Source organism: Cynocephalus volans, chromosome 18 (assembly GCF_027409185.1).
Source record: "Cynocephalus volans isolate mCynVol1 chromosome 18, mCynVol1.pri, whole genome shotgun sequence".
Lineage (NCBI taxonomy): Eukaryota > Metazoa > Chordata > Mammalia > Dermoptera > Cynocephalidae > Cynocephalus > Cynocephalus volans.
In genome coordinates this window covers 13214169-13358347 of record NC_084477.1, presented here as the reverse complement: position 1 = coordinate 13358347, position 144179 = coordinate 13214169, and the positions used below count along the sequence as shown (strand labels likewise).

At 42.6% G+C, this 144179-nt stretch overlaps 3 protein-coding genes across 14 annotated transcripts; 2 read left to right on the top strand and 1 right to left on the bottom strand.

Moving 5' to 3' along the window:
- Positions 1 to 4966: 4966 nt before the first annotated feature.
- Positions 4967 to 46291, top strand: EDARADD (EDAR associated via death domain). Its single transcript, XM_063082912.1, has 3 exons — positions 4967 to 4993; positions 30727 to 30772; positions 45927 to 46291. The coding sequence occupies exons 1-3, from the start codon at positions 4967 to 4969 to the stop codon at positions 46289 to 46291; spliced, it is 438 nt and encodes a 145-aa protein (XP_062938982.1).
- A 25251-nt stretch (positions 46292 to 71542) lies between these two features.
- LGALS8 (galectin 8) lies at positions 71543 to 106530 on the top strand. Of its 9 annotated transcripts, none has more exons than XM_063082904.1 (12): positions 71543 to 71879; positions 73287 to 73386; positions 80931 to 81019; positions 81741 to 81951; positions 83388 to 83507; positions 84149 to 84205; positions 85051 to 85077; positions 85204 to 85326; positions 85843 to 85931; positions 86687 to 86852; positions 90336 to 90470; positions 106487 to 106530. In XM_063082904.1, the coding sequence occupies exons 2-12, from the start codon at positions 73345 to 73347 to the stop codon at positions 106493 to 106495; spliced, it is 1068 nt and encodes a 355-aa protein (XP_062938974.1). In that variant the 5' UTR covers positions 71543 to 71879; positions 73287 to 73344; the 3' UTR covers positions 106496 to 106530. The 9 variants fall into 9 exon arrangements, with proteins under 9 accessions (XP_062938974.1, XP_062938971.1, XP_062938975.1 ...); XM_063082901.1 differs by lacking the exon at positions 106487 to 106530 and adding an exon at positions 103823 to 103882; XM_063082902.1 differs by lacking the exons at positions 71543 to 71879; positions 106487 to 106530 and adding exons at positions 72534 to 72560; positions 103823 to 103882.
- HEATR1 (HEAT repeat containing 1) lies at positions 93534 to 141885 on the bottom strand. 4 transcript variants are annotated; one of them, XM_063082897.1, is made up of 45 exons: positions 141745 to 141885; positions 141465 to 141638; positions 140673 to 140889; positions 138216 to 138357; positions 136622 to 136723; positions 136039 to 136179; positions 135015 to 135226; positions 134725 to 134888; positions 133498 to 133600; positions 132428 to 132538; positions 131886 to 132003; positions 130828 to 130932; positions 127564 to 127659; positions 127025 to 127113; positions 125856 to 126067; positions 125422 to 125543; positions 124619 to 124810; positions 122874 to 123057; positions 122600 to 122736; positions 121517 to 121709; positions 117284 to 117453; positions 116737 to 116895; positions 115238 to 115480; positions 114821 to 114952; positions 112504 to 112607; positions 112192 to 112335; positions 111266 to 111384; positions 111053 to 111174; positions 109329 to 109457; positions 107696 to 107926; positions 106797 to 106923; positions 105455 to 105615; positions 102867 to 102913; positions 101464 to 101587; positions 100746 to 100886; positions 99881 to 100170; positions 99009 to 99159; positions 97875 to 98033; positions 97579 to 97713; positions 97340 to 97444; positions 97084 to 97252; positions 96370 to 96524; positions 95690 to 95848; positions 94616 to 94724; positions 93534 to 93899 (listed from the first exon to the last, which is right to left on the bottom strand). In XM_063082897.1, the coding sequence occupies exons 2-45, from the start codon at positions 141604 to 141606 to the stop codon at positions 93811 to 93813; spliced, it is 6456 nt and encodes a 2151-aa protein (XP_062938967.1). In that variant the 5' UTR covers positions 141607 to 141638; positions 141745 to 141885; the 3' UTR covers positions 93534 to 93810. The 4 variants fall into 4 exon arrangements, with proteins under 4 accessions (XP_062938967.1, XP_062938968.1, XP_062938969.1 ...); XM_063082898.1 differs by having other exon boundaries at positions 134725 to 134858; positions 141465 to 141885; XM_063082899.1 differs by lacking the exon at positions 132428 to 132538 and having other exon boundaries at positions 141465 to 141885.
- Positions 141886 to 144179: the final 2294 nt, after the last annotated feature.

The window sequence follows — 144179 nt, the reverse complement described above, 5'->3', positions numbered from 1 at the left end:
GATTATTTTAATATCTCGAACAAAGCACTAGTCAAAGTAATTTTACATTCTTTGAAATTGTAAAACAGAAACCCACTGATGATTTAGCTCATGAATTGTTGCATGATTATCTCAGAAATGAATTTCCTTATGAAAATCTGTAAATTATAATGAATTATACATTAAATTACGGTGGTGTTTTTAACAAGCATACAATGAAGGTAGCCAGGACTCTGGGTTGCAAGTGACAGAACCTAACTGAAAGTCACTTAAGAGGGGCAGGGGGACTTCTGGCTCGGGGGTTTCTGAGTGCTGCCGGGTCCAAGCATTTCAGTGATGTTCAGGTTTAGTCTGTCCACCTCGCGGCTCTGTCTTCTGTGTTGGCTCCGTTCTTGGGAAGGATTTCCCTGCGTGGAGGGAAAATGGTTACCAGCACCCCTGGCTTCACGTGGTGCTGCTGAAGATGTTGGAGAAGAAGCCTTTTCCCCCAGGGCCCATAGCACAGTTTTAGGGACGATTAGGATTGAGACAGTTTGGGTCCTGTGCCCATCCCTGAATCCATTATTGTCATCTCAAGGATGGAGGACATTGGCCAGGGCTGAGCCTTGAGATTGGGTGGGGTGGGCGTGGAGTGGGCTGTCCCCAAACCACAGGAAAGTGTGTTCTCTGGCTAGACAAGGGAGACTTGTCAGGCACAAAAGCAAACCAGAAGACTCGAGTTATAGGTGTGGCACAGACCACACAGGTGGCCAGAACCTCCTCTCATACCCCCTGCAGGGATGGGTTCCACATGGAGGCCACGCTGCTGGCTGGTTGTCACCCTGGAGCATCTGCCTTATGCTCTGCTGACAACCTAGAGATGCAGGGTGGGGTGGGGTGGGGACAGTCAGATCCGACCCGCTGCAGAGGTGGCGGGGCACCCTGCTGTGCATGGTCCCTGTGGAGGGGCAGGACGGCCCAGCACACACGAACAAGAGTTTTCCTGGCCGGTCTCCTGGTTGTGGGTAATCGCAGGGAGCTCCCTGCCAGGGCCAGCCTGTGGTTAAGTCTGGAGTTCAGCAGAGGCTCTCTGCAGACTCTTTTGCTCCCTGAAATGACACCTATAGAATGTCATTCCTTTTCTCTCCTGTGCATGTTCTTGGAGTGACAGTGGTGTAGGGAATAGAGGCTGAAGCCAAGTCTGGGCCCAAATCCTGGCTGTGCTGGGGGGCTCCTGGCAAGCCCCCTCCCCTCGGCCTTCTCTGTGAATGACTTCCTAGTCTCCCCAACCCCCCCCCGATCTGGACTCGGACAGGGCAGGTGCACATCAGGCCACAGGGACAGAGCAGAGGCAGTCTCAGCAGTGGTTCTTAGACTTCAGTGTGCAGTGAAGAATCATGAGGGAGCTTGTTTAAAATGCAGATTCTGGGCCCTGTTGCCTCCAAATCATGATTTGGTGGATCTGGGATTGGGCCCAGGAATCTGCATTTTAACTCACACCTGTGTGGTTGGGGTGTGGACCCCACTTTGGGAGCCTGCCTAAGGAGCTTCAAGGGGTACAGAAGAGAGAACCAAATGGCAGCCCAGCCACCCGGCTCTGAGTGGCCTCAGCAAGTGACTTCAGGTCTCAGGGTCTCGGTTTCCTCGTCAGCGCAGTGGGGAGGTCAAGGTTGGCATCCACCTTTTGAGAATTCAGTGAAATGAGTCTAGAACGGTGCCTGGCTCACATGAGCACCAGACAGGGCTGCAGGAAAATCTGGCCAAGAAGTGTGAGAACTTTTCAACCATATGGAAATTGTCAAAGCTAATTGCAAATCACTCATAAAGAAGTGTGAAAAATGCAGTGACCCTGGCTGTCTGCCTCCAGATCTTTTTTAAAAATCACTCTTGAATGTAATTTCCTGTTTTGAAAGAAAGAGATAGTTGCTTAGCAACCTGATACTACAGGAACCACACCATTGGGGTTCTCCTAGAATTTGAGCTCTATAAAACCTTAATTAAAACCGTCATGAGTTTACAAGTTTACAAGTGATTGTGAAAACTATGACCTTTCCTTTGTCCATATTCATGGTGAACGGTACCATTAAATGCATAATTTCTTATCTCCAAATAAATACATTAGTTTACACGTGCAGAAGCTGAAAAACTTACTCCAACATTTGCATTCAATAATATATCAATTTGATGGGGTCAGTATTTTTCTTTAACATCACTAGTGGAGCCAATAGTATCATTGGACATTTACGTAATTTTCTCATCCACGTTGTTTTTAGGGAGAGAAAATCCATACGAATTAGTGAAGAAACTAATTCATAGATTTAAAAGTAAAGGTAATCTAATTATATTAAGTATAAATTAGGACTGACTTTTAAGTGTGTTTTGGGGGGCCTACTTTATTGAATAGGGGAGTGATTTGTAATTAGATTTGACAATTTCCATATGGTTGAAAAGTTCTCAAAATTTGTTTTCTTAAGCAGATTAAGTATGTTTCACAAAATCTTTATTATACTGTGAGTATATTCAAAGCTATTCTTTAATATGAGCCAAACTAGAGTGGTTTTGACTATTGTGGTTTTACCATCAATCAACTGTGGAAATTGAGTGTAATTTCAGTGATCAGCATCTGGTTTTGGGGTGAAATGTGTTAATATTATACCTGTTTTCCCATCAGAGACAAATGCATAGCTTTCATTTCTGATTTTAGAGATTTGGGGAGTTGTCTGTTAGGTTCTCTTCTGATAGCTGTTCTGTGAGCCTGCAAGTACTAGACTCAGAGCTAATGTGTATTTCACATCACACAATTCCCTGTATCTCACAGAAGCCTCTGGCTTGAGTATTCCGGAGGGAACGCGACCCTTCACATTTTGAGAGAAAAATGTGTTTGGAAAAAGAACTTTGATTTTTGAGCCACTATTCATAGGGGCAGAAAATTGCACATCCATAAATACTCACACAAATAATCAAGATTTTATCATCTTATTTTCTTCAGTGTTCCTGCTGTTTTCTTTCATTGCTCAAAAAATATTACAGTGGGCCGGCCCCGTGGCGCACTCGGGAGAGTGCGGTGCTGGGAGCGCAGCAGTGCTCCCGCCGTGGGTTTGGATCCTATATAAGGATGGCCAGTGCACTCGCTGGCTGAGTGCAATGCGGCCAGTCACAAAACGACAAAAAAAAAAAAAAAAAAAAAAAAAAAAAAAAAAAAAAAAATTACAGTGATTTTCAACGTTAAAGAGAGGTAAAGTAGATGTATTCTACTGTTAGTAATTTTGAGAAATATGTACTTAAGCACAGACGTTATTTTGCGAGTCTTTTAGGACAATTTGTTAATTAAATGTAGAAGTAGTCGTTCAGTTTGAACAAATTAGGAGAAAATAAATAAGCACTAAGGATATCACTAAATGGTTCGAAAGGAAAACTGTCTGTCCTTCCACTAACAAGACACTATTTTGTATATGATTTCCCTCCTCGAAGACTGATATGGCAGTTTGCTAATAGGTGTCTGTGTTAGTCCATTTCTGTTGCTTATAACACAATACCTGAAACTGGGTAATTTGTAAAGAAAACAAAATTTATTGCTTACAGTTTTGGAGTCTGGGAAGTCCAAAGTCAGGGTATGCATCTAAGAGGTTCTTGGTGGGGGGTCTCTACAGAATCCCATGGTGAGCCAGGGTGTCACATGGCAAGGGGGAGGAAGGTTTTATGTGCTCACTAGTTCTCCTTATGAAGCCCCCAGTTTACTCCCTGATAACCCATTAAACCACTCACCCATGAATCCATGAATGGATTAATTTGTTCATGAGAGCACAGTCCTCACGATCCAATCACCTCTCAGGGCCTCACCTTTTCAAAGACCATATTGGCGGTTAAGCTTGCAGGGGACATTCAAACCACAGCAGTGACCACTCTCCAAAAAACATTTTTCTTTTGTGCATAGGAGGGCAGAGGGGAGAGAGGACTACGACCACAGGAGTGTTTGCGGTACCACATAAGAAAAGATGCTATTTAATTAAGTCCTTGTATTGGAAGAAAAAATGCTTTTAAAATATGCTGGGTTAACAGATGACATTGTGAGAATTAGTGTGACTGTAATCACTTGTCTATTACGTTTCACTGTGAAGAGTCACACTTTGGTGTGCATGAGTTACGTGGGGTGCTTGTGAACAATGCAGACTTCTGGGCCCCCTGAGATTCCAATTAAGGGGCTCTGGGGTGGAGCCCCACAATCTGTTGTTAGCAAGCAGCCCAGATGATTCAAATGCAGGAGGGCTGGGGACTGTATTTGATTATCAGAAACACAAATCTAGGCCAGCTGTCTGTTGCTCTAGCTTGGAAAAGGTACCATATGGAATTTTAATAAAAGACCACTGTGCTTTTAGTTTAAATTTCTCAGATAATACTATTAAGGAAAAGAAAAAAATCCTTTACTCCAGCCAGAATCGCATGAGACAATAAATATAACCCCTTATTTGAACAAATCTAGCAGCACAGTGCATAGCAGGTGAATGAATGTTAATGAAGGTAAAAAATAAATGGATGAATTAATCAATCTCTCACTTCATCCTGACTTTTAAACCCTGAGTTAAGTGTTTCTCTATTTAAGCCTTTATAACCGTAAAAATTTACACGATGCTAATATTTCCCTTTATAACATTCTCTATTTCTGTCGACTTTGAAGTTGAGAGTGTGGCCTTGGATTCTGTAGCAGAAGATTAAAATCTAATGGAACAAAATCAGTTGTTCACACATTCTGCACACTTTCACTTACGTAAAGCTACGTAAGCATGGACGTTTCTTCCAAACAGTGTATCTTGAAAGATGTTAAACATTTAACATGCATTTCAAGTGCCTTTGACTCTGGCAACCACACTCTGGCAACAGCAGAACTGAAACGGTTTTGGTTTCACCTTCAAAAAGGTGAGATAATCCCACACCCTGCTGCCTGGAAGGCTTAGTAAAATGTCAGACAGATGTCCCCAGTGGAATTTGATGTATGGTGGTTAATCAGAGGATGTTTGACCGCCTCTTCACCCTGTCGGTGAGCAAGGGACTCCACCTTAGGGTTTTGGGGACAGCTGAACACACAGCAGGACAGAAAAAGCCAATAACAGTGTCCTCACAGCCCGGGGAGGAGGACATCGCATGCCACGTGGGGCCACACGGCGGTCGCTCTCAGGAACAGAGTGAACACCCAGGGGCTGTGTAAGGCGCACGTTGTCATATCAGGAGGGTGGGGACCCGCAGGTTCCCACGGGAGAATTGTCTTAATTCTGTAGGTGGTTTGTTTGATTGGCCTGTTGGAATAATTCTGTCGGGTGACAGGGACTCAGAGATAAGCAGGACTGTGCCTGGGCCCCTTAATAAGGGCCACTGTTTATCTAGGGGACCTTATCCAAGGGACAGGTGTGGGTAGGGGAATTTGCATTCGGCCACTTGAGACCCTCTCGCTTGTGCCAGTTGCGGTTGTCAGGGCAGCACAAAGCAACGGGTCTTCATTTTAGGTTTTATACCACAATTGACTCCTCGATGTCACAACATCAATTTAAACCTCGATGAGACTGTGACTTCTAGGGGACAGAAGTGCCTCTCTTAGAAGCAAGGTGAGGGCTTGATTGGGAGAGGGCCACATGGAGAGAGGGTCACCAAAAATGTGGACATTAGAAGCATCCCCCGTTATGGCAAGTAAGGGCAATTGGGGGACCGATGTGGTGTTGGTGTGGGGAGTACTGTCCCCAGAGGGCATGGACTTAGATTCATGAATGCCTGTGACAATAATGACACCCAGTAACTTCCGTAGGAGTTTGTTGAGGAGCCCATTACAGCTCTCAGTTAAACCTGCTGCCTGGGGCCTGGAGTGAGGTGGAGATTCCATTGAATGATGTAAGAGCCCAACATGGTGCATTCTAAGAAGAGAAATGAGCGTCTTGGTCACTCTCAGTGGTGTCTGGGACTCCAGAGGTGATAGGAAGTGTCTTTGTATTGGGGCCTTTCTATATGTAGAGACATCTGTTATTTTGATTGATGTTTTGGGTAACTGTGAGGCAAGAGATTCCCAGAGTTCTTTATCCCAAAGGGTGCAACTCTTAGGCAGTGGTCCAAGAGTTCATGAAAACTGCCATGGCAGCCAGCATTAAGTGACTGCTTGTAGTGTGGCCAACTGTGCTGACCCTTGGTCCTGTCCTTTGTCAGGGACATCCTAGTTAAGGGACGGAAAGCAGCAGCTCTCCAGTGCACTCTGTCACCTATGATGGTGGCGATGTCATCTGAAAAGTCTGTAAACCCCCATTGCTGTTCACTCAGTTGCTTTGAAGGAGCTCCCCAGGTAACCTAGGAGTCTGGGAGAGGGGACCTCTTCCAGCACCATGGCCTCAGGCCACCCCCTCCTGCAAGTGGACTATGCCAGAGGGCCCAGGTTTGGCTCCATTCTTTATTAGGGAGGCCTCGGTGGCCAGGCAGAGGTTGCTGGATGCTGCTCCCACGACCCAAGGCATAATGGGCAGTGGGCTATGGAGGGTCACAGGCTCAGGCTGGGTGGGCACCTGTTTCAGGAGAGCCCGGTATGCAGCCAGCGATTGCTGCTCGAATGCTGTAGACAGCAGGATCTAGGAGGGCAGTTTCTGGCTCCAGAAGCCTATGGACAGCTGGTGGCCATCATGGGTGGTCCAGAGACATGGGGATGAGAGGAAGTCACGAAAGCCCTACAGTGCAATGTCTGGGGTACTAACGCAAGGGCCTGTTGAAGAGTTCCATTGGACAGGACCAAATTTACAGTGGGCTGATTTGCAAGTAATAGCATCAGTGAGATTAAGTAAAATCTGTAAACGAGGACTCTATTGGACTTGTACTAACACTGTGGGTGCAGAAAGGATCAATCGCTGTTTATCGATAGTGTCGGGGAGGAAGCAGCCCTTAGTTTACCAAATAATTTTTAGAAATTTAGCTAAGGACCTTGTGCCATGTTGGGGGCAATGGCCCATCTTCTTCCTGTGAGCATTTTTGAGTATTTGCGTGGCCTGGATGGGTGTGTCAAATGAATGTCCCCAGAGGCAGATGCCATCCAGATAGTGTCCCACCCACGATCTGGAGAAAACTGGATGCAACTACGATCTTGCTTGCAAGCTTGTGCAAACTCTGACTGACAGGCTGTTGAAATAGGCACTGAGAAGAATGTATGAGCTAATTCTTTTAGAGCAAAATATTTACTAGTTGCTGATAGGATGGAATCGGTGATTTCAATTGTGTGGGCACAGGAGCCTTACGGGACAGGACCACAGCAGTGAGGTTGCAGTAATCCACCATGAAGCATCATTCATTTTTTTCCCCAGGTCTAAGAACAGGCCAAGTTAGGCTGCTACATGGACAGGCAGAGGAGATAACCACCCTGCACTCATGTGGTCTTATATAATGCATTTCGATCTTTAAAGGCCCTGTTTTAATTTACACGAGGCCATATTGATTTTTTTTTTTCTTTTTGTTTTGGTGGCTGGCTGGTACGGGGATTCGAACCCTTGACCTTGGTGTTACTTACCAATACCATGCTCTAAGCGAGTGAGCTAACTGGCCAGCCTCCCATATGAGTTATTTTAACTCAGGGTGCCATAGGGCCCCACTTTGTTATGCCAACTTGTAACTGCCAAAGATTTAATTTAATATTAATTTGTTAGGACAGCGTATTCATGCCCGCTGTGGGATATTTTAGGGCAACGGGGGCTATGACCACGGGAAATACAGGCAAACCCACAGTTCTGCTGGTTAGGTGAGGCATCTCTGTTTTCCTCTATTTTATTCAGTAACTCCCCTCAGATTAAAGGAGGTACCATGTTTAAATATAGTGGCCTCTCGAGATATTACTGTAATTCAAGCCCCAGGACTGATTAAGTCCACAAAGGTTTAGCCAATCAGTGCATTTTAGCAGATGTTAAAATTAATTCAAAACCTACCTTGTAGGATGCAAAGCCAATCAGCACTCTTATCTTTTTGCTGTATAAATTATTTTAGTAAATTCTATATTTCCGATCGGGTCAAACTGTAGACCTCTGTTTCACGTTTTCTCCCCCCTTTGGCTTCCTTTCCTGTACCCAGCTTCTTTCTAACTTTCTTTCACTCCCTTTTCTTGGTCACTGGATGTACTTTTTTGGGGGTGGGCTGGGGGTGTCCTCTATTCTCATATTTGTACATTTTTTCCTCAGAGTCCCGTGAGGGTTGGGAGCCTTCCTATGGCAGTGGTTTCTTTCACGTGGTTTAAGGACCCCGGGCTTAGGTCAGGTTGAATTAACCCTTCACTGTGCCACACGCAGGGTGACATGGGTTTTCCCTGCAACTCTGGATCACGATCTTTGTGGTGATGTGGCCCAGGCACCAGAGTGACACAGTGAAAGGGTACTGGGTCCGGAACCGAGAGGACCGCATCCTAAAACCTCACGCTGCCATGGTCCTGTCTTCTGCCATGCAGAGTGCTGTTGATTAATTGATGGATTGATGTTTTCCTCTCCTGTGCACATTTGCTAGGAATATTTTGTGTTTCTGGCCGCGTAAAATTGCAGCTTTCAGTTTTTGTCTCCATCTGATCACCCGTGATGTGGACCTTCTGGGTGGTTACAGGAAAGGGTTGGGAGCCACCTCACAGACAGCTACCTCTTTCCCCAGGGAGTTCCAGTCGATCTTTCTGGAGATGGGGTCCAGATCCAATCAGGTTGTTTGCCTCTGGCCCAGGTGGGGCCATCAAGACCCAGGATCTCAGGATCAGGTCTTTGGGGCACTGCTGAGCTGCTGTGCTGGGCAGAGCCTGAGCCACAGGCTGCCACGCTGTGCCCCACGGTGACTTGGGGGGGGTCAGTAGAGCACACGTGCAACAGCGAGGAAGCAGCTTAGGGGACAGGCAGGGTCTCTGCCCTTGCCAGGACATCAGCAATCAGGGTGCCAGGCAGAATTCTCCCTGGGGTGGGGTCTCCTTCCTTTCTGTCAGCCTCACAAAGGGCCATCCCTGTGCCAGTCCCTGGGGTGCCCACTCATAAACAATGCCTGTGTGGCTGCCCAAGGGGGCCAGTGATGGTCACCAGGCTAGACACAGTGCCTGGAGAGTCCTCACCTGACCTTGATGAGGGGGACTTGGCAACACCACTTAGGGTGTGTACAGGTGGGAGCCTCGGAGGCCACCTACCAAACACGGGCCACACCTGATGGCACATCACACTGGGGTCTGGTCATTCACACCAACTGTCGTCTTGGGACAAGAGAATTTTAGGTGGGAAGAGATGGCAAACAGCCAACAGAGACAGCGCGACACCACATAGACCCAAATGTGAGTCTGTCAGCCGCTGGGGGCTCCTGCCATGCAGCTGGCCAAGCGCAGTCAGCTGTGACTGAGTGTCCTTGATGGTAGCTGGGCCATTCTGTTCATTAGGCCAGCTGTTTTGACATCCACCTCCTCACCCCATTGGGGAGGGAGGGATCGTGGTCTAGGGTTATAGGGACGGCCATGCACAGGGCACACAGCCTGGGAACAGGACATGGCACCCCATGCAGGGCCCCACATAGGAACACGGTGAACACCAGGGACTGTGTGAGGCAGGCATTGTTGTATCAGGAGGGTGGGCACCCCCTGGTTCCCGTGGGAGGACACATTGGCCTATTTGAATAATTCCGCAGGCTGGCAGGGAACTGTAACCTGCTTCTGAAAGGTAAGCAGGAATTGTGCCTGATTCTTTGATAGGGAGCATTGTTTAGCTTAGGGTACCTAATCCTCGGGAGCAGAGTTGGAAGGGACCTTACAGTGAGGCCCTCTGGATTTTACCAGATGTCCAGGCAGCACCTGAGACTGAGCCTTGGTTCTGGGTCTCACACTGCAGAGCACGTTCTCTCTTTATCCAGCTTTGTCTTTTTTCTTTTTCTTTCTTTCTAGCTGAGTGTGAGACAGTTACCATGAACTGCCCACCAAATTCTCATATGCAACATCAGGTAAGAATAATTTCATCTATATTTTTACCACTAGGTGTTATGATAATCAACCTAGAATTTTTTAAGAAATTTATCTTATAGAACTTTGAAAATAAAGACTGAAGAGCAGGATTTTTAGATAATAAATTTGAAAATGATCTTTTAAGCATCCCAGTACGGTAGCTAATCTAGAGAACCTCTGTTACTTCTAATAACGGTGGTAGCTTTAATCCATTCTTTGAAATAAATATTTATCTTCATGCCAAGAACAGAAGAATCGATGCTAGTGAATTAGAAAGAAGAGTTGTTGCTGCAGATGGGAATATTTTTTTAGGACACAACGAAACTGGATACTCTAATATAACATCTTCGTAATGGTTTATAAAGCTTTTACTTTTTTCAGATATCAGACGTCAAGCTTTAACATACCATTTCTATTGTATTTTTCCAAAAAGCAAATGTGTATTGTGTTCTGATTAGAAAACAATGTTTATTACTTTAAAGTTCAGATTGTGCAAAAATGTACAAAAAGAAAAAAAAAAAAAAACATTGAGAATTACCTGTCATTTCACTGTTCACCTTTTGATGTATGTCCTTCTAGAAGCTTCCTTGGGTCGCTGTGTCCTTCAGTGACTTCCTGTACTGTCCAGTCCACCTCTGTTCATTCCCTCGAAGCTCTTCAGTAAAATTGCATAATACCCCATACCTGCTAAACTATATTTAGAGCCTCGAAAATCATGTTTTGCTTCAAGATAGGCTGGCTTAGTCCTGATCCTTCCATAATACCAAGCTGATTTCTAACAAGTTTTGTTTAGTCTTGCTTTGAAAACATCAGTCCATAATAAATCTTTAATAGTAACGTTCTTCGGTAGTCAAATCTCCTCTATAATAAAGCAGAGTTACACGATCGTTGATAAAATGGGCTATTTTAATTATCATGCACAGCTCTCTTGAAAGTTATCAGTGGTACTAATTTTAATTGTATTTGGGGGGACCTTCAATCATTGTCTGTGAATATCAGATTCCTACTCTTTAACCCTGATGCTCAGGATTTTTCTTGGAATTACAACCGAGCCATTGGCTCCTGCACTGACTGACTTAAAACTATTTTAGTAAATCAAAAGTATACATTTTTCCTTTCTTGTAATTCTAATTTCTTTAACCAAGTTTTGATCCTCGCATTTTTTGTGATATTATATAGACTCCCTTGAAAATAAAAGAATGTTGGGTCTAGCTGGTTAGTTCAGTTGGTTAGAGCACAGCCTTGTAACACCAAGGTCAAGGTTTGGGTCCCTGTACTGGCCAGCTGCCAAAAAAAACCCCCAACACACCCCCCCAAAACGCTACATTGTTCTTTTAGTTTACTGTTAGGGATTTTCCAAAACCGCTTAAGATTAGGTGCAGAATATACGTTAGGTCACTGTTCAGCATTTTTTTCTAATTTTAGTACTATAGTTCTGGCTATAGCAAGTAAAGACTGTCCTAAAAGATGAAAATTTCTTTCTACTAAAAAAAGGGGGAAAGACCTATTTGAGATTTTTTTTTAAAACAATGTCTTCTATTCCTGTAAAAAGTAGGACTGCAAACTAGCAACCTAGGTTGGTTTCTTTGTATAATCTATAGGATTTGTTCTAACTGCTAGATAACCAGAAAGAGTCTTTGAAACCACGTTGGCAGTTAGAACAAAGAAAACTCACTAGGGAAGAAGTGTTTAAAAGAAAAAGAAAAAACAAAACAAAACCCACACTCCATTTTCTATAGTTCAGAAATTAAAAGCAAGCTGGAAATATGTTCCTTAGAATAATCTGCCTTTTAAGTGGTTTTTATTATTTAAAAAGTAAAATCCACTTCTAGTAAGGTTCGATTTCAGCTTGATTTCTTTGAACGAAACAGAGAAAGAACTTTGTGGTGTCCTAGCATCAAAAATTAAAGCCTGACATCTCAGACAGAATTTCATAAAGAACCCTTTACTTTTGGGCATTGAAAATCAATACCCCATCTACTAGAATTATCCTATCCTACAATTTATCACAACTGGTGTTTATTGAACATATGCTCTGAGACCAGACCTGGACTGGGTATTCTTGGATATTGTATTAGTCCATTTCTTAGCTTATAACAAAATACTTGGAACGGGTACTTTACAAGAAAACAAAATTTATTGCACACAGTTTATGAGGCTGGGAAATCCAAAGTCCAGGGAACACATCTGGTGAAGGCCTTGGTGATAACAGTGACACAGGGGTCTCACATGGCAGATGGCGGAGCAGAGAGAGAGAGAGAGATCTCCGTGCCCATGACCACCAATCACTGGCAAAACATCAACTTAATCACGTCTTCAAGGCCCCACCTTTCAATGACCATAATAGGATTTCCCATCCTCAACACTCACAGTAGGGATTAAGCATTAGGGGGACATTCAATCCAAGGGAAACATACAAAAGGCAGGAGAGGGGATGGGGGTTAAGACCTTAGGCAGAGCTTACAGACTTGTTGGAGAGGAAATGCACACAAAATTAAGAGTCTAGGATGTGGGTATGGAGCATATGTTCCAATGGTTTCCATGAGACTCTTTGTAAAGAAAACATTGCCTAGGTCCTTTATCAAACAAGAACAATAACTGGGAAGGAGATGGGAGTAGGTTTTAAGAACAGCAACTGGAAAGAAAATTCTTGAGACTGGGAGATGGTTGCTATTAATAATATAAATAGAGAATTCAGGAAGAAAGGAAGATTTGTGTGCTGTTAGGATTGAGTCTTGTTGGTTTGTTGGTTGGGAAAGAAGAGATACAGGTTTGTGGATTTAGGGTGTGTGAGGTTTATCATACCCATGAGACGTCTTGCAAAAATGCCCAGCGGGTGTTAGAAAAGGCAGCACTGGGTGCTGGTTTAGGATTCATGCATCTGGAGGTTAGAGTTGAAGCTCTAGGAGTGGATGAGATTGTCAAGGAAGAGAGACCTTGCAGAGAAGCAAAAAGGAAAGTCAAGAAGGAGCCTTGAGGAACATCTAATTTCAGAAGTTGCCAGAGGAATAGCCAGAGAAGGAAGTCACCCGGGGGCAAGACAACTGTCTTATTGCAGCACATACGCTGGTTCAGAGCAAAATGTTTGCTGATTATTTCAGTGTCTTGCCCACTGATTGGACTGTGTCCCCTAAGTGGTCTAAGGACTCCTGTGTCCTTTTGACTGTCTCCTCAATGCCTAGTACCTGGTAGGTCTCAATAAATATGTGTTGGATTCAGAGAGAGAAAGCCTGGAAAGGCATTGCCCCAGGTGCCGAGGAGGGGACAGAAGGTCACGTCATCGGGAGGCACAGTATGGTCAAGTGTGAGTCCTACCAAGACACTGTACGATTTGTCTCTTCAGATCTTATGGGGACCCTTCAGGAAGGGAATTACTCCCATGGACAAAAATTTACTTGCAAGGGTTAAGGGGTGAATGAGTATGAGAAAATTCATTTAGTTCTATCAAGAAGTTCATTAAGGTAGCAAAGAAAAACATTGAACCGCTATTCGAGGGTGCTGAAAAGTACAGAAAAAGCTTCTTTCTTTTTAAAGGATGGGATACATAAGGATTTTACAAAATAAGGAATCAGCAGGAGTGGAGAAATTGAAAAAAAAAAAAAAAAAACCCAGAGAAGTAGAATAATGAATGGGCTTTGTTTTCCTACAGAAGGTACCGGGAATTAATTTTCTTAGCAATCACTTACTGATATCATACTTCATGTTTTGCAGGGAACACACAGCACATAGATTTCTCCCAAGGAATTTGTAACCTGGCAGGAAAATAAGATCTAGGCACACACAATTTTGATCAATAGAGTCCTCAAAGGCACAGAGAGATGAATGCACATTTTGAAAGTAAGAGCCTCAAATTCTTTGCAGGAGCAGGACTTAGAGAAGGCTGGAAGGGGGAAAATGTAAACATTCTTTTTAGACATAAAAGCAAGATGTTAAGGTAGTTGATGTCAAATTTGAGTTGTGCCTCAAATGATGGCATTTGGATGGGGCAGGAAGGAAGGAAGTCAAGCAAAGTGATTAGGGGCTAAAGAGTTAGTTCTGTTCCTGCAGCGGAAAGGCCAACGGCCTGCATGAAACAGGTCGTGATGTGTAGAGTTTGATAAATCTGAGATACAGGATAGATGGGGAAGTGTCTATTCATCCCTCCATCTAGCAAGTATTTGGTACCAGCACTCTCTTAGGGGCTGAGGACACCGTAGTGAAAACGGTCAAGTTCAGCATGTAAAATCCTGGCCAGGAAAGCTACATGGGAGTGTTTGCGGGTGCTTCCTAGGCAAGGGAGCTAAGAAACTCTGCCTCTTAGAGGATCTCAGCCCATACACATGAAGGCAACAGACACAGAGAAGACACCGACGGAGTTATTGAACAGGGAAGCAAACTTAATTAACAGAGAAAGGCTTGTCTCTGTCCCCTCTGGGCATAACTGTGAAGCCCTCTGCATCCAGCATTTCCTCTAAACACTGCTTTGGAAAGCGCTGCCTGGGTGGAAATCTCCAATGCCAGGCATGGAATTGTGGACTTGGTCTCCCACACCCTGCAGAGTTCCCCAAAGAGTCTGACTCGGAGTGAGAGGGGATGAAGACCTGCTCTAGAAAGGTTATTCTCACAGTGGCTTGTCCAGGGGACGGGTAGGAAGAAAGACCGAGGCCAGATCTTTGGTGACTATTGCGGTCACCCAGGGAGGGAATTACCAAGGGCCTGGGTTTGGGCTGTGGTGGGGACAGGCAAGAGGGGAGAGACCTCAACTAGGGTGTCTTAAGCAACAGAAAGTTACTGTCCTGCGGTTCTGGAGGCTACAAGTCTGAAACCGAGGTGTGATCAGGGTTGGTCCCTTCTGAGGACAGTGAGGGACAATCTGTCCAGCCCCTCTCCTTGGCGTGTAGATGATGCCTTCTCCCCGTCTCCCTTCACATCGTGTTCCCTCTGTGTGCGTGTCTGTCTCTCTCCAAATTTCCCTGATTTCTTGGATTCAGGCCCACCCTGATGACTTCATTTTAACATGATGACCTCTGTCAAGAGCAAACAAACTGTTCTGTGTTCAAGGAACAAGATGTATTCCTGGGCAGTGTGAAAGCAGTAAGAGTGGTAGACCTGGAGGGTCCCCAGAAAGCAAGAGGCTTGTGCCCACTCAAGTTCAAGCAGCCTTCCCTCTTCTGCTGCCCAGGCGTGATGTGAACAGAGAGGTTTGCAGAGGACGCACAAGGCCAAGTTCTTTCCTCCAGAAACCCACGGTGGAGCTCAGCTGGCAAGACGCACAGCTCAAAGCACCAACTGCAGGAGTTCATCCAGGCACATGCACCCCAAGACTGGTGCTCAGAGGGGTTTTCCAGGACTCTCTGCTGCAGAGGGCTGGACCTGTTACTTGGGAGGGTTGAGGGTGGACAGGCATTAGCTAGACCGCAGGTGGAGGGCGGGAAGTAGGCCAGGTTGCAGGAGCTGTGAGCTTCCAGAGCAGGAAGAGCTGGTCCTCTCTCCCTTCCCCGTCTCTCCTGCCACCCCCCTATCCCCCACCCCAACTAACATTCTCAGGGAGGGCATCGATTTTTAAAGCCTCATGGGAGATCCTGATGCACTCCACTCCCTTCCCTCAAAATAAAATCATTGAACAGGAGGAATAAATGTCCAGCCAGGGGTTAAATTCACCTATTCCACAGCAGGCTTGATAATAGGAATAATTTCAGTTCACATGAACATAAATCTACAGTTGAATTGATTGCAAGATTAGTCACAGATGTACCTGTTACCTTTCATCTGCCACAGCCTCTCACCACCCTACCCTTCTTGGCTGTTTCTGGACGATCCAAGAGCTGGGCACATCACTTTGCACGTGGAAGGGGCTTTGAACATGGGCCTCGGTAAGGGGTGGGGGTCCCACAAGCCTCAAGAAGCCACCATATGACTCGCACTGTAGGCAGTAATGGGAATCCTTGAGGAAAGATTTGGAAAACCATGGAAAGCATCTATTAGAGGCTGAGAAAAAAGAGATTGACATTTTCTTACTAAAAGCTATTAGTCCCCATCTGTGACCCTCTTAGACTGACAGTTCTGGACCCTGACTGCACATGGCAATCACTTGGAGAACTTTTGTAAAATACCAGTGCCTGGGCCCGTGCCCCAGAGGTTCTGGCTTCCGTGGTCTGGGTGAGGCTTGTACCCGGGCTTTTACAGTGCAGCCTGAGCAGGAAGGCAGGTCTAAGGCAGGTTAGACCGGCATCTGCAGGGTAGAGGAATGCAGACACGTAAGTGCAGGCAGCTCCCACCTGCCACTGGGTGTGGCCTGCTGAGCCAAAGGAGACTCGGCAGCGTGGGCCTGATCAGGGCAGCCTGATCCTGCAGCCAGGCCTACCCCTGAGGTCAGAGCAGGTGCAAGAGGACAGCCCCAGCTGCAAGGGAAGAGTGTGACACCCCCGAAACCCTTTCTCCTTCTCTTAGGCCTAGTAATCTGAGGAACGTACATTGGGAGATGCTGGTGTTGTGTATTTCCCGAGTAAAACTCTGGGCTATTTTAGATTGGTTCTTTGTCCAACTGAGGTGCATCTCTGATCCAGAGATTGTGCAGACTTATAGCACATTAGAGGTGGAAGATGCTGAATCATTCAGTCCAACTTTCTCACTTTGCTGATATGAAAACAGAAGCCAGAGAGGGTTTTGTTTTCCTTTTCAGAAGCAATTAACATACCACACATGTCTTACTTAGTTCACTTGGGTGCTGTAACTAAGTACCTGGGACTGGGAGGCTCAAACAGAAATGCATTTTTTCACAGGTCTGGAGGCTGCAAGTCCAAGATCAAGGTGTGGGCAGGCTCAGTTCCTCCTGAGGGCTGGGAGGGAGGGCTGATCCAGGCCTCTCTCTGGCTTCTGGTGGTTTGCTGGCTGTCTTTGGTGTTCCTTGACTTGTAGAAAAGCATCATGCCATCCATCTCTGCCTCCGTCTTCATGTGGCGTTCTCCCTGTGTGTGTGTCTGTTGCCAAATTTCCCCTTTTAAAAGGACACTGGTCACATTGGACTTGAACCCACCCTCTTGATCTCATTTTAACTTGATTACCTCCGGAAAGACCCCATCTCCAAATAAGGTCACATGCTGAGGTCCTGGGGGTTAGGGCTCCGGCATATGGATTTTAGGGAGACACAATTCAATCCATAGCAGGATGCAATATTTGGAGTTGATCTCACTGCAGCATTGATCTTGGATTCTGGTAGGACATAGGCATTGAATCGGTGGAATGGATGGGTGACGTGTAACTCCCGGCATGCAGGTACCATGTTGGCAGTTCATCTGTACCAGAACACAGGCACCCTGCTTGGGTATGGTCTCCTCTTTGCAGAATGCTGGAGTCTGCCCTACTAACCTCAACCCTTATGCATCACTGTGCTTTTTTGTCACTGGTTCTGACTGTGTGGGTCATGCTTATATCTTTCCTTATGCATTCTCCCTGGTTCCACGCCCCAAGTGGGACGTGGTCATGGACGTTTACCCACCCTTTGCTAAGTCACATGCCTTAGACATGACAGATACTCATTTGTATAAAAACATGAAATGTAGCTGTGGGCTAGAAATACAAAATTCTTTCTGTTAAATGATTACTTTTCCTTCATGAAAGTAAATGTGCTTATTAAAAGGTGTGGAAGTATTATTTCCTCTTTTTTCCCTGTGCGTGGGTGTAATTATTTTTTGTTATAGTTGTAATCACACTGTATAGACAAAGGAATGTCTTGCTTTCTTCACTTCGTACAGTATTATAGCATCTTGTATAAGGAGTTAATTTGGTGTAATCAAAAGAATAATCATTATAATTAACATTTTTAAGGCCAAAAGCTGTTCTAAGCAGTCCTCCATTTTAACTTAATTTTCAAAATGACTTTCTGCAGGATGTACTATCATTATGCCCATTTTAAAGATGCACATCGAGGCACAGCGAGGTTAAATAATTTGTTGAGCAGTAGAATCTAGATCGGCACCGCAGGCAGCCTGACTCCAGAGTCCACACTGGCAGGTGCCATATAGACTTGCCACTGGCTTTGGAGCGAGACAGACCTCCTAGCTCTGCCCCTTAGCTGTGTCCCCTTGAGCCAGTTTCCTAACCTCTTTCAGTCAGCTTCCTCCTCTGTAAAATGGGTGTAATGATACCAGTCTCCTAGCACACAGTCGGCGCTCAATAAATATCTGGGAAGTAGTATATTGAAATGAAACGAACTCGGTGGAGTACTTAAATCTCTCCCCCAGTTCAAAACTTCTTTCCTCCAACTCAGGCCTGATCTGAAATGTGGGGGCCCAAAAGAGGGGCAGGTGGGCCTGGTTCCCCATCTCCTCCCCAGAAATGAGGATTCAGCCGCTGCCCAAGTACTCGATAGGGCAATGTGCTGCTCCCAGCTGAATTTTCCCATCTGCCACCAACAGCCAGTCCCAGCTCCTTCTCTCCCAGTGGCACGTCAGACTCACCTGCTCTCAAGAAGGCTCTGGTCCCCTTGGCCCATGGAGAACACGGCCCCTGTCCCACCACTGGGGCAGTTCCAGGCAGCTCTTCATTCCCACAGGTTAGGGGCTCCCAACCAGGTCAGCAGGCACCCAGCCAGCCAGTGAGAACTGATCTTCCCCTCTGGCAAGCACCCCCCACGTGGTGATCTTGAAGTCCCTCATGTTCTTGGGTGGGACAGAGAGCAGCCCCGTTTCTCCTTACGGGAAGGAAGCAGCCAGCTCTCACTTCTACACTAACCCCTTCGAACAAATCTCTTCCTCTTATATAAATGGGAGGTGAGGCTTGGGACAAGGTCATACCCCCACTTTTGGTCTCAGCTGGTCTTTTGGGGTTTACGTGACATCTCCCCGTAGGATGTGTGCACACCCTCGTCCTCGGCCTGGGGCCCAATCAAAACTCTTAAGATGCTGGGAAAACATCCCATCTCATGCCCTCTTATCTGATAGTCTGTTATAGTCTACACCATGGAATTAAGAGTCCCTATGCTGGGACTTTGAGATCATTTCAACTCTTTTGCTATTCCACGTCCTGCTTTGGTGAACGTCAGAGTGTCAGTCCCTACCGCCCACCCCTATGTAAGCCTGTATTTCCTTAGACTACATTGGATGTCTGCATTGACAGGCTAGACCTAAGGCCAGAATTCCAGTTCCTTCTGTTAGCAACGAAAAAGAGCTCAAAGTTCCTTCCTGGGGGTAGATGCCACCAAATAAAAAAACCAAAGGTGCTGTTTTATAAAAGCCTAGCAACAACTAATTGATTTCTTTGAAATTCAATGAGTCTTTGAAAAACAAAGTTCCACGTTGTTATCCAGAATACAAAGTGGGGCAGGGTCATGCACACGCGGTTTTTAAGCCACGGAACCCATGCTGGTCTGTTGACAATGCTACAGAAAGTACGATATGGTGGCCAGGACTAAAGTTTTGGGCCATCGGACACCAGAAAACTATTTTAGTTGATGATCGATGCTAACGTAGCTGTCCAAGAAGTTGTGACTCATTTCGTGCCTTGTTCATTCACCAAAGAACCAGAAGTCTCACATGTCCGAGGACGTACAGTTTGTGTCTTTAGTGGGACGTCCCCTGGGGCTTTGCTAACTCACATATCACTGGCTCCTTCCTTTCGGATTGCAGGATTCCCCCTTCCTCCAGCTGCCATGCCCACGCTGCCATTCAGAGGCCAGAGCCCTGTCTGTTGTGTCTTGTCTCCTAAGTTCGGTGCCACCAAGTTACTAAATCATTGGGGTGACTGGGCCTTGCTAATCCTGACAGTTTAGAAAGTATCCGTTTGACAACTTGTTGTCTTTCGAGCTGCGGGGGACCTTAGAGGTCATGTTGTTGAGCTCCCTTGCTTTACAGAGGAGGGAAACTCAGGCAGTTGATAAGCAGCGGAGTTGGCCTGGGCCTGGTCCAGCGTCACTCTCCGCCCACCCCCAGATGCTCAGCATTTCTAAGTTGGTAGCAGCTGGTGTTACCAGTTGCTGCTGGTCCTCTTACGTTGCCTAAATCTGGGGAGATTTTAGACTTTTCCACAACTCAGAATGATTTCCATCTGGCAGAATAGCACAGGTAAAAGCTACTGGAGCAAAGTTGGTAAGTGGAGGGGTTGCTGCTTTCTTCGATTGGGCTGAGACGCAGTGTGCAAAATCCGATCTAACAGCCTCACTCCCTTGGCAGAGCAAAAGGCCTCCCAGACTCTGCAACCCTGAAGCCATGAGGTGCGTTGTAGGAGCAGGGAGTGGCCCTGCACGTGCTGTGGGTGCATCTGATGTGAGTCAGCGACAGGCCCCTGCCTGCTCCCTTGACACGCAGCAGTCCTTTCAAGCTCCAACAAGCTCCCTTGCATAGACTGGGGAGTCCTGTCTTTTTTTTTTCTCCAAGGGAAAACCAGATAGTTCTAGTTTACTTGGTAGTTCCTTGCTTCAGTGCTGATGTGAAATTTATACAATGAGGAGCACACAGACAGCACTTTCTGGGGACAGGCTGTCTGGGCATTTAGAGAAAGGAGAAGGGACCTCAAGGGGTCGGTTTCACTAGAATGGAGATCGCCCCTTCTGCATCGTAATTCCTCCTGGCCTCGCCCTGCTCCTGTTCTCTCTGATCTTTCTCGTTTACCACCCTCCAGATCAGTCCACAGAGCTGGCTCTTGCACCTCGAGGAAGGTGATCGAGGGTGCTGCCTTAGAATAGGTATGGGAGTCACTGGAAAGTTTAAAATTAGTGAGTAATCCCAGGTGAACTTGGTGAGGGTCTTTAAAAGCCGTAAAACTTGTCTTTCTGTCCTTTGATAACCCTGAACGATTTTGCCCAAATCACAGGAGGGTCTGATTCTATCTCCCACTGGCACTTAACTTCCTCAGGCTCTGTTGTCTTATTTTCTTGAGACTAAATTTATTTATCTGGGACTGTGATCATGCCGTGACCCCTTTCTGCTTTGTTCCTACAGCTTGCACGAGAATGATCATGTCTTGTATCACATTGTCACTGGGCATAAACCCTGCACCATAGACTCTGAATTTCCCTTCTCTGGCTTCAACCTTGCTGATTTCCCTCCCACCCCCACCCGTACTCATTCCCTCATTCATACTGTGTTGGCCTAGCAAGAGACAGGGATGTGGTTCTTGACCTTGCTGATGTGTCTCTTGACCTTGAGCCCAGCGCCACACCCTTCTCTGGCCCCACCAACCCAGCCGATGCCCTGGCCAGGCATTTCAGTGCTGTTCTTGCTGAGTTTTTGTGAACCTGCCTCGCCACACCCTCGGCTTGGACCCAGGACCACCTGCATGCTTTAGTTTTGATTGCCAGAGAAAATAATGCGATGTAAACTGTTGTCCCTACTGCAAATTCATGCTGCCTAACTTCAGTCCTCACTTTAGGGCCTTGAGGATTTTTTTCTATAATGAAGATTCCCAGAAATTTAAAAAGAAAAATCATAGTAACCATAGTACTCTGACTGGATGTGGTCCACGAATGCATATGGCTTTGACATTTCTACTTGTGGACCAGGTCAAAATACAATATTTGTAGTAAGACGCATATAAGCCAAGGAGCCAAAATGCCTGCTTTCTAGCACTTAGTAGTTATTTCCTTAAGAAGAGCATGAGAGAAGTTTGTTTATTAATAGTGAAATTGGGCAGTTCCTTATTTTATCAGCTCTAATTGTTTGACGTTAGTAGCTTCTCTTCTTATCGTGGGCACTGTTGACCGTACTGCCTTTGAATTGCACAAGCAGGTTAGAATTTCACTTAAACTTTTGGCTGGTGTGGGTGGCAGGTGTAGCAACCCTCACACACAGTTGAGAGTGTAAACTGATAGAACTTTCTGGAAGATTATTTGGCAGCATCTATTACTCATTGACCCAGCAATCTCAAGTTAGGGACTTAATCCTATGGAAATCATAAACAGTGCAAGATACATGTGGTGACATATGAAATAGAGTGGCAGATAGATTCCGTGGCCCTTGGTAGGAACTGGTTGAATAAATTATGCTACCTCGACCCTGTGTAATATCAGCAAATCATTAAAAAAAAGGCAGACCAACACTAATGACAGTGTTAAGTCTTTTGCTTATATTGATGGTAAAAAAAAGAGAGATGACTGGCCTTTAAAATATCTATGATATAATAACGTTAAACAGATAAAACAAGTCGTAGACTAATATGCTTTGGGGCTAAAAAAATATCACTATATAGGTTGTGAGTGTGGTTGTGACTAAGGAATCAGGAAGGATGTGCCCAGATTGTAACCAGTGACCTTTGGGGAGTGAGATGGGATGAGAGATTGAGAGAAAAGGATTTTCACATCTCTTTTTTCTTTTATTAAAAAAAAAAAAAGCATGATTTTGAGTGATTTTTACTTTTTGGGTGTTTTCAATATTTTTTCAATTTTAAGAAAAAGTATTGGAATGAATCATCCAAAAATTAAGATGGTATTTAGGCTCAATAAACTTTTCAGATATTGACACGAGACCGAGTGGCCTCTCTTGAGCTAGGACATGGTTGTGCACCACAGGAAAATCTCAGACTGAGCTGCACCGTGATGAGTCTGTGCTCTGGCATATCACACAGCCTGGGATTTGTGAATGAGACGCATCCCCCAAATCTCCTGGCCTCTCTGTATATCATATCCCCACAGTCTACTTGTATCCGCATGCACAAACCATAATCTCCTGTGAAATACTCTGTGATATTTTGGAACGATCACCAGCTATACCTCATACCCAAAGGGAAAACCCCTCCATCTGTCATCTTTGAAACCATAGCAAAGGTAGAGATTACACCTGGGCACACCCAGCCTCAAGGCCCCAGGAACAATTACTACAGTCTTTGACTCCCACTTCAACTCTAGAAGTAGCAAATCTTCCTTGCAATTGGATAGAAAACTCATTGAAGAAAAAAAGAACTGAACACACCCTAGCAAAGTATTGTAGCATTTATTTCAAATTTCCGTTTGTCCATATTTAGTTCTTTCCTCCTCAAGGCAACGCCCGCTGTTGAGGCAGCAGGTTTTTGTCTCTGTATTCTGGGGCCTAGAATGATCTCTCACTCTGAATAGGTGCTCAGTAAATGTACCCTGAATTAAATACATTTCTGAAATCCAGTTTCTGGAATACATGTTCCAATCAATAGATATATGTCTAGTTTTCTGTATGTATATTACACTTTAATAAGAAGTAAAAATAAGTGCAGTTATTAAAATACTGATTAATTTGCAGAAAAAGGACTGAGTATAAATGGGCTTTTTAGAAAAACTCAGCAGGAGATTCACAGTCTAGTACTAATGTTTGGAATTAGATCACTGATCAAATGTATTCAGAACAGTTACACCGATACCAGGTCTGTCTTGGGAATTTTTATCCTGAAAGCCACTGGAGTCTCACTGGCCATGTGGTGTGAGAAAGTTTGAATACTCTATGTCTTGTTACTGTCATGCACCTAGACATTTAAAATCATATGTTCAAGGCCATTGACTAAACTATTTTCTTAAAGCAGAGAGGTCAGATTTAGCATTGATCGTTCTCCTAAAGAAGCTAGTTAAGTAACTTAACTGCATGGATAGCTCAAGCGTGTCAATCAAGCATGTCAAGCATGGGGTGTATTTCTTCCCAGGTTCCTTGCTTGTGATTTAGGTTGCCACCACCGGGTATGCAGTGACAACCTGCTTTTGGGCTTCATGGTGGTTTCCAACCAGTCTAGGTCACATCAGGTTAACCACCCTGTGGCCAGCTTTCCCATTCAGTGACCTCTCGTTAGTTTGCAAAATAATAAAGACGAACTCTTTATTCATTAGCTAAGCACAGACAATGAGAGACCAAATTAGACAGTTCTAAAGAGTGTGTTTTACAGAAAACCAGCCCCTAGGTGCCAGAGGGAATTGTCAAAGAATAACATTTTCTTTCCTTTTTTTTTTTTTTTTTTTTTTTTAGAAGATGACCGGTAAGGGGATCTTAACCCTTGACTTGGTGTTGTCAGCACCACACTCACCCAGTGAGCTAACCGGCCATCCCTATATGGGATCCGAACTCATGGCCTTGGTGTTATCAGCACCCCACTCTCCCGAGTGAGCCACGGGCCGGCCCCAAAGAATAACATTTTCAACAAATTGCATTTTGAGGACCTCATTGGCCTCTCTTAGAAATTCAGGAACCGGGCAGCATTCATTCTACAAAATAGACAGGAGGTCCACTGGGCATGGCAGAAGAGTTGGTTTTTGTAAAGCATCTGGGGCAAGAACAAGGAAACAGTGTAGTGGAAAAAGCAGACTGGTTAATACCAGGTGACTTCAGGTTACTTTCCTCGTGTGGGTTAAAGCAGAGGAGACTTTCTTACCCTGCCAGCTCATGTTGACTGGGCCCCTTATGATTGCTTGCCGCCATGAGTCTCCTGTTTTGTTTTGCTTTTTTGGAAAACTGGCCTGTTTGGCGATTTGGCTATTATCTCTCTCCCGATTTCTCAGAAGATCAGATCTTACAAGTAAACAGCTTAGGTTTCACTTTGGTGATGAGGAAGCTTAGCATGAGTGACTCCATCTTGGGTTGGCCTGTTGGAACCCAGTGCAGGAGCTCAGTCCAAATGAATGACCTCCCATCAATCTTTTCTAATAGGACTTGTCCATCAATTTGGCAGCATCTCTAGCTATGGCAGTCCGTCCCTGCATGGACTACACATTCACTTCTGAGTCGAGAGCTTCTCCCAGGGTATGCTCTGGGACCTGGGCTCTGCAGCTTGAAGCTCAGCATGAAATATCAAGTGTCAACGTTTTTTTTTTTTGGTGGCTGGCCAGCATGGGGATCTGAACCTGTGACCCTGGTGTTACAAGGCTACCCTCTAACCAACTGACCTAACCAGCCAGCCCCTCAGGTGTGAACTTTAGAGATGACTGTTCTTCAGCTCCCAGAGCTTTTAGCTCCTCAAGCAGAAATGGGACCTATCAGTTTATAAACTAACCAAAGTGCAAAATTCCTGTAACTTAACCAGCTTTCTGCCTGTTCCAAGAATTCTTGGCAGCAGTTAACTCATTTTGCCCAAGTGTAAAGTAATTTCCTCTTATTCACGATGAGGAAGTTTTACAAAATGGAGGTTTTCTTTAGCCTGTTTGAATATAGAAAGCACTGGTGTTTGACCCTCTGGCACTTTAAACTCTCCTAAGGAGATTTTAAAAGACAACCCATGTCCTAGTCCCGCACCACACCAGTTAAAAGAGAATCTCTTCCCAGCCAGGATTGAGAAAAATTAACAGCAAGTTTTAGGGAGGTAGAAAAACTCTCCAAATGCATACCTGAATGACTTAAGTTATTAAACTAATTTACACACATATTTTAAATCGTAGATTATTCTCATTTAGAGATACCCCCTTTTTTCCCCTTCTCTCCCATTTCATCATTGCTCCTCACAGGGTGTTTCTCTGATGTCCCCGGCACCGTGTTTGTGTCACCTCACCGAGGCCACATGGCTCTCTGGAGCTCCTTCCCTGGTGCTCGTGGCATTTGAGAGAGCACACTTTCTTGTTTTTTATTTTTTATTGTGGTGAAATACACATAACATGAAATTTACCATCTAATGATTTTTTAATGTACAGTTGGTGGCATTAAGGACATTCACATTGTGGTCCCCCCCATCCATCCACAGAACCTTTTCATCTTCCCAAACTGAAACCTGTCCCCCTTAAACACTAACCCCCCTTTCCCCTCCCCCAGCCCCTGGCACCCACCATTCTACTGTCTGCATGAATTGGGGACTCTAGGGACCTCGTCTGAGTGGAGCCCTTAATAGAATATCCTGAAGATTCATCCATAAAGATTCCAAAGAGATTCTCATTTACATGGTGTGTTGTGGGACCCGGACATGGGTTGTTTTTTAAAAATCTCCTTAGGAGAGTTTAAAGTACCAGAGGGTTTAACACCAGTGCTTTATATATTCAAACAGGCTAAAGAAAACCCCCATTTTGTATACGTGTCAGAATTTCCCCTTTTTAAGGCTGAATAATATTTCATTGTATGGATAGACCACATATTTTTAGTTCATTCATTCATTGATGGACACCTGAGTTGCTTCCACCTTTCAGTTTCCATCAATAATGCTGCTATGAACGTGGGTGTGAAAATATGTTTTCAAGACCCAGCATTCACTTCTTTTGGAGATATACCCAGGAGTGGAATTGCTGGATGATATGCTCATTCTACATTGAAGTTTTTGAGGAACCCCTACCTGTTTTCCACAGCACCATTTTACATACCCATCAGCAGTGTAAACAGGTTTCAATTCCTCTGCGTGCTCATCAACACGTTTTATTTACTGGGTTTTGTTTGGTCTTTCGATAGCATTGGAATGTGCGTGAGGTAGTGGGATAGAGCATTTTTGAATCAGTGGGTGATGCTGTATCCAGAAACTGGATCCCAACCATATAATATATAATAGTACTAGGGCAGGGCTTTGATCTGTTATTATTATTATTATTTTAAAAGATGACCAGTAAGGGGATCTCAGCCCTTGGCTTGGTGTTCTCAACATCACGCTCAGCCAGTGAACCAACTGGCCATCCCTATATAGGATCCGAACCCGTGGCCTTGGTGTTGTCAGCACCACACTCTCCCAAGTGAGCCACGGGCCGGCCCTGTTCTGTTATTATTTTAAATCAAGATCATACCCCCCGGCCCAGGAAACATCACTAAATCTGCGTTTAATTGTTTTGCCTCCTTTTTCTTCCCAGTTCAGTGAAGCCCACACGTGTATTTTCCACTAAAGTAACTTTGTTGTTCAAAGTAGTATGTCAAGGAGTGCCCTGTAAAGGGAGAGAATTTATAAGAACTTGGATTTAAGGAAATTTCCTCTTTCCTCAAGGATAATTGTTAAAATTTCTTCATCTTATATTCAGGCATGTGTGGCGATCGGTGTCGAAGTTTAAAAAGAAGGGGAAAGGACAGTGAAATGCAGCTGGATGCTGCCAGTTCATTTAAAATACCGTGATTCTTTCTTCCTTTCCAAACAGAAGGCTTTTAAGCCACTTTAAAAATTGCTCCACGTGGGCCGAGCCCGTGGCGCACTCGGTAGAGTGCTGCGCTGGGTGCGCGGCAACGCTCCCGCCGCGGGTTCGGATCCTATATAAGAATCACTGGTGCACTCACTGGCTGAGTGCCGGTCACGGAAAAATGACAAAAAAAAAAAAAAAAAAAATTGCTCCACGTTTCCTACCCTTGTGCCCTGGAAGATTTTGCATAAACTGAAACTTTAATTCCTTTGTTCACTTAGCAGCCACCGTTTTTGTAAACTGATGTCTTACACACACCGTGGTGGTTGTTTTTGGTGGGGTTTGGCTCAGCTGCACCCAGAAACTGCCATCTCCCACAAAACCAGCGCTTGTGCTGGGCCTCCCTCGGAATTAAAGCCAGGCGTCTGGAGGAAATCTCCAGTGCGTCTGTCACTTGCACCTGGTAGTTCTCAACTCCTGGGCATCTGGAGAATGAAGTGAACTAACCCAGTTAAGGGTCACAAACCAACTCAAGGGTGGCATGGGGGTTTCATTTCAAGGGTTGGCTTAGAATTGGGGAGATGTGTAGGTACTTCAAGGCCTGGGGAAGTGTCACCTGGAGGGACAGAGGTGGACATGCAAGGGAAGGAGGGACAGAGGGGTGCATGGCCCTGAGACCAAAAGGGAGGGAGGGACAGGTGGGTGGGTGGGATCAGCAGAGTGGAAAAGGTTGGCGCAGGACCAGGGGGGCCCTGGCGAGGAGCACTGGAGGGGAAGCTGAGATGATCGGGGAGCAGTGGGACCCAGCTGCGGTCAGGCAACTTGAACGATGAGGTCTGGAGCTTCTCTGCCAGCAACACTGAGCAGTTTCCAGCAAGTCTGGTGGCCTGAGCAGCCATGGAAGGGCAGCCTGTGCCTGGATGACGTGGACTCCACTCTGAGTTCAAGTCCTCAGCCCTCCCTCCCGCCTGCCTGTGTCCCACAGACGTGTGGTGTCAGCTCTGTCCCAGGCACGTGCTGATCCCAGAGCACAGCATGGACGAGGTCCCTCACCCCCCAGTCTATTGTTCAGTGTGGAAGAGACTCCAGACCCCGTGGAACAAGTGCCCTGTGGGGTGGCACAGGCAGACAGGATGCCACGGGGACACCTAGGGCACAGACCCCAGGCTGGGGGTTTGGAGAAGGTGCCCTAGAGGAAGCGACATCTGAGCAGAGGCCTTACGACAAGGGAACAGACCCCGGACTCCAGGGCTGGCCAGGGCAGCGCTCCAGGCTGACACAGCCACCTGGTGTCCTCGAGCCACCTCCGTGGGTAGAAGCCAGCTTTCACGGCCACCTCTGTGCTACAGCTGCTTTCACAGTCACTGTTCCTCTGCTTGCCGGATCTTGTACTCACGTGGCCCTTGGAGCCTGTGACCTTCCTGCAGCGTGTGATGCCGCCACCTCCTCTCTGACCTCTGTCCCCTGCTTTCTCTCTCATCCCTTCCTCTGCCACCGAAGCGTAGGCGTTTGGGTCCTCGTGGCAGTTGTGGCCTCATGGCTGGCTCTGCCCTGCGGATCTCTCTCTCATAACCACTTCAGCACCCACGTTTCCATCCCCCACCCTGGCCTCCCCGAGGGACTAGTCCCACATTTTCAGTTCAAGCTCGTTGACCGTGACCTTATCGTCGTATCTGTCACGTCTTCAGGACCGGCTCTTCATTTTACCTCCCTTCCCTCATCCTCTAGTGACTTTACCTCCAGAGTGACACTTGCTGTATCCCTTCTGCTCCCAAATGAGCTGTGTGGAGTCTCATTGCCTTTGAGTCAGTCCTGCCTCCCCTGCCTGTCACCTGGCCTCCACACCATCCCCGACCCCATGTGTCCTGCCCTCCGCAGCTATTTCCTGCTCCTGGACATCTCTGAGGATGTCCCTCTGCTTCTGACAAGAGCCCCTTAGTGGCTCCCCACTGTCTGTGAAATGAAGTCCACGCCTGGGACAGGCCTCCGTCTATTTCCTGTCTCTTTCCCTTCTTGCCCCTCTGGTTGCCTTTGCCTAAGACAGAACGGCCCAGAGGGGCCCCGAGCTTTCCCAGGTCCTTGCCAGCTCATAAGGGCCTCTGGCAAAATGCCCCTTCCTCCCAAATCCCCGTTCCCCAGATCCCCAGCAGGGCCCATCTCAGACATCTGCGTCCAGGATTCGTGTTGGAAGAAGCCTCTCTCCTCTGACTTTATCTGTACCTCCCTGTTGGAAATCACCATCCTCTGCATTTTAGTTATTCACATGGTCCCTGTGTCCCCAGCGTATCTGAGGGCAGGTCTTGGGTCAAGGGTGCAGGCCCTTTTATCTTTGCGTGAAGGTTCTAGTGTGGGGCTTGTACCCATTAACTGCTCAACACATAGGCATTGAATAAAGGCGTGTGTGTGGCTTCAGTAAGACCATAAAAACCACAAAAATTAGTCTTTGGGGATTTTACTCTTAAAAAAGTAGCACAGCCTCATAATCAGAGCCAAGAGGTCGTAGATAATAATCTAACCTCTGTCTTCATCAGCCTTCAGGAGTCATTCTGAATTATGCCCCCTGTCCATGGACTTTAGTAAAATTTTCTCCAGATTATGAGCAGTCAAGTCTAATACCTCACGTAACATGGCTTTACTTGTAGAAAAGTTCACGTTTTAGCAGGGACCTCAAATACCCCGAAATCTGTCAAGTTCTAACATTTGTGTCTCTTGACACTACCCGAAATTCCTGTTTCTGTTTCCCCAGCCCAAGTTTCCAACTCAGGGAGCAGAACCAAGTCTGTGTTGACAAAAGAACGTACAGACCTGCCCGATCCTGCTGGAGCTTTGCAGATGTGAAGAGACAGGCCTGCACGTGACCTCTGCAGTGATGAGACGTGGCCCTACCTAGGAGGGGGCTGCTGGGTTTAGCCTTGTAGAAGTCAACGGTAGCATAGGCAGAGATGTCTGTTCCTTCTGAGATTTCCTATAACTCTCACATGCATACTCTGTCTTTCTGTCTCTGTCTCTCTCTCTCACACACATACACATATAGACTCCTGAGTAAGGAAAAATCTAGCGGGTAAGACATAGGAATGCTCCTATGTGAAAAAAAATTAACTCATCTCCAGTGCACTACCGTGATGGAGGGATGGCATTAGCTGATGAGAGAGACTTTAGTTGTTTGCAAATGGAGTAAGCATGAACAAAGCTGTGCTAGGACTGGTCTCCTCTGCTGATTTCATGGGAAACACACACACACACACACACACACACATGCACACACACCCCAAGAAGATCAGAGTAAATAAGTCCCTTATATCATATATACCATAGTTTGGTGGTAAAAATAGAGCCCTAGTCAGATAAGCAGAAACACAATGACCTCTCAAGAAATTTGGACACTGCTCTTTACAGTTTGTTTTAGCTGTTTTGCAATATATGCTTAAATAAATAAGTAAAATACATAGGGAAAGAATTGTAACCTAGACTGACAAGCCCAGCAAAAAGCAGATAGGAAATAAAATAAGAAACATAACCCACCGTGTAAAATAAAAATGATACAATAGCACGTTGTCCTGTGCTTGATCCATTTTTTATTTTTAAAAGTAGGGACACTAATGCATTTAACAAATGTTTACTGGACATCTGCTGTGTGGCGGGTACTGTTCTGGCATGGGGACCCAGCACAGGGAGCTAACAAACCAAAGCCCCTGCCCTCAAGGAGCTTATATTCTAGAGGGAAATGCACGGCTCACCACCCATTGAAATACCATTCTTGAGGTCCAGCCCCCCCCACCAGAAGGTTTTGGTAGAAATTGAATGAAACTGGAAAATTGATAATATCTCCATTTGCATATGGGTATGATTTTAATGAAGGTTGCTTTTTGGTTTTTAGGGAGAAGAAAATGATTTTGCAGACAGTACTGGAGATCCCCTTTCAGGTAAATGATTGACTCTAAAGATTTCTGGGCCGCCGTGATAGCTAGCGTGGCTCAACTGAAGATCATTTGAGAACACGTTTATCATTAACTTTTAAAATCTGTCTCACAGCATAGAGCAAGGAAAGCCATGTCTCACACAATTTCACAAAAGCCTCCCGAGAGTATTTTCTCTGAGCTTTGCATGTCCGGGCACAGCAGGGTTCTGAATGGGGCAGGTTTAGGATTGGGCTGGGGTCAGGCCCCAGTGGGTCCCCTGTCCCTCCCTCCCTCCCTCCGAGTGCTGAGAGCTGCGATCTTGGTGGATGTCACTGTTGCCGGATGGAAGACAGTGGTCACCCTGGGACTTGGGCAGACCAGGCCTGGGTGGGCAGGGCTGGCAGGGCCATCTCTGTCCCCACTCCGTCCCCGTCCCTCGGGCACCTGACCGTAGGTTATTCCCACCCCACTCCTTTTCTGTATTTAGTGTGTTTAACCAAAGCAACGTTGAGGTTTATTTCTCTACCCTCCCCTGTTTTGGTCATAAGACAGACACTGGGGCAATGTTAAAGGTTTCTTATTCATGAATCATGGGGAAGTTACGGAGCGAGCACTAAAAAACTACCAAAATAACAATAAAAAAAAAAACCCAACATTTTCTATGTCTTTTAAAACACGTATGGAATGACCTGAGTCATCCAAGTTTTGTTTCCATCTTTCTTTTTTAAGGGGGGTGGGGGCCCCATAAAACCCTCAGGGACAGCTCTGGTCAGCCCGAGGAACCGGGCTGAAAATCAGAACATGCGGTGTGTACTCAGCTATTTTTTCCCTTAGAAACATGATGTTAGAAAATACACCAACATGTTAGAAGCAGTTATCTCTGGGTGGTGAGATTCTAGGTGATTTTTCTTTCATTCAACAGATTTTTATTAAGGACCTCCCCCCGACCCCCATGTGCCAGCCTCTCTCAGGAGGCCCTGCAGCAAAAGGACAGCTCTGGGAGGCATGAGCTGGGGCTCTGGCTCTGGTCTGGCCCCCATGGAGCTGTGATAAGAGAAGCTGAGGAGGAGATTGGGCCAGATGAGTTTCAGGTAGATCCTTGCCACTGGGCTTTATCGGACAGGCCCAGTGCCCAGGGACCCATCAGGACACCCCATGGGGACTTGCTTTCTGTGGACCACACCCATGCCCAACTAGAGGCCTGGGCCCCTGGCTGATAGGAATCTCTCTTCTGCAAATGCTGTAGCAGACACAGGCTCAGATTAGAAGCCCCAGCTGGAGGAGGTTGGGGAGTGCAGCACATCTCTGCACACAGGCAGAGGCGATTTTAATTTTCTTCCTGCTATCTTATATTTCTAAAATTTCTAACATGAGTAGGTATCAGACCCCCCTCCCATTTCATCTGTAAATACAAATCATACATAACCCATGATCATGGTAAAATAACCAAGGAGATCTCTAGAAGGTTAACTGGGATTGGCCTGGGTACTGGGAGCATGGATTTTTTCCATAGGCACATCTGAATTTTCAGATGTTCTGTGGCAAGCACGTATCTCTTTCGTAATAAAAAAAAAAAAAATCTATATTTAAACTTTTGAAAGATGAACATCCCACACATTACTGTGACATGGTAAGTAAAATAAAAATGACTAGAGTAGAAATGTATTTAGGAATATTTATAAGCCCATCAAGGACTCTTAGGAGTTAGGTGCATTATTAATGAATAGATCAACTTTAAGCAAGCTTCGGGTTGTCTCCAAATATTTTTACTTGTGTCACCATGAGAGAGAAGAGTTTCAAAGAGAATAAACTTTACAATAGCGGGGCAAATGCTGGCATGTCCAGGACTGTGCAGGGCTGTCTTAGCAGAAGTTGTGCCGCTTGGGCCAGTATTTTCAGCACCTCGTGTGGTGCTTGGCTCATGAGAGCATTCGGGTGTTTTGTTTTCCATAAACAAATCGTTGAGAGATAATTGACTTAACTGGCTTTGCTCTCAGATGAGCAACAGGCAGGAGCAGATTCATATGTTTTACCTTTGAATTAGGGTAGCAGCTTGAGTGAGATTTATCTCTGCTTAATTTACAAACACTCATTGGGCACGAACCGTGTACCAGGCACTCTTCTGAACACTGCGGAAGTGTGAGATGCTCATGACAGCCCTGTGGGTAGGTCCTGCTGGTTTCTTCACCAGAGAGTTGCGGTGGGGGAGGTGTCCCTTGGTCACACACAAAAATGATGGCATTGTGTAATGTTGAATATACTTATTATCCTGATTTGAGCATCACATATTGCACACAGATACTGATATTCAACGCTGTACCTCCAGATGTATACAATCAATTATGTTTCAAGAAAATAAAATAAAAAGGAGTAAGTGGGATTCAAGGCCCTGAGCCAGCACCCAGGAACCATGCCCGGCCGCCTCCGTGCAGCACAGACATTGAAGCCCAAGTGTCCTCCAGGAGGGTCAAGTTCAGACTTGCAGTCTCTCAGACAGGGTCTTAAGCTGGAGCAGATCCAAAGTCCACCCCTGAGTCCCCCCAAAGTCCACCTTTGAGCTGCTGAAATACCTTTCCCAGAACTTAACTCAGAGTCTGGCTTTTATTTAATCCTTGGCCTTTGAAAACCATAGTCATCTGAGATTCAGTCTCCAGCTGGTTAAAATAAGCCACGAAGCGAGGGTGCAGAGCCTGCCGTGAAAGGAGGGACTGGACAGGAATGAGGAATGGCAGCTGCCGGTTTGGAATCCAGGAAAGAGAAAAAATGCACAAAAAGGGCCGGCCTGTGGCTCACTTGGGAGAGTGCGGTGCTGATAACACCAAGGCCACGGGTTCGGATCCCATGTAGGGATGGCCGGTTAGCTCATTTGGGAGAGCGTGGTGCTGACAACACCAAGTCAAGTGTTAAGATCCCCTTACCAGTCATCTTTAAAAGAAAGAAAGAGAGAGAGAGAGAGAGAGACAGAGACAGAGAGAAAGAAAGAAAGAAAGAAAGAAAGAAAGAAAGAAAGAAAGAAAGAAAGAAAGAAAGAAAGAAAGAAAGAAAGAAAGAAAGAAAGAAAAATGCACAAAAGAATCCACCACCTCCAGAAAACAAACATACTTGGCGAGCTGTGTGCGTGTGTACACATACATACACATATACATAAATAATGTCCCAAATTGGGAGATCTCATTTCCCCAATGTACCCAATAAATTGAAGCATCAGTTGCATATTTAAAAACTGAAGAAATAATCAAAGGACACCCTGGTTCTGGCACTCCCATCTAGTGGTGGTGATGACATGTTCTCTGACACCTTTGCACCTGCCACCAGTTTTTCAAAGATGACTTTCTGTTGACCTCGCATAATTCAATAGCACTTGCCTAAATCTAAAACTAACTTCCCCATCCAGATGGATGTAAAATGGGATTTTCTTTTTTTTCATATTAGGGTCTATAAAGTCACACTGTGTTAACACGTTTGTGTCACATCACTGCAGAATCATATGATTCAAATCCCCCTAAAACTCTATGCTTGATTTTAACCTGGGTCCTCCTGTATGTAACAGCTGGATTCTTTTTTTCCTGTGTCTTCTACCCTCCAATTTTGTTTGAAGACAAAATTGAAGGCCGGCATGATTTCCCTGCCTGGATCAACCTAATTTGTCAGTTAGACTCCCCGGTGTGGCTGCCAAATTGACGTCTCCTTAAAAGGGTGTTTTACAGAGAGAAAATGAAGTCATGTTGTTTTTTCCTTTGGTTAGAAGATCAAACACCCACCAAAAGCCCTTGGGTCAGTTTCTCAGTAGATAAAAATAATTCTTCATCGCTTTCCAGCTCAAAGCATATAACCACTTCTGATGAATAATGCTCTGTGTGCATCCCAATTCAATGACTTATCAAAGCCAGAAACTGGCATTTTAAATATGTTTCTTTCCAACCATACTGGAAACCACACACAGACAAAAGCATGAATTGACACCCTTAATAAACATAACTGCAGAAGTACGTGTCTCTCCTTTCACACTTGTTTGGATTTTGCAGGCCCTAAATCTGATCATTTGTAGACACCTGGGATAGAGTTATTTTATTTTAGAACCACGATACTTTGCTGTCTCTAAGGTTGCCCATATAAAATGTTTAGTCTTTAATTGTTTTGAACTAACTCAAGACCTAGTTCTTCTGGGGAACATCACTAGGGTCTGAGAGTTGATGGTGGTGGTGGGCAGCGGGGGAGGGAGGGACACTTGGGTGCAGGATAAAAGGACACCTCCCCTGCAGGGAGACACATTAAGTCAATCTGTGATCCACTGCCAACAGCCTGCCTGGAGCCATTTCTGGGCTCAACTAATCACGACCTTTGTGAATTCTGAATCTTGTTCCAGTTCACAATTAACTGTTAATTGACTGGTATTTTATAACCTTGCCAGCTTCAAACTTAAGAGTTAGAAATGGCACCACTGGACCTTATCTGTTTCTTACAGGTGTCTTAAATGACATCAGTATATCCTGTCGATGAACATGCTTGACTCCTGAACCCTTCTTTAAAGTGTGATGTAAAAATGTATGTGTGAGAAAAGCTGAAGAGTAAAAAAGTGAGGAGAAAATACCCCATAGGAAAATCCATTCATCTGAGGACTTTTAAGCACTCTACGGACGTGGTATCCCTCAAAGAGAAGTGGCTGTCGTTCCAAAACCTAATTTCGGCAGGAGCTCCTGATGAATGACTTATTCTGTAGATGTCCTGAAGGCAGTGGTTTTCAACTCTGGCTGCACATGAGAGGTCCCAGGGGGAGCTTTTAAAAATTCCCATGTCCTGTCTAGATAAATTAAATAAGGATCTCAGAGGCTGGGGCCAGACATCAGGATTCTGATTCACCGAGAAGGATCTATCCAGTGGCCAAGGTTGAGAACCAGTGCTTTTATAAAGGCTGTGGGTTAACAACTCTCCCCCTGTGGGCTATTTGATGGTAGGAGCTTACAACACGCTAGGATGGGGCTTAAATGGATCATGTCATGGACTCTTCCCAGCCACCTTGTGAGACGGGTGTCATGATCCCTATTCAGAGAGTGAGACTCGGCTTAGTGAGCTTAGTAACTGATCCAAGTAGTGCATCTGCATGGGGTCAGCTGCATCCGGAGCTCATGCTGTTAATCTCTGTGGGCCACAGTGTGCTCCGTCTCCATAGCAACCCCAATCTTGCTTCTGCCTCGTATATGCTCAGCTAGCACTAAAAAAAGGGTCAGTTGACGTGAAAATTTCTAGATAGTTCTTCATGGGCTGCCCAGAAGTTTCTCTTTTGACCATTTCTTTATGTCACACTCTATTCATTTGGTGTATTTACTAAATATTATGCACCTGCTGCCATGTGCCTAGCATGGAGCAGGGACACCAGACAGCAAAGTCCTTTACTCTTGGTGGGAGTGTACATTCTGGTTGGGAGAGACAGATAAGACACACAAAACAAATAAGGAATTTCCTTTGGTGGTAGGTGCCTTGAGGAAAAGAAACAAGGGTGCTGAGGTTGTGCCTGGCAGGGGAGGTGCCACTTTAGCTAAGAAAGGGCACGAAGGCCTGAAGGCTACACAGGAGCTGGCCGTGTGGAGGTCTGAATGAGGAGGAGGCCTGGAGAGGAAGTGGTCGGTGCAAAGGCCCTGAGGCAGGCCGAGCGTGGTGTTCCATAGACAGGTGTGGACCCCGAGAGGCAGCAGAGGAGACCACCGGGGCCTCTTTTTTTCCCCTGTCTCCTTCAAATAATAAATTGAAAACCTGACATCTTTAAATAACATTTGCATAAGACTTGACAAAAATGCTTTCTCATTATTTCTCTTACTTAGTCCATGGGCTAGAGACAGTGGAGACTTTATCAGTGAGCAATCTGAAGTTCATAGATGAGAAATACCCTGAGAAGCTGGGCCTCCAGGAAGCTGCATACTGGGACTTAATGAGTCCTATCCCATCAGACCCAGATCAGGGTGATTCAGGATTCTGAGTGTCAAGGACTCAGCGCAGGGCTGATTCCTGTGGCACTCAATAAGTGGCAGTGACTGCGGTGATAAGAAACCTGGCCCTTCCTTCCCTGACCAAACCTTCCTTAGTGTGAGCCAGTACTCAAAGTGTAGACTTACAGAGAGGATCGTCCTGGGGCTTTGGCCTCTAAAATAAGTCGTAAATTAAGGGTGTGCTCCGTTCTTGCTTTGCATCAGTGGAAAATAAACAGATTGATGGCTAAAACATGAGGACCCTGATCATTAGAGAATCTAAGAGTTTTTATATACAATTAACTTTTTCTCCTCGCCTCTCCTTTCCTCCCCAAAGGTACAATTGATCCATCTTTTTTCTTTTTTTTAAGAACAATTTTGTACTATTTCCCACCAGCAGGTACCAGCTCTACTCTTTGTCCTTTACTATATATATATAAGTTTTTTTTTTTTTAATACCTGCTACTATTTCCCACCAGCAGGTAACAGCTCTACTCTTTGTCCTTTACTATATATATATAAGTTTTTTTTTAATACCTGCTGCTATTTCCCACCAGCAGGTACCAGCTCTACTCTTTGTCCTTTACTATGTATATATAAGTTCTCTCTTTAGGTACAGAGATTCATTAAACAACAATAATGAATCTCCCTCATTTCCCAAGGAGAAAGCACAGGTCTCATTTATTTGTGCATTTAGCAAACCGTTTTTGAATTTCTACTGTACAGCAACCCTGTGTTTATCGTTTGAGGTGCATCAAATAATCATCTCAATTTCCCCCTATTTCTGATGAAGATTTCTTTGGTCCTAAGTGTTTCTTTCCCTCCCCTAAGGGCACACCCCGTTTACCCTTTCATGTACAATCATACACGAAAATTATTTAAAGCATGGCAGGAGTATTAAGACTTGTTTTGCAGCCAAAAAAAAAAAATTTTTTTTTGTTTTATTTGTTTAAATAAAAAAAAAATTTAAGCTCTAAAAAAATAAAGTATGTCAGGACAAAACGTATTTGATAGAAAAAAAAAGTCTTCACCCTGTTTAAGTTTTCCAGAGATCTAATTACAGTGTGTGATTCTAGAAGGCAGCTTTAAATTCACTCGTGTTGGCAGTCCATGCAGAATCCAGTTCAGCAAATGTGTGTCTTTTGGGTCACTGAAAACACAAAAAGAAAACCACAGTAGATAAAATAAACTGATAATGGTCAATGTGATTATTCAAAGAAGTAAAAGCTTCTCACATTCTAGGTGTAAAGGAGCTTTCCAGAAACCTCACTGATGTCTGTATTCTTTTTCACACCGAATGAGAAAATATTGCCAACAATGAATCTTATAAGGGCAAGACTAGAAAGACACCTTTAGACACTGTCCCATATAACTCTGGGCTTAGAGGTTCAAATCCTACTTTATTTTTCTATGACATTTAAAAGATATATTTTAAAGTATCCAAATAAACACAACAATTATAGAAAATTGGGAAATATCTGTAAGCAAAAGAAAAAAAAATTAGTTGCCTGAGTTCTCACCACTCCGAATTAGCCACTATTAACAGTTTTATTATACGTTCTTCCAGACTTTTCTCCTGCTGGTGAATGTGTGTGCATAATTTATATGGGTATAAATGACTACATTTTTTGTTTTGTAAAAACTGGGATATATATATATACTCTTTGCTAACCTGCTTTCTTTTCCACTTGACCGAATATTATTAACTTGACCCTATCTTTAAACAAGGGCAAAGAAAATTCTAGAATTTCTTTTCATGCCCCTGTTCTAGTGAGAAACCACCTTTATCATTAGAAAGTTCTTTTTTTCATAGCTAAACTTCTGTCCCACCATGCAGCTAAGTTCTTATTTCTTTATATTAAAGAACAACTCTCCTTATTTTACATAGAAAGGTAATTCAACGTTTGTACACTCTAAGGTGTGGAACACACAGCAGAGGAATACAGATCTGTTTGCAGGAATTTAAGATGTCACAAGGAACAAGAAAATCATAGAGAATATCTCAGTGCAAAGTGGGGTCAGGAAATGCAAATAAAGTGATGTGGGAATTCCAGGCTTTCCGAGCAGGGGCTGGGAAGGTTTCATGGAACGGGGCGAACCTGAGGTGGGTTTTATAGGGTGGGTGAAGTTCAGTAGAGGAAGTTTAATGAGAGGGGGAGAAAAGGTGTTCTGATCATAAAGGAAATACCAGAAAAGGCGTGGAGGTAGAAACATGGAAGGCATAATTTTTTGGCAGAGGAAATTGACAAAGATTTATGAAACTAAGACTTGGTGATGGCAAAGGTGACATGAGATTCACACCATCACTGTGCTCTGGCTGGAGTGTGCACTGGTGCAACCTTTATGTCAGGAGAGGGATTAGAGCACATGCATTGATAGTCTGGGAATGCTCATACTTTTGACCTAATCGTCGTATTACAGGAAGATGATTTAACGATATGACCAAAAATTTATATGAAAGGTCTACACATCCTCATTCATAGTTATGAATATTTGGGAAAACCCAAACTGTTCAATAGTTTATCCAAAATCCATAATCGTATATATTTTCCAAATTTTCTACACTGAGGTTATTTTTTGTTTTATTTTTTTTAATTGAACTTTTCAAAAACGCAGGTTGTCTGTTCAGGGAATTGGGTAATCCAGTTTGGCCAGTGCACAGGTTATGTTTAAGGAAGTCATGGGAAATGAGATATTGGGAGCTTGGATTGGAACGTTGGGACTTGGCAACTGGACGGATACAGTGAAAAAGTCTGTAAGGACTTCAGGGGACTGTAAGTGTAAATAGGGGGTCCAGGTGTTTTTAGTGCACAGGGGAGACATTTTAAGTTCTGTTTTGGTGCATCAAGTCAGAGATGTCATCTGGACATCGAGAGGAGCTTCCAGCAGTCAGTTGTGGAGCCCAAGAGAGCAGGGGAGCTAATCATTCATTTACTCACTCGTGCGTTCACCCACTCATCCAGTAAACGTGATGGGGGTGGACCTGGGGACACCAGGCTTGGTTGTCAGAAGGAACTCTCAGAGAGGATGCAGGCTGCAGTGCAGTGTGCACTGTCCAAGGGGCAAAGGAGTCTGGGGCCTGGCTGCAGAGGCGGCCGAACCCTAACCCTAACCCTAACCCTAACCCAGGAGAGCCCGTGTGATGGGAGCGTCAGCAACAGCAGGTGCAGGTGCTCCCCAGAATCAGGTGGGGCTCTGCTTCCCTGTTCTGGATTTTTTCCCAGAACTGGACTCTAGCCAGCAGCTGGGGTGCAGGAAACTGGGTCCAGTCTCCACAAGGTTTGATGGGCACTAGGCTGGGTCAGGTGCTCCCTGAAGCCAAAGACAATGGCATTAAGAATATAGAGAGGCACTGGAGGCAGCAGGCTTTGAATCCTCCTTCTAGAAGGTTAACAGTGAATAGAACAAGAGACCGAGAACGTGGCACCCGCAAGTTGTAAAAGCAGAGGTGGGTAGTGTGAGGTTCTTATTTTTTTTTGGAGAGGGGACACGTGTACAGATTTGTAGGTAAAGGAGAGAGAATCAGTAGTGAAGACGGAGGTGGAACAAAGTGGCCGGCTGGGGTTGGCTGGCACTCCTCCCCCCCCCCAAAGAGACCAAAACAACAAACAACTATATTTTGACTGGAATGACTGAAGAAGTACGCCGAGGAGCACCAGGGGAGGGACACAATCCTTGCAGAGCATGGAAGATGGAGATAGCACTATAGAGAGCAGAGCAGGCATCCAGCCTCTGACTCGCTGCAAAGACTGGCTTGGAGTCATGTGGAGAGAAGGTAAGTTGGAAAAATCCCAGCTGTTTCCACTGCTGCCACAGACACCGGCAATCCCTGCCACAGGAGAGTCCCCAGTCCTCACAGGCCCCAAACCCAGTGGAGAGCAGCTGAGTTTGTGCAGTTGCATGGCCTCGTGGTAGAAGCCCACGGAGAGCAAACCCCAGCCTCCCAGCCTAAGTGACTACAGCACAGTGCCCTTAAAACTGAACCCACGACTGGAGTGAGGCCTGACCCAGACCCGTGAAACTGACTCCCTTCATCCTGAGGCCACACCTACATCCTACCACATTCACATGGGCTCCGGCAGAACCAAGACCCCAGCTGCCTGGAGCCGAGGCCAGACAGAAATACCAAGACGCCAGCATCTGAACCCATGTGGCATCTCCTGTCCCCTAAGATGAGCAGGCAGGCCTGTTCGGTGGGAAAGCCGCCAATAAGCAGTGATCCATTGCATTTGTGTGCACCCACCCTGCGCATCCAATGGGTCTGCTGAGCCTACGGGTGCCCATGCCAGCCGATACCCAGCCCACTGGTAGCTCCACCTCCCCCGACAGCCCTTCACAGAGCTGCTGGGGCCTGCTGCGCCTGTGTATACCTGCTCCCTGACCAACTGCAGATTAGGCAGTGGCTCTGCTTTCCGATGACAGACCTCTACAGAGCTGTGGACCTGGCTATGTACACACTGGCAGGTGTTCTCCAGGCCCAACAGCTAATCTAGCAGCCCTCTACAGAGCTGCCGGGCCTGGCTGCTCTAGTACAGGCCTGCTCCTTGCCTGACAGTGAATGGAGCAGTGGCCTTGCCTCCCACTGGTGGGCCATTACAAAGCTGCTGGGGCTTTCTACACCCTTGCAGGCTTGCTACAGACTTGATTGCTGATCCAGCAGCCCTCCACAGGACTGCCAGGCTCTGCTGCACTGGTGCATGCCTGATGCCTGCTGGACAGTGGGTTGGAGAGCAGCTCCACCTCCACAGAGCTAATGATCCCTGCTGCACCTGTGCACACCTGCTCCCTGATGGACAGCAGATTGGGTGGTGGCTCTGCATCCTCAGGCAGGCCTCCATAGAGCCACTTGGCCCTACTAACCCTGCGCATGCCAGCTCCTGCCCAGCCAGTGGCACCCACTCCTGTGACAGACCTTCACAGAGCTGCTTGAGCCCCCTAACCCTGCACTCAGGCTCACCTGTTTCCAGCCCAAAAGCTCATCAGGCAGTGCAACACCCCCTGGGAGAGACAACCTCAGAGCTGAGTGCCCACACCAGGCCTGATAGCTCAGAGAGCCACCAAACAGCCAGTTGGCTCTCTGCATCCACATACAACTGGTGCCCAGGGTCTCCAACACAGCAATACACTGCCAGGGATAAACTTAACCAAGGAGGTGAAAGACATCTACAATGAAAACTATAAAACTTTGAAGAAAGAAATTAAAGAGGACATAAATAAATGGAAAGATATCCCATGTTCATGGATTGGAAGAATTAATATTGTTAAAATGGCTATTCTACCCTAAGTGATCTACAGATTTAATGCAATCCCTATCAAAATATCAATGACATACTTCACTGAAATAGAAAAACAATACTAAAATTCATATGGAACCCAAAAAGACCCCAAGTAGCCAAAGAAATCCTGAAAAAAACAAAGCTGGAGGCATCATACTAACTGACATCACTACATATATAAAATACTATATACTATAGTATATATAGTCTGTAGTATATAGGTCTATATAGTATATACTGAGGCGCTGGCACAGTTTGTCTAGAAGTGGGAGTGGGGTCCGTCCCCAGATCCAAGCCTCCGGTTCCCAGGCAGGCCCCAAGGTGCTGGTGGTGTGCCTGGGCTGGAACTAATCTTTTATCCTTTGCTTACTTCTAAAATGGGGGAACTTCCTGTGGGAACCAGCACTTGAGCTCTGTGGTTGAGCTAAATTGCTGCTTTGCTGCTGTTTCCCTAGGGAAGGCTTTTTGTGCAGATCAGGGCTTAACGATTGACCTTATAGGTTCTTCCAACTCTCCAGAGACTCAGTGGATCTGGGTTCTGTAGAAACTCTGATGTGGGCCTGAGTTTTTTCATCAAACTGCACCCCATTCAATTCTGCATTCCTGATCAGTCTCCTCTGAGTTGTCCTGTATTGATTGGGGGGCAGATGAACTGTCCTTGCTGTGTCCCAGTGTTCTCCTGGTGGGCCCGTCTCCCCCACTACCTGTGCTCCAAACATTTCCCATGGGACAGGCCCTGCACCAGTCCCTTGTGATGACTCACTGGCCTCTGAATGGCTCCCTTTTCTCAGTTCTTCTGGCTCCTTGCTCCTGTGTGGGTCCATGGGAACTCTATTAGTGGTCTTGCTGTCCTGGGGCCGCCAAGGTCCTCTTCTCCCCTGCCGCCTCTGAGTAACTCCATCTGAAGGGCCCAGCTGCAGCTTCTGCCGGCTCCTGCTCCATGCACTCAGCAGCTCCAGCCTTAAAGCGGCCTTGGCCTGAAATGCTCCGAGCAGCTTTTTCCTTCTCTCATTGTAGTTTCTTCCACCTTCATGAGCTCCATAGGTCTCTCCTCCTTTTCTCCTGAGCTCCAGCAGCCACAGCTTGGCTGTTTCTATATTTTATAGTTGTAAATTGGTTGATTTGTGAGAGAGAGTGACACTGGGGACCGTCTATTCCACCATCTTGACCAGAACTCAGGATTTTTTAAATAAGACTTCAAAAGCACAAGCAATAAAAGCAAAAATAGACAAGTGAGATTACATCAAACTAAAAAGCCTTTGCACATCAAGGAAACTGTTAACAGTGAGGAGAATGGGAGAAAATATTTGCAAAGTATACATCTGACAAGGGGTTAATATCAAGAATATGTAAGGAACTTAACTCAACAGCAAAAAAACCCCCAAATCACCCAATTGAGAAATGGGCAAAAGATTTTAATAGACACTTCTCAAAAGAAGGCATGCAAATGGCCAACTGACATATGAAAAAGTGGTCAACCTCACTAATCATCAGGGAAGTGCAAATCGAAACAGCAATGAGATACGACCTCACTGCAGCTAGAATGGTTATTATCAAAAAGACAAAAGAAAACAAGCGTTGGCGAGGATGCGGAGAAAAAGAACACTTGTACACTGTTGGTAGAGTGTGAACTAATACAGTCATTATGGAAAACAGTACAGAGGCTCCTCAAAAAGTTAGAAATGGAACTACTGTTTAATCCAGCAATCCCACTACTGGGTATATACCTGAGGGGAATGAGGTCAGTATGTCAAAGAGATACCTGCACTCCCGTGTTTATTGCAGTGTGGTTTACAATAGCCAAGAGATGGAATCAACCTAAGTGTCTCGCAACAGATGAATGGATTTTTTAAATGTGGTATATATGCACAGTGGAGTACTATTCGGCCATAAAAAAGAATGAAATCCTGTCATCTGCAGCAACATAGATGGACTTGGAAGACATTATGTTAAGTAAACCGGGCACAGAAAGACAAATACCACGTGACCTCATATGTGGAATCTAAGAAAAATAAAAAGTTGATGTTACAAAGGCAGAGAATAGAAGGTTACCAGAGACTGGGGAGGGAAAACTGGGAGAGGCTGGCCAATGGGCACAAAATTACAATTAGATAGAAGGAATAAGTTCTGATGTTGTATTGCACAGTAGGGTGACGATGGTTAACAGTTACGTTTTGTATATTACATAACAGCTAGAGGAGAGGCGTTTGAATGTTTCCACCACAAAGAAATGATAAGTGCATGAGGTGACTGGTGCATTAACTACCCTCACCCAATTATTATACAATATATATATGTGTGTGTCAGAATATCAGATCGTATCCCATAGGTGTGTACAATTACAATGTGTAAATTTTAAAATAATAATATGATAATAAGAAATAATTGCTTTTTAGCTCTCAAAAAAAAGTGTAGCTGGAAATAAGGGGAAAGGAAGGAGATACTTGGTGAAACATATCACGGAGAAGGTAGGAAGGCTTAGGCTCAGGACATAGTCACAAGCTGGCAAACAGGAGGGATGCTCCACTGTTTGTTCATGTAATACATCATTTTATATTTTAATTTTTTCATTTGTTTTTTGATGGCTGGCGGGTATGGGGATCGGAACCCTTGACCTTGATGTTATCAGCACCTCGCTCTCCCAAGTGAACTAACTGGCCAGCCCACAATGTAATACATTGTTTGAATTATCACAGAAACCTAACACCCACTAGAGAAAGTTTGGGAAATAGAAACATAATCTTGCCGTGTTGATATAATAGCTATTATTATTTTTGTATCTTTCCTTCCATGGCAATGCTGAGTTTTCACGTATTTCTAAATCGTAGAAGACATGCATTCTTTATATCTTGCAATTTCTACTTAACATTGCAAACATTTTCTAGGTTGTTACACAGTCTTCATAATTACTTAAATAACACAGTAGTACAGTACTGTAATTTATTTCACTAATCCCCCAACTTTTAAGTTTTTTTTAATTGATAATGTAAACAACACTATAATAAAAATGTTCATGTATATACATATTTTAGATGATCTCTTTAGGCTGGATTCACAGAAGTCACATTAGTAGGTCAAAGAGTATCAGCATAATTTTCATGGCTCTTGTTTTATTACCTTTTAATTACACGTGCTGGTCTCAACCTTATTATGATCACCAGAGTGACTCCCTCTGCCCAAATTCTTCACTTTCCTAAATTGGGAAGGCCCCGACTCACTATAATATCATGTGTCATAAAGGTCACCATAACCTTCACCATTTGTCTGTTTTAAAGACCTCTTAAAGAATTTTGCAGTGCTTTACACTCTAATACACTGAGTTGATGTTAAGAAGCTGTCAGGGATGACTGGGGACTTGGAAGGGGCAAGGTTGGAGGTGTGTGTAAGTGTGGGCTTGGCAGATGTCTGCCTGCCCTGGACTGGTGATCTGTCCGTGGACAGAGCTCTGTTCCTCGGAGCCCTCCTTCCAGCCAGCAGTGTCACACATGCACACCATAAGACATGGAGAGTCCTGGAGAAAAGGGAAACTGGCTTTATAACATCTTACTACTGCTTCCAGCAAAGCAGCCCATCTTCATGTGGCTTTATAAAGAATAATGCATTATCATGTGAATGCACAGAAATGAGGGTTCTGAAATATGTCCCTGTAGGGCCGACCCCGTGGCGCACTCGGGAGAGTGTGGTGCTGGGAGCACAGCAGTGCTCTCGCCGCGGGTTCGGATCCTATATAAGGATGGCCGGTGCGCTCACTGGCTGAGCGCGGTGCGGCCGGTCACAAAAATGACAAAAAAAAAAAAAAGAAAAGAAATATGTCCCTGTAGGGTAAGCTGTGTTATCTTTCGACAGTTGACAATTCAGCAGGAAAATAAGGGACGTAAGAAATGAATGCATGTGTTAGGCCTCTCGCTGACATGTGGATTGTGCGGTTTCTTCCTGCAGAGATCAGCAAGGACAAGTCCTGTTCCTCCTGCTCTCTCCGGGCCCCCACCATAAGTGACTTGCTCAACGATCAGGACTTATTAGACGTGATCAGGATAAAGCTGGATCCATGTCACCCAACGGTAAAAAACTGGAGGAATTTTGCCAGCAAATGGGGCATGTCCTATGATGAATTGTGCTTCCTGGAACAGAGGCCACAGAGTCCTACCTTGGAGTTCCTGCTCCGGAACAGTCAGAGGACAGTGGTCCAGCTGATGGAGCTCTGCCGGCTCTACCACAGGGCCGACGTGGAGAAGGTTCTGCGCAGGTGGGTGGATGAGGAGTGGCCCACGAGGGGGCACGGAGACCACCCCAGGCACTTCTAGGCCGCTTCTCTTTCCTTCACTGGCCTCTCCGGACATTGGAACAGCGATAGGTCAGGGAAGAAGGTGAATCTGTTCTTTTATTTTAAGAGTTTAGGAAAATGATGTGGAATAATGGACACTGGTTTTTCCCAAAGCTGGTGGTTTCGTGGAGGCGTAGATTTTGTTTTGGTGGCGGATCATTTGTTTGTTTGTTTCTTTTTTTTTTTTTGCACATTTGTTTTAATTTAATATTTGAATCTGCAATTGGGGGAAATCTTTTGTAGGCTCGTGTAGGGGCCAACGCCTACAATCAGAATGGATTCTTGCCATGACAAAAATAAAATTATCCTCTCGCTTAAATACGGCTGAAGATTTCAATCAGATCTGAGACTGTTGCTGGCCTAAAACATATTTACATCATCATATATAAGATCCACGGCATTCCCACACTTAGCAGAAACCAGCAATAAGTAACCTTGTTTTGTCAGCTTGTTCCTTTTTTGTTATAAAGTGTTTAGGTGAATTAACAGGATGCTGGTGTTAAGTGGCCAGACCCTCCAGCATATAAGTGCCATCTTTTTTATTCAAATACTTTCATAATCTGTGGACTATCAACAATGTCATTTGCTGAAGTATTTTTGAAAGAAATACACAAGTTGGTTACTGGGGTTATAAGACCACGGGAATCATGTTGACAAAGAGAGTGTTCACAATGCCCTCTTGTTACCCAGGACTTTTAAAAAATTATTTTAATATTTACCTGTTTTTCTTTTTTTGAATTTTTATGTCCTTTGCTGAAATTCTGTGTTTATTATTATTATTTTTTTTTCTTTTGGGGGCTGGCCGGAATATTTACTTTTTCATATAAGGCTGAGTGCTTCACCCCTGAGATGAAACTCAGCTAAGAAATAAATAAAAATCACCTGGTCCACTGGTGGAACGTGACCACCTCCAGCACCCATCAGCCCAGCTGACAACAGGACCCAGTGACACTACAGCATTTAGCCACGAAGAGGGAGTCTGGGAGGGAAAGTGTACATTAAAATTCAAATGTTAAAGGATTTTAAGCCAAATGAAAATTTTAGTTCAAAGAACATCTAATGTTCTTTCATATCTGATGGTTCGGGGATAGGGAAAGTGGGAGATAGGATGGTTTGTTATTGGAGATTCAGATTTTTCTAGGTTCTTTTTGGGGAAAAAGACAGAAGACCAAGCCTTGGTTTGGTTTACAATCCCCTGAAAGTGCTATTTGATTTTGCCTGTAGGCTTAGAAAATTAAAGCACTTCATTCAATATGGGGGGATTCTGTATAAGCCCCTGATTAAAATAAGCAAAAATGATGAATAACACTGATTATGTGCAACAGAAAGATCGGGATGAACTCAAAAGAAAGTTATTTTCTAAACCACCATTTCTTGCCAGTCACAATTCTGGGGGGTTTTCATGAGATTGCTAAGACATAAAGTCAGCTTCAACATCAGATGGAAACTCTGGACTAGCGAAGTCTGCTCTAGAGACTCCTTACTTCAGATTCAGTGTCGCATACCTGCTCATCTTCCCATGCCAGATTTATCAGATACATGTCAGGTTTGCCACCACGTGCATTGAAATTAACAGCCAGTAATAACATGCAGAGATTTTTAAAAATAGATTCTTTGCCCCGTTGGCGTTCAGCGAGGCAGCTGTTAAATATTTATCGTCACATTCCAGGCACCGTGTAGCACTTGTTAGGGGCAATTCTAGTTTTCTGCAAATTCGATTTGATGTATGACATTCTCATTGGACTAGGTATGACCTGTTCTCACTTATCAGCCCAGAATTTACTGTGGGAAAATGCAAAAGGGCTTTTGGCATTTGTTTTTTACCTTTTAGGGAAATTGAACTAAAAGGCTGTGATTATTTAGTGCTGTGGGGTACCAGAGCCCCAGCTGTCTGATGGATGGTCACCCCTCCCTGTTTCCTGTCACCCCCCCCCGGGTATGTAAGGAGGGGATCCCAGACTGACAAACGTCCTGCTCACAGCTGCCTGGCCAGGAGCCTCCAGAAAGCCACTTCCTCCTCCCATCTCCACCCATGCAGACTTGTCCCCTCTGCCCAACACCAACACAGCGTGACCACCATGGAGGCAGTGGTCAAGGGGGAAGGGAGGGAAAAATCCCTTCTGTTCCATTTCCTGTCTGCTCCTTCCTTCTCCCACTTCTGGGCCTCCACCTCCCCCAAACAGATGGGAAAGAGAGAAGAGTAGGTGGGACCTCATTCTTTCCAGAGACTCCCCTGCCACCTCGGACTGACAAATGGCAGAGGCCAGCAGGAAGAAAGGGTGTCCTGAAAGAGGCAGGGATTGAAAGAGTGCCCACCACCACCCAGCTCCCCACACCCCACCCTGGTCTTCACCCAAGTCCTCAGCTCAGCAGAAGCCCTGACCCACTCAAAGGCACCAGGCCACTCTCGGTGGCTTGGAGCAGCAGCTGGGGAGGCGTGCGTGGTGATCAGGTTCCAGAGGACTCAAGGTCGATACTTGACACATTTCTGAAGTAAAAGCGTTCTGTGGGCTGGCTTGGGAAAATGGGTCCCTGTTAGCACTATGGGGCATGTTTGCAAAATTCCAATCTCAAAATTCTAGTCTCAAAACTGCCTTTGAACTGAACTTGTCAGCATCTGTATCTCCAACACAGCGATAGTTCCTAAGTGTTAGCTGAACTTACTTTTTTTGAATTGGATCAAAAATGTCTAGCAGCGGCAGCATTCAGGCAAATTAGATGTAGGCAGAATTGTCTGTTGCTTTCTCTTTAAATCCAGGAATCATTCAGCATCATCTGGCATCATTATTTCTGGAGTCGTGATTGCTAATAATTTCCACCATGGGATTTATCACCATCTTATTACCAGCATGGCCGTTAAAGCTTTTAATGTCTTTGTAGTTTTTTTTTTTTTTAATTCCTATTATAATTGCATGGGGAAGTACCAGGATGGAAGGGATTTTTTTAAACAGAGGAGTTGATGTGACTTTGCTGTTTTCATTTGATTGTACCATTATTAACACATATTGACATCTGTATTGATTGACATTTACCTTATGAAAAATTTTAATTACTAGGAGCATGATATCAGCAGAGAGAAATTTAACTAAAAGATTTATAAAAATTAAAGTTCATTTAAACTCTAGCTTTGACTAAATGCAGGATGACTTTTATCTATGTTGCAAACAGAAATATCAAACAGTAGTTGTCAACTGAAATACAACTATAAATCATTGTTTAATAATCCAAGACAATTTTATTTAAAGTTAATTTATAGCAAATAAGTACTTCAGAGCATAAACATGCTGATGCTTTGCAAAGGCCAGAGTGGAAAAGAATAAAATTACTTTATGACTAGTTGATGAAATAATTGTTAAAATTTACGTTCATGAATACTTAAGAGCTTTATCCGTGGTGCTATCCGTAGCAATCCATGTTAAGCTGAACACACTCTAAGCAAAGCTGCTTATGATGAGGTCCTTTTGCTATGAGGATAATAAATCTCTTTAGGTCAGTTCCAAGAGATGAAACTCCCACCTGCAATGTGACATGAAGAGGCTTTATGTAATATGCATTTTATTTGGTTGCAACAGCAAATTCCCACACTCAGGGAGGGAAAGCAACTTTGCATTAGAAACCACACACATACACTTGGGACACACACACACAGGACCAGGGAGACTTAAATAAGGCACATGGTGCATAAAATTGCAAGCTTTTAAACAGTCAGGGCTTATGTTGTGCTAGGATTTCCCACCAATACTCAAAAGATAAACTGTATGAATGAATCTCCTATCTTTGTGGCATGCAATAATAATTATTCAACAACATAGAAAACTGGTGGTCATGGACAAAAGACACCGCGCCCCCATTTTTGCTTCATAGGAAGTTTTGTGTGGTGCTGCCCTCCGCTGGGCTCTTATGGAGCCACACACACATCCTTTGTGGCTTGGCTGCTGTCCTCGACCAGCCTCTACTGGTGGTCGGTGCTGTGTCACGACCCTTCCGAGCAGCCCCACTGATCGACATGAGGGCAGTTGTTTTACAAATCGGCAGATGTTAAGTAGAACGAGGCCACGTGACTGGGGTGAGGGTCCCGGCCCCCAGGGTGTGCCCACCACTGTCTTGCCCTGTCATTCAGATCCAACATGTGACCAGTCAGCTCCATGAACAGTTCCATACCCTGGGAATTACTTTTGATTCAGTAGCACTTTTCCTCCATGCAGATTTGGAGTTAGCCTTTGGTGGATATTTCCCTTTCATTTAGCATCCAGGGAAGTGGTGGTGACCACAGTGGCTGTGATGATAACGGGAAAGGGGTTGGTCTCCCTTTGTTGGGGCAAAGACTGACCCACTGCACTGGCCTCGCCCCATCCTCCTTAATACATAATTCACAAGGATGTTTTTTAAGTACTATATTAATGTCCAAGGTCTAGCAGGTTTTCTTTCCCTTCCTTTCCTTTTTCAATGAATAAATATGTTTTATTTAGTTTCGAGCAAAGACTACCCTCCTTAAAACATTTCTCTCCGCTTCCACCCTCTCTGTTTTATCATTTTCCTCTGCTTTTGGTCCATGTCGCTTCTCTTCTTGTTGTTTATTTGGGGGCCATCTGCTCGTCTCTCAAATCAGATTTCCCCAAGATGCCCCGGCCTTCGCCTCCATCTGCTTCCTTCTCTCTCACACACGCAGAAGCAATTCATTGGATTGTCTTTCATCTTTAAGGACACTCTGGGCCTAAAAATGTTGCAACTGTGTTCCATCCTTGTAGCTGAAACACACATATCTACAGGCGCCCACAGCAGCGGCTGAGAAACTCCCTCTCTGTTCCCTGATTTCCCACTTGGGAATTCAGAGTCCACCCCCTGCACTCTGTGTGCTTGGAAAGGGACAAGGGCGAGTCTCACCTCCGCTGTGTCTGGAGAAGATCTTGGCGGGGCCGACTGGAGCCCTGGGTGGTGGAAGCTGCAGCTGGGGGTGTCCACTGCCCAGACTGGAAGAACCCCTCGAACAAGAGCCTGTTCTCTTTCTTCCTGTGGTTGCAGAGGGGCTGCAGGTTGGTGGCTGTGTTTAGCTGGCGCTGCCTCCTAGAAATCCACTCCACAGTCGATGAAGAGACCAGAGCAGTCCACGATGCAGCTCGAAATGGTGATTGAATTCATCAGCGCTTTGGGAGATGTAGAAGAGGTCGCTTCTCATGACTTCCTGAGCTGAGCTGTGCTCTTCTGTTTTATGGGACAGCCTGGTGACCATTTCCCCTTGAGGCATGTCCTCAGAAGCTTGACGGAGGACATTTCTTCAGCGGATGCTTTTGAGCCACTGAACCTTTGTGATACTCTAGGCTTGTCTGTCTTTGTGCTGTACTTTTTAATCTGCCTTTGCTTTGCATGATTTTATGTTGTTCTTATAAAGAAGTAAAGATTTTTTTTAACTACAATTGTGGGTGCTACAAAAGTAAAGAGGGATGTCAACCACTCTCTGTAACTGGTGCTTTTACGTAGATTTCAACACAGTCACTGGCACGTGGGTTCTGGTGGGCAGTCATCAATCACTGGAGAACTAGTGGGTTTCTAAACTGCATCCTGGACGCCTGGATGTAAAGAGGAGCTGCCCATTCCTCCCCTCAAGGGGACCTGGGAGAGTCATCAAAGACAGAGAGAGACGCTGGCGTGGGCCGTGCACATGTGGTCCAGGAAGGGGCGGAACAAGACGGAGAATGACTGTGGTAGGAGGAGACACAGGTACCTAAGCAGGTGAGGTACTTCGAATGCTGGGAAGGGCGATTGCACGGGTACCCTTGGCCTCTCCTGACTTTCTTGCTGTGGTCTGGGTTTGTCCTCAGAACTGCTGGACGTCCCTAACCAGCGACTCGACTTCCCAGGCACCTCAAACTCAACCTGCCCTAAAGTGAACCCGTGACCTTTCCTTCCAAACTTGTCTCTCCCAGAGTGCCCTCATCTTAACATCACCTAGTTGCTCAAGTCATCCTAAGCCCTCCCCGCCTCCTCCACCTCCCAAATACCTTTTCCATCCCTTCCCTCCTCTCCAGCCTCTCGGCCACCATCCTGATCCAAGCAGCCACCTGTTCTCACCCCCAGATGGCCTCCCAGCTGGTCTCCATACAATGGGTGTATCCTTTGGATGGATCCAATGGGGGGATCGTTTCCAGCGTCAACCTCTTCGGTGGATTTCCGTTTTGAAGATAAAGTCCTAAATCGTCCCGGGGTCACCTGTGAGGCTCTGTGTGACTTGACTGCACCCTCCCCACCCCCGCCTGGGGTCAGCTTGCTGCGCTCTCCCGCGGCTCCTGATGCTTCCAGGTCCCCAAGGCTGTTGTTCTCTTTCCTGCTCAAGGTGTCACTACGTACTTCTGTCCTGTCCTCTCTGCAAACACATCCCACTGACCACCAGGCCTACAGACCCCTCCTCAGCCCCTTCCACTCTGGCTAGCCCACGGTCTCATCTTCTCTTGCCTGGACGATCGCCATAATCATAAGTGGTCACCACCCCCCACAGTGCACCCTTCATACATCCGCCAGAGAGACCCAAGATCAAAATCAGAGCAAGTCCTCGCCCTGCTTAAATCCCTTGGTAGCCTCCCCTGTGATCCCTCGCCCTCCCACCCCCAGCCAAATAAAATAACTGCAACTATACATGACCTTTTCCAGGGATGTGACAGACGTTTGTCCTGGAAACATCTCTCGTGGCTGTACCCAGGCCACAGTGATGAAGCTTCACTGTCACGGTAGCCCAATTAAAATTTAAAAATTCAATGTAAAAGCAGTTTAAAAATTCAGTCCAAGCCAAACACACTCTCGGTAGCTAGAAGCAAAATTCTGTCCAGGTCCCCGATGGATCTATTTTTACCTCCGTTCATGAAAACAAAAGTCTTTTACACAGCACACAACAGAAAAACACATAAGGGACATTGTTTTACCTGTGCTTGGCAAAGACAATTTAGGCCTTAACAAGCAGGGTAACTATGGAGATGATGTTTCGCTCCAAGTTAACACAAATGTTTAATTAGAAAGATTTCAAATGGGGGGGAGGGGCAATTCACTGGAAAGTTTCCAAAAGCTTCATTCAACCAACAAATAATGTTGGCACTGTGCTAGCCCACGAGGACTTAGCCCAGCATGGCCCTAGCCTGGTGTGGCCCTGCCCTCTGCCCATGTGCCCAGTGTCCACTCCAGAGAGCAGCGTGGCCTCCCGTCCAGGACACTGCCTGCCCTTTCAGGCCCATGTCCCCCACTAGGTGCTACAGCAAGCAGCTTCTGGCCCACCTGGCTGTGTTTTCCCCATCACGGCTAACAGATGACTTTCAAAATGCATGTCAACATGTTTGACCGAACCCAGAATACTTCTAGGAAGTACTAACCCTGTAAATACAGTTTTCTAAATGATTAAGGCCATAGATCAGAGAATCACCATGGGCATCCCTCAAAGCTCTACCTCTGAGTATCTACAGTGAAGATACTTTAATGAGAAAAAAGGACATTATAAGGTTGAATGAAGGCAGGAATACTACTTTAGCTCTGATCAAGTCAGGAAATCTGGGTGGCTCTGTGTAGCTGGGGGTCAGCAGTGCTTCTGAGAGTGCAGTCCTGATCAAACCGTTGTTAGATAATAAACTAATTCTGAGACCCTCTTGTGAAGTTGTACTTTTTCCTTCTCCATGTTACAAAAGAGAGCGACCAGCCCAGGGATAAAGCAACACCTTTGGGGCCGGCCCCGTGGCGCACTCGGGAGAGTGCAGTGCTTGGGAGCGCAGTGGCGCTCCTGCCGCGGGTTCGGATCCTATATAGGAATGGCCAGTGCACTCACTGGCTGAGCGCGGTGCGGATGACACCAAGCCAAGGGTTGCGATCCCCTTACCGGTCACAAAAAAAAAAAAGACAGAAAAAAAAAAAAAGCAACACCTTTGCAGAACATCTAGAGAGGCTAAGCGCTAAGAGTATTTAAGCGTATGGTTTCCTTTACTTGGGGGATCGAGTCTATTCCTTGTGCTGGCCTCACCAGCCCTCCCCAACCCCCATAACTAGTTGAACAGCAGCCACCCATGCTGTGTGATTTCAGAACATCAGATACCACGTTTTCACCGCCTGCCACCACCGCCCCCAGTGTTGCCTGCTTATCTATCTTTATGCAAAGACCTAGATAAAATAAGATAAATATTAAGTCAGCATGGAGCCTAATTTGACTTCCTGTTACTGTGGGAGATATTCTGGAGTAGCTCTGAGATCTGCGTACTATGGCCCTGAAATAATTCCTATCTACTGTTCCACCCGATTCCTCAAGAGTAAAACCAAAAGGGTTATGGGACTTCTGGAATTTTAAAAGTAATAATAGCTAATGTTCTTCCAAAGCATTTGCTACACGTGCTTACCTATGTTCTGGATGTTAACTCATGTACTCTGCACAGCCCTACCAGGTAAGTACTCTTCTTACCCCCACTTTATAGCTGGGGAAACTGAGGCTCAGAAAGGCTAAGCTCCTTGCCTAAGGCCATGCTTCTAGCAGGTGGTGGAATCAGGATCTCAGTCCAGGAGCCTGGTGAATGAAGGACACACATTTGGGAATGGCAATCATGAGGACACCATAAGATTTCTGGAATCTCTATAGCTTCACCTCTGCTTTTTTCAAAAGTTCAGTTTCCCTAGAGTGAATTCATTAAAACCAAGAGAGAAAGGAGGAAGGAAGGAGGGAGGGAAGGAGACAGAGGGAAGGAGAGAGGAAGGAAGAAAAGGAGGCAGAAGGAAAAGAGAAGGACCCGCGCTTGTCCTGCCAGTGGGTGGGAGTGTGGGGTGGGCAGGAAAGCCAGAGGGAGCCCTGGACGGGTGGCATTCCACTGAGGGCTGTGGGTGGCACCGTAGGTGGCAGTAGGTTTAGGAAAGCAAAGCAAACAGGCTCAGGCTTTGGGGTGCTGAGGAAGAGAGACATGAGACGAGCAGTGGCCCCGCTCACCACAGAGAAGCATGCTGACTTCCCGGACACACGTGTGCCAGCCCGTGACTCCTGTATGTCCTGAGATCGCTTTGGCCAGACTGCTTCATGGCTGAATCTTCAGGTCAAAGCAGTGGTGTGTTTTGATTGGGGTTTCCCCTTCCCTCCCCTGGGGGCCAGCCCCTGACCCAGGCCTCTGCATTCCCACAACACTTAGCAAAAACCCAGAGTGGGAGCAGCAAAAATGCCCAGCGCAACAGCCATGCAGGGAGGAAGGGGACTCTCAGGAGCAGCACTGCCTACGGACGTGGTCTGAAACGTTCGTTCCATGGTCTGAAATACTAAAAGTTCTTAAACAGCCACTTGCTTTCATACGGTTGTATTGAAGAAAGGAGTCGTTTCTAAAAAAAAAAGAAAAAATTATATAAACTGCATTATCAATGCGGTTATGAACGATCAGTTGAAACACATAAATTTTAAAGAACAAACCACATATCTTTCACACACACTTCCACCACCTAGGGGTATAGTACTTTTGCGGAGGACATCTGGAAACACTTCTAGGGACCCTGACCCACTGCCACGATTACCTGATTTTTCTAAAAGTAGATTAATCCTATATTAAACAGTTCAGATAAAATATTTACCAGACCTAGAGTATTAGAAAAGAAGATGATTTTTTAAAAACTCTGCCCAAACTGGAGTTTTTCATAGACTTCTACCCATTAAAAATGATGTTGCATTAAAAAATACAGTATCTTTATTGATATAGAAGATGTTCATGCTTTGTGGCTACCCTGGGTAAGAGGCACTGTTGGTACCTTTCATGTTTATCTTGCTTATACATTGATTCTTTAATGAAAATATGCATTGGCTTTGTACTAAAAATGCACAGTGAAAATGATTTTATTCTAAATAAAGCAGTAACCACAAAAAGCCCCTTGCAATGGAAAGCAGCCCCTGGATTTTCTACTTGAATGAAACGAGAAACTTACCCCGGTTGAGCAATGTTGAAAGGCTCGCTCAGGCCTCATGGGCAGAACAAGCATTGTACACCCAATGAAATGCACAATTGCAATGAAATGTCTTTGCCTCAGTGGCACTTAACCAGATTCCCTAAGCAAGCAGCGCATTAATGAGCAGAGAGTCCAGGGGTTCCTCTTGCTCGGTTAAGAGGAGCCAGATGAAAATCAAGATGTAAATTGGGCAGATCCTCGGGCCAGGCACTGAATTTTCCTTTGATGAAATAAAACATTACATTTCAAGGTTGGCAGAGATGAATGAGTGTGGAAGAGGAATGCAGGGTCTTTCAGAGAAGCATGGAGCTTCCCGCCCACACTGGGGTGGGGCCAGGATTTTGCTAGGATTGCTACATTACTTGGCAGGGTGCTCTGCTGACAAAGCCAAGAATTCTCAACTAAACAGCCAGAGATGATCTTCAATATTTGGACACGATATCCTCCCTAACAGATTGCCTAGAGTATGGGTCTGCTGTGATAGAGAATTAGATAACGACCTCCCTAAACTGTTAAGCCTACTTGCCATAGTATTCTATTTTAGGACTGGGTAATTATTTTACTATGCATATGCATTCATTATGTAATCTTGCCAACATGTCTAGATTGACCAAAAAGAAGTGATAGATGTGTAGATATTAGGAACACACACTGAGCTAGCTTGAGACAAAACCAGTTTATCTACAGAGGATAAATTCCTCGACCAGTTTTATGAGCTGAGCAGCTTTAGAAAGAAGGCATCTGGGCATCTGGGATTGTATTAGGTTTTAAGGTTCATTGCCTTCACCTTTTTCAAAATGTCTAGTTTCTCAATGAATCCAACTTTAAATGCTTGAACTAGTGTCCAGCTTCCCAAATCTTTGGGGTTCATCCTTGAAGAATTCTCAAGGGGATTTGGGCTGGCTCCCTTAATAGTTGCTCTTTCATATACATAATCTTGAATTGTCTGGCCATTAAGAGTAACTGCTAGGGTTAAACTAACATAGGAACCTTCCAAAGCGGTAAAGGTTGAATAGGACTTAACACCTGACTGCAGATTCTGCACAAGCAGATGGCTCTGTTTCTAGAAACAGCCTGGCTTCCTGATCACCTATGGCCAGGGCCTCTTCTTGAAGGTCCTATGTTAGGTCCTCGTTGGGAATCTCTACCTGGAGGGGCAGCTCTCATGACCAAACCCATAGCAGGCAGAATTTTCACAATACTCATAAGCTGAATGGCTTCGACTCTGAGAGGGGACTATATTGCTTAGTACACCTCTGTCTCCAGTGCCTGCAAAATGGGTGTGTTAATTCATGTTGGCTGGATAGGTGACAACTGGTAAGGAAGAACAGGAAGCAAACAGAGCTGGTGGTCTCAAATTCCAAGGCCCTGGGAGATTTTCTTTCATGACTCATTCTCCTAAAAGCTCCACCCTCAGGGGTCCCACAGAACTTTTCCCAACAGCTAGATCACAGTATGACCTGGGACACCAACAGCCTCCCATGACTATATTAATAGTTTTTCATGAGTTTGTTCCATAGACAAAAAGGGTGACACTATACAGATCACATGAGGCGCACAGGGTGCCTGAGTGTGGTTGTCAAACCAAGATGACGCCTTGCAGATCTAATCATGCAGATCTGAAGGTTCATTCCTGCTACAGAGAGGCACTTGTCCAATGCCAAAGACTGTCCTTCCAGCCTGTACCCATCACGCATCCCTTCACGATCTGTCGCATTAGTTAAAGCTCCAGTGAAACAGAGGCTAAGCTGGAACTTCTCCTGCATAGATTTTCCATTTACAACTAGAAGAAGATCAGACACCCACAGAAAAAAAGACCCGAAAGAAATTAGGCTGAACTTAAGAGAAACAAACTTGGGATGAAATCAACGTGCCAATCAACCAAAAATATTTTTCTGCCTTTTCGTGCATTGCCGTTAGTCACATCTCCCCCACCTTTTCGTGCATTGCCATTAGTCATATCTCCCCCAAATGATGTTTGAATAGAAAAAGAGCTGGTGAAAATCTGGCAATCTAGTAAAAACTGGCCACTATGGTATGCATGTCGTATTCATAAACACAATTTTATGTATAAACATAATTTTAGAGCTGGAAGGGACTCTGGTGTTTGAGAGTTGGATTTTGCAGAGGCAGAAACGTAACAGTTTCAGTATCAATTCAGTAAAATATGCTAAATTTAATATAAGCATAGTTATGCATGAGAATATTAACTCTCAGAACTTTTTATAAAGAAGCCTTTATGTGCTTGCTAATTTTTTCTCTTTTACTTTTTATCAAGATAGCAGCATGTCTTTATTGGGCCCCCCAGGTGCACATGGTGTACCACAGGTCTATGTAAACTCTCATCCTGAACTCTGCCATGGCCCATTATCAGCAATGGTGCAAATAAAAGCCATGACTGAACCTGTTTTCCTCTGACAAAGAGAAATGAGTAGCAAGAACTGCTTCCGTCTCTCAGTGTCTGTCTCTGGAAAGAACCAGATCAAAAGGGGGCTATTTTTTGGAGCAAGAGATTTGGGCTAGCAGCTTCTACCTCTTTTAGATGATTTCTGTTTCTGGTTTTAAAGTTAAATCGACGCTAACAGGAGAATCACATTCATTCAGTCAACAAACACTGAATTCTTCAACGTGGTCCTCTGTTAACTGCTGGGAATACGACGTCAACTCTGACGGTCCCCAATTTAAGTGGCCAATGAGTCCAGGAATAAAGACAGCCAGGACAACAGGCCATTATAACTTAGCAGGACGACTGTAACACTGAGGGTATCTTGAGAACTTGCAACAAATACTCTTCATCCCTTATCTTAATTATCAATGACATGTTTCCCACCAATAATAACAGCAACAATAAACTCAGAAGGCTATGTCCATTTCCCGTGTGTTTGCAGAGCAGAAAACGCCCAAGCGGAATACACATGTTCTCATTTAGTCCTCACTCCCCGCAAGGGAGGTGTTCTTACTCCCCATTTCATAGATGAAGAATCTGACCTAATATCACATGGGCTGGTGGTCTTCCGATTGGGCTATGCGTACCCTTGTGTAGGGGGACTTGTTTTTCTGAACACTGATTGGCCCGACCTGGAAAATGCCTGCGATCGGGCAGTAAGCTGGCTCTCATTGCCTGCTTCCAATTTCACAATCGCTTTCTCCCACTTTACCAAAACCTTTCACCCATCTTGCATTTGAATACTGTGCATTGCCCTGGGCATTAAAAAACCCATCTGGCCAAGTCAAGGAAATTCACACTGATGCCTGCAGAGCCTCCTTTAATCAAGGCTCTGTGACACCCCTATCCATCTCGTAAGTTCCAGTACAATTTTATGTTTAACAATTATTTACAAAATGATAAAACTTATGATAAATGATCAATTAGAGGCTTTTGAGCATTAAAATATACTAGATGAAATTGTACGGTGGATATGGGATGGAAATACAATTTCAGGAGGGAACAGTATAAAATAACTACTGAAGAAAAGCTTGCTTGTGTATTTTTCAATTCGATGATGGTGAGTATAAAATCACTTTTATACCTATATTGCCTTTAATACGTATAAAAGAATAATGTAACGATTTTATTTAAAATGTCAACATTTGCAAAATTCTAGAAATTAGATCTTTTCCAACTAATTAAACCTAAACATTCATGTAAAAAGTATGAAAGATTATATACAGTTTTTCAAAATTCTATGAGATGTTATGTCAGCAGAAGTGTTTAAAGACCACTTACCTAAACTAGCATATGGTAGAGCCAGGATTCAGTTCTTGGTCTCTCTCGAGCCCAAAGCTTAACACAAAGGTCTTAAACACAAAAGTCTACATCATTTCCAGGTATGGCATGGTTTGCTGTTTTTCCTGCCTCTCCCATCTCCAAATAAACTAACGTATCAATGTGTCTCACTTCACACAACCCTAAGGTTTCAGCAGTTGGCAGTTACATTGGGACCTGGAATTTTTCTAAAATAAACAACTCTTTACTTATGGCTCAAGATGCAACAGATCATAAAACTTAGCCTGACCTTCCTACTATAGACAGAGTTTAACAGTGCATTATGGTAGTTACAATTCTAGCTAAGTCATAGAGAAAAACATTGATATAACCACTATAACAGAAGGAGATTTTAGATGATCCTGGCCCATTCTTCACAGCCATGGTTAGGCCAAATGCACCTGTGTGCAAATTAGAAAAATGTGGTGCTCATCCCACTTCTAGCTCTTTGCCACGGGGGGAAGTGGCACCGGGCCAGCTTGTCACATAAATTGCAGACTGGGTTTCAGGTAGCACATCCTTCCTCAGCGAGCCACCCTTGTGCGTGTTATAAGCATGTGCAACGACCCTGTGACTTTGCATCCTGTTCCAGCCAGCCGAGAAGAAAATGTAGAACAGCAGCCGCTGCTGAGGGTAATTGTCTGGGACTCTTCCCAATTTGCTCCAAACCTATTTGTATTCATTCATTGTTTCCACATTTCTGTTCCTGGATGGTAGCTTCTCATCTCTCCTCCTGGCCCCTATTTGAAATTCCCTCGATTCCCTTCCTGGCTTCTTGGCTTTGGCTTTCCAAGTGGTTTCTGCTCCTGCTTTTTCCTTTGGTTTTGGTTCCCCATCATCTCAGGTGAGAGGTTTCCCACCACAGCCTCTCAGGCCTTTCCCATCAGAATAGCCCGGACCTCCCCCTAAGGTAGAGCAGGGTCAGGATTTAAACGATTTCTTTAAAAGTGCTTGGACTCATATCTAGCCAAACTACATGGTATTTAACCTCTGACCCAAAAGTGCCACTTACAAAAATCTATCCAGATACACTGTGACAAATAGACAAAAAGACATGTGCATGAGGCTTATTCACTGAAGCATTATTTACCATAGCAAAAGATGAGAAACAATCCAAATATCCTCTTAAAGTTTATGGGAGGCCATTGTTTCGGACCAGCCTCCAGCAGACCAGACCAAACCAGAGTAGTCACTTGTGCTCAATACCACATAATTGAATTACACTTTGAAATGGGCCAGTTTTCAAAACAAACAAAAAACCCCAGGAGATTCCAGTCAAGCTGAGTCATGTCACAGGGAAGCACGTCCTCTGTTTTAACCCTGCAAGGAAAGTGACTTTGAAATGAGCAATCCACTTTTGTTCTTTGTTTCTACTTTCTTTCTTCAGCCCTTTTCTGCCTATAAAGTCAATCTCCCTGCTCAGTTCATTGAACTCATCTTATTTGTTGCCCGATTCTAGAATTGAAAATAAAATCCTATTACATCTTTAAGCTAAATTTATTGCAATTTTGACTTTCGGCAGTCCATGGCTGAATAAACGAGGGTAATTTCACCCAAGGGAATAACATGCTGTGTAAAAAGAAGTGGAAAAATAGAATTGTGAGATACTACAATTATTTCCGTAAACTTCTGAGGTATCCTAGTATGTTACCCAAGGGATGGACTAGAGGGGATGAGAAAGAGGCTAGAATTCTCATTTGTAAATCTGCTTTTAGAACTAAATAATTTGGTTATAATTATACATTATAATTTCACAAAATTATAAACCAAAGTAAAATCAAAATGACATAAATTAATAACAATCTCCAAGAATCAAATGCAAAATGAAATCAATGAATCTAACAGTGTATTGAGTTGGTGGCTTAACCACACAGAAATAAATTATTTCAAATCACTTTTTTAAAAAAGTTGTATTTAGCACATAACATAAAATTAACCATCTCAAGCATTTTTGAATGTACAGTTCAGTAGTGGTAAGTACATTCACATTGTAAATGCAACAGATCTCCCAAAACTTTTCAGCTTGCAAAGCTGAAACTCTATTCCCATTAAACAATACCTCCCCATTTTCTGCTCCACCTAACCCCTGGAAACTACCATTAACTCTCTGTTTCCATGCATTTGACTACTTTCATGGGAATCTATTCATGTAAGTAGAATCATTTAGTGTTTGTCTTTTTGTGACTGGCTTGTTTTGCTTAGCATAATTGTTGCTTTGCCCCACAGATTTGTCACCCTCCTTCCCCAGGGTGATGGAGCCACAAAGGATTATGTAAAGCCCATTTCTTCTGAGCAGTGAGAAGCCCCAAAGTGGTTAACTTCCCTGGAACCCTCAAGCAAGAGGCATCCCTTTTATTTGGGAAATTAACCCCGAATTGGTGTTCTCTTCCTGCATTATTTTCCAGACCAGGAAGTTACAGGAAGAGAACATAGGTGGGGTTATAGTTTAACAATATAGGCTGGTAACTTTCAGTGAAAAAAGTCAGATGACATTCCATTAAGGCAATTAAGTGGTCAACCAACAAAAGCTTGATCTTAGCAAACATTCCCTTCTTGCAGCAATTTCTCAGTATCTTTACATCTCAATCAGTAACTTGTCTGTCTTTGAGCCAGCAACCTTGTTGTGTCACAAATCTTTATCTTACAACAGAGACTTTATAGCCTGAGGAAACTTTCCTGTCCTTTGCAAGGTCAATATTTGAAACTGCAAGGCTTTGGAAAACAAGGCCCTGTGAAGTACATTTGCTTTATGAATCCTCTACACATAATGTTAAGATTCATCTATGTTGTAGCATGTGTCAGAATTTCCTTCCTTTTTAAGGTTAACTAATATTCCATTGTATGTAATACCATAGTTTATTTATCCAGTCATCCATTGATGGACATTTGGGTTCCTTCCTCCTTTCAGTTACTGTGAGTAATGCTGTGCTATGGTTTGGATATATTGGCCCCACCAAAACTCATGCTGAAATTAGATTCCCAATAAGGCAGTGTTGGGAGGTGTCTGGGTCATGGGGGTGGATCCCTCATCCACAGATTAATGTCCTTCCTTCAGGGTGAGTTTGTTAGTTCACTCTATTAGTTCCATGAGAGCTGGTTGTCAAAGAGCCTACACCTCCCCTCCCTCTCTCTTGCTTGCTCGCTAACCATGTGATCTCTTCACAAGTGCAGGCTCCCCTTCCACTTTCTGCCACGAGTAGAAGCAACCTGACGTCGTCACCAAATACAGCTGCCAAATCTTGGACCTTCTCTGCCACAAGAATCCTGAGCCAAATAAACCTCTTTTCTTTATAAACCACCCAGTCTCAGGTATTCTGTTACAGAAACACAAAAAGGAATATGGGTGTGCAAATGTCTCTTTGAGATCCTCCTTTCAGTTCCTTTGGAGATTACATATGTGTGTGTGTATGTGTGAGAGAGAGAGCGAGTACACACAAGGGTACTTGAAAAAGTTTGCAGAAAAATGGGATTAAAAGATAATACAAATCTTTCCATGAACTTTTTGAAGACCCTGTGTGTGTTTGCGCATATCAGTGCCTTTGAAGTGGGATTGCTGGAACATATGGTAATTTTATTTTTCACTTTTTGAGGAACTACTATCCTGTTTTCCATAATGGCCGCACCATTTTACATTCCCATCAGCAGTGCATGGGGGTTCCAATTTCTTCACATCCTTGCAAACACTTGTTATTATTTTGTTGCTTGTTTTTGTTTTTTAAAATAGCTATCCTAATGGGTGTGAGGCAGTATGCGTTGTGGTTTTGATTTGTATCTCTCTAATGATTAGTGGTGCTAAGAATCTTTTTGTGTGTGTGTGTGTGACCGGTAAGGGGATCGTAACCATTGGCTTGGTGTCGCCCGCACCACGCTCAGCCAGTGAGCGCACCGGCCATCCCTATATAGGATCCGAACCTGTGGCCATGGCGCTCCCAGCGCCGCACTCTCCTGAGTGAGCCACGGGGTCTGCCCGCTAAGCATCTTTTCATTATGCTTGTTGGCCATTTGTATATCATTCTCAAGTCCTTTGCAAACTTTTAAGATCTGGCTATTTGGTTTTTTATTTTTGTTGTTGAGTGATAGGAGTTCTTCATATATTCTGGATATTAACCCTTTATCAGATATATGATTTGCAAGTATTTTCTCCCATTCCATAGGTTGCCTTTTCAATTTTTTGATTGATTGTGTCCTTTGGCGCACAGCATTTCTAAATTTGATGTAGTCCCTTTAATCTATTTTTGTGTTTGTTACCTCTGCTTCTGGTGTCACATTTAAGAAATCACTGCCAAAATCCATGTCATGAAGCTTTTCCTGTACATTTTATTCCTGGAATTTTATAATTTTAGGTTTTACATTTAGGCCTTTAATCTATTTTAATTTTTGCGTCCATCTTCATTCTTCTGCAGGTGGATATCCAATGTTTCCAACACCATTTGTTGAAGAGAGTGTCTTTTCCCCTTGAGTGGTCTTGGCGCTCTTGTCAAAAATCTTTGACCATATACATGAGGGTTTATTTCCGGGTTCTCTGTTCTGTTCCATTGGTCTATATGTCTCTCTTTGCACCAGTACTACATTATTTTGATTACTAGTTTTGTAATCTGTTCTGAAATCAGGAATTGTGAAAATTCCAACTTTGTTCTTTTTTCTGCAGGTGCCCCCCCCCCCCCCACCCCACCCCTGGTTTGCTTTTTCGAGACTGTTTTGGCTATTCAGGGTTCCTTGAGAGTCCATATAAATTTTAGGATTTTTTTTTTTCTATTTCTACAAAAAATGCCATGGGGGGTTTAGTAGGATTGCATTGAATCTGTAAGATTGCTTTGGGTAGTGCTGTCAATTAGCTTAAAATACAGAAATTTGATGTATATATTTTTGTGAGATATAGCCTAAGGATAGGAAAAAACTGCAAATAAGTCTTGGTTTTGTTTTGTAATTCTATTGTTACATTACTTAAATTGTTATCCTGATACTATTATATATAATCAGATAAAACAAATAAGTAATTATGTTAATGTCAGAAACAAAGATTTTCATCATGAGAAAAATGAGGTACAAATATAAAATTAAAAAGGTAAATGAAAACATCATAATCCTAAATTAAATAAAATCAGTATAAACTCAGATGCATTTCCCTTAAAAAACAAACATGTTTCCTAGCTCTAACAACTAAGGATATCTTGGAACCAACTCAGTTGCCATGAGCACCCTTAGTCAAAATTGCGGTTGATAAATATCATTTCCCAACATAAATTTCCTTGGAGAAATTGCTAAGTCTGGTTTGGCAGAAAATGAAAATGACAGCTTGGGACATCTTGCCATACCAGAGAGAAAAGAACTATCTAGGATTATTGGGCTGTGTCAAAAGAACCCAGAAACCAAACTAAAAGGGCCCCCTCCTGGTTAAAAATGGGATAATTTAAGTATCAGAAGAAAACAGACACCAAGGTCAAGGGTTTGGATCCCAGATCCTTGCACTAGCCAGCCACTAAAAAAATAAATTATTAATAAAATAAAATAAACAAACAAACAAACAAATAAATAATAAAAGGAAAGGAAAGAAACACAACAAATATATTAAAATTCAGGAATCATAATGACATTTTAAAAAACCAACTCGTTGGTTACCTTAGTGGATGCTGGGGGAACCAGCTCGTTTTTGCGAAAAGCCATAAGCAGAAGGAAAGAATCAAGCATTTACCCTGCCTTTCTGGTTTAAACTTCACATTGGGGTCACTAAATAGGTGATGTAGGCCATGGTATTTCCTTATAGAAGAATTCCTACTAATAAATACAGGAGAAATGATACAACTGAAATATCACCATTTTTCAATTCCTAATGAAATAATGGATTTAGGCAGTGACTATCAACAGGTAGATGCTAATAAAATCATCTGATCAAAAACTGATGGGAACTTTGTAATAGATGGATCAGGTTAACAACATCTGAAACCACTGACCAGTTTTGATGTCATAAAAACAACCAAATTGTGCCTCCTGATGGGCTGCAGTCAGAAGTACATATCAGCTATGAACTCTTCAGCCAAAAAATGGAACCTGGTTGGAACTTATTAAACCTTTAAATCTAACGACCAGTTTTGAAGTTTTTACAAATGAAATGAAGTCTGAGATTTGCTTCGAAATGTGCCAGTGTCCAGGAGGAGGTGAGTGAGGTTTAGATGAAACAAGACTGGCTGTGTTGATAACTGCTGGAGCTGGACAGTGAGAGCGTGGGAGTTCATCACACCCTGTGTCCACTTTTGTGTATGTTTTAAAATCTCCCAAATAAATGTTTTTTTAAAGTACTTGGATTCAGTAGTATTTTCCTATTTGAAAAACCACCTCTATTTCTTGCTTGCACCATCGCAGAAATTCTTCTCTTGAGGTTTCACTTGTCACTTTATTTCACAATGAGCTGTGTAATCACGAGCTGGAGGAGGATTAGCTATGTGCAAGAAGATTTGCTTAAATACTGTGGCTGATCAGCTGAGGGAAGCCTTTTATTGAATCTCAGCAACTTTGCAGGGATAAAGATCACAATGAGAGTTAACCGTTACTAACATTCTTTTGCACTTTGTTTAATACATATGTGTGATTAATGTTTGGTTCTCATTAGATTTCAATGAGCTCCAGGAGAACTATATACATATATATATATTTACTACAGGAGAGCTATATATACTTACCACTGTATCTCCAGTGTCTAACATATTGCATAGTATACTGGAGGTATCCAAATATTATTTTTTGGATGGACTATTTTACGTGGAACACATACACCCACACACACACCACACAAGAGCACTTCAGAAAGTTCTTGAAAAAATTTAATTAAAAGATAATACAAAACTTTCCATGAACCTCTTGAACACCCCTCGTATACTATTTTATATAGGATATATATATATATACTATTTAAATTTTTTTTAGTATTATTTGGTCTGGCCTTTAAATTTAACATAATTTCAGATATTTTCCTCAGGTCAACTAATAATTCAGCATTCTCTAATACTAACATACCACAGTCTGCAAGTCATTCAAGAGAAGTATTTAAAAAACAGGATAGCATCTCATCCTGTGAGCCATTGAGACAAATTTAATCTACACTCCTCTTAAGATCTCTCCCATCACTAAGATTCTTTTATTTTATGACAAAGCCATAGTTCTAGAAGCTTGTTTCTCACACCTGAAAAGACAAGTTTGGGACATGATCCTGTAGAACTAAGAGGTAAGCCTGATGAATCTGAACACAGGGGATCTAGAGGGTGAAAAAGGAGGTTAGTTCTCATGAACGGTGCTAGTTTTGGGGTGTGCGAGAGATCAGGTCAAAGCAGGAGAATTCAAAGAGGAAATGAGTCCATTTAAACTGGGGAGGACAATCAGAAGAGGCAGATGACACCAACCATGACATGTCCCAGGCAAGTAGACACATATAAGGAACACGAATGTTGTGGTTTTGTGAAGAATGCATCCCTAAAGACTTTGCATAATTTAAAACCCACATAATTCAAGACGAGTTTTCTTATGCGAATAAATAGAAAGCAGGATATATTTTCTTAGGGCTCAAGAATCTGTAAATATTATGGCAAATTTTTGCTTTCATGTTGCTTCTTTATTTATCATTATTGTCACAGGTTCTAGAGCTCTGGTTTCTAGATTCACAGCATGATATATCAAGGCAGTTGTTAAAAGTGTCAAAAATATTTTAAGTTATATTCACAACAAAAACAGCACAATAATAAGCAAAATCACTGCCAATATTTGTTTCTTAGTTTGAAATGATATGGTTCACATTACTGACAAAATATGGCAGGTATTTCTGTTGAATCAGTAAATCCTGCCCAGTAGCAAGAGCATACAGAGTGTATAATTCATAAGTCTAAAAATCATGTGATTTTTAGAATATATTTCACATTTTACTTGTATGACTTAATATTTTCATATCACACTATTTCTAAATTTGTAGCCACCTTATATTATGTAAATGTGGCTTCTTGGGGTAAGGAAAGAGGACGATATACAGAGATGAAAAAGAAACTGATCTAACCAGATATGATCCTTTTATCTATGGAACTCTAAGGCAATTAAGGCCAATAAATTATAACTTCCTTAATACTGTTTTGAACTGATATTTGCAACATTTTTTTTTTTTTTAAAGATGACCGGTAAGGGGATCTTAACCCTTGACTTGGTGTTGTCAGCACCACGCTCTCCCAAGTGAGTGAACCGGCCATCCCTATATAGGATCCGAACCCGTGGCCTTGGTGTTATCAGCACCGCGCTCTCCCAAGTGAGCCACGGGCTGGCCCAATATTTGCAACTTTTATTACTGGGTTTTTTGTGCAAAATCTTTCCAGAACTGCTCCTGTAACCATCCTTTCTCTCCTGTATCATCAGTTTCTCCTCTCCACTGGATCTTTCTCCATGAGCAGTCAGTGTGTTGGTAAATGTTTAACATCTGGCTCTCTGGGGGGAAAAAGTCCTAAATTGTACAGTTGTTTACTTCTACAGTGTAGATACTCCCTTCCCAGCCAGTTTCAAGGTATCAACACGTAGGAGCTGTGCAAAATTGGCTCTCACAAGCCAGCATGAACTAACTCCCACACACCACTGAAGGTGTTTTTCAAATTTCAGGTCACAAAAAAAAAAAAAAAAAAAAAAAAAATTTCAGGTCACAATCCATTAGTGAGTCTTGCAAACATTTGAGTGGGTTATAAACAATATTTTTTTTTAATGGAAAAGTAAATTGCTTTGAGCAATAACACAAGTATTGTTCTGTGAAATATATGTTTCTGTAATTTGAAGTATGTATGTAACGTCACAATGTAAATGTAGTTCTTATTGCACGTCACTTAACAAAATGTCTAAAAGCTACGACCGTGATATCTTTAAAAACAAAAATGAGAAAACCAAAATCTCCCTTTACCCCACAGCTTCTTCAGCTACAATGCTGTTTCTCTACCTCCACACGGCAAAATTTCTTGGAATATTTAGTCACTATTTCTACCACGTCTTTGCTTCACATTTCTCAACCCACATGGCAGTCAGCAGTTCCTCTTTCTTTGGCGTCTATGAAACATTCAGCAGGTCTCCATGGCTTCCCTTTCTCTGTCTCTTTTACTGGCTTTTTCTTCTCGACTTCTCTCCCCAGGGCTCTGACCTAGGGGATCTTCTCCACTTACCTACTCTCCTATGTGACCTCACCCAGTCCAGGACTTTGTGGCATCTTTCTCTCCTCTACTATGCTTGAGCCACGCTGGTGGCCTTGGTTTTCTGAACACGTTCAATGCATTCTCAAGAGCCTTAAGGACTCTGCATTAGCTGTTCTCTCGGCCTTGAATGCCCTTCCCCACGACCTTCACATGACTGCCTCCTTTCATCCACCAGCAGCTTACACTTCACCTCCTCAGAAAGGCTTTCCTCGACACCCAACTAAAGTAGGCACCCAGATGCTCCCAATTACATCATCATATTTCAGTCTTCTCCAAAACACATCACTCTCTGTGTCCCCAACTGGAATGCAAGCTCCATTGAGGCAAGAACAATCAAAACTTCCTGCCCTCGTGGAGCTTACAGTCTGATAGGTGAAGTCAAACAAAAGAAAAAGGTAACTCATAAAGCATATTAGAATATGATACATTTTAGAGAAAGATAAAGCATGGAAGAGTGATAGGGATTGCGTTTGTGTGTGTCTTGGGAAGGTGTTTGCAATTTTAGATACGGTGGTCAGGAAGAGCCTCACGGAGAATTGACATGTGAATAGATTCTGAGGTGGGAGTGTGCCAGGCAGGCTGTAAGAAGAGCAGGAGGGTCAGTGTGGTTGCTGCAGAATATGCAAGGAGGAAAGTAATAGGAAATGAAGTCACAGAGTGTGGGGGTGAGGGGAAGATCTTGAAGTGCTCCTGTAAGGCCTGGATCTTAACTCGAAGGACCAGCGAAAGTTAGCAGAAGGCTTTAGTACAGAATTAACATTGTCTGAATTATGTTTTGTCATGATCTCTGGCTGCTGCGTTGAGAACAGATTGCAGGGGATAAGGGCAAAAAACAGGGAGACCAATTAGAAGGCTATTACAGTAATTCAAGAAGAGACGCAGGACAATACACCTAGAAGGGTCCCAGGCGGTCCTCTGCATGCTCCTATTGCTTATCACTGTGCCTCGTCATGGTGAGTGTTCACTACATATTTGTTTATTTTAAATGATAACACACTGGATTCACTGAACAAGTGCCAAATGAGGGAGTTATTTCTAGGAATAAATTCTCTGGACCTGTGGATATTTTAATCCAGAATTACTTTGCTAACATTGGATTTCTGGCCTTTTTACTCAGTCCTATTTGTACCTAAATAGCACCTACCAAAGAAATACAGCACTGATGGGTATTTATTTCAACTTATTTTGAACTCTGTAAAGGAGTATTAAATAGGCCCAGTGAAACTGTGAAGACATTCAATTGATCCTCACTTTACCAATAACCTACCATTGCAACCTAATATTCAGGTGTCTATTTCATGCAGAGCATTCCACTAGGCACTGGGGAATGTTTAAGACAAGTTCTTTTTCTCAACTTACAATCAAGTTGGACAGATAAGATACACAACACACAGACTGATAACTACAAATGCGAGACCGTGCACGTCAAGGGTTAAAGTCAGCTATTTAAGCTGGATCTTACAGAGTGGCTTATTGGCAAATGGATAGGAGGAAGGAGAACAGTGAATCAGAACATGAGTTTGCTGCTATGGGACTTGTAATGAATCCTCCACCTGGAGTAAAAAAGTAGTAAAAAACAAAAGCCAGGGAGGAGAAGGCCCTCAAAACACGTCTCTCAAAGCAAACGTGGATAAAAGTAGAGAAGATGACAACTTTGAGGTCCCCAACACAAAAGACCCAGTAAGCAGGCAGCCGTTCAGAGTTGCCTACGTGACTTTGTGTAACTGTATTTGTATTTCTGATGTTTTTGCAGCCAACAGGTCAAACTACCAGTCACTGTGGGCCCCTGATGAGAAGCTGGGTGTCCCCATACCGAGCACAGATGCTCAGAATTGTGCTCCGAGCTGCCTAAGTGTCTAACATAGAAAACACCCACACGCTAATTCCCTGGCGACTAATCCGCAGTGGCTGCAAGTCCGAGTCATTCCAAACCGGATGGGGACAGTCCGGCGGTACTGACCCCTAAGTCCAAGGCGTGTACCGGCCGCAAGGAGCGATAACAGGTCGCGTGAGCTCTCGAGGCCTCGTCTGGACTCGAACCCAAGGCGGACGTGGAGACCCACGCTGAGCACCCCCGGGCGCCCCGGAAGGCCGGCGACGGTCGCCGCTGGGCCAGGCCGCGGGCTGCGCGGGGCCGACGCCGGTGTCCGGGGTCCCAGCTGTCATCTGAGCGCCCGCTCTCCTAGAGCTGGGGCCAGGCCTAGCGGAGTGGGCGGGCTGGACTAGGAAAGGGCTTCCCCTCTCGCCCGCTCCATTTCCGGTCAGCCCGTCCCATTTCCGGTCACCCCGCCCCATTTCCGGTCACCCCGCCCCATTTCCGGTCACCCCGACTTCGGGGCAGAGGCAGCGAGATCCGCCTGGGAAGTTTTTAAACACGCAGTCTCTGTCCTCGTCCCGCAGCGAGCCGGTCGCGCTCCACGTCCCCTGAGGCTGTGCAGGAGGCTGAGCCGGGTGGCGGTCAGAGGTCCAGCAGAGTCGCGGGGACGCCGAGACGCGGACGCGAAGCGGACGGCTGGCTCGGGGCGCGCGAACGCGGAAATGGACGCAGATTGACTCTTCTCGCTTGCCGTAACCGCCCGCGGACACCCGGCTGGGAACCCGGACGGCGCCCCGCGGTGGACAAACAGTCTCTTGCGCGGAGAGTCCGCGGCACCACTTCCAGGGTGAGTCGGCGACCACCCACCTAGCCTCGGGTGGCGGTGGCAGTCGTGACAGTCGAGGAGGGGGTTCGGACGTCGCTGTCCCTAAGTGAGAGTTTGATGGGTGGGACAGTGTCTCGTCCCCCTTTATACCCCCCATGTCCCGCGGATCCTCAGAGCTGGGATGGGGGACAGGAAGCCCGTGCGGGCGAGGCGCTCCGGGGACGAGGGACTGTCGTGGTCCCTCCCGGACAGCCCTGGCTGGGATCAGGCCGTTAGCACTGGGGTGTCGCCTCGCACCGAACCCACCCCCCTGGGCGCTTTCTCACCTGCTCCGGGCGCCCCCTCCTAGCGAGGGATCTGGGGACGTTTCCTTCCTGGTGTCTTTAGTGACGGGTCCCTTAGCAGTTTGGTGACAGACCTCCGTCGCTGTCCCTGACGCGGAACACGCACTTTAGGATCGTCTGGGTCATTCGGCTGCAGTATGAGAGATGATCAGAAAACGCAAAGTCCTCTGACGGCTGGCGTCGTCCCTAAAACCCGCGTGGTGGCTTCGTGCCTCGGGGACTGATGGCTTTAAATTGGGTTACTCTCTGGCCGTGACATAAGTTATGGAAGAGGTTATGGCCATTATTTTTGCCCCTGTTCGTGGTTCCTGAATTTCTGGGAGCTGAACAGAGAGTTTTGAGGTTTTGACTCGTATGTGTAAGTTAATGCCTCAGGCTGGGGTTATATTTAGGTGGTAAACCAAGGTGGATGCAGTTTTTTCCTCAATAAAGAAAAAGTAATAGATTGGGCCCGTGCACATTGCAATATAATGACAGAATTGCTGGAAGTAAAATGTGGGAAGCTCTGGTTTCCTTTCTTTCACTTCTGCTTAGTCATCAAGACTTCCCTGGAGCTATTAAATTCTGTTTTATTAACTCATTTAATCCTAACAGTCCTATGATCTGAATACTATTATTATTCTCATAGACAGGAAAAGCTAAATGAATACCTCTGTTTGATTAGTATTTGCCATTATTTTATTTCAGTATTATTAATGCAAAATTCCATGTTAGATTTTTTTTTTTTTTTTTTTTTTTTTTGGTGGCTGGCTGGTAAGAGGATCCGAACCCTTGACCTTGGAGTTACCAGCACTACATTCTAACCGAGTGAGCTAACCGGCCAGCCCATGGTGTTAGAAATTTTCAGCTGATGTATTTTTTAAATCAATATTTCCTGCACTCATTAACCAAAATTATTTAGTATATAAGTACACTGATAAGAATGTTGGTCAGATTTTTTTTATTGTAATAACATCCTATTACCTGGTAAATATGCATAAGATATAGTTATGAAACAAGGGAGAATGACACATGCTTATTTTTCTTTTCCTTTATTTTTTTTTAACCCAGATAACCTTTAAATGAAACTTGCTTAAAATTTTAGGTCATACACAGAAGAGAGACTCCAGTCAACAGAATCAACGATAAGGTGGAAAAGAGTAATGTTGTCCTTAAACAACCTACAAAATATCATCTTTAACCCGGTAACTGATTTCTGTCAAATCACTTTTATCTATGGCAGGATTGGGAGCAAATCTAATCGAATAGTAATTATCCATTGGGAGATGGGGCAAGAATAAAATTCAGTAAACATGTAAAGCACCTGCTACGTGATAGGGACTGTGGTGGGTGCTGACGTAAAAACAGATAGGGCTCTTGTCCTGTAGTGGAGGAAGTGGTCACAGTGACAATACAAGGTGATGAGAACTGTGTTATGAACAGAGGACGTGGGAGTATGGTGGAGGGAATGCAAACTTTGGGCTCAGATAATTATAAAGCCTAATTTTTAAAGGATAACAGGTTTCTTACTCTGCAAGCTTTTCATTTTCTTCTTTAATTAGAAGTGTTCATAAGTTAAGATCTGAACTTTTTCTCTCTGCCTTTCAAATACTGATTGGTACCTGAGCAGGGAAGATGTCCAAAGCCAGTGGTGAGATGGAGAATGTCCAGTCCAGGCTGGTCCACGAACCCCTGATGACTGTAATTGCTGAAAATTGCAGGATACCTCCTGGGCAGTAAAGAACTTGTTTTAGTTTTAGGTGGTGGTGAGAATCACTATCACTAGAAATGTCTAATTTCCACTTATCTGAAGCTGAATCCTGAGTTTAGGTCTGAGATAGGACAGCTGGTTTTTTGATAAACCCGGTAGGAGACTCCCAGGCAATAGGGACGGTGCCAGAAACCAGGCTTGTCAGTGCATGTTGGTTCAAGTTTTGCTGTTTTCTTTGTAGCTGTAATTCTTTTTTCCCTAAGTTTTACTGTTGTCGTGTAAGAATATTCAACCACCATGTCAAGCAAACTCAGTTATAGAGAAATAGGCTTCAGTGGTGGCAGGTTTAAAAAGGAAGACTCACTGAATTTGAAGCCAGTGAGACATTTAAAATGATTTTGTGTATGTTAGAGTTAAAAACATCTCAAGGCCGTAGACTGACTTTCTGCAAAGATTTAAAAAAATAAAACTAAATAAAAACCCAGGCTTCCTGCCAAGAGTGACTGGTCACCTTGGCTCAGGCCAAGGGGAGGGAATGGTCAGGTTACTCCGTTCACTGTGCCCTTCACACACAGATGCCTTATCTAAGTGTGATTTGGAAAATAATTTTATAGATTAAAATCCCTGCATAGCTTGATTCTGGTGTACTGATGATTCCTGTAATTTCTGGAGTCAGCACCCTCAGCTATGGAGTTGGAACAAAGTAAACAGACTTCATTTCTTGAGGAAGGGGGTCTGGAAAAGTAATGCCAGAAATGCCTTCGGGCCTCCAGAACGGTCTGGTTGATGTTCGAGGATAGTTCAGGATAACATGTTTTCAAGGGAAATATTATTTTGGCAAATAGCAGAAAAAATTTTTTTCTTTTTTAGATTCTCTGTTTTATAATCAGTTTCACAAAAGTGTAGAAAAGGTCAGAGGTAAAAAGACTGAACTGGATGGTAAAACAACATTTTGCTCTGTCTTAACCTTTCACGGTTACTGTTCACAGTATCGAGTGGCCTATTGCACTGAGTCCTTCTCCCACTTACAGCCGGTTGCCCGTCCAGTGTTCAAAAGACAAAAAAGGCTGCAAATAGTTTAGATATTTTAAGTTGATCAATTAGGATATTTTACAAAGTAAACTTAGAAAAACGTTTCTTGCATCCTGGTTATTTTATTTTGCTAGTGATCAGTTCGAACAACGAGAAAGTGTTTATTGAGTGTCTAGTATGTTCTTTATTAGGCATTATGAAGACATAGAACTGCCACCTTTTAATTTTTATTAACGTTTCTAAAATGTTGGGCCGCTTCGGTGTAGACACATTCTGTTCCTATTAACTTTTCTCGGAAAAGATGAAGTCATATCGTAACCGCCCTTTGCATTTTTTTCGTTTTAGTATGTTTCTTTGACTAGTTCAATTGCTGGAATCCTAAAACTTAGAGAAGTCAGGCTCGCTTTTCTTTCCATTCAAATGGCGTGAATAATTTGGAAGACAGTGTCTTCACTTTATACCAGAAATGCTGTGAGTGAAATCTTGTTTGCCAGTTCGTTGTCTGCCTGTGTATTTTATTAGTGTTGCTGTCCATAGAGTTCTTAAGATGCGAGTAAGTGCTAGCTGGTTAAGAAGTTATTTAGAAATGAAGCAGAATTGGTTGTTACGCCACCAAGTTAAGGAGCCACCTGTGAGCATTGATCCCACCTGGCGCTGAGGAGCTGATCAATCCCGTGTCCTTCTGGTGGTTTGCCACCACGCTGATCCTTTTTTCCTTCGTATTCCAGGAACCTCCCTTCCTACCTTCCGATTTAATCTTAAAATGCAGAACAGCGAAATCTTCCTTCCGAACCTCTGAGGTCACTTCCAGCCTTTGTCCTACTGTCCTCCTTCCTTTTGCAAACTGCCCTCCTGGGTGAGAGTCGAATTCTGCTGCCTTGAATTCCCCACCGAGGCTCTGCCCTCTGATTTTTTCCTCCATTAATTTCTTGCTTGGCTCTACTAGCAAAATCTTGTCTTTAACTGCTCTCTTTATTTTGTTCATGTCGATCACCTTTAGATCTTTTGAATATATATGCCTGGCCTTTTGCCTAATGTGACTCTGCCGCTCTCTCACGTGCCCTCAGACCCTGGGAGACAGTGAGCTCGACTCTAAACCTGCATCTTCCTTCCGGACCCAGCTTCCCTATTGCAGTTTTCTGTTTCTGTCTGCCTCCTGCTGTTTTACTTTCGCCTCCTCCTGTGTGACTAAGCTCCCAATAGTTTGAAGATAATGTTTCCAAAATTTAAAACTGCATTTATGTCAAAACCAGTGGCTTTCCCTTTTCCTACTCGTATTTTAAAAATTTAAAGACAGATGATTTTTTAAAATTCAGACAGTGCTTAACTGTTTCAATGAAACACCGGTTTTCCTTCTACCCTGGTGCTCAGTTCTCCTCTGCAAGGGCAATTATTTTTTACCAAGTTTTTTTGGTATGTCCTTCCTGAGGTATGTTGTGAATATCCAGAAGTCTCTGTGGTGTGTATATCACGTTTTCTGTATCTTGTTTTTTTACATGCATGCGGCATAGTGTGTGAACTATTTTGTACCCTTTTTCCACCTAACTCGTTTTGGAGATGTCAGTTCATTGAGAACTTCCTGACTTATTTTAACAGCTGCATAACTAGTCCATGTATAGATGTACTGTAACTTATTCAACCAGTCCCCTGTTAAAGGACTGTTTCCTTTTGCAGTTGTGTCCATTGCTACGGTGAACAACCTTGGGTATGCATCTTGGTGCACAGGTACTATTATCTCTGTAGGATAGATCTGTAAAAGTGGAATCATTGGGCCAAAGGGTAGGATATCCATTTCATTATCTTTATTTGCTTGGGTCTTCCTTAGTTTTTTCCACGTTAAAGATACTGATGATTGTTTTGGTATTGAAATTCACTCATCTGTTGACTTCCTTGTTATTTCTGCCCTGCTCTGACTGATCCTTTGCTCTCTTTCTCTTTTCACCCTGTGTTGAGGTCCCCAAGACCACACCAAGTTTTGATAATTCACCAGCACAGTTGTGGTCATGGCTACAGTCCATTGCTGTGAAAGGGTAAAGAGCAGACTCAAAGGAAAAGGCACCTGGAGTGAAGTCCTGGGGAAATCCTGTGCAGGGTTCCAAGGTCTTCTTCTGGTGGGGTCACACCTACAGGATGCCCTTAAATCCCCCAGCCACGAGCTGTGACAACACACATGAAGTGTGGTCTCCCAGGGAAGGTCATTAGAGACTCGGTGCTCAGGGGCTTATTGGGGGCTGGTCACATAGGCTCCCTCTGTCTTGCACGTCCCAAAATTCCAGACTCCCAGAAGGAAAGCAGGTGTTTGCATAACCATATTGTTTACATAAACATTTTAGGTACAGGAAACCAGCCTTATCAGTTAGGTGGTGGGTGCCCTCCTAAAATCCCAGGTGCCTAGACCTCAGCCAGGGCTCAGCGCTGTACAGAGGCCTTCCAAGGACAGCAGTCGGGCCTGCCATGTTATCTCTTCTGTTCAACTCCTGAGTTTAGAAACCACCGGGGCTTTGCCCCTTACTTTTCCCTCTTAATGTCTTTTCTCCTTTGATGTCTTAACTGATCATCTCTACCACAGTGTTTAAATGGAGGTTCTGGCTATTGACCTAAGTGCATTCCCAAATCTCCAACTGATGTCAGTGCACTGGCTCTGAACCATCCTGCTAACCCTTCTCACCAACAGTATTCAAACCAAACTCATCATCTCCCCTCTGAAACCTCTTTCCTCCCCGGTTTTATCACTTATTTGGTAGACCCATGTAGACAATTTCCTTTGAAATATCCCTTGTGTCTGTGTCCTTCCCCCGGCCCCGCCAGTGTCCACTGCCACCAGCCTGGGTCATGTCCTTATCTCCTCACACCAGGCTACTGGAAGCAGTCAGACACCCAAGTGACACCCTGGCCTCCAGTGTATTTTACCCCACTGGACTGTTGTTCCTGAACCCCACTTTCATGTGTCATTCCAGACCCGAGCCTGACCCCACTTTTATTCATGCCCCTAATGCTTACTGTTGTTGAGGTAGGTTTCATGTTTTCCTGCCTCTCTGCCTGTGTAATCTGCTACTTCTACCCGAAGCGGCTTCCCCCTCCTCTCTGCCTAACTGTTTTATACCCAGCTCAAATCACACCTCTCTCATAAACTTTCTCTGGCCACCTCAGGATTCTTTGTCACATTTGCCTGAAGCATTTATTTGACTCTGACTTACTGCCCCGTTCTCTTAGATGTTGAATTGGTCCAGGTTTGTAGTTGCAAGCAATAGAAGCCAACTCTGCAACCTAAGCAGAGAAGGAATTTGTTAAATGGTGTTGAGTCACTCTCAGAATCTCTAGCAGGGCTGAAAAACCAGGCTTGGAGACTACATAGCCACAGACCACACACAAAACCATGCTGTAGGACTGACTTATCCTATGAAGAGACATCTGTTGCCAGCACTGACCCTGGCTGTGGCCCCCGTGACAGAGTGAATACTGCATCATCATGGCTTCTTCTTGGCACTGGTTCTAACTTCAGTCTGAGCTGGGAGTTCTGATGGACAGTTTGGTCCCATGCCCTTGCCTTCATGACAGTCTAGATGAGGCCTCATGTTCATAAGGTAGGAGGCTTTCAAGGTTTGGAAGGGGATTCTGCTTTTCAATAGCCAATCAGAATTTCACGTTTCCACTCTGTCTTTTCCTGGGTCTGTGACTTCTCCCAGCTATATTATAGGCTCCTCGCAGCCAGGACTCTAATTCATCTTTCCGCCTAGAGTCTGCCTAATAGAGAGCCTGCGCACAGCAGACGTTTAATAAGTAATTATCAAAAAGGCAAAGTAAGGTGAATCAGCAAGGATGTTTTGGCAAGTAACACCACACCTGACCGCGACATAGCCTTACGGCGTTGTCTCCAGCGATCGTATCTGCACTTTTTTATGTAGATTAAAAACGATCTGTGAGGCACCAAAGCATCCAGCTTGGAGTTGCCTAGAAAACAGTGCCCTCTTGTCCCTCTTTACAGGTGCACATAGTCGTGGGCTGACTGAGAGGGCCGCAGGGCATCTTGTCTCACTACCATGGTCCAAAAAAGTATCACTGATGTAACTTAGGGTCTTTTCCTAAGTAGAAACATTAAACCGGACAACTGAAGCAGCAAATGGCCCAAATTTCCAGCACAGTTGTTTCTCAGACTGGCACAACTTATTAACAGTTGTGAACAAGGTATTAGTGGTGGGAATAGAGCATTTGGTCGCAAAAATCTCTTTCTAACCCCCAAATTAAATATGTAGTAAAAACATATTTTTGTGGTTATAAAAATTTAAATGCTTATTATAGAACTCTGGGAAATGTGAAAATATATGAAGAAGAGAATTAAAATCCCACCCCCCAAGAAAGCTATTGTAGTACTTTTGGCTTATTTCTTTGCAGTGTTTTCTTTTTAATGTTTATACTATTAGCTTAGTTGAAATCATACTATATATAGTTTTGTAGGTTACCATCTCACTGATATTTATGTTACTAATATTTGAGTTATTAAACATTCTGCATAAACATAATTTTAACATACATTAAATTCCAAGTTATAAAAACCGTTTTCATTTTATTAAGAGATGTGTGCTGTGGAAGATGCTGCTGTGTATTTTTGGAAGTAGCTGTGGCTCAAAAATCAGTGTGGAGGTGTAATTCTTTCCACGTTCTCTACCCCCAAAACCCAGCCACTCTGATGTGTAGGCACAGTCTCTACAATCTATTGTGGTGTTTGTTTTCTGGTCCATGGGCTTCTGTCCGTCTCCACCCACGCTGCCCTCAGCAGCCACCATGACACCAAGTGGCTAATTGGCTTTGGAAACCTCTCGTCTCCCTGCCTAAGGCAAAGGGAACCTGTCCCCAGCTTGCTGTCCGGCAGCTGCTAGTTGCTGCTGCTCTGCTTGTGAGGACCTGCTGGAGCCCAGCCTCTAGGCCATGAGCGTTCATTCCTTCACCAGGCAGTGATCGGTCATCTCCTGGCTCTGTCCTGGGAGGTGGAGGTGATGGTCCTGTCCTGCCCGTGCAGTTCACAGGCAGAGCTGTGTGCAAACAGATGGCATCCACAGCCCTGCCCCTCTGTCCACGGAGCCGAAGGGGCTGCACAGAGGAGACTGTGCCTGGACTAAGATCTTCAGCTTATGTGCCACCAATTCACAGCCGCTTGTCTAGGGCCACCCTTGTTTTCCTATTTCTTGACCATGGGAGCTACACTGGACAGGTTTCAGCATGTGCGTTGACTTGAGGAGCTCGGCGTGAGGCATAATGATGTCTGGCCTGCATGTCCTGGTCACCTGCTCCAAAATGGGGGGTGGGGATGGTTGTGACTGACGCAGGAGGTGCAGCCACACAGCACAGAGCCCCAGCCAGTGGACGGTGGAGTCCTTTCTGGGGAAGGGGAATGACAAGATCTGACAGCGTCCCAGACAGACAGGCTGGTTCTGGGTGATGCGGGGGCAGGGTCTGCAGACCGGGCCAGGCGGGGCAGGTGGATGTGTGTTCAGAGCTCATCCTTACCGTCTTGCGATTCTCTGGCTTCCAACCGTGCAGGCTGGGTGGGTCTGGAAGTCCAGTGAAGATGAGTCCCTCACGTACCAGAGCAGGAGGGCTTGTCATCCTCACACCTTGGCTGGGGCCTTCTGTTGGGGCCATCAGTGGAGCGTCAGGGCAAGGGGTAGGGACGACATTGCCACAGGTTGTTTTTTCTGCTATCAGAACTGTCATATGAAGTGGAGGTTTGATATTACAAACCCCTCAGCTGAATAAAAGATGCTGGGAATAGTATTGGTCTTGTGTCTTTATCCGAAGAAGCGAGTGTGGTTTGCAGATAGTGTAAATACCGTAGCCACGCTGTTGCCTTGTAGCTGTTTGAATAGAGAGGACAGTGCTGGATTCTGAGCAGATTTATGTGCAGCCTTTAAAAATGCAGTCTTTATGGGTAACTGAGTTTTGGTTATAATTGCTTGGTAAGTAACGTTGTTTATGCAAACGTACATTTGTGAACATTTCTCTCCCTAGGTAATTCCCTACGTTGGCACCATTCCTGAGCCGTTGGATCCTGGAACTTTGATTGTGATACGTGGGCATGTTCCTAGTGATGCAGACAGGTAAGGTCATTGTATCTGAGGAAAGAACGTGAATGACCCGTCTCTTTGTGATTGTGGGACAACAAAAAAGTCACGTGGGAGAGAGCGTTGTGACATTTTAAGGCCTGATTGCTTTTAGCAGCCACCCTGACCAAGGTGCTGAGGGATGGATGACGGAATAAAGGTTATTGGGACTTTCTATTTCATGGCTATAAGTCTGATTTCAATAGAAAGAATTCAATATATCGTTAAAGAGGGGACTGTGGTCAGATGACCGGGACAGGGTAGTTACAGCACGCCCTACAGCGGACGGCTTTACTCAGTGCTGGCTTTGGGTACAGACTGTGCTGGGGTCTGTCCGTCGGCGTTGGGCACAGCTCCATGTGGCTGACACCAGGGAACCCCATCAAGTCGTTAGAGAAGTCGCTTCTCAGCCCCCCACTCTGCTGTCCCCAGGGCGAGGTCCTGTCATGGTCCCTGGCAGCTAGAACTCCAGGCCTCCGTCCGTGACGTGGGCAGCTGGGGACGTGCAGCATTTGGGGGCGGGTGGAGGGCAGATCCCAGCTGACGGAACGGCAGTTTCCGGGGATCAGGCTGAGCGGCACGGGAGCCTGGGGAACTGGGTTCTCACGCAGCGCAGACTGGTCCCGGCTCACGCCGGGGGCTGTCACTGAGGAAGAAGCGGAGGAGGGCCTCCACCGTCCTGCCCCGTGCTCACGCGGCCTGTCCTTTCCTCGTCTAGATTTCAGGTGGACTTGCAGTGCGGCAGCAGCGTGAAACCTCGGGCCGACGTGGCCTTTCACTTCAATCCTCGTTTCAAAAGGGCCAACTGCATTGTTTGCAATACTCTGACCCGTGAAAAATGGGGATGGGAGGAGATCACCTATGACATGCCTTTCAGAAAAGAGAAATCTTTTGAAATCGTGATTATGGTGCTGAAGGACAAATTCCAGGTGGGTTTTATGCAACGACAAGTTGAATCTCCCTTTGTGAGAATGGGTCACATTTGCGAACTCACCCTGACATTTCCTGAGTCTCAGGAATAGCTTGGCTTTGTAATTTTTCTCTAAAGGAGGACCGGGCAGGTTCCTAAATGTGAGGGGCACAGCCGCTTTCTCCAGCCGGCTGTTTCCATGGAGGAATACAGGGCCTGTGTGGTCAGATCTTTTTATTAGATCGTATGTCTGCGAGCAGTGCTGAGTCCTGAATGGACACAGCATTATGTTCATTATGGGAGAGTAAATTATAACCATCGCCACCGAAAGTGTGGGGAAGTCTGGAACTAAGAGACAGATGGGGAACCCCAGTGTGGAAATCAGAGGCTCTTGCCACAAGACAGTTCTGAAGGTTCATGAAATTTTAGATCCAGAGGGGATCTTAGAAATCCTTTGTGCCATAATTCCTGTCCCTGGCTTCATGGAATGTTTTACTCCTGGTGCGTACGTGTAAGGCAGAATGTGGTCCTAGAGGCTCTTGCACATCACCCCTCGAGCCTGTGGAGCTTTCCCAGGCTAGAGATTTGCACGGATCAAGTGAAGACTGGCATCTCTGGTGCAGATCCTCTCTGTTCACTGGGATACTGTTGCCACCAGGAAATCTCCTCAAAACCTCCTAAATTCCATTCCCCTCTCCTGTGGTCTTTGAGCCCTGTGTCTGCATCATTCCTTTAACAGTCATTCCTGGGCTGTGGTGCTTTGGTTTTCGCATGTTTATTTCTCCCTCCAGTGGGATTTTAAGCTGCTGGAGTCAGAGACCATACTGTATCCTGCTTGTGTGTTCTGTACATAACTGATCTGGGTCCCTGGCATGTGGGAGGCAGGGGAAGGAGCCCTGTGTACTGGATCCCCCTGCCCTGTGCCAGGCACAGTGCTGAGCATTGCAGAAACTGCATTATCATCTCCTTACAGCTGCAGCCCATTGAGGTAGAGGTGTTCCTACTTACACATAAGAAAACAATCCCAGATGCATTGGGTGACTTGCCTGTGTTCATTCAGTCAGTAAATTCAACAACTGTTTATTGAGTGTCTGTCACCGGGGGTCCTCTCTTAGGGTGGGGTCCTCAAGGATGTTCCATGAGGAAGACCTTGAACCTGGGTTCACAGGCCTCCCAGGTTACTGAGCAGGGGCTGTGGGGGGACCTTTGAACTTGGGATGGCGGCACATGAGGACACGCACATGTATTCATGTACATGTGTTTGGGGAGAGATGGTCCGTGGCTGTTAATCAGATCAGGAACTCAAAAGAAGTTTGGAAACACTGCTGGTGTCGAGGTTGCTGTCAGTTACGACTTGCTGCGATGTGTGTCAGGACCTGCGGGGAAGGGAAACGTTTACATTTGGAGGAGTTAGCTTACTAACTGTTCTGGGGGCTGTCTGCTGCGTCCATCCAGGTGGCTGTCAATGGAGGACATGTTCTGCTGTACAACCATAGGATTCGTCCCGAGAAGATCGACACCCTGGGCATTTACGGCAAGGTCAATGTCCACTCGGTCGGGTTCAGCTTCCGCTCGGTGAGTGTCCGGCCGCAGCCCAGGGTCTTTTCGATGATGCTTTCTGATGAAATGGTAGAAAACATCTTTAATATCTTCTATTGAGATAAAAATAATGTAAATATCTCCTTCATTAGAGTATGAGCTTCTTGGAAGGGGATCTTTCTGACTGGTAGGAGGCTATTTGTCGACCAGGGCTGTTGGTCTCTAGGGTCTCAACTTTAGTATGATTCTGGCAAAACAAGCAAGCAAACACCTTTTTAGCTAGATAGGGGGCATTTCCTTTACATGGAAGTACAATAGAGTATTTCTGTAAGGCGGCTTCCTAGAAGTGGAATGTCTGAGCCAAAGAGTATTTGCATTTGAAGTTCTGATAAATACTGCTCACTCGCCCTCCGGAAAGGTGAAAGCTGCCTGCTCTCTCCACAGCTGGGTCCCTCTGCTCCCATTCTTGCTGACATTAGCTTTTCTCTCTTTCACGTTTGCTGGTTTAATAAGGGGGGAAAAGGACCCCAGTGTTAAGTGCATTTTTAGATGATAATTTTCAAGCGTATTTTCATGTTTAATAACATTTATAATTTTTTTGACATGCCAATCAGGTTATATTTAGATAAAATGATGTCATGGATGTTAAAAATTAATCTTTGTAATCTCTTCTTCAGGATTTCCAAAGTACCCAATCCTCTTCTCAGGAACTGACACAGATAAACAGAGAAAATGTAAATATTAAATCTTTTAATGAACCACCAGTTTTTGAATGTTCTTTGAGTTACAGTGTAAATCAGGAAGGCTGGGTTTTTTAAAAATATGTTTTTAAATATGAGGCTAGGATGAAAGTAATCATTTGAAAAGTGAGGCGTGTACTTCTTTTGGTGCCAGGCACTCTCAGTGTTAGCTGGGGCTCGACCTGCCAGCTTGTATGACTGCTGCCTACTGCTCGTATGTAAAAACCTTACCTGTGAATAGTACTGCTGTGGTGTTGTAAGTCACCAGGGCATTGGCCAGTGAGCTTCCACGTGCATCTTCTCCCCTTGTAGGAACAAGTGCCATTTAAAAACTGCATCTTGGGGCTGGCCAGTTAGCTCAGCTGGTTAGAGCGCAGCCTTCTAACCCCAAGGTCACGGGTTCGGATCCCCATACTGGCCAGCCACAAAAAAATAAAATTAAAATTTCATCTTTACTGTTATTAATGGAGAAAGTGGTTTCAGCATTTATACCTCACAAATAATCTCAGCATTTTTGGGGTACCCTGGAAAGGACAAGTAGGAGATGTTTGAAGCTCATGTATAGTCCTATGAAGAATTATTCATTCATGGTGGAGGATGAAGGATTCAGATGAAGACAGATGTCAGACTCTGTTCCCAGCCTCGGTAGCCCTTGGCAGCTCCATACCGCCCCATCTGCAGCACTGGCTGCCTGTATGTCACACCCAGGGTGGAGCAGACACCAAGGTCCCAGGCACTGGCCAGGCTCAGCTCAGTACAGGCAACAAAGTCAGATGCTCAGATTAGAAAATGTAATTCTTCCCTTCTAATGTTCTCATTGTTTCTTTCCTTTCCAATAGGGACAGAAGTCTGGCGTGACATCGTTTGTAAGTATTTTTGCCTGGGTATTACGTGTGGAACATTTTATAAAATTGCCTAGAAAACAAGTAGTTTAAACCTTGGAAGGCAGCTTTATCTGTTCCATACCTCACTGCAGAACTGTTTCCCTACAGAGTAGGAATAGAGAAGACATTTCTAAAATCGAACCCAGAACTGTCTACACCAAGAGCAAAGATCCGCCTGTCAATGACTCTTTGACTCGCACCAAAATACTACCTACCAACTGTTTGTCAAAGGTTTGAAGAGCCAAAAATGTTCTTAACTCTGTAGAAAAGTTAAGTTATAACTAGCTGTCATGTGTAACTTCTCCCCCAGTAGAAGCCCGAAGCAGCCACCCTGCGTCTGTATGCTGTCCCTCGGCAGCTACGAGGTCGGCCAGGCTTTGGTCTCTGAGCCGTCACATGCATTTCCTCAGCACCCCAGTTTGGCTGCCTCCCCTGCAGGCAGAACACAGGGCACTGTCTTGGACCCCACACACAGGTGGCTTTCCCACACTGAGTTTCACTCACACAGGGGGAGCAGGTCCCACTCCATGCCCATTTTGTCGTCTAAAACATAGTCATTGACTCCTTACTGTGAGACACGCACAGTGCGGTTGCAGGGGACCCAGCTGGGACCAAGGCAGACTTGGTCTGTCCCCTCATGGGTTTTATAGGGCGATGGCCCTTTAACATTCTCTGGTGTTCTTTGGACACTTTTCCTGTGGGATCCCTTCCTGCAGGCTCCTAGTGCTGACTGTGACTTCTTTTCAGACCCTGCCATTTGCAGCGAGGTTGAACTCCCCCATGGGCCCTGGACGAACTGTTGTCATTAAAGGAGAAGTGAATACAAATGCCAAAGGGTCAGTATCATGTAGGTACCAGTGACAGTGCAAGAACCTTCCACGTGTGCCTTATACCCTGTAGCAGTCTGAGATAAAGCTGGGCTAGCGTCATAGCCTCATTTGAAAGGCGAGAACGTGAAAAACAAGAAGAGATTAGACCCTGACAACGAGCTGGTGGCAGAGTCAGCACGAAAGTTCAGTGTTCTGCCCAGACGAGAGGGCAGCGGTTTCTCCATGAGGCCCACCCTTGCTGGGCAGAACTCCAGGGCAGCCCCATAAGATCAGGTGGCTCTTTTTAGGGCCCCTCTTGTCATGTGGCTTATAAAATATCTGCTTTAAGAACCTTTTCCAGAGATGTCCAGATTTCTGAAAGCTTGAAATTAGAGCTGTTTCCTAGAATGTAGCACACTTGTAAGAAGGAAAAGTACACATGTAAATGATTAAAAGAGAATATCTGCTCGAAAGGGTCCTGGACGCCTGCAGCCTCAAGGGATTGTGCAGTTTACTAGTGCTAAGCCTTCCATTTCTGCCCAGCCAGATCTCAGCCTCAACACTGATTTAAAGTTTTTTTGTATTTCTATTTTGCAAATAACTCATCAATGGAACGCTAACTCAGTTTGAAATTCCACCTTCGTCTGCATTCCCGTGTCCACGTGCATGCGTGTTTCATGTAGTTAGAGTCATAGTTCAAGTTTGGTTAATAAAATTGTGGAAACTGCCACTACTCTCTCCTACTTGGTGAATTAAGGCGTTCTCTCTCTTTCTCTCAAAAGCTTCAATGTTGACCTGTTAGTAGGAAGATCAAAGGATATTGCTCTGCACTTGAACCCACGCCTGAACATTAAAGCATTTGTAAGAAATTCTTTTCTTCAGGAGTCTTGGGGAGAAGAAGAGAGAAATATTACCTGTTTCCCATTTAGTCCTGGGATGTACTTTGAGGTGAGATTACATTTTTTGCAAATGGGACAGAAAAAAGAATCCTGGGAGTGGAGTAGGATATGCAGTTCATTGAAATCAAGTCCTAACTCAAGTGAATATGTGGTGATTGTGGTTTTTTGGTTTACTTGGGGGTTGTAATTTGAATGTCCCCTTGATAGCAATGGTATAAATGGCAAAGCCAGTAGAGTACCCCATTATTTGTACTGGAATTATTTGACATTTGTCATCATATTTGAAAACTGCTGTAGCCCCATACCGATGTCTCAGGACTGGAGTAACAGGTTTACGCCTAAGTGGACATGAGGGCGTAGGAGCCGTAAAACTGCTTGCCTGCGCTGTCCGCCATCTGCCATGTTGGTGTACACAGTTTCAGGTGGCAGTCCTTTCTTCCAAGGAGTTAGTCCTGTTTGTATGTTTTCAAGGAGCAGTACAGTAGACCCTTGGAACTAAAAGGTGTGTAGTCTTGAGTCCTCAAATATGCAAATATTATGATAACACATACTTCCCCACAATATGTTTCGGGGATGCTGAGCAGAGAATGAAATCTCCTTGAGACGTGGATGCCGGTGCTTGGCCGGGTTCACTCACCAGCTTAGGTGACTCACTGCCTCACAGTCACTTAGGGTTATTGATTTAGGTCATGCTTCTAAAACATTTTAAACTTATATGCTCTGGGCTATTTGAGTTCTCAAAAACTCATCAAAAGTAGTTGTTAAAAGCATGAACATTGAGGCAGGACAGAAGATGGAAATTTGACGTTAATATTGCTGAGTTCCAGTCTAATGCAGTGGTGCCCTGTTATGTGGAGTACAGACAGATGGGGGATAATCGTGGAAGGTCCCTGGAAGTTGTGGACATTGGTTTGGAATTCAGAGCCTGATTGGAACAAGTCAGTGGAGGTGGGAGGGGCAGCACAGGGTTGTTGACTTGGCAAGAGTTGGGGTGATGGGTGGCTTGGGGGTCACTAGAGGGAAACAGAGGCGAGGCTTCAGAAGGAAGTTGATCCTTGTGGTTAGCGACAGGGAAACCAGAGATATAACTTGTTTTTTGACCTATCTGGGCCCCAAGTTTGGATCTACTGTATTAAAATAAAAAAGGACAAAAATAATAAGTTCAGATAATGCTGTAAATACTAACATGAAAATTAAAATATTTATTCCCAGCTACATAATTCAAATACCATTAGGGTCAAGTGAACCACATTCCAAATGTTTTTGGTGGATAGAGTTAAGAGGATGGCTGGCTGGAGGGCTGAGTAAGTGGATGGGTGTGTCTTGCCTGCTTTGAAACAGTCTTCTTCTCCATTTGTTAGTTTTCCACTCCAGAAACAGTAATTATCTTCATGTTGGTCATTGCTGTCAGTTTCCCATGGTAATAAGACTCTCCAGTTGCCTCAGATTCTTGCTTTTTAATGCGCTTTCATTGAGACTACCTCAGATCTTTCCATCGTGCCATTACTTTCATTTTACACAGTATCTGCTTGCCGTTTCAAAATAGCTTATTACTTCCATGTGCAGCTTGTTTTTAAAAGCATTCACTAGTGCATCTTTGTGGGGTACTGTGTTGTTTCAATGTGGGCATATCCTGCACAGTGACTCACGGCCGACAGTGTGCTCTTGTACCCGTCCGTCCATCACTTCTCCCTCCCCTGCCTCTCCCGGCCTCTGCTAACCATTAGTCTGCTCTCTACTTCGATAAGAACCACTTTTCTTTTTTTTTTTTAGATTCCATTTGTGAGATCATGCTGTATTTGTCTTTCTGTGCCCGACTTACTTCACTTAACATGATTTTCCAGTTCCATCCATGTTGCTGCAAATGATCATTTTTTTTTACAGCTGAATAAGTATTCCACTGTATGTATATAGATATGTCAGTTTTTTTATCCATGCATCTGTGGATGAGCATTTAGGTTGATTCTGTCTTGGCTATTGTGAATAGTGTTGCAATGAACAGGAGTGTAGGTGTCCCTGATATATTGATTTCATTTCCTTTGGGAATATACCCAGTCCATCTTCAGTCTTTTTAAAAAAAATCTCATTCAGTATTCTAAATTCGTCTGGGTTTTTTTTTTTTTTTTTCTCCCAAACTCATGTTCTGACCATTCGTTCTGTAATGTCAGGTGGCGTGAGGCGTTCTGTTCCATGATTTGCATGTGATGTCCCTTCTCTCTCTGTGTGTCTTGCAGTAGTGTGGTCACCTTGTTGCAGGCCATTTCCCTTCCACTTGTTTGCAATTGTTTCTGCACTTGCTGATTCAATAAAAGTAACTAACTGACTCTTTTTCTGCTGCATCCATCTGATGCCAATTTGTTTCAACATGCTATAGCATGAGGCTGTGTGTTGCCTTCTTCAGATTTTGTTAAATGTGCTTTACCCAATGTCATTTCCACATGGTTGCCACTGGGCTCTCCACCGTTCTTGGGGACATAATCGCAGGTTAGGGATATTTCCCCAGTTCTCTCTGTAGCCCTCGAGCCTTCACCTTGGTCAGCTGTATTATCCAGGGGATTTCCCCCTCTTCTTTCCCAATTTCCCTGGCAGCCATCCCACTGCTAGCAGAAGAATAAAGACTCGGTCTGCTTCTCTGCAGATGCAGATTGCATGCCTCGGGCTAGTGTCTGGGGCTGGGCTGGGCTGGCAGCAAGGCTGTGCTACCCCCTCTGCTCTTGGGAAGCCTTCCTTCCTGGGGCAGGGAGCACGGGGAGGGCACAGACCCTGGCGTCAGGAGCACAGTCAGAGGGGGAAGCTTGGGGGTGAAGGGGACATGAAAGGATAGGAGGGTTTTGTTTTGTTGTTTTGAGTTTTAGACAAAGACGGCTCTGAAGGGCTCATGCTAGTGATGAATGTGAACTGAATCTGCCAGAATGCTGGTCACCCCCTAGATTCAGAGGATACTCGGCTTTGAAGGGCTTTGGAGAAATAGGCTGAGGTCACGATGTGCTGAGCTGGGATGGAATCAGGACCACCCAGCAGCTGTGCAGTCCCTAGCAAGTCCCTTTGGCTTCTGAACTTTCATATTAATTGTCTGATTTGTCCAAGACCCTAGAGTTTGAGGCAGAGAAATCAGGATCCAAGTCCCTTGGTTCCCAACCTGCTAGTTGGAATAAGCATCTCAGTGAACGAGGGTCGAGATATGAGCGGTTTTCTTACTTAATTAGAGTTCCCAAGCCTGGCGAGGAGGGGCAACTCTCCGGTTCCCCAGCAGCAAGGGAAGGATGAGGCTGCGGAGAGGCCCTAGGGACGGGTGCAGCTCCCAGCATGTTAGGTAACTTCTCTGAGTGAGACGAGGCAGAAGAGGCCACTGCCAGATAGACATGAGTTAGGGTTTCAGGCTTCGCAGAGGGGCTAGCAGCGGCAGGCTGGGAGAGCTTCTCATGTACACAGCAAACCACATGGTTTACTTTCTGATGTCCTATTAGCATGCAGCAGAGCACGTGGAACTAAGTAAGGGAAACCACTACCAGTATGTTTCCTTCCCTTTCAGATGATCATTTATTGTGACCTTAGAGAATTCAAGGTCGCGGTCAACGGAGCGCACTTCCTGGAGTACAGACACAGACTGAAGGAGCTGAGCAGCATTGACATGCTGGAAATCGATGGGGACATCCACCTGCTGGAAGTAAGGAGCTGGTAGCCGGCGCAACTGCTCCAAGAACCAAAATACAGATGGCTTCTGAGATGCTGGCCCTGTCAAAACACATCTGGCGATTACTATATTATTTATATTGTTAAAAGGAGCTTGCGTAACACAAAGTCCTCTGGCTGTTCAGTCCTTGCTGCGCAGAGTGGCTCATTTGCACTGAATGAGGGAATTTGGAGCAGTAGCAGCTTATGGCCAGTAGGGCCTCTCTGTGTCTGTCCTTCCTACCGTGACCTCTTTTGCACACCACAGTCAACAAGTATATATAGGGTGCCTGCTGTAATAGAGCAGCTCACGTGTGTGGAGCACACACAAGGGCACCTCAAGAAGTTTGTGGAGAAAGAAATAATATGAGGCAGTCAGCAAGGTCAGTGAGTTAGAGCATGGTGCTGATAACACCGAGGTCCAGGGTTCGATCTCTGTGGCCCGTCACCACAAAAAACATGAATCTTTCCATGAATTTTTTGAAGACCCCTTGTATTACTTTTTGTGGGCAAGGTGCTAGGGATCCATGCATGCACAGTGTTGTACAAACCAGCCTGTTCCCTGTTCACTTGAGAGTAGACTCTTCTGTGCTCTACGAACGCACTGTTGCTGCTGCAGGCACTGCATCTGCATAAACGCAGCAGGGGTCCTCCAGGGTTAAGCGAATCATGTAGTTAAGCCCCCTAAAGGCATTAATTTACAGAAGACACCACTCCTTCCCCAGTGATTGCTTTCATAACCAGCATTCTGTCATATCCTATAATTGAGAACCAATGTTGACTTACATCTGGCAATTAATTTTCTTCAGCATCATAAACATCTAGCTCTACTAGCTGTAAACTTTACCAAATAATCAACACGACATCTGAACACAGCACAAAAATTAAGGCCAAGAAACAAAGCAAAACAAAAACCAAATGGCGTTGAAATTAACTTGATGTCAAGCTCAACGCAGCCCATCTCTTTGTATTTGAGTTCAGAGTGAGTCAAAGGTCTGTACGTACTCCTACGGGAAGTTTAAGGTAGAGGAAAGATGCGTTCAATTTCTAAAATATATGTGGGTGACAAAGTGATGTCAAGGTTAGACTTAGTGAACTGACAAAACAGACACCATCAGAGAGTAGAACACACCACAGCCAAACCAGTGCAGCAGGTCCAGGGGCAGCGCAGAACCTGTCGCCTGTGTGCAAAGCAGCATTCCTCTGCTCTTCTGTGCTCAGACCGTCACCACTGGCAATCGAGATCAAAACGCTCTTCTGCTTTCAGTGGCTGAAGTCAGACCTGTATCAGCAAGTTAAACTGTTGCATTTCTGTAGTTTTTCTGTTGTTTGAAGGGACTTGGCAGAAGTTCTATGTAGAATCTTTACAGGTTAGATCTTGTTAACAGGAAATTTCAAAGATTTGGGAGCGGGGAGGGAAAAGAGCTAAATCAGATCATTTTATCATACCAAATTGCTGGGCAGAACTCTGCCAGGACTTAGGAATATTTTCATAACAGATTTTGATTAGATGTTATTAGTTTCCATATTGAAAAGAATACTATGATCAATCTTATTTTTAAAAAATCACTCAGTGTAGAAACTGCTAGCCATTAATTCTTTTCCAGTTTTTCCTGTTAATTTCTCAGTCTTGCCAAGCTCAAAAAGACACTGGGGGGTGGGGGTGGGTGTCAGGGAAAGTCATAAGAGGCGAGAAGGCTCTAGATTCCCCCAGGGGTGTTTTTTCTTCACAAAGAACATCGTGGTACACGACTGAGATGCTGGGGACTGTAAGGCACTACACTAGGGGGAAAAAAGCCCATTCACATTGTTTCCTTAAGTTTTGAAAAGTTCATTTTCACTTTTGTTTTACACCGAGTTATTAAGACTGATTCTTTGATAGAATAAAAACAAAATCTTGAGTTTTTTTTTTTTTTCTTTAAAGCAGCTATTAGTTGGACCAGCCCCGTGGCTCACTTGGGAGAGTGCGGCGCTGGTAGCGCCAAGGCCGCGGGTTCGGATCCTATATCGGGATGGATCCTATATTGGGATGGCCGGTGCGCTCACTGGCTGAGTGTGGTGCGGACGACAGCAAGCCAAGGGTTGCAATCCCCTTACTGGTCAAAAAAAAAAAAGCAGCTATTAATATTTATTAATGAATTTTATCGAGACATGTCTTAAAGAGAAATATGCATTTCTAGCACACTGTGTCCTTAAACTGCAAGTTGGCATTTGCTTGTCACAATCTGCATTGAATTCCTACACTGAATTAGATCAAAGGCTTTCAGACTCAATGTGAACATTTTATGGGATCATTCTTAGATGCCTTAAAAAAAAAGGGCAGATTTGTTTAATTCTATTTGAGCCTCACTTTCCAGCTTCACCATGGCATGGCACTAGAGTTAGGTAACTTCAAATCATTGAAAAAAAAAAAAACAAACAAAACTCCCAATACTTACTTTCTTTCTCACACATGTCATTTGTGGTTAACCGCCGTGGAAATGGGATCCTTTTGAATCCTGGAGGGCTTCCCTCATGCCACTTGCATTCCTGGGCTCTTCCTATTACTATGAGCAGCATATTGCTTCTACCCCCCACCCCAAGATTAAAGGATAAAAGAGACAATCATAGTCCTGAGTAAAAAATGCATTCCAGAATTGCTTCCCTGTATAGGCACACATAAAACATTTAAGGCTGAAGTGTCGTCTACCCAAAATGAAAAGTAAAAACCCAAATGCCTTTCAGTCAAAAGTATTTTTTAAATTTTTTATTTGCCAGCTGGCTGGTTCAGGGTGGCACTCTGGATCTTGCTGTTAATCAGCACCATGCTCTAACCACCTGGAGAGGTGTTCTTGTTGAATGCTGAGTAAGTGTCACTTCCTTGAGTGGAGGCTACTTTGAGTGACATCTCCAACATGGATACCATGTACTTAAGACGCTGCTGCTATACGGAAGAGTTAGGCCTTGACAGTCTAAATGAAATGTTAGCTTTGAATGCTAAAATTAAACATGTGTAATATTAATAACCAGTCAGAAAGAACCACAGTAAATGTTTAAACACACACAACAGTCTGTAAAATAAACACCACGTATCATTTACTCTTTCTGCAGCTCTATACAGTTGGCAGGAGAGGCTTATGTGGTAGCACAAACCAGGTGGGAATTTTCTAAACTAGTGTTTAAATATTCGTAAGTCCAAATAGGTGTGTGGGAATTTTCTAAACTAGTGATTAAATATTCATAAGTCCAAATAGGTGTTAAGGCACCAAAAGTAACATGGCACCAAACAGCCAAAAATAAAAATATGAAAAACAAATGTGAACTCTGAACCAGGTATGAAGTCCCAGGAGGAAAGGTCAGAAGTAGCTTTGGAGTGGCTCTCCCAGTATCACTTCCAGCTGCTGAACTGTCTTCTGGCACTGACGCTCTACTTCTTCACATTCATCTAAAAATAAAAGGGAAATCTTAGTCTTGCTGCCTCAGTCATCTTTACCCAATTCCTGATGTCTGCGTCCTGGCAGCCACCGGGCTGAGAGAGAGGCAGCGTGAGCGGGGCAGGAGGCATTGTCACCGCCGCCTCTGCTTCCTTCAGGCTCAGACTTAGAAACCGAGGGAGAGAACCCCAGCAACAGTGGGAGACAAATCACAACTCAGAAGTCCCACCAGGGCCGCTCCCCGAGTAGCTCACACAGCCCCTCCAGGAGGTAAGAAGCACAGAATGCAGTTTGTTTTAGAAAAGCCGTCACTGTGAAAGTCAGTCCCTGCTTCGTGACGAGACCCCGTTACTTCTTAGGCAGCAATGGTAGCACAGTGCTTAAGAGCCTGTATTCCAGAACTGGGAGGCTAACACGTCTGGGGAATGAGACAGTCAATCATAAATGTACGGGGTTAATTAAGAACAATATTTTAGTCTGTACGATCACAGAAAAACAGGAAGGACAGAGAAGATTACCCTGTAGACAGCCTTGCGTGGTCACGAGCTGACTGCTTCCCAACTCGCTCCCTCCACCCCACTCGGCACAGGAACTTGAGCCTGCCCGTCTTTGAGACCGGAAGCAGGGCAGGGGACTGCTAATCACAGTACATCCAGGTCTGTAATACCATGGGGGCACATTTTCACAAAATTTTATTGTGACTATTTCTTAATGGTTTGGTAATTACCTTCCATCAATTCTGCTAAGAAAGGAATGGATTCTGGTAGCAAGACAATATAATTCTCCTTTAGTTTTTCAGCCAGTGCTAACACGGTAATCAAAGCAGCAAATCGAACCTAAAGGAGATAGAGTAAAGAATAAACAAGTAGTGTGTATTTATTAAGACCTGTACTGACTTGAGACATGCTCTGACGACTTAAACTAAATGGCTTTTCACTTTATGATGTCCATTCAACTTTCATCTTAGGTTATCAGTTTACTTAAACCATCTGGGGTCTGTTTGTAATATAGGCAACCTTATAAATCAGTGTTTCTCAAACTGGGTTCTGGCACGACAGATCTTTAACATGAATGTCTTTTTATAATGTGTTCCTTTAAGAAAAATAAAATATAATGCCCCATGCACACACAAGCGCGTCACCAAATTTAACTGCACTGGAGCTGGCCGGCTCGCTGGGCTGCCCCAGATGATGCCGGGCTGGCAGTAAAGCGTCTCTGGCAGGACTTCCACCTCCAGCCCTGACCATGGCCGCCACTATGGTCATGTGAGGGGCCAGGGCACCCGTCCGCGTTACTCTCTCACCTCAGTACTGAATAAAAAACACGCCCTGTGTCCCGATGTTCTAGTTTTGGAACTTAAAAAAAAAAAAAAAGTTTGCGTGTTTCTCGCATGGCTTGTCTATGACAAGAAATGTAAGCAGTTGTTAGGTATTGTTAGCAATTCTCTTTCTAGTTCTTGGATCATTTAATTCTACCTCAGAAGACTGTGACAAACTGAAAGCACTTGTCTCTGGAGCTCAGTGACAAGACCGCATTTCAGTGCTTGTGTCTTCTACACCCCTGGGATGGAGAGGGGTGGAGGAGGGGAATTGCTATTACTTATTGATAGCCTGTAAAAACCAGAAAAGCTTCTCAGGCTCAAACTTCCACCTTCCACGGTAGCACAGCCCCCTGGTGCTGGATGGCAGAGCGCAACGTTCTTGCAGCTGGTCTACCAGGGCCCGTGTCCCCGACCGCTTGCAGCCTGTTTAGGCGACACAGGGAACAGGCGCAGCTCGGCGCTGCCGCCCCAGTTCCCCACCTTGGGGGAGGAGTCTCTCGTCTTCAGCAGAATCTGGTAGTTCAGCGGTTTCCAAAGCGAGTCATCTGCCATGGCCACTGAAAACTGTGCGATGCATGGGATCAACTGCTTTGTCACCCGTTCCTGGAAACTCTCTTCTCCTCCAAGTCTGTTTTCCAGCTGTGAAGAGTAGGACACAAACTCTGAGCAACGGGTGTCATGTTTTCTTGTCTGAAAACATACCCGATGTATAAATAATATTTTACTTTATTAACAGTTTGTTAATATTTTAATGTCCTTCCTGATGTTAGCAGACTCAGAAACCAGGCAGTATTCTAACACTCTCTCCAGAGCAAATTTATTGCCTTCTGGAACTTCAAAAGAATCTGGTAGCCCTTAGCAGCATCCCTTTCCCTCCAGCAGAGCACCCGGAGGGGTCCGCTCTTCCCTCCAGAGGGCAGCCACACCCTGGAACGTTCGCAGTGAAGTCCCGTTAAATTTCCTAAAATTAATATTAACCATGAAATCTTCAAAAGTAAAACTCATTAAACTTCACAGTGAAGATAAGTTATATCTATGAAAAATCAATTTTGAAATTGAAAAGAAAAAAGCCTTGCTAGTTGTCATTTAGCAGAGTGAAAGCCTGCAGGGATTGAACGGTGACAGCTTCCTCAGGAACAAGAGTGACTGTGTCTGGTTACCTGATCCACCAGAGGCATCATCAAGGCTTCTGCTCTCTCTTTACTTATGAAGTGCTGGGTATCAAAGAGGAAGATTTTATACAAACAGTTCAAAATAAATTGTAGCAGCAAGCAGCACTTTTCAGTGTCATTTTCACAGTCAAAAAATGCTTCATCTGTAGATGGGGGAAAAGGAAAAATGAAAGAAACTGAATTTCACAATTTAATCTCCAATATTTAAATTTGAATCACTATTAAAATAACTACAATCAGAACAGTACAGAATTCTAAAATGACCTAGGAATCATAATTAGGATAAAGGCAGAACACGAAACGGACGGTGTCTCAGAAAAGTGATGCCTCCTGTTCGGGCTGTTAAGATTCTAATGTTCAGTCTGGCAAGTTAAATTCTCTCAACTATCAAGTGTGTTGCTTATAAGCATTGGAGAATAAACCAATCTTAATTCTAATGTTTTAAAGTCACTTCCGATACCTGAGAGTAATGCCCATTTACTTCCTTCTTTCTACCAAGTGAGCTAACTTGCTAGTAACATTTTTTCATTGTGCAAAAACAAACAGTTCAATGTCTGACAACAATAAAGTAAGAATTCTCCCTCCTTAGCCTAGAATTCAAGAACCTTCAGAACCTCGCCTGTGAGCACTAGGTCATGTGCTTATTGTACCCTAGGTAAGGCGCACAGGGCCGTGTCAGCTGAACTGCAGCAAGCTACCAACCTGTTTTGGAGATGTTCACCTGGTTCAAGGTGTCGGCAAACGGCTTCACTAGGTGGCCAGCGAACAGACTAAAGAGCCCTTTCAGTTTTCCAGCAATGCAATCCGCCAAGTTGTAAAACGTCAACAGTCTGTCCTTTGGGGCATCTTCTGTTTTAGCCCAATCGAACAGCTAGAAGGATGACGGGGTGTTAGTCTCTTCTACACATCCCGTCACTTAATCTGAGCACAAAGCAGGCGTAGAGGAAGAAAGCCTCACCTTGAAGAACAGGGGTCTGAATGTGACCTCTGAGAGTTTTACAACCATGGCTACTAGACAGTCAATGATAAAGTTTTCCGTTTTCCCAATTTCTTCCAGATTATTCTGAAAATACAAAAGCGGATTTATTACCCAGAGTACTCACATCTAACTCTCAGTTACTCTGGCAGGCACAACTGTTCCGCAGCTCTGTTCTCTGGTTTTTAAACAGATTTCAGGGAATTAAGAGATGGGAGTACCCGAGAGTGCTGTGCTCGGAAGTCCAGGGCCTTCAGGAAAAACGCGGTGAGCTGAGCCTGGTGGGAGGCGAGCTCTTCCTTCTTCATCACCCCGATGTGCTCCTGCAGGATGCTCATAAACGGGCCCATGTGATTCTGCCAACAACACAATCGAGAGGTGCCCTTTTCCACTATTCCTAGAGTTCCGCGATGCATTCTCAAAGGAATTAAATAACCATATTCTTCGTTAAGTGAAATGTGAAGGTTTCGGTACCAACTCTCCCCTCCCCAAAGTCTAAGAGCCCGTATGATCTAACCTTCCAGTTCTTCTCAATGTGCTCATAGGTTTTGTTGACAGCTGGCAGGAAGACGCGGGGCGACAGCGTGGCAGCCAGCGTCTTTTTAAGCGACGTGAGGCGAACACTGGCCTGTGAGGCAGCGCCCGTTTCACTAGCGACTCTCTCCAGACAGACCACCTACAGGGATATCAAAACCGTGATCGAGGCCATCATGGATCCTCCACGACAACCACAAGTTTACACAAAGGCTCAGGGAGGACACAAAGTCAGTTCAAGTGCTAGTGTTTGGGAAACGTTTAGCGCATTTCAGCTACACACAGAATTACTTTTAAAGCGACCCTGAATGTCTGTAGGTAAAACTGGGCCGATGCCCCTCTCCCACCTGGGAGTCAGGGATGAAGGTAAACGGTGGGTGCAGAAGCACCCACAGCACAGGGACTGCTGATACTGTCACAGGACAGGGATCCAGGGACCACCTGCTAAAAACCCTAGAGAGCCGCTCGGGGCATCGGCCCCCTTCTGTGAGGCAGCTACTTTTCAGCCCCGGCTGCAGAGTATATGAATGGGGCAAATCATTTGCCCAATGGTAGTTAAGGCTCCTAACCTCATAAATGGCAAGTGATTAACACAACAGAACAGTAACGACCAGAGGAACATTCGTGATCAACATTCTTGGACACTTTTAATCAGAAATGCCACTTGCCTGTGGTGTGTTGACAGGCAACCACTGACCTGCAATATAGGAATTCTGCTTTGCAGGACACCTGAGGATTAAGAAATCTTTCACAGTAGAAACAAACAGGGCACACTAGTTCCCACAAGAAGTAATAAAAGGCAGCTCTACAAGCCCAACCGCATGGATCTTGCAGAGGGAAAAAAAGCAATACAATAAATTCTACACAATTAAAAAAGAGAAGCGCCTCACTAAAAAGTGATTGGGATCCATTTCACGATTAAACAGAAGGGACAATGGAAGAGGTAAAGAGGCACACATTTACTGAAAACAAGCACATCTTTTCGGAAATAGGAATCCCTCCTGTCAAACAGAAATTAACACTTAAAGAATAAAAAGAAAATCGCTAAATTGGTTATCTTTTGCTGTCCCCCCCTCCCCCCCACTCCACGTGGCATGTCCTGGTCATCAGGGCTCACCTGAGACAGAACACCTTCTAGGTAGGGGCTGATGAAGTGCGGGAGAGTCTCGACCACCTTGTGCAGGGCAGCCAAGGCGCTGAGCAGGTAGACCTCGCTGGAGACCAGCGCGCTGGTGTTCCTCAGGGTTGCCAGCAGCGAGGGCATCAGTCTAGACACGGGGAACACAAGTTTTAGAGGAACTTCCGCAGAAACAGTGACTGGACAGCGGTGTAGAGGTCATTTTGAAAAATCCAACCAAACTACCCGTTACATCCCTACGTACCTCATAGCCTAGAAAACGTCATCTACACATTTTATGTGACCAAGTGCAAGAAATCTCCCTGTGCCAATAGTACTGACACCATAGTAATTTTTTAAAAATACCAATGTCTTTCAATTACTGAACACATACTATGTGTCAGGCACTGTGCAAAAAGACATGCAAGCACTGCCCTACAGAAACCCCATGGGGTGGGACTGTCCCCGTTTTACACATGGCAAAGCTCCAACAAGTTCAGTAACCTGCCATGGCTGCAGAGCTAGCAGCCGTCACAGCCAAACGTGGAGCCGGCAGCCGTGCCTTCCCCACGTGGCAGCACAGGGCAGCTCTGGCCTTGCCCGCTGGATGGGCCCCTCCATCAAGGAGCCTCTCCCCCTGCTCTCTAACTAGTCAAGGAGGGAAAAACTGGGGGCAGGGAAGATCACAAGGCAGTGCACCCGAGGATAAACAGGAATGCTGTGTTTCAGTTTGAAGAGGAGGCTGATTCTTTAACAAATCTAATTCTACGTAAGTTCTACTCAGAGGAGGGAAGGAAAAAGAAAGGTCACTGAGGTATTGTTTTTCCATCGGACCCGACTGCTGGGTCCTGCTCCGAGTGGCAGTGGCGCACCTGGGAAGCTGAGGGATGGCCAGCGCCTCCAGGGTTGAGGCCACCTCTGCTACGCAGAGCAGGGCACTTCCCAAGACGTTCCTCTCTTCCCTCCTTTCTGGACTGATCAGGTTCACTGCAGCGTCCAACACAGGGACAAAGGGCTCCGGATGTCCTGCACCGAAATTCTTGCACAGAAGTTTTAGGGTATACAAAGCCATCTGTCTGTTTATTGCTTGTTCTTCTTCTGCCTCCTTTCCTCCTTGCACAATGGCCAAAAGGACCGGGACCAGTTTTAGGAAACGATAAACCTGAAGAGGAAGGCAACACCCCCAAATAATTAAAGCTGCAAGAAACGCTAGTCCATTTCCCCATTTGCAAGGCTTGAGACTGTCCAAATGGAAGTCAGATTCTGGGGTCCTGGACCACGTGGTGATACACAAGCACCTGTTCTCCATCTGCCTTCTTTACCAGTAAGCAATGCATGCGCCTGCTGACCAATTCTTGATGTATATTTTGTTTTGTTTTTTTTGGTGGCTGGCTGGGATAGGGGTCCGAAGCCTTGATGTTGGTGTTATAACACTGCACTCTAACCAACTGAACTAACCTAATGGCCAGCCCCGACTTCTGATTTTATAGAAAGCACCCTACTAGTTTGGAGTAAAAGGGGATTAGAATTATGCTAAGCCAAGGCAATGTACAGTCCATCTTAAGTACGAAGTCCATGAGGCTGAAATTCTAAGAGCTCTTACAACACATGTACACTCTATTAAATTTACCATCACATTTTTAAACACACACACATCACAGTATAATATGAAGGGGTTAAATGTAGCTCTCTGACAAAGCGAAGGACAGCATGGGAAGCTCTGCAGCCTGCACTCACAGTTTTCTCCTTCCAGTGTGCGTTCTGCTGCAGCTTGTTATTCAGAAGATCCAGTGCTTTCCGGCGAACGGACGGGAGGGGGTTGCACACCAGTCCCCTGATCACGGGGATAAATGTCTCTGTTGGCAGCAAGGCGTTGACCTACAGAAAAGTTTTACACAAAAAGAAAAAAAAAAAGGGGGTCAACTCTAATGGAAATAACTTCCATTCACTGCACACCCTCTAGTACCAGGCATTTTCATACACATTTTATTATTTCTTTCAATAGCCTTTCAGGTAGGCATCACTAACCACGAATTACTATATAAAACAAAAACTTGATGTTAGGAATAAGTGTCAAGGCCACACAGTTATATAATTTGCCCAGATTTGAGTAGCAATCCTAATTTCGGAGCCAATGATACATCTAATATACCTAATAAGCATTTTTTTATTCCACCTGAATAAAGTGGAACATTATACAGCATATTACATGACTATGTATATTTCACACATAGTTGTTGAGGCACATGGTTTTATAATTAGTAGGGAAACAATTTTTTTCCAGACAAATTTATCTCTAGTCATCAAGAGATTCTTTTCCAAGAAAATTCTGAGCTTCCTTATATTAAGAAAAGGTACTGCTAAATTTATTCTTTAAAGTAAAACTTCAAGATAAATAATTTCACAATGACAAAACAGCAACGAAACACAATTATGGGGAGAAATGAAAACCAACCTTATCTAACACGTCATAGGCTTTACTGAGGAGTGCTCGCCAGAACTTCACAGTCAGTTTGTCTGCATTTTTTTCCAAGGACTGTGCTACGGCATTAATATAGCCAAGAATAGTTTCCAGCAACCTGAAACACAGTTGACATTCAGCTAATGGAACCTGAAGGCATTTAAAAAACTCACATCTATCTCATGCTGAATGTTTCAAATCAAAAGACCAACTAAATAACTTTATACTAAATTATTTCAAAAACTAGGTGGAAAGAAAGGAAAAGGAGGGATTATCACCACAGAGGAATATCACTAAGAAGTACACAGGTGCCTCTGTCCGAAAGGATCGCCTACACTCGGGCTCTGTGAGGCGCGGAGTCAGCAGCAGGGGGTCTGACTGCCGTCCACACTGGCTTTCAGGGAGTTACGGCCCTAGGTCACAACGGCAGCTGCCCCCCTGCCGCCCCACCCCCACACTCATATGTTCGGGTCAAGTGGGAACACACCCATGTCTTCAACATTGCTAGGAGACAGAAAAGATACGAAGTTCAATTAACCTGTAACAGAAAAGTACACGCCAAATTCCAACACAACGACCACTGGAGCTCCCCTCACTGCTGCCAACCTGAGGGGGCATTCTGAGGGATGAGAGCAGGGACAGAACTTGACACCACACGGCAGAGGAGGGGACGGAGGGCACAGACAAAATCCCCCTCCGACATGGAAAGTCCTGCATACAGGGCTACGAGCCAGGCCACAGGACTGGAGCTCACAGCTCACAATCCCGGCCACAGGGCAGGCACCTTCCAGGAAACGGCAGGACGGAAGCCTTGCAAGGCAGTGCTTCCAGGAAGCAGGTGCACAGCAAGGCCAGGAGATACCTTGGCGATGTGGGAGTGAAGGGAAAGAATTTCTGAATCCAAATACGTAACGACACCACATGGATGATAATCCACGGAATAAAATAAGAGTTCTCAAGTCCATGCAGAACTGGACCAGATTAAAAGACACTAAGGAGATATGACAACCAAGTACAACAAAGAAGCCTAAAATGGATCGTGACCCAGAGAAAGAAGTGATATAAAGGACACTGTTGGGATAAACAGGGAAACTGGACTATGATGAGCTACAGATCAGATCACAGTATCACATCAATACTAAATTACATGAATTGGAAAACTGTGCTGTGGTTCTATAAGAACATCTCTCGTTCTTAGGAAGCACGGGGGAAGAGGCATGATGAGTACAGCTTGCCTTCAGTGGCCAGCGGGAGAGTCTAGGGAGAATGGCACAAACGCGGCAGAGGGCACTAGCAGCCAGGCCCGGCTGCAGGGAGCCCTGTGCTCTTCTCTCCCAGTACTTCTAAAATTTGAAATCCTCTCCAAACAAGAAGTAAAAATAGAGAAGTAAACATACCTCTGCTCAAGGCCTTTTAAAATCTGCGGACCACCACCGTCAATTACCTAATTTTTAAAGAAGGCACCATTAGAACAGAATGCAAGCAGACAATAAAAAGTCATTTGAAGTAAGTTCCTTGAAACTCAGCTTGGAGCAGTCACACAGACCTCGCATGGGAACTGTTTTCTGACACGACAATTTAATCAGGTCCAGATTACCCTCATGGGACTGTAGTAACTCTACTTCTCTCAATTTATTTTAATTACATTCTATTTATAATATCTGTAAAGTACTATAAAAGAACCAGAAAAACATAGCAATCAAATCAGTTACCCAGAACCTAATTTTATAAAATGCGGCTCACGTTTGCTCAGACATAATTTATTGAACAATTAATAGTTTTACAGAGACAGCTGCAGTCCCCCACGCACTGCTCACTGGCCCCGTTCCCCCAGCACCGCTCGCCCGGCAAAGACACCCACCACTCCGAATCTGCAGTCAAGTATCATTTTCAGACAGCACATATCATTCAACAACGTGTGTTTTGGGAAGTATCAGACTTGTCATTAACAGCTTTGACATTTTTGCCAGTTTGATGGGCATGACAGTGGCATCTCATTTAGCCGACGTTTCCTGCTTACTGGGGAGGGTGAACTGTCCTATAGGAATTGTCCATCAGTGACTCATCTGCAGTGAACTCATATTCTTTGCCAGCTGCTCTAATGGCAACTGATGCTTTTATTTATGCAGAGCAGTAACCGTCTCAGTCTGTGGCTCTCCGTTCACTTGGTTTATGTGGATTTTGTTGAGCCAAAATTTTAAAGAAATTCTTCTCTACCCTCTGGTCACAATGATGTTCTCCCTGATTTCCTTCTAAAAGTTCTAGCTGCTGCTTGTCACACTGGCGTTTTTAGCTCTACCTGAGACTGTCTTTTGTATACAGTGTGAGATCAGAGTCTTTTTCTTCCAAACAGGAAGCGAATCGTGTCCGTGCGAGTACAGGGACCGCTGCTTTGTAAGGCCACCCACCACCACTCCTGGGGTGTGTTTCTGGGCTTCCTGTTCAGTCACACTGATTCGTCTCAGCGTTCCTACAGCACCACTGTCCTTGGCCCCTGGCATTTTGGGATCAACCTGTCAAGATCATTTTTAAAAAAATGATGTATTTGAGGAAGTGTACGGAATTCCTAGATTAATCTGGGAAGAACTGATATCTATCTTTAAATAGTGAGTGTTCCTATGCATGAACACAGTGCCTCTTTCTATGCTGTCATGTTTTCCTTTATGTCCTTTAATATCTTGGAAGTTTCTCCATAATATTCTTGCACATCTTTGTTAGGCTTATTCTTGGTAACTTATGAGTTTGTTTTTATTGTACATGAAATCTTTTTTTCTACTCTATTTCCTAATAAGATTAATAGAAGCATTATTTGCTTGATACAGATCATGGTCTACACTGGTCTCTAGACAGTGTCTACACTGAGCTCCATAAACAAGCTTGCTGAACCAATTATTAGTTCTAATTATCTGTTGATTCTCTTTATTTCCTGATTCTTACACTCATTTCTTTTACTAAGTAGAAACAACGAGAGAGGGAACCCTTGTTCCTGACTTCAACAGGCATGCTATGTTTTGTCATTAACTACGATGTAAACCACAGGTTTCTGATATTGACCTTTATTAGGCCAAAGTAATTCCCATCTGCTAAGAGGATTCTGTTTCTTAAGTCACAAATGAATACTGAATGTACTGAATCATTTCTCTGTTAAGTTTACGATGATCACATGGCTCCCCTTGATCTGTTAATGCATTATGGTACTTTAATACATGTTCTAATGTTAAACCATTTTTGAATTCCTGGTCATGAGATTTCTTTCTTTCCTTTTTTTTCTCTCATTGCTTCTGTATTTCCTTCTTTCCCTCTCATTGTTTAAACTGAAGTATAACACAAACAGAAGGGCCCACAAATCATACATGCAGAGCTCACCATATCCAGGTAAAGAAACAGCCTACACCAGCACCCCAGAAACCCTCTTCCCCGGCCCCCATCACTACCCCCTTCTCTTCCCCAAAGATAAACGCTGTCCCGACTTCTAAAGCCACAGATTTGTTTTGCCTGTTTTTGAGCTTATATAACTGGAATCATAGTATGCCTTCCTTCGTGTCTGGCTTCTTTCTTTCCAAGTTGTTTGTGAGACCCTCAGGTGGCTATGCGTCCCTGAGGTTCACCATGTTCACTTAGGACTACAGACCATTTATCCTACTGACAGACACTTGGGTTGTAACCAGTGTGGGGCTACCACGAATCAGTACAGTCGTTATAAGCATTCTTGTCCGTGCTGGTGTACGTGCTCGCACACTTCTGCTGGGTAATGCAACTTGAGAATGAAACTACTGCGTCGCAGGGTTTCTCTACATGCCCTACCTTTGCAGATCAGGCCGAATAGTTTTTCATGGTGAAGTGTTCTACTTTTTTCCAATTATCTTTAAAGCATGCCTCATGTTTTCATGAGACATTTGCCAAGCTACTCTTACTAGTTTAAAACCCAGTTCCTTTAGAAAAAGCAAAATCATTTTATCATAAACACATTTAAAGAACAGATTACCTTTTTGAGAAAATTATTGGAAGCCAGGAGCTGGGACATGAAGGACACTGACAAAAATTTAAAATGCCGCAGCTGCTTGCTAGTGTGAGTGTCTACATTAAAAATCTGTAGCATTTCTTCTTGGGGTTCACTCTTACTAGACACTGTTTTGGGAATGGGTTCTGAAAAACAGCAACACAACGGTGACCGCACTCATCGTCAACCCCATCTTCCGTGCAGATACAGACACTAGCGAGATTTAGAGTACAGCAGGGTTAACAGGACACAATTTCCAGAGACAGAAATCTGATTACACCCAGTTTTCCCTCTTCTAAATTAGTGAAAAATGTGAGCGGGTTTACTAGGAAGTAACCAATAGTCCTGAGAAGAGAGCATGTAAGACAAAAAACAAAGCAGGGCAACTGAGACAATCAAATGGCAGACAAAGGTATTTCAGGAGTCTTTCAATGTTGGCTCTGTAACCAAATTTCTGAAGGCTTATTAGGGGCATTTACTTGGTGACCACGAGGTTTAGTTCTAAAGTCTGCAGATGTGTGTCCCAGAATTTCAAACTTCAGATGCAGAATTCCTTATTCAAACATATCTAATATAAACGGGGTTGGGGGTAGAGTGATCAGGGGTCCGTGGTGGGCCACTTAAAAACCACTGTCTTCGGGAATGACTCAGTGTGAAGACTCTTCCTTAACCATGTTGCCACATACAACTCTCCAGGCACCTTCCTGGTCTGCTCCCGGGCAAGCTCAGCAGACCACAGGAAGAAGACAAGTTATTGCCCTGCCAACCAGGGTGACATGGCCAACGGCTGGCCATACACAAAACTGTCCCTGTGGGGTCCCTCTTTCTAATGCACCTTGTTGCTCCACTTTGAAGGGTAGAGAACCAAGAACGTTCCACGTATCAACTCTTTCCTAAGCCAGTGTCATTGGTGCTGCAATCAGTGGAATTTTCTTCAAGACTATCTTATGTTATTGTTTAATATTTAGCTACCACTGCCATGGTACTTATTTTCTTTTCCTGTAAATGTCTTCACAGATATTTTAATGAGAAGCTGAGAGACAGCTAATAAGGTCCTACACCAACTTATTCACCCTGGACACTAGGAATGTTCCACAGCCAAGACATCAGCCCAAGGCACGGAGGTATAAAGGACAATGCAGAACTCCTCCCGACTACTCTCCATAAGGGTTAAGAAAGTACACAATCAAATACTCAAATTAATTATTAACTTACTTTAAAAAATTCTTCTAAAGATGTACTATGTATTCTAAGGATAACCAGCACTCTCATCTGCTTCTCTTTAACTTTTAGATTAAACAATAAATGTCACCTAATTTATTCTTACCTTCTTTTTCCTCCGGCAGCTTTATTAAGTACTGCAGGATGTTCATCAAGCTTTGAATCTGATGCTGGACGCTAAATTCACAACAGACTGAAACCCAAAATTCAGTGTCCGCCTCTAAAATAGCATCCTGTATAGAAAGAAGAGAAAAAGGTAACAAAACTGTACCTATCAAATGTTAACTAAAAAGCACAAATAAAGGAACATGTTTAAAAAATATTCCTTAGCACCCAATTCATTATATATCGTTCCGTATGGTCATCCCCAGATGAGTAAGTTAGTGAGCTCCTTCTGTAAAAAGGCCCATTTATGAGAATCGTGAGGGCACAATTCCAGGACCATTTGCATTATGATTTCCGGCAGAACGGAATACACTACTTTAAGTAGGTCTAGATATTCTTCCAGATCCCACGTCTAAGACGTCATTTAAAAACAGTCCTTTGCCTGTAAGTTCTACCCTTATCTATCCAAATCCGACTCTTCCAAACAATCGTCTGTGTCTGCATCTTACTGATTCTAAGAGGTGGATGCTCCTCCCTTCCCCCACAAAATGCCTTCAGAACCACTTTCAAGAGATGCAGTTTCATTTACTTTAGAGCCGGACTCTGTTGTGCTTAAAATAGAACAACCCAGCATGGCACCGGATCTGTTTAAGAGAAAAGTCAAATAGCCCTCGGAAGATGTTTAGCTGCTACTGAGGATGTTCAGAGCGCTGCAGGCTCTGAAAGCAATTTTAAAGAATGCCAAAAACGCTTTTGAGAAAGATTCTGAGCCAGCCTGGGGAAATAACACACATTAAGCACCAACCAGCCCTGTTTGATATCATCAGCCCTGGCCAGTATCACCAAATCTGTATGAAACATCAGCATTCTCCTCCTTGCCACCCTACCGCATGTCCTGACCTTTTCTCCGCAGGCGGCCACCAGCACTGTTTTAGTGACGTACTGCTCAAAAAGCAAGATGAGGAGAACCCAGAGGAACTTCTCTGCACCCAGTGTATCAACCAGCTGAAAGAGGACGGGCAGGCGCCTGTGCTCTGGCACATGCGGTAGTGCATCCACAAACACATTAATGATTTTGACGACAATTTCTTCCACATTTCTTGTGACTTCTACAGAGTCTCCGTTACCAGACTGCAGGACAGTAAGCAGGGACAGTGAATGAGTAGACGCAAACAACCCTCCACAACACAGCTTTCCCTGGACTTCAGATGTGCCCCAACGTTCACAAAAGGACTGTCATCATCGAAGTCCAAACAATATTATTTAGTGAACTTCTAACATGTTGCAGGCATTATTTGGCCTCTGAGGGAATGCAAGATGTGAGCCCCGCCCCACAGGGGATCTATAATCTGTATGAAACAAGATGCCCACGTGGAAAGACAAGTGGAGGCAGTAAATGGCAGGTGCCGAGTGTGTGGTACGGACAGCCAGCCTGCTTGTGCCATCTGGGATGGCTGCACAAATCATGCAGAGTTTGGGTTGCTCCTTGAGAAGAATGAGCATAATCCAGGTGAGCAGAGCACAGGAAAGGCCAACCAGTCCCTCTGCTTTCAGATGAAGCTCAATCCATTTTACTCTGGTATTGGTAATCAGAACAGTGTTGAATGAATGACAGAATAAATACACACTTGAATGAATGAAGAAACCAATGCCCAGCTGTCCCGACCCTCTGCTTCTCTATCAAGTCGAGCGACATCACACTCTTCAAGTGCACTGTGCATACTCCGAGACCATGCCTTTTCTCACGCTACTGACTCTGTCATTCACAAAGCAAACCCTACCCGTCTTTCACACCAGTGCAGATTCTATCTGCTCATCCTGGCCTATGTAGACTTTTCCCTATTCTGAACTCTTCAGCAGTTATTTGCTCCACTAGTACATATCACATTAATTTATATAGTGATATTTCTTTTTATGTATATGTCCTACACTCTCCAACTTGTTGGGCACTGAAAACACCAATCTAACACCAAGATTAAAAGGAGAAAGTGCTGAATGTGGTCATCCCCAGAATGGTTAACAGCATGAGAAAAGACATTAACAAGTGAGGGAAAACAGAAACTGAGAAAGATGACCAAGCTCCTTCACCTTCGAGGCTACTTTTTACTTTCAAATTGTTCATTCCTTACTGGCAGAGGCAACATCTCGCTTCCTTCTCTGAGTTCTTAGCTCTTAGAAAATGCCTGGTAACTGTCTGTTGGATTGCATGTTAACAGATAAGCCATCGAAGCTCCAGAAGTTCCTATACTCACTGACCTACAAAAGGGCATCATAAAACTGACGCAATGTCCTGAAATAGACAGCAGGTGTACTCCACTCTGTCGGAATAATATTAAGACACTTTATAGTTACACCCTCATGGTGCGCTTGTTCACATTCTTGGAAAAGACATTTCCAAGACTGCTTCTTAGCTTCACCATTTTAAAATTTAAGAGGCCCTAGTATTTGAGCATTTCAGAAAGACTTTCAATGTCATTTACATGCAAAATTTTAAAAATTAAAAACTACTTATGGTGGTATAAAGACAACTCACCTGAATAAGGGCTGGAATAACCATTTTCACTGTCTTGTTAATAACTTGAAAACTGTAAGTATCATCCAGGCGCATGACACTGGCTCCCATAAATGTAAAAATAGACATAATATTATGTAGAACTTTATCCTAAAAAAAAAAAAGCAAAAAAACCCACTATCAACATTTTCTATTTCAAACACACCAAGTATCAATGATTTGTTATTTACAACTCACCAATAAAAAGAGAAATAACCCAATTTAAAAATGGGCAAAGAATCTGAAAAGATACTCCTCCAAAGAAAATATGCAAATGGTCAAAGCAGACAAAAGCACATGAAAAGCACGTGATCCTACGAACAGATGCTCATCATCGTTAGTCATCAGGGAATTATTAAATCAAAATCACAGGATGCCACTTCACACCCACTGATTTGACTACAGTAAAAAAGACAGAAAATAACAAGTATTGGCAAGGATGTGTAGAAACTGGAACCCTCATACACTGCTGGTGAGGGCAAAATGGTACAGCCACCTTGGTTAATAGTTTGGCAGTTACTCAGAAAGCTCAACACAGTCACCAAAGGACACAGTGACTCCACTCCCAGGTGTACAGGCAAGAGAACGAAAGCATGTCTGCACAAAACCCGCACACAATGTTCTCAGCAACATAACAATCAAAAAGTAGGAACAACACAAATGTCCATGAACTGATGAACCGATAAATAAAATGTATACAATGGAATGCTATCCAGCCATGGAAAAGAATACTTATTCAAGCTTTAACCTTGGATGGGCGAGCCTTGAAAACATCATCCAAAGTGAAAGAAGCCAGACACAGAAGGCCACATATTATATGATTTCATTTATATGAAATGTCCAGAATAGGGAAATCCATAAAGACAGTAAGTACATCAGTGGTTGACAGAGGCTGGGTGTGGTGAGGGGGAGGAGTGACTGCTAAGGGATATGGGGTTTCTTTTTCAGGTGATGAAAATGTTCTGGAAGTAAACTGTGGTGACAGTTATGCAACTTTATGCGTATACTGAAACAACTGAATTGTTCACTTTAAATGGATGAATTTTATGGCATATGAACTACATTTCAATTAAAAGAAAAAGTATCAGTGATTCTTAACTGCTTTTGGATTATCAACCCCTTTGAGAGTACAGACTCTCTTCCAAGAAAAATAAATCCCATACATATACAATCTTGAACATGATTTCAGTAGATGAAGACACCCTAAAGCTCATGGAGAACCCCAGGTTAAATCCACTATATGAAAATACTTTCAATCTCTTCAAAACCCTTTAAATGATGTATTTTATATAAGGGACATGATTTCTTTAAATGAAGGACTTTATAATCAAATCAGTTTTCTTAGGTCACTGGTTGAAAGCTGTTCAGGATTATTTGATGATTAATGTGATATTAATTGTTTCCAAATAATACCATCTTATTGGACAATTAAACTGTGCCAAGTACTGTGCTAAATGCTAACCAAATTATCCAGTTGAATCCTCACAACAATTCTATGGAGGTTACCATTAATCCCACTTGATTAAAAGGTGAACTGAAGCTTTAACATGTTCACATTCTTCCAGCTACTAAGAGGCATGGCTGAGAGTCCCACCAATCCTGGAGGTTCACAAAGCTAATGAATTTATATCAGCAAGTGCCAATGCACTGCCATGAAAGAAAAACATCTGAAATATCTCCTCAAGTCTTAAAGCATTTATACTTACTGGAAATATTCCAGCAACAGTACCCAAAAGTAAAAGCGCATGGTGATGTGTCTGGGGCATCTCTGAAAGGCGAATGCACTGAACTATCAATTCCACGTTGAACTTCTCCTCGTCTAGGATATCTACAGTGGTGGGAAATAAAATCTGAGTGTCAGGGACATTCACACGCAAGGTAGGTCATTTTTCTTCCCTTTCCTTCCAACAAGTACATACCTTTGGGTATTTTGCCACCATCTGGAGAGAGTTTTTGGCAGATATTGAGCAGACAACTAAGAATTAACTGTTTGGTGTATTCCATATTTCCTTGCTCTCGTGGCAAAGGTTCTAAACACCTTCAGGATGTCCAGAAGAGAAATGAAGAAAAATGTAAGAATTGCAAAATTCTTTGTCACATTAATGACCACTGTCCAGAACTCACGTTAAATAAGGAATAACTAAACCTGTCATTAAACAGGAAGTCTGTAAACAAGACATAGGACTTCTTAATCTTTTCTCATATGGACAGGTGCTTATGTCAAATTATTTCTCCTCTTCATTGTACTATCCATTAACCTATTTGGAATCGTACAGGACAGCCTTGAGAATTACTTGGCTTTTCACATAAAAGCACACTCCACAACTCAGTGGCATACTCTGTAGCTATCTAATAATCTACCCTAAAAATAGAGTGGGTGCCAAACTACATATCTTTAAATATAAGTAATGATGTCCTGGGCACGGTATTGAAAGTTAAGAAGGAAAGTAGGACAAAAAGTGAGTGGTCATTTACTACATAATACAGGACAAAGTAATTGGGGCATGAGCAATGGGTACCTGAAACCATTCTTTTATTTTTTTATTATTATTTTTTTTTCTTTTTTCGTGCCCGGCGCTCAGCCAGGGAGTGCACCGGTCATTCTTATATAGGATCCGAACTCGCGGCGGCGGGAGCGTCGCCGCGCTGCTAGCGCAGCACGCTACCGAGTGCGCCACGGGCTCAGCCCTGAAACCATTCTTTTAAACTTTCAACTAGAGTACTAAACATACTTTATTTTACAGACTAAACAAGAAGAGAGTATGCTGAAAAGAGAATGTTAAATACAGTCAGATGGGCAAGAATCAGAATCCCATTCTCACAGATCAAAACCAAATGTCATTACCTTGATAGCAAGTTAAAAAGAGTTGGTATCAATATCTGAGGACTTTTGAGTTTTTTCTTATGCTGCAGTAATTCTAGGATGAGGGTTACTCTTTGCCAGTAAGACCCTCCAACTTCCTGAACAGATTCTTGATCTTGTGATTTTCTGGGAAAGAGAGAAGATAAAAAGTTGGAAAAGCAAACACTGTCATTGCTGAGTAAAAACTATTGTAACTGATTATGCCAAATTGACGGGTATCAAAAAAATCCCAATGGTTTTACAGCACACAGGGTCTTGGACAACAGCGTGTTCTCCATTCACCCAGCCACTTACTTCTGCTGCATCTTCTGCCTTCTTGTTTGCTGAACTGTGCCCAAGGATTTAGCTTTATCCGGTGGCTCTAGTTCTACTCTGACTTGCTCAGCATTAACGGAAATCTGAAATATTGAAGGAAGAATGGTGGATAATATAACTGGGATAAAATTAGAACAATCAGCATTGATTAAAAGAGATACAATGAAAGCATTTATGAATCCACTTTTAGGTCTCCATATCACTTCAGAGCCCACACCAATCCCCAAAGCCATCACCACTGACAATTTCTTATGTATCCTTTTGGAAATATTCCATATACCTACCAACAGCTATCTAAAAATTTTCTAAAACAACATACACAGGAGCATATCACACATACTGCTCTGTACCTTGACTTGTTTCACATAATGTATCTTGAAAATCTACTCATATCAGTACATGCTTACTTCATCTTATGGCATATATTTATTGTCACAAAGTACAAGAGAGTGTTTCATATAATAGAGTGTATTTTGGTAATCAAAATAACTTTTATAGTGAAAAGTACAGTTGCCTTCCATTTAAGACCAATCTTATATGCCTTTGGCTGATATGGCACGTGTAGCAAATACCTCATATGCCCGCTAGTCGGCTGTCTACCGAGATGGAAGATGGAGGAATATGGGTTAACGTTTTCCTTTTAATAATCCTTTAAATGCTTTAAGATGCTCCCTTTTGGACTAAATCTTAATTCAACCAGTACTTAATTAGCACTATACTCAAAACTGTTAAATATGTGTTGCCTTTGTGATTCTCATTTTCCCTCATATCTCTTTAAAAATATTGAGACTAAAATAAGACATTACCCCATAAAGAGGGTTTACTCAACTAAGAGGGAAGAATGACTTCCTGGATGTGCATCTACCACCAAAACCAACCTAGCGCTAGCCAATGTGAATTCAACGTCTGATTTTCATCTTCACTAAGCTCACCTACCACCACGCTCTTGCATCTACAGTCACGCACTGCATAACAACGCTTTGGTCAATGACAGATGCATATCTGATGGCAGTCCCATGAGACTATGATGACTATGCCATCTAGCCTAGGTGTGTAGCAGGCTATACCATCTAGGTAAGTAAGTGCACTCTGTGATGACTGCAAAATGACAAAATCGCCTGTGACGCATTTCTAGAAACTTACTCCTGTTTTTTATTCCTGTTGTTAAGCAATGTATGACTGCATTGGTTCATCCTGGGTCTCAAGTTTAGCTCTGTGCTTGACCTGAAAATGACATTAAACCCCTTCTCCAGCCCAGAGTCACTCAATTCCATATTCAGCCTCAGAGTGGCAAAATAGTAACATGATACAAGTGACAGACCAGGCAGATCCTAACCCACTGGGAAAGAATAAAGCACATGTGTACACACGTACACACACATTCACACCCCCAGAGATTCTTAAGATATCAGGTGGAATGCAGAAATCTCTTTCTTAAGAAAGGTTCTGACATTAAAACTAAATGTTTGAATTCTGATTCAAAGAAAACAACTGTAAAAAGTATTTTTGAGACAACCATGGAAATATGATTATGGACTGGGTATTAGATGATACGAAGGGATTACTTTTAATTATTTTCACGTGTGATAACGGCATGTAGTCATACAAGAAAACATCCACTTTTTAAGAGATGCATACTGAAGTTCATAGGGATGAAAAGTGCATGATGTTTTGAGATTTACTTTAAAATACTTCAGCAAAGAACAAGAAGGAAAAAAAAGGTTAAGTATATAAAAATTCTGAGAACTGCTGCATAAGCTGGAAACTAGGACTTCATCATATTATTCTATATTTTTCTGAACGTGTTTTCCTAAAAAACAACCAAAAAACAGAATAACCATGTGGTTATTCTGATGCATAACTAGGTTTCAATATACATATAAAATCAATAAGCAGATTCTCAATTCCATCATATACGTCATTAAACAACTGTTTAAGTAGAATAATCTGACACCCAGGTCCACATTGAGCCACTTAACTCATTATTACTCCTTGTGTATAACAGGTAGGTCCCACCTAATACAAGTAAGATCCAAACCCACACACAAATGCACATGCACACACCTTGCCTGGTTAAAACTGTAAATATCTCTTACGATGAAAATAGTGGTGAAGGCTTATACTTTTGATTTTGTGGCTCTCTATAACCTAATTTTCCATGATTCTTGTTAATGGTAACATATGACCTCTTAGAAACATTGTGAAATGCAGGACACTTAAACACAGTCTTTTTAGTCTCTTCTCACTTGGAAGAGACTAAACATTAATAAACGAGTTACAGAAGTTTGCGACTTACCCCTTTAAAAACACTGCTAACAGTCTGAGCACAATGTGAGTTTTTACAGTTCACCAATAAATCAAACAATATTTGCAAAAGCTTCTGCTGAACTTTTTCATCTGCTACAGCTGCAAAAAATGCTTTCGTAATCTAGAGGGGGAAGAGAAAAGGCAACTAAGTTCAGTGAGTAAGTATGAACTCCAAAAATCATTTTTATGCCATTCTCACAATATAAAATTGTTGCCCATTTTATTTTGTTAGTTAAAATGTGATTTTTTTAAATGACCTATGTATAGCATTCAACTTTGCAAAATAAGTCAATAGATCACGTTCCTTTAAAACGTGTAATCACCAATAATTTTATCTTCTTCAAATAAAACATTACAGATTCTTAAGTGCTTGAACGTGCTTTAGTTTCTGGAAGAAGTCACTGACCTTTTCGAGGGCTGTGATCTGAGTGGTTGGCATTCCTGTGTAAAGTTCCTTTGTTGTGTGCACAGCTCTTATTAATATATCTAGACACTTCGGGTCCTTATGTAAAAGGGAAGCTGAATATTCATTATATTTTCCCAGAGTGAGATGCAAAAGAATGGCCTCATCTTTCAGGACAGCTGTGGGCTCCTTCTGGATCTTTTTTAGTAGTTGTTCAGCCATAGGCAATAGCTGAGAAAGCACCACCTAAAGATTGGAAAACTTATTAGTAAATAGCTATACAGATATGCTTTTTCTCGCACTACAAAGACATCCAAAGATACCCTGCTGGAAGATGGGGAGCTTAGCCTGGAGAAAAAAATCCAATAGTGATGACCTCTTAAACAGGGGACAGCCATTATCCATATTAAGGCACTCCGGTCCTCTCAGATAGTTCATCCGTAATGCTCAAAATCTCTAAGCCCTTCAGAAATGAGCAGAGAGATAATCTATGAGCGCCCACAAGACTTTTTGAGAACAGGAAATACAAACTAAAACATTAGAGTATAAAAATAAATTTTAGCATTCTATAAAACACTGTGTGCTCCCCTCAAACAACGTTTCCAACTTGGTATAATTAATGTTAATTGAAATTTTGTATGTAAAGTCTTCAATAACTAAACCAGGGGTGAGCAAATTATGGCTTATGGGCCAAATTCAGCAGACCACCTGTTTTTTTTACACTTTGTTTACTGAAAAACACAGCCAGGCTCATTTGCTTACACACTGTTTGTGGCTGCTTTCCTGATACAACGGCAGAGCTGTGTATTTGCAACAGAGACTGTATGGCCACAAAGCCTAAAATATTTACGGTCTGGTCCTTTACATGAGAAGTTAAACAATTCCTGGTTTAAAGTGTACCAGGGAGCTGTTTGCTCCCATCAGGAAAAAACAATCAAACGGCCTTCACTCCCCGTTACCCCGTCTAAGACTGGTGAAGTGCACAGGCATTTCTGGACCGCAAGGATGAAGGAGTTTCTCTCCGCTGATCAGCACGTACCATCACACAGACACGTCTTTCATACCGTATCACAGGCTTCCTTGAGAACATAATGAAAGCTATGGACTTTTCTCCCCAGAAAAATGTACACATCATGTATTTAATAAGCGAGCAAATGATTTTGAAGTTTTCACAGACTCTTATACTCAAATATATTCCCCCGTGGAGGATTTTCACTTCAAAAATACACACGAAACAACAGCCCTTTCAGTAGAGCACCCCCTTAATATTTTAAATCCATTTAAAATCTAGTCAATTATTACACAGAGATAATACACTCCTTTTTGTATTCTGTATCTTTTTTCTCCACCTCAACTCTTCTCCCTCCCAAATTAATGTGAAAATTACCACTTCTGAGTGCACACATGTAACTCTCGCAAATATCTTCCTCATACATGAGCAGTCACAATAATTCTTTAGTAACATCACATGGGAATACACAATCCACTTAAATTTCACCTACCTCACCACTGACTTCCTGAAGTATGTTCATCAAATCTTTAGCAATATAAGATGGGCAACTATATACACAATAAAGTAGGGTTTTCAAAGTTTCAGACAAGTTCTGATGAGATTTTGGTTTCTTTTCTCTCCGTAGTTCCTCAAATAAAGCAGACAAATCCTAGGATACCAAAAAAGAAAATCAGACTAAAAAAAAAAAAAAAAAGGGTAAGGAACTACAAAGGCGAAATGTACTAATTATGGAAGACTCTTTCCTAAATGATGTGACATTGCTTATACTTCTTCATTTCCCCTTAAAACTGTAACTGGAAAGGGGAAACAGTTAGCTTACTATGAAAAGCCAAACACGGTCTCTCATCTGATGAAAGGATAGCAGAATTGAAATATGGGGCTGCTATCTCTTAAAATAGGGGAAGAAAGATATGCAGACACCGACATATCAGTTTTGAATTCAATGACTTAGTCCATCAAAATCCCTGCTAAGTAAGATGTCAAGAATGAAGGACAGTGTTCACATGTACACACTCCATCTCTGCTCATGACTTTACCTGAACTACATAGGTGGCATCTGAGGTGATCTCCTCTGCTTTAGGAACCAAATGACCTATTACCAGATGAAAATGGGACACTACTCCACTGAGGGCCTGGAGACATTGAATGGCAGCCCTACGAACTTCTTTTATCGGGTTTCCCAGATTAATGAGTAGAGATGTCACCACTAAAATAAAAATAAAAAAAAAAAAAAAAACCCTAATTTTAAAAACCGAAACAGTACAATGTTCAGATAGTACCAAAGGTACATGATGAAAAGTTTCCCTCCCAACTCAAACTCCCTCTCCAAGGACCATGCACTATTTTACTATATAATTACCATCCCAGAAAAATGTCAGGCATATGCTACCTGGTATATTCTTTTGCAAACACACAAGTGAAAGGATACAAGGGTACTTCAAAAAGCTCACAGAAAGATTCCATATTATCTTACAACTGTATTTTTCCACAAACTTTTTGAAGTACCCTCATAGTATGTATCCTGCTATCACATTTCAATGTACTTGGAAGTTCCATGTAAGTGCATACATAACTAAATTAAATCACTTTTTAATTGTAAAGTACTCTACTGCATTTCCCGTCATTTTTAAACCAGTACCTTACAGGTGAAGGTTAGGTTATTTCTAGCCTTTGACATGAAAACAATGCTGCAACAAACACCCTTGTACATACATCCACGCACAGTGTTTGCACACAGGGAATTATCCACCTGTGCATCACGCTTTGCAAATATTTTGTCCCAGACTGATGTGTTTTGACTTTTCAATGCAGAAATTTTACAGTCAAATTTTTCTTCTAGTTTTTCCTGTTGCTTAGAAAGGCCCTTTCTGCTCTGAGTAAATACAGGACGTATCTGTGTATTTAGAGAGACCACAGGTACTCCGTGTTTTCTTCCAATACCAGAGCTAAGTTTTTTATGTTAAATCTTCAGCTCACATGATATAAGGAATGAGCATCGAGTCAAACTTGATCTACTGCTTCCAAGTGGTGAGGCAGATGTTTATTTAACAATCCACATGAGCACCCCTGACATGGGATTTTAGTTTTATTATATTCGAGCATTCCATAAGTATTTGAAACTTGTCTATTTCTGCCAGCTAATACTTGCAGGATCATGTTCAAGGATAGTGATGAATTTAACAGGAATACTTTAGTTTTCTCAGTTATGCAGTGAAAATGCTAGCGTTTGATTTGAGGAATATTTTTACCATGTTACTCCTATTTTGCTGTTACTTAGGAACAATTACTGATTTTTTATCTAATAACTTCTCGAATCCTTAGACATGACTATGTGGTTTTCTCCTTCAACGCTCATATGGTCAGTATATTAAGAGAATTTCTTATATTGAACCGATTTTGTATTCTTGGCATGACCTCTATCTGGGTAAATAATTATTTCTATGAATATATTGATGAATCCTACTTGCAAATATTTTACTTAGGATTTTTCCATAATATTTAAAGCAACCATAGCCTAAGTAATTTTGTTTTTATCTGTAAGCTTTGTCTATTTTCAACATTATGCTAGTTTAGACAAAGAATCTACACATCCTCCTTTTCTTCCTATACGCTGCTCAGGTTCGACAACATTGAGAAAACCTGCTTCAAAGGTCTAGTAGAAAGCACCTGTGAGACCAACTGCACTGGGGTTTTTTAAGTGATATCTCTGGGATAATGAGATATCTAAATTCCTTTTACGGTAGTCTCTATTTCATGCTATCGACTGGGGCAAATTTTGATGATTTATATTTTCTTGGAAATGATTCATTCCACATATTTCACTTCTGGAACGCTAATGAGCTTGACAAACTTTCATACCTGTCTGAGAAGCTCATATCATCCCATGAAAGCTGGAAATCCTTTCTGGTCTCCATACGGTTAATTAATAAAACAAAGTCAGAAATGAATAGCTGGAAAGGTGAATATCACATAAGGGCCACTTCAGGCCAGAACATCTATTTGCTAACATTCCCTGTATAGCGGAGCAGACCTTCTACAAGAATCCAAATTCAAAGACAAATCTGAAGTACTAACTACCAAGGTGACATGTTCAGGCAAGGTACTGGAACCCAATATATTCCAAAGCTACATTATTTAAACAAGCAGCTTTTGGGACTGTTCTTCCATTTAAAAATCTATGTGACTTCATTCTCCCAACTAATTTTATTTAGATTTATAAATATCATATTTCACATAAAAATTAAAAAAAAAATATTTGAGGTCTGCTTTAAACATGCAAATAAATTTACTATATTGATAAGGCATGATAAACAAATAAAAGGCAGCCTCCATCTTACAGATAATAGAACAAATTTTATTTATTCACTTAACAAAGACTTGCTACATGAAAGACTGTGACTTAGAATACATATCTGCATAAAAAGTAATAAATAGTGATTAGATCCCAAACCACCGACAAAAACTTAATTCAGATATTATATTATCATAATGTATATAGTATATAGTTGTAATTGTGTATATATTAGTATAACACTATATTATAATATCACACTAACTTTTACTTTTGGTCACAACATTTTTGTGAGTATATTATAACTGTAATGTAAATATATATAATTAACATTATATTACATCATTAGAACACTGCAGAACCTTTTACTTTTGAACGTCGTAACACTTTTGTAAAAACGTTAAAACAGACATCAGCCGACACCTCCGAGAGTCCCCACTGACCACGTACGGCTAGATGCTCACTGTGGACCCAGTGTGGACAGCCCTAAGAACAGGTACTAAGTGGCCTTCCACCTGAGGCCCTCTGTGACTCTAGTGCCTGGTCTTTGAGCTTTCAAGTAGAACAAGGTACATCTCGCCTGTGTTCAGAGGACTAGTGTGACAGGTCTACACAGCATAAATGCCAAAACACTTTAGGAAGGGGTAGGGGACAGGTGTCAAGGCATCAGCGTAAGCAGGCAGCCTGCCTTGTAGCAATACCAGTGGAAGAGTTAAGTCCTTTGGTCCCGCTATTTATAAAGTTACACATATTACTCGGGGCCACTGCCTTTGATGTCAAAGGATAGTAGCCATTTAATATCAAAATGAAAAACTTAAATAGGTGTCTCTAAATAAAATACATATACCTTTTTGAAAACCCACAAGATTAACAGTAAATAACTAACTACTTTAATCAATTATGTTATCTCCATATAATGAAACATCCTGGAAATATTTTTATAAAGATAAATTGCAATGTTAATACAGGAAGATGTCCATAACATATTAATTGAAAGACTAAAGTTAAAAAAAAAAGAGTTCTCACTCTCCAAAAGTAACTAGAAAAATCTTCCTAAAAGTAAACCCATCTGAAATAGAGTAGAATTTTATATTAAATACTGGAGAAAAAATTACTTTAATGGGATTTTATCTGTAAATAAAACTTGAAATTATATATCTATGTGCAAAAAAATTGTGGTTACAAACCCAATTATGTGCTCTCTCAAGGAACTAATAAAAGATAACCATCGAGGAACTATTCTGGAAAAGTATGTGATCATTCACTTTGCTTTCACAGAATATTTACAAAGAGTGATTCTGGAATTAAAACATAAAAATAAAACCCATCTTTAATTTCCCAAGGGCCACTCATATTTCTCTGATATTAAAATCACTCCACTTTGAAGCATCAATCATATCCATTATCCTCACTGATTTTTTCATCCTCAACCCTTTTATTCTGGTCTAATTCTGCCAGATTCTCTCATTTGTTAATAGCTCTGTAAGTCAGTCAACCCACTTTTCAATACCACACTCATCAATTTCATGAAATTCTGCATCTTTTGCAAAATTTACAATTCTACTTTATAAAAAAATATAAATTTTATTTTTGGATGTTTCATTAGAGAGCACTGAACCTGAAAATGACTTATGCCTAATAGAGGAGATAAATCCAGGAGGGGTTTTTTTTGTTTTTGTTTTTTAAATAAGTAGTTACCGAATTGTATTATGATGATTTGGCTTCCATATATTACCCTGTAGCTGCTAGAGCTCAGAAAATGAATAGCTGGATGTTAAGAAATCACGTATAATCACCTCCCATTTTTTATTAAACTTTTGTGTTTCATGAGATTCTACAAATGCCATTAGTAAGTTAAAAGTAACCAGAAAAACTATATATACAGAACTATTTTTAAAAAAATGAAGTTATAATTTTCCAAACTACATAAATTGCATATACAGAGAGCATTGCCGGTCAGTCTAGACACTTTCAATACCTGGAGAAGATATGGATGCCAGCTGTCGTTTACGCTCTGTCGTCTGCGAAGAGAGCATTGCACAGCCTACATAAAGAGCTTGAGTCTGCAGCGCTGTCTTCACAGCGCAGTTAAGTGGATTTGAAAGGCTGGAACCATAGGTCCATAAAACAGAAAAGAACTTGAATAACTGAAAAACATCTTCTAGATGTACCTAATTAAAAAAAAAAAAGTGAAGTTTAATTCTTACTCAAACAAGGTGGCTCCAAATCCTCTTTTCACTAGTGTACGACTATGAAAGGCACACAATTTAACACAGTGTTTTGCTTTGTCTAATCACTTAAAATTATTCTATAACTTGGTATTGTAACCAATTGGGAAGGATGCTGATGTACAGTGATGCTCAGACGCCTCACTATTGCTTTGTACTTGAAAACACTTAACCAAAACGATGAGAACACTAAGCAGAAAACCAAGACAAGAGGGGTGTCTGGGCAGCCTCATTAAGAATGTACTTCAGGGCTGGCTGGTCAGCTCAGCTGGTTAGAGCGTGCTGTTGTAACACCAAGGTCAAGGGTTAGGATCCCTGTACCGTCCAGCCACCAAAAAAATAAAATAAAATAAAATAAAAGAAAGTACTTCAAAGATGGAGTGAGCAATGCCAGCTGTGTCAAATGCTGGGGAGAGAGAGCAAGTCTGACGAGGACCAGAACTGACCACTGGGCCTGGCAACATGGAGGTCAACGGTGCCCAAGATGAAATTTCCTGAGTGACTTTGCATGTGCTAAATAAGCCCTCTGAACATCAGCTTTTTCATTTGTAAACCAAACAGACTGGGCTGTTGTGATTCTTAAATACAATAATGGGCCTAACACATGAGCAGGGGTGTAGCAATGTTAATCTCTAGTCAACCTACTGACTGATGTCATGATTAGAGTACTGCTTTACAGGACCTGTGTTTACTATCACATGTTCCTCACTGTTTAAAAAAGTATTTATTTTCATTATAAACTGTCGTAACTAAAATATAGTCTAAACTAAAATACATAACTTATAATACAGTCTTTAAGGGAAGAGTAAGCCTGAAAGGGATGAGCCTAGTACCTTTAGAAAAAGTTTCATCAGAACCTTGAAATGAACGGTATCAACACCCCCGAGTAGTAACTCAAAGAGCCCAATAAGCAAGCGCAGGTAGTCTCTGCTGTCTTCTTCCAGCTGTTCAGGATTCCACCATGTACCATCTACACGGACATAGAGAGAAAGAGAAACGATGCATAAACCAATGCTGAACTTCCATTCAAGACAAAGGATGACTGTGAAGTCAACAATTCAGTTTTGCAGAGTGTCACATTTAAAAGATTCACAACTTGCATCTTACCTTTAGGAAAAGATTTAGGAGCCTTCAGTGCATAAATAAAATTTTTCAAGGAAAATACAAGTAAAACTGAGTCCTCCACAGCAACCCTCTGGGCACTGTTGAGCTGTTCTATGTAATGCGCCCAGAGCTCCACTGGTATCCCTCTGTCGACCATCAGTTCAAAGTGCCATTCCAAGGGGATTTCCTGAAACGTTAAAGGAAACAACTGCTAGTACAAACTTCAAGGGGTCTGAACGTGGGTTATATGGGTGAACTGCAAGGGATGTATGAGTTTCATTGGGTAATCTGCAAAATTCTATCTATATGTGCATTTTGGTGGGTACAGGATTAATAGTTTTTACCAGGTTTTCAAAGAGGTCTAACTGTCACTATTCATGAGAAAAGACACAGATATGTTAAACATGGCTTCATTTTATCTATGTTTTACTTTAAAACACTATCCCTAAGAATAAACTTTATTCATATAAATTCTTTTTATCAAATAAAGGGTAGGAATAAGTAGGCATGTAGGCATGCTTCTAAACATAAAGATAAGGAGTTGGATTTCCAAGAGTTCTTTAAAAGGACTTCTCTCATTTCACATCTACGTGTAATCTGAAGAGGGCGCATGATAAAATCTCCAAGCTTGCAGATGACTTTAAACAAAGCAAAATGTTAAGGAGTTTACAAATTATACTACAAACAATAAAAGACTACATGAAAAAAAGGTGTAAGTAAATGACAAATGAGGCTCTGTACAGGCAATACAGAGCAATAATTTAGAAGGAAAATAACCCAAAGCCAGACTTATAATATCTTTAGTGAGGGATCTCATTGGTTCAATGTGCTGCTATAGCCAAAAATATGCTCACGACCTCAGAAACGGTATTTAAAATAAAGCAATATAATAACCTGTTATATTCACATATATATATATACTCAATTTTTTAACACTGAGAACAAGTACAGTTCACACTTTACAAAAGACACAAAGCAATCAGAAGTTGAGAAGGGCCCATGTGGGCTATTTGTTAAAATATGAAGATTCACTCTTCTAAAGTTTACATAATTTTAGCTAACCACGGTTGTGGTTTATAAAACCCTGAGGGTACATGTACATGTGAAAAAGATGTAATTCATTCAGCAAATCCTAGAAGGAGCCCTCTAAAGTTTGGAGGACAAATAAAAACAAAATACTACTATATATGGCAGATATCAAAAGAAAAAATCTTGTTACCTCAAGATGTGGTATTAGGTAAAATATAAACAGCTGATACACGTTTAGTAATACTGTCAAAGAAAATAGGCTGGAGAGATCCAAATCTAATGTAATATTAAAATTGAAACATAAAAGATTTGTTTTTAGTAAACCATAGAATGAAATAATACTTTGTTCAAGCACTAATACACCAAGTGAATTTCTGAAGCAGTCCTAATCAATAGATCACTTAATCACTAGAAGTAAAGTATAGTTTGCATAATTATCCAATTAAGCTAACAAAGGGGAGAGCCAACTGTCAGATACAAATGGTTGTATCCATTTATATCTGCGACCTTGAAATTCTATAATCCAATTAAATTTTCTGCAAAAGCAAGAGCTAGCTAATGCACTGCCCTACTGCTCCCCAAGGCTGCTCCCCACTTCATCCAGCTAGTGTCCACAGACTCAACATCTCAGACTCTGATTTTTCAGTTTTGCTGTGATTAACAGGCTAGGCTGTCACCTTACTCAACATCCAACATTCTAGAGACTTTGCACTCCTTACCACTGCAGTCATAACACTTTCGAGCTTCTTTACTTTTTTCTGCAACAAACTGAAGACTCTTATTGCAAACGGAAAATGAGTTTCTTTTAAAGATGAACAGCAAGAGACGAGCACAGACACGATCACGTGAAATGTCACTTTCTGCTTCAGGCTAAAGGACTCCTTTTCAGCAATGCTTATTAAATCCTCCACCTTGAAAAATAAACATACTACATTACCGGTAGCTCTTGATTTTCATAAAACAATTCTTTTCTATCTCTGGTCTATCTAGTTATGTGTTTTACATTTAAAGTGAGATGACAAATAAAAAGGCCTTAAAAAGTACTAAGCACTGATTTCTAAGTAATTATAAAAACAAACAATTTCAGAAATTATAATGAACATAAATGCAATTGCCAACTGGTCAATGCATTTAAATCACACACCTAATACCTTTATTTATAAAGGTTTATTTAACCAAGACAAAAGTAATTTTCTCCTATTTTATATTTTGCTACTTTAACAAAAAGTAAGACTTCATTATTTTAAATGTGAATGAGAAGAAAAAAATACAGGTAAAAAAGACATTATTCTTACTGGTCCAATTTAGAACCGTATTGAAAATAATGATATAAAACGTTAAGTACTACAAACATTCTGCAGCATATACTAAACAACACTGTACATGTTTCAAGCAGAACAATCAAAGTACACAAGAATGAAATAACTTTTAAAATTTAAAATAGAAGGAGCTAGGACAGCAGCAGCTGAGACTCTAGTTAAGAGCACGAGGAGCCCAGGAGTGAACTGTGACCGTTCCCTACCATCTTTAACACGGAAGAAGGATCTCCTGAATTTATATTGCCGGCCAACACCTCGATCATCTTCTGGTTTGCTACACCAATTAGTTGTCCTGACTTTGTGCTTTTAATCACATTCTCAAGAGCTGTAAAAAAAAAAAAACTGAATTCAGAGAGCCTTTATGTCACCCACACTCATATAAGGACTTTAGGCAAAAATTTTTACCATTTCCCTATGAAGGTTTGCTTTTTATTTTGCCTTTTATCCAATTTTGAATTTCTCTGTGAGTCAGCTTCCTTCCCATTATATAATTTTTATCTTAGCAAAAATTTTTTAAAAGTCTTGCTGGCATATGTAACAATTTCAAATAACAAATATAGCCAAACTTAACTGTATTCTCTTCTTTGTAAAGTGTTATCTGTTCACCTTTTTCTAAAAAAATAATTGAATTTCTTACCTTCTTTCCAGCCTCTTAATAGAGGGTGCAGAGAGCAAATTCCTGATTTTGATAAATGTATAGCAATTTTCATCTCAGCAGATTGCATATCATCATTACTGATGACCATAAACGGCAGCAAATGTGCAACCACCTGATTTGATAACTGATCGTTTTCACTCAGTATTTCTTCTTTAATTAATATGTCTGCTGCTATCTCAAGTACCTTGTACCTAAAATATATGTAAGGACATTTAAGGTTGAAAGATACATTAGTGACTCCAATTCAGCAAAAATTCATCATTATACTATTCCAAACAATACCTGGTCTTCTCACCAAAACTATTATTCAGAAACACCAAGACATCACTAAAAATCCATGTCAATAAAGGAAGTATCTGTGACAATAATATTAAACTGCCAATCTGTCTTATCATTTTGTTTTTGAGAAATCACTAGGTTAACTATAATATAAAACATATAACACTAGATATCTCAACTCCACTAGAGATCAGAGATTCACTCAGGCATTCAAAAAAATTAATTGAAGAAATCCTCTGTGACAGATAATCTATCCATATGACAGATACAAAAGCACATAGGACATGCTCTCATCCTGAGGAGCTTAGCTACTTTTTTTGCAAAAAGTTTAGGTACCAAAAATGAAATAACCAGAGCTCATCAAATATTCACCACAAAAGTTATCATGTGCCTCTAAATTTATTTTTTTAATATATTTGTACTTGTTTTTAATTATATAAAGTAGAAAATTAAAAATCCTTCCCATCCTACTTTGCAGAATTCAATATTGTATCATACACTACATATTTCCTTTCGCATTTTAAGAAAAATTTCAAACACATAAAATAATATAATGAAGACAGACAAACCCAAATTAATTAGCTTTGTAAGGCAAGAAAAAATTCATTACGATCTGTTCTACTAGGTGATGGATATGCTATCTAACCTAAGTGAGTCACTGCATAATGCCTGTATTGAAACAATACACTGTACCCCACAATTACATACAATTAAATTTAAAAAAAAAAAATCTGTTCTACTACCATGACCAAAGGGTCACGTAACTAAATTAGATGTTCCAAAAATCATTAAAAAAAAAAAAAATTAATGTGAACTTGATACAAGAACTTTATCAGTTCAAAAGAGCATGAGAAAAAATAAATACATACCATTTTCTATTCTTTGAAAACTCTTCTCTTTGAAAGAGATTCAGAAGATTTGAAATAGTCACTTCTGAACTAAAGTGCTGTTTAAAAATCTAAAGGGAAAAAAGTTAATTTTTATTTCTTTAAAGTATACATGATGCTTTTTAAATAAACTTTAAAAAATAATGAATTATAAAGAATTTCTCCCAAGAATCTTAGTGTAACTTTTAAGTTTTATGCTCAATTTGTCACAAGTTGCAGTCATGAGACAATTTCCATGGTCCAACTTATTTGCTATTGATAAAAATATATTAAAAGCAATATAAAAATTCACAAAGCATTTTTGCATTTTAAAGAACTTCCATGTATATCAAATTGTGCAGTCTAATTACTCCTAGGAGCTTCTCTTAACCAGACTTAAGTCTGTGCTCACAAGAGGACAAATTTATAATGGAAAAATAATCTCCAGGTATACTTCTGCCTAGAGCAGAGAATTATGTGAGAAGGGCAAGAAAATACTTATGACCAAAATGTTTATCTCAATGAACAACAAATTCACTCACCTGAAAAGCACTTAGAGCTGACAAAATGACGTCTACATTATCATCACCTAATCGGGTCAAAATAGCTTCTTTTATGAAAGACTCATCAATACCCTCCTGGGCAATAGGAAAAAAAATTAATTTAACTGTTGCTAAAAATCTCTTAAGACTTTGTGCTAAAAAGGAAGCATAGTTTTACAAAAGCACTCCAGAATACCAGTCAAGGAACACAGGCTCTATTCTGGATTAGAATTCAAACACTCTAGAACTAGAAAATCTCTAAAGGGGCTTTTGAGATTAATAATTGTTTGGTACAAACTTTTTTAGTTTCCAGTGATATATATTAAGGGGCTCGTCTTGTTAAAATGAGAGCCCAGTCATTGACAGAGCATAGACTAAAGAACAAAAATGTCTTGGTTTAAATCCTAGTTCTACTACTTGCTAGCTGTGTGACCTTAGGCAAGTTACTTAACCTTTCTGGGCCTCATCATTTTCATCTGCAAAATAGGGCTGTTAATAATGACACCTACCTCAAAGCATTGTTAGAGAATAAAAAAAAATATGTCAGTGCTTAATACAGTACTATTAAAAGTTAGCTATTATTATTATTTAGATTTTTACAAAGATAAGGACAGGCACTGTAAAGCTAGTCTGCCAAAAATAGAGATCTAAGAAATACAAGCATCAACGGTCAGCCCTCCATATCCTCGAGTTCAACATATGCAGATTCAATCAACTGCAGAGCAAAAATATTCGGAAGAGGTTTTGGATCCCTATATAGGGATGGCCAGTTAGGTCACTTGGCAGAGTGCGGTGCTGACAACACCAAGTCAAGGGTTAAGATCCCCTTACTGGTCACCTTTCAAAAAAAAATATTTGGAAGAAAAGAACAATAAAAAATAACAATACAACAGCAAAAAATAATGCAAATTAAAAAAAAATACAGTACAACTATTTACATAGCATTTACGTTGTATTAGGTATTATAAGTAATCTAGAGATAACTTAAAGTATCTGGGAGGATGTGTGTTAAGTTATATGCAAATACTATGCCATTTTATATCTGGGACTTGAGCATCTACAGACTCTGGTATCCGTGAGTGGTCCTGGAACAACCCCCTGAGGATACTGAGAGAGGACTGCACTCACTCACAGTAACAGAAAACTAAGACTGCTAATCAACCTGAACACGAAAAAAAGTTTATGGAAGATTCATATTATTATTTAGTGCTATTTTTCCATAAACTTTTTGAAGTACCCTCATATACACCTACCTGTACCTGGTGGGGAAAGAAACAACTAAAAAATTTTATAAAAAATAGGCTGGCCAGTTGCTCAGTTGGTTAGAGTGTGCTGTTATAACACCAAGGTCAAGGGCTCAGACCCACCAGATGCCAAAAAGAGTCATTCTCTTGGGAGAAAAACTAAATCCCTGGAATTCACAAAAATTAAGTCAAAGTTTTATGTGTCAAATATCACCAAAATTTCAAGAGCTACTTATTAGCAGCCATATTAATCTCAATCTAGAATTCTAGTATAGAAGCTATGTCCTGTCATTGATGGAGAAGGGAAAATGAAATGCGGCATACACAGAAGGAACTTAACTGCAATTACAATAGTCAAAGCCTGTAAGCTGAATGCACACAGTGCCCGTCATTGAAAAACTAACCAAAGCCAGAGAAAAGGGGAGGAAGCGATTAAGAGTAAAAGAAGAAAGGACGAGAAGAGCTTCAGGAATATTAGGGGATTCCAGGAATTCTTTATTTTTTCAGGATAATTAGCATATTGAACATTACACAATGTCATTATTTTCTGTGGCCCTTTACCCATTTCTCACTAACCTCTTCTCCCCTCTCCCTTTCCCACCTCTAGTGGCTTCAGTTTTGTTTCCCTTTTATTCTAGACACTGAAATTTTCCTATTACAACAAAGACCAGTATTCATTGAGTTTAATTACTTACCAAATCAGTAAGAAAAATCTATCAGCATTTGTGAAAGAACCACAATTAATGACAAATCAGAAATGAATCAAATAAAGCAACATTTTCCAAACTTCAGCATTACATCAATCACATTTAAAGAAACATTTCTACAGATCCAAATGTTGCTCTAAATTATTTATTACTTATATATCAATTTTTAAAGTGATATGTAAGTATAACTCCTTAAAATATAGATGATATAAAATATAAAAAATATTTTTAAAAATCTGCAAGGCAAATGAAAAACCCTACAAAACCAATAAAATACCTATTAAGACAAATTGAATGTGATAATTGTGATTAGCTAAAATTAAATTCTACTTATAATATGAATCTAGTTCTAACTGCTATGACACAAATTCTAGAGTTCAGCATGTTAATACTACCATATGCTATAGGAAAAGTAAACTTTGCTACCACTTTTCTCTACTCCATAAATTTTCAAATATACAAATCATGGTATTTGATTTTAAATATTACACAGATGAAACATTCCTATTTTAATTACAGTAACTATACTAAAATGTATATTCAATTAGCACTTCACATCCATGATTTGAAGGCTAAAAAAATAATGAGTCCATTTAAAATAAGCTAAAGAAAAATTTTAAGAAAATAATATTATCAGTGGTAAGCTAATGTAGCAAAAATTGTGCAGGTATTGTCTGAATGACTGAAATTTGGAAAATGCTGTTCTATTTGAATCACTGCAAAGTGTTCATACCAATACCTTTTGGTATATATGTGTTATTTATCAATTAAATCAGCCTCTGTATTTATTATTTGGAGCCACAAAAATTTTAAACACAAATGCAACTGCAGACACTGAAATTATGGAACAGGGTTCAAAAGTTATCATTCAGATGTCCCAAATTAAAATTAATATAAAATTAATATATAATTATATATAACTGAGACTATACATATAATTTCATACATATAATTAAGACACATATATAAAATTAAGACTATCAAAATTAAATTTCAAGACTAAAGAATTCTCAGATAATTATAAGCCTCTGTGAATTGGTCTATAAATTCTAGTTTAAAAAACAATGAACTAAAGCTAACCTCAGAACCTGCAATGGGATTACATATGAAAACAGTTGTTGTTAGGTTATTGTTAAAATGGTGCCTACTGCCATATATAGTCCTAAATCTTGGTCCAAAGAACTTTCATCTGCTTTATTCAGTTTAGCTCTATAATTACACATTGATTCTTAATAGCAACTTCAATTTCTTATTCTAGAATTACACTGTTCATCATAGGGGGAAAAAAATCACAAATGAAATGAGACACAAACCTTTGATGTTTTCATATTTTTCAGATGATTAACGGCCAGAAGTCTCACGGGAGCAAGTGGATGATTCAGACTGAGCATCAAAGAGGTATCAGAATCTGCTAAAAACTAGAGGGTTCAACCTAATTATCAAATGATTTCACTTATCTTAAGAATAAAAATCAGAGAAAACCACCCCTGTTGCTCAACCATATTCAGTAACAACCATCTAACTACAGAAACTCAGAAGTAAAGCAAAATCTTTGTCTCCAGAACATGATATGAGTTACAACAGATGAAAAAATTTGTATTGCTATTGGTGTGATTTTGTGTATGCTTGTGTCTATGTGTAGGTTTAATTTAGTGAAGTAATCCTATGAATCTGTATTCCTTATGCATATTTGATTCCAAAGTGAAAAGCACCTATGCAACTCAACTAAATGATAGAACAGTGACACTCAAATCAGTTCACTCATATAATTAGACTAAGAAAAAAGTCTATCTATCAACCTAAGATTTGGAAATATAACACAATTAAAAATGAAAGTCTAATTATGGAAGAGATAAACTAAAACAATCATATTTATCTTCATAATATCTGTTTTCCAGACTAATCACAAAAACTTCTGCTTAAATATCTAACTTCTAGTATAAAGATTTAGGGTTGAATCACTAGAAAACTTTCTGAAGTTTTAACACAATCATGAAATAGATTCCCCCTCCCTTTTTCTAGCCAATAATTTAAAGAGCCAGTGGGGAGAAAGAAAGAACGCTAAAATCTATGAGAGGCCACCCTTTGGTGACTGTTAATGAACACTGTGCATACAATTCTGTAACAACACTTTTCCTGAAATAAGTATCACATTCACAGTTATTTAAAAATTACTGTACTTTTTCTTCAATGATTTGATTCTTGCCTCAGAGCCTTACTTCAGGTAACTAGGCAAACTGTATAAAGTCTTATTTCTCTGTGAAATTTTCCAAAGAGGTGAGGAAAGTAGCAAATTTCCTTCTGGAGCTCTTCAAATATCCACACGATATACCCCTAATCATCATGATTCCTCCAGAGAAGGATAACGTACCTGATACTTTCCACCACTTGTAGAAAGAGAAATAAACTGGTGAAAAAGTTCTTGCTGTTTTAGATCTGTAATTTCTTTTAGGTGTTCCTCTAATACAAGATCTAATGTTCTGGGGTATCTGGGAAGAAATGAAGGTGTTAATCCCTTATTCTAAATAAAGCTATTAACCACACAGGCCATACATGCATAATGGAAAGACATGAAAGACGTTTTAAAAAATCACTGAGATTGAGATTTAAATTTTAACAAATAGTACACATAAAACTAAATTATATTGATCAATCTTGTTACTATGACTACTACAACAACAAAAAGTCTTCATATTAAAAAAATTTTACTCTCTCCAGTCCCCACACAACCCCTATTTCCTCTTATATTTCAAATATATTTAAATCCTATACTCATCCCTTTTTGAAGAGGAAAAAAAAAAGAAAAGGACAGTTTCTTTACAATTCACTATATTAAGATGTGACTTGTGAATTGCATCTTTAAAAAACAGGAGGTACACATTAGAGAAGAACACAGGTGCACACACAGCTTACTTGCTTTCTAAAAGTCTGATGAGTGGAAGAAACTGTTCATTAAGTAAAGATACTTTATCAGAATCAATTTCTTCCTGTGAAGTACATGAAATATACTTTTCAAAAAGAAGGCTGCAAAAGAAAACAAACAGCAGACATGAGAGTTAATTAATATGTACTGAGTAACTACAATGTTCTAGATGCTTTAGAAATACTATCTCTTGACGTCATACCTCTACAAAATAGAAACTATAATATTTATTTTACAGATAAAGAAACCAGGACGTAAGAAGTCTTCCCATTTGCCTGAGGTCAAATGAGAACAGCAACAAAAGCCAATCCTTAGCCAGCCCTTGCGTGCCACAAAGAGCAGAGTGGGATTTTAAATTTTAAATCTCAGTCTGATTCCAGAGCCCTAGCTCTCAATGGCACTTCAAGCGTATGCTCTCATTTAATTCACAAACCAACCCTCTGGGCAAGGGGCACGAAGGCTGCACACCAGCAGGTAGGCACTCGCTCAGTGTTACAGTGACAAAACCAGACCCAGGAAGTCTGACCTGCACAACTTACTACTCTAATGGAAGTGGTGGAAGCAGAATTCAGACCTATGTGTGACTGCAATACCTATATCCTTTTCAGTGTATCAAGCATCAAGCTGCCCTTTAAGAAAAAAGCCAGATTGAACTATCTTTACAGAAAAGGAAGAAATAGTCTACTCCATGCCTGCCCTCAACGTTAAGTTTCTAACTGATATGTACTTAATATCAACTGTGATGTATTGGTTCAGGCATTATGGTCCTTTTATTAACAGAAAGCTTTAAACAGCCACAATTACATTTAGTTATAACCCAAATTTAGCGTAACCATTAACTTTCCATTTTCTTCTATAAACACTAAAGACAAGCAAGAAAAACTACTTTTGCTTTTTAGGCTGTCACAATGATTGGATTCAGCGCTTATAATTAATAAAAGGATCTTGACAAAGCAAGACACACATTAAAAAGGAATACCAGACAACCGCTAACCAACCCTGAAAAGTATACAGAGCCACAAAAATGTAAATCAGAAGAATGTCCACAACCATAGCTTACCTCGCCAACAAGCGGTCCAAGCTGCTCTTCAGTGGTATTTTTGTGAGTACATCTTCCAAGTGTTTCTTGTAGATTTGACCATCCATCCCTTCGGTTTCTTCTCCTTCATACGCAACAAATCAAAATTGAATTGGGGAAAATTTTTTTGCACACTCACATTATTAAATTTACTTAGAGCAGAAAATCTTTCTAGGAATAATTTTAAAACGCATATATCCATTTTCACCTTTTTATCTGTCGTCAAAAGTGTATTTTACCTATTTAATCATTTACATTTTTCACAGCATTTTTATACACCTTGCCCTCTTTTATCCTTTACCTGAAATTCTCTATATTTTTAACAAATACTATCATACTTACATTAATAACGAAAAAGTATAAAAGTTAAGTAGACTTTTCCCAAGTCACATTATAAGTTATTACTGAAGTTGAGCCACAAACCTAGATCTTAATAAACTATTTCTGAAAACAGGCCTACACTTTCATGTCAATACCTCTTTACTGCACTAAGAGTTGTCATCTTCTTGTCCTGATTTACCGTAAACGTATGAATCTGATGTTAGTCCCTGCCTTCAAAGACTGGGACCACATCACTCATCACTATGAGAACAGAAAGAATGCACTTGCACTCATGGTAGGCATTTTTCTAAACCGCATGTTTAAACCAAGGTTTGGTTATATGTAAACCTTATTTTCTAATAGACTGACATAGTTCTAGAGATGTCTTTCTCAGTGTTCTGCAAGTAGCAACAGGACCAAGTATTTCTTCCTTGTCTTTCTGTATTAATTGAAAGATAAAAACAAACAATGCAAATAATCACTTTCTAATTAATTTTTTGGCTTTGTTTTATAACTTTTTTTGGCAACTGGGTATTTACTGTAAACTTCACTTAAGTTCATTAAATTCCTAAATGTGAAGGAAAAGGTTTACTCAGTAGTATATTTTACAACAAACCTAGTGTTATTCATGTACAGACTGCTTAAGAAAACAGATTTTAAAAAGAACAGAATTCTGAGAAATCACTCAAGGAAGAAGGATCTCTCTTGAACCAACCTGCTCCCTACCCCAAATGTATCTCACTTAAGAAAAATAGACTGGCTACACAAAAACATTTGAACAGCAGAGATTTTAAATATTTTAAAGCTGTTAACCAGGGTATGGTTCCTATTTTAAGAGGATGAGATCTTAGAATGCAAGTTTCTGTACAAAAATGCAAAACCACACACCTGACACGTGATGAATGACGGCAGCAACCAGACGGGGAAGCATGTAACGCAGAAGAGGACTGACGTCATATGTCTCAGAAATGCCGTGAAGTATTGTAATAAGATCGGGAACATCACACAGGTGAGTAAACGGCCTTCGAAGAAGCAAGCACATATGATGTTGACTTTACAAGTCAGACAACAAACGGCAATATAAAAAAAATAGTATGTCACTTATCTTACAAAAAAATTATTCAAAATAATTTCATTCACCTCTAACTAGCATCATTTCCCAATTCAATTGTACATACTTTTTCCCAAGGCTCTCTGGCTTCTGTCTCTGCAGGAGCACTATCAAGCAACCTAATCCTTCCTTGATCAAAGAGGGAATCTTGGTCAATGTTTTGATGATCTGTGATGCCAATGAATTAACAACGGTATCTTCCATTGTCACTTTCACAGAAATCTGACATATTATCATGTACGTTGCAGCTCTGTAATCTGGCAAAGACGATTTCAATCCCTAAACAGTTTTTAAAATACAAGTAAAAATGATAAATTGTATTAATTTCTTCTACTTAAAATGTTACTTTACCCCGCGAAACTAGAAACGTCCTAAGTTAGAGATTAACGCAACCTAACGCACACTGAGAAGCAACCACTCTTCAGAAGTAGAAAATGAAGGTGTTGTCCCCTTTTCCTGAGTGCACACGGAGATGAGACAGTCTCTCGGATGAGAGGAGGGATCTAAGAAAGTCTCAAATATCCACCGCCCGTCCTAACAGGAGCCAACAAGCTCTTCTTTCGTATGCAAACACCTATCAGTGGATGGGAAACCTTTCAATCAGATCACCGACAGACATAAAACTGTATCTGATTGAAGACAATAGTTTGGGACACTGATAGGAAGCGAAAGGCAGTACCTCCATGGGGCATCTGGGAAGGCGGCAGGCAACAAGGCACGTGGGAAGAAGAAACACCGAGAAGCAGAGGCCAATGCAAAAAGAATGCTAAGAGGCTGCCGAGCCTTGAGGAAACTGCCTACTCCATTCTCTTTCCAGCGAGGTAAAATGACAGCGAAGAAAACAGATCTGGGAAAGAGTGGCGGGGTCAGATAGCCAATATTTATTCTCAGAGTCCTGGTTAAAGGTCCCTCTCTGATGTATTTTTAAGACTAAAAAAGTCATATTTTTTTTTTTACCTAAAGATTAAATCTCATCAACCATCTGAAATACACTGTTAATTTAAAAACATTAACATCTAAATGAAATTTTCAAAAGTAAGAAAAGTCCTTATAGTACAAAATAATCCACTTTATACATCAGCAGAGCCAACCTTCTGGATGTATGGAAACAGTTTGGCGACTATGTTGTCCGATATGTGCTCGGCAGCCCCTAGAGCAGACACGATGGTAGCAGCATAGAAAGCCAAGAGCACCCGCAACTGAGCCGAGCTTCCTGGATACTCAGCAAAAACCTGGAATGGGGAACACAAACGAAACACATCGAACAGGGAAAGGCCAATTAGATAAAAATATTTATATGAAGCTCTCCTGAGCTACTTCAGGCTTTGACATATTAATTTTTACCATAAGGAATATTGAATTAAATACACAATATAACAAGAACGAACTGCCTAACAATCTACTTGACATTTTTAGATTGTATCTTTGTTTAAATAGTCACTGCAACTAGAATTTGGCAAGGAACTAATATATTTTTGTAGAAAAACACCTTTCATGAGAAAAGACTGATCCTCCACCTGCTCTTGCTCGAAAACCACAAATAATTTAACAAAAGGAATTTCTTCAAAGTATCATTGCTATTAGGAAAGGCTTTAGTATGTTTTCTTCATTCAGAGCCAACAATCTTTTCAATGAAATTACACATGTACATTCGCAAAACAATATACTACTCACCTTCACAGATTTCTTCACCAGACTACAAATGAAATCCATGAATCCAAGATCTTTGTAGCAGTGGGTAATCAAAGTTCCTTTAGCTAAGGGCACTCCAGATTGCTATTAACAGAAAGAACAAACTATCAGTGGATCGTTATTTTAAAGTACCCACCCTAGTAACATTTCCACGCTGCTGCAGTTCATAAATACAAGATATAATCCTCCCTTATAATTGGCTGTGGTGATGAAATTAACACAGAAAATCACGGAATCTTTACAAACTCAAGAGATCAGCAATGCGGGTGGAGGCACTCAGTGAAAAATGCTTATCATGCGTCGTGTTTTGATACGCATTTATCTAAACCTGGATTCTCTAGATTCTGAGTAGTTCTACTGGTTAGATTTGGGTTTTCAGCCAATGTGATACTTTTTTTTAAACTGCTTTACAATAACACTAATAACAGAATTAGACCAGGAACTCAGCCAACGGATACCGCTGTCCCCACCACCTAGCATTGTGCATGGTTATGTCTTAAGTGCTCAATAAATATTGAATACATCAACAAAATGAGAATTAGAGGCAAACTTTAATAGGCAGGTGAGGTTTGGACACGTGGAATAAGAGTGTCCAGAGCAGCAGGGTCTATGTGTAGACGAGGGGAAAATGACCTTGATGCTACGAGCAGAGTGAATGTTGGGAAGAGCAGTTTGATGAGAAGCCTTTCCACCGGTTGGCCTTGAACAATTTTAGTTCAAGTGCCTTACATCCCAGATTCGTAAACTCTCCTCCTCATTTAAATTTCCCCACTCCTTCCTTCTTATTCATCCCGATGGCTGACCTTGCTATCACCATCCGTTAGCGCTCTGTACAGCCCCACCACGTGTGAGCCTCCTTCCGTCCCCATTTGCCCTCCTCCCAGAAGGGGTCGCCATGCAGAGCATGCAGTAAAGTTCCTGCTAACAACACACATCTACTTTCCTTTCGTATATGCTGCAACAAAGCACTAGTGGCAAGTCAGGGGTTTCACCACAATAGCGCACCATCTGATTTACCGAGACCCTTCCTGTTAGGCACCCATCCTTCTATTCACCTGTAAATTAATTCTCAGCATCTTCTCCACAACTTTAATAATTTCCTGAAGCTCTTCAGGCTATTCTCATCCCTTTAATTTTTGTGAGTATTTTCTGCCTTTCTTCACCTCCAACTTTTTTAAAGCTCTTCAGTTCCAAAATTTAAAATGTCAAATACCATGTTATAGTGAAGACACAGACTTTAGAATCAGACTGGGATTCAAATTCCAAATCTGCCGCTTTATAGTTATGTGAACTTTGGCGTGTAATTTAATTTTTGGAGCCTGTCCTCATCCATAAAAATGGAATTTTGTGAGAATCCAATATGAGAATCCAATATAATATAAATTGCCTGGCCTCATGTCAGGTACTAATAAAAGCTAGATAATATTAATGACTGTTTCAACTGGAAGTTAGGAATCAAAGTGATGGAGTTAATATTTGGACTATCCCTAGGAGCACTAATGACTTTATTTTTTCAAAATTACATCCCTTAATCAAGATCTGTAATAATTAAAAACATGTCACTCAACAACCATACCTTAACTGGCAACAACCAGAACCATTTGTGCTTTGAATTATTAATTTTTAGAAGCTGTATAACCCGCACAAATATTCTTGTCTCATGGTATGGCAGAACACAAGCAATGAGACTATCTTGATTATAAAGATGGATATGAAACCTGGGGAAAAAAGCAAACAATTCAAATTGACACAAAACTTATAGCACCTATTTCCTTACATGCACAAATTGCACATCAATGAGCTAAAAGTACCTAGAATGAATATCATTAGAACAACCATGTCACCATAATCATCATACAGGGCACTTAAATGATAAGCCCTCTATTTTGCATTCAAGTTCACCTGAACATGGTTCTGCCAATTCTTTTCTTTTTTTTCCATTTTTAAAATATTTATTTGTACATAGTGGTGGGGTACAGTGTGATTTTTCTATACATGCATATACTATACATTGATTATCTTAGAGTAGATAGCACAGCTCTGTACCTGTTAATCCATCATTTTCCCTCCATACCCCTCCCCTTCTGGCCTCTGGTAACCATTATTCTACTCTCTGCTTCTATGAAAACCACTTTTTTTAAAAAATTAGATTCACATACGAGATCATGTGGTATCTGTCTTTCTGTGCCTGGCTTATTTCACTTAACATGATGGTCTCTAGTTCCATCTGTGTTGCTCCAAACTGCCAATTCTCATACAGTATGTTTTGAATATTCAACATCAAACTTTATGTCCCATTCACTTTCTGTCAACTTTTTTAAAAAACCTATTATTATATGGGCCGAGCCTGTGGTGCACTCGGGAGAGTGCGGCGCTGGGAGCGCAGCGACGCTCCCACCGTGGGTTCGGATCCTATATAGGAATGGCCGGTGCACTCACTGGCTGAGCGCTGGTCAGGAAAAAGACAAAAAAACAATTATTATATTAACATAAGGGGGATCACCTAGTCATATCTACATAAAAGCAACTGGCCAAGCAGGTGGCAAAGCTCAGCTTCTCTCCATACTCAAAGTCACCTCCCACAGTTTTCTTAACTACATTACTTCTAAAACCAAAAGACTAATTAAAAAGAAAGTCATATTACATCCCTTGGATAAAAAAAATTAACAATCACAACAATATGTAATTTGTATCAGTTCCTCTACCCTAACATAAGATAGATTCATTGTCAGATACATTAAATCCTTCCCAGTTTTCAAGACCTTGCTCAGATGCCTCCTCTTTCAAGATGCTTTTCCTAATTCACTCAGCCAGCTGAGCCCTCTTAGGTTTATCTAAACTCTTCTATCCTTTTACATGTACTTGCCTTATAGTACCATACCACTCTGCCTTATGTTAGTTTTATACATGACTTTACTGCTAGCCAAGACATTACTTCTTCTGTGAAGCTTTCCTCAACTACCCCAGGCCATGCTACATCCCCAAAACTTTGCATAAACTTCTATTATGGCTTTTATTTCAAAACAGTAACCAAGGGCAAACCTACTCATCCATATATCAAACCCAATCTTTGCTAAATAAATAAAATCAAATGCAAAGAGTACCCCTTACATTAATGATCTATTTGGGGAAAATTACCAGCTAGACAACAGAGGGAAATATCACAAACTTTTGAACGATCTTTTTTGTCTGATGAGTCTAATGTTCTGATAGTCAGAAGACCCAAGTAAAAGATTGTTTTCTCAGTGACTCACTTGCTTCCTGAAAGGAAATCACCGCACCCCCATGTCTCTAATTAATGAAATGAAAATCTTTCTACTTTTAAAACATGTATATTGAAAGAACAAACAAAAATGTGTAAGCTGTGATGTGGTGCCAATAAGTGAGAAAATAAACTAAGTAAACTTACTCAGATAATTTCCAAAGTGGCAGAAAGATCAAACCTTGGAAACAAACTTCAGTTGTATCCCAGCTCAGCCAATTACTTGTGTGACTCAGGCAACTTAACCCTTTTAAGCCTCAGTTTTTGCAACTGTCAAATGGGTATAATACAAGTATCTCCCCATAGGAATGTTGTGAGAATTAAGTGAGATAACACACGTAAAATGCTTACCACAGGGCCTGGTGAGTAAATGCTCAACATACATTAGTTATTACCATTTTTCTTACTTAGGCTATGGTATTTTAGAGGATACTGCTACCTTTTCCCAAAACCACTGCTGTTATTTTGGCAAGAAATAAGTTGAATACCCATTGTCCCAAGTGTGCAGGAACAATCTAATGGCAAACTAATAAGAGATCCTGAGAACTAATGAGGTTAGAACATCTACTCAATATCTTCAGTGGTACTATTCACCATCAACAAACACGAATTTAAAAGCAGAAGAGCATGCTTATCTCAAATAAGACATCTTATTAATTTCTTAATATACATAATTTTTCAGCTTTAACTGTATAAGTGTTTTCAACTACTTAATTTTACAAAAGATCAAAGTGGCTAGCCCATAGTTATTTTTGTGATTCCATTAGCTACCTGTGAATCAACCACTCCAGACATTTCTGTGCTGGCTTAAGCAGGAAGTAAGGTGATAAGTGAATAAGGAATAATGATAGGTTTTCATCCAGCTTTTTGTTCACTGCTTTGGTCTGAACGCTGCGCTCCAAGGTTTTTGCTAGCTGGCTGAACAACAGTGCTTCAAACTGCTCAAAGGAAGGATCAATTCCAAGCAACTCTTCAAGTCCAGTGCATCCTAGAAAAAAAGACCAGTTTTATTTAACAATTCCTTGCAAGCAAATTCATACCACTCCTCTTTTACAGTTTTACTTATCCCTAAAAGTTTCTGAATTCTCTTAGCATGTAATACACAGTTCCAAACACAGATTTCTAGTTTTCACCTTATGGAATCAATGCTATCTCATCAGCTAGGAGAACAGAACGCACTTCGTGGCAGAAGCCATTTCTTCTCGTTTTATCTCTATATTTTTGATATCCCTACAATAACTAGGCAGCCCTCTGGGAAGACCCCTCCTCCACCGCAGCCACTGCCTCCGGCCTCTTTCAGCTGTTCTTCCTTTCTCCATACGGGTATTAGTTGTCCTCCCTGACGAAGTCCCTTCGTCTGGGTAACTTAGATGCCACTACCTATATGCATTTCAAGCAGGTAGCACGTGGCTATGTTATTCTCTTTCCCTTACCGACGTAAGTCGACAAGTTAAAAAAAAAAAATGCTAAGGAAAGGGGGTGGAGAGCAGAATAGGAAAGAAAATGAAACCACATCCAGTAAACAAATGTTTCAAAGCTTTTCCAAGTTAAAGGGCAGCTCACCGATGGCAAAGGCGGTGTCCCTGTCGATGGTGGCCGCTTCCTTGGGGTCAAACAGCAGAGAAGCAACTTCATGTCTCGATAAGAGGCTGGGATCAGTTTGGGGGAGGGCGAGTCGCTGCAGCTGCTGGGCTAAGGACGTCATCTTTCACGCCAGCGGATTTCTAAAGGCACAGGCTGAGAAACACCCACCGTGAGAGGGTCTCTAGGAAGGTCCAAGAGCGTGGCCGCCCCACGGGTTCTCCCACTCAGCAGACACCCGGACCACCCGCGGGCGCCTCACCCTCTCTCGGTAGAGCGCCCCAGTCCGCGGCCACACCGAGCGGCTCGGTGCTCCTCGTCACCCGGAGCTCGGAATTAAGGGAGGACTTAGGAGCCGACAACTCTTCACGGCAGCTCCCACATGGTACCAAACCGTCCAGCCCTCTCCCGGAAACCAAAAGCATGCCTCCCAGCAGCTTCCGGTTCCAGGCGCTACGGCAAGAGAAGAGGTACAAGTCACCGGAAATACGTCGAGTAGCCCCGCCTCCCGAGACGAAGCTCCGCCTCCCACCCTCCTCTCGAGACGAAGCCTCGCCCCCTCCCCGGAAATGTGACGAGTAGCCACGCCTCCCGAGACGAAGCTCCGCCTCCCCAGACGAAGCCCCGACTCCGCCTCTCGAGACGAGGCCCCGCCCCCTCCCCGCCTCCCGAAACGAAGCCCCGCCTCCTCCCCATCTCGGCTGCGGCTGGAAGTTTCTGCTGCATCACGCTGTACGAGCTTCTCCAAGTCATGTCATCTCTGCGAGTTGTTACTTCTAGGAAGTGGGAGCAGGCCGAGGGGGTTGTGACACGGGATGCTGATGGCCGTGCGACCCACTCTATAGATGCTGAATCCCACCGCCCCGGAGCGGGCGATCTGGTCGACCCGCCTTGCTTGACATTCCTGGAGGGCACGTGGTCTACATGTTCTTTTAAAACGAACCCTGTGGAGAAGATGTAACTTAGAAATGATCAACGCACCTTCTTCAGTGGAACATTTCGATGAGTCGCAGCAAATGAATATGTGGGTGCAACTGTCTCCCCGGTCAAAACAGAGTTCCCATCGCCCCCTACAAGTCCCCAACATGGGGGCTCCCCTTTTCTAGACTCCATGCAGACTCCCTTGTATTCACGCGATCTTTTGTAGTTGTTTTTCTTTAACAGCATTTAAAACAAAAAAGGTCTTCAGTTATTTCTACGGATAGTTAGTCATCTCCCTTTTCACGTGGTATGCATTGCCTTGCAGATAATGACACGATTTTTTTTGAAGTTCGAGTGGTATCTGTGTCGTCCTCATGAGCAGATCTCTCAAAGGAATTTTTTTGTCCTTCCAACGTGTCACAGGAATTTTATCTTTTCAAAAGCAATCAGCTGTGGGTACTTAGTCCAAATGAAAACCAGGCCTATTTCATTATCCTATCGGCAAGACGTATTTGCTTTTTTGTTTTAAAGAATAAAATCCTCAACATATACGTCTGTGTAAATATATATATATATATTTTTTTTTTTTAACTTTTTTATTTTGTATTTATTTATTTTTTAGTGGCTTGCTTGTACAGGGATGGAACTCTGGACCTTGGTGTTAGCACCACGTTCTATCCAACTGAGCTAGCCAGCCAGGCTCAACATATTTTTAAAAGCTTTAACAAAGTGAATAGAAAAAGAAAAGTGCTAACATAGTAACATAACCTAACATAGTAAGGGTATTTGGTTTAACCCTTACTATGTCAGCTCCAATGGTATATAGAGCCATGCTGAATTTTACTTTGGAAGTAGGCTAGGAAAGTCATAAAAGAAAACAGGTCAGGGGCTCCTAAATATATATATTTTAAAAAGCTTTGGTTTGAAGAAAATACAATGATCTTGAATTATATATTTTTCTTCATTTTACAAGAATTCTTGGATTTATTCCTGATGGTTTTCTGATTGTTGCCTCCTTAAATCTTGTAATTATATGCCTCACAGTTTGATTATTCAATTGAGGACGGTAGCAAACTTACCTTCTCAGTTGTTAATCAAATTTACACCAGTTTGATCATGTGTAGCTCTGTAATCATCCTCTCCAATAATCCTTTTCATGTCTTTTGCTGTTTTAAATTCATTAAATCCATAATTTTAGCTATAATTGATGCATGTTTCTTGATGCAAGGAAAAACATTGTTTTTGGAGAGAATATTTTAAACATATATTCTTTTATTCTGTTGGGGGGATTGGTTAATATCGTCAAATGGTGAATTTTACTCCTCATTTCAATCAGTATTCAGGGCAAGGACTCTACCCCCAAAATAGCAAATTTGTAAGAGAGATTTAAACGAATGAGTTATTTTTTAAGGATAGTCTCTTTTCCCCACCCCTTTTAATCCAGAGTACAGATCATTGATCATTCCTTTACGCCAGGCTGGGGATATGGAGGTGAACAGGAGACTGAGGTCTTTGCTTTTGGGGAACTTGCATCCCACTGGAAAGAGACAGGCAATACACAGAAAAGCCAGACAACAATCAGATAATGTGATAAGTGCTCTGATGACAACAATGCAAAGCCATAGGAGAGGGTGTCATTAATTTGAGTTGCTGGAGAAGGACTCTCTCAGGAAGGGACATTAAGCTGAGACCTGAATAAGAAGTCTTGAAAAAAATCAAGATCATTCCAGATAGGCTTGATTTTGCCTTTTTCTCTTCCCAAATCACAACAGGGCT

What these genes read in the sequence shown, in the direction of transcription:
- LGALS8 (XM_063082901.1), top strand. Translation starts at nt 73,345, where the DNA reads ATGTTGTCCTTAAACAACCTACAAAATATCATCTTTAACCCG. An exon ending in TCGGGTTCAGCTTCCGCTCG is followed by an intron (nt 83,508 to 84,148) that starts GTGAGTGTCCGG and finishes TCTCTTCTTCAG; the next exon opens with GATTTCCAAAGTACCCAATC. An exon ending in CACAGATAAACAGAGAAAAT is followed by an intron (nt 84,206 to 85,050) that starts GTAAATATTAAA and finishes CCTTTCCAATAG; the next exon opens with GGACAGAAGTCTGGCGTGAC.
- HEATR1 (XM_063082897.1), bottom strand. Translation starts at nt 141,606, where the DNA reads ATGACGTCCTTAGCCCAGCAGCTGCAGCGACTCGCCCTCCCCCAAACT. An exon ending in TGGTGGCAAAATACCCAAAG is followed by an intron (nt 111,175 to 111,265) that starts GTATGTACTTGT and finishes CCACCACTGTAG; the next exon opens with ATATCCTAGACGAGGAGAAG. An exon ending in CCTATGACGTGTTAGATAAG is followed by an intron (nt 100,887 to 101,463) that starts GTTGGTTTTCAT and finishes ACTTTTCTGTAG; the next exon opens with GTCAACGCCTTGCTGCCAAC.
- EDARADD (XM_063082912.1), top strand. Translation starts at nt 4,967, where the DNA reads ATGTTTGACCGCCTCTTCACCCTGTCG. An exon ending in ACCGCCTCTTCACCCTGTCG is followed by an intron (nt 4,994 to 30,726) that starts GTGAGCAAGGGA and finishes TTTGGTTTTTAG; the next exon opens with GGAGAAGAAAATGATTTTGC. An exon ending in TACTGGAGATCCCCTTTCAG is followed by an intron (nt 30,773 to 45,926) that starts GTAAATGATTGA and finishes TTCTTCCTGCAG; the next exon opens with AGATCAGCAAGGACAAGTCC.